Below are 144179 nucleotides of genomic sequence, written 5' to 3' on the forward strand. Positions count from 1 at the left end.
AAAAAAAAACAACCAACCAATAAATACGTGATGACAGTCCCCACATATAATTTAAACCAGGAGAGAACTAAAGTGAGGATTGATAACATTGCTGAGTTGTTCTTCAAGCTGTATTGAATTTGGGAACTGGAAGACAAACAGAAGCTCAGTTTTGTTAGTTCTGCAGAGATGTTCCTTCATTTAGTATTTTGAACATTAGGCAATAATTTACTTACAGTGAACTATTATACTTACTGTAGAGATTTAAACAAATACAAAATCTGCAATACCACAAGTTGGTCATCTCCCTGGTAGCACATGTTGCTAACCCATAGGTCTTTGGGTTTATGAGATCAGTTTTCTACTTCCAGGATCATTCACTAGGATCAACTGCAAAACAACTAATCTTCCATCTATAAGATTATTTTTAATGCATGCATTAACCACTTTATGCAGAAATACATCTATCTGTACCATCAGTTAACATAAACAGATGAAAAGTTGATAAAGGATGCACTATAATACAAAAATAGAATAATATTTTGATATTATATTACTGTTTAACTGATAGGAATAAAAAACTCCCTTTTAAAATAGAAACGTCTTTGAGAAATCAAAAGAAAAAAGAGCCTTTAAAAACATTTTATGAAGTGTTGTATTTCATTCTACATAGAATATTATGTAGCCACCTAGAATGGAAAAACGTTATTAAAAAAATAAAGCAGAATAAATATTTTTTATCAGATAAACTAACCAGTTTTTACACATTCAAAGATTTTAGATTTTTAAGGAAAAAAATATTTACTTTTCTGAAAACATCAACTTTCACTTTGATTCTACATTTATAAATCAGATGAACATGGAAAGACCTATTTAATATTAGTATACTAATTGTCAAAGAAAAAAAATATAGAAAAAAACCTGTACAGTATTCACTAGGATTATCATTTTAGATCTCTAGGGCGCATGGTCTGTAATCACAGTTCAAAGTAAAAAAAAAATAAAAAAAAAATATCTGTAGAGTAGGTGATGAATAGTTACTTTGCTGACTCATTCCAGATGTATATACAAGTTCCAACGAAGTGAGAGCCCACAACTGAAGACAACTCTGATGGAGGTGAGGGGAACGGACCAAAAACCCTGTTAGAGGTACCTCCTTGATCAACCTGCTGTTAAATCACCGCCTGCTGTCAATCAAAGACTGCAATTACCCACACCATATGGGTGACTTAGTTCCGAAATCTTCCAGCAGATGTCCTCACAAGGCAGTCGTGTCAGGGAGATTAGAGATGTCACCATTTAAAGACTGAGATGGGAAGGAAAATAGACTTAAAATAAGGGTGATACAGAGATAGACATATTCAAAGTATTTAATTTATTCTCAAATGGCAAACTTAAAAACATAGGCAGCGTGTTAAAAAAATAAGGCTGTCATCTTAAAAACTAAAAGGAGAAAAAAAAAGTCACCTGAACAAGTACATAGCTAGCAGATCTGTTTGAAGTAGCACATCTGCTTCCAATTTGTTGGGTAATTCTTACACCTCACTTATAAACAAAACAGAAGGTTCAAAAAATGATGGTGAAAAGCATGAGCACAAGGAAAACAGCATAAAGACTCTAATCCTATCCTTATCCCTTCTGTTTCATGTTAAAACTGACACTAATTTCATTGTGTGCACAGAGCTGAAGTGCAGCCTTCTGCACCACTCCCTCGTGGCAATGACATACAAATGTTGTCACGACGTTGGTATTCTTGGAAGCATAAAATCCCTCGAGTATTTCAGGGAGACTTAAAAAGAACAATTTCCTTAAAATAGTGTTCCTCATCATTACTGCTACAACTGGAAATTTTTGATACCACATTAAAAATATTTGACTTGTCCTTCTGTGTAGCAATGAATGCATCCACAGCTAAGTACCCACAGACACCTAGGATACAATGTCAGTCAAGTTCTGCTCTACAAACTCAAAGCTGGGATTCTTTACCCAGGTTTATGTGACCAGTCTCTCTAGCCCTCAGCCCGTTACCTGCTTTAATGCAGATGTTCATGGCTTCATACATGAGATGCCACATCATGGAATGATGAAATCAAGAAGATGAGCATCACTACTCTTCTTCAAGAGCAGACACAGAAATAAGTGTTGATACTTGGGGCTTTTTGGGAGACCAGCCAACTGGGACATACATGTCAGTCACTACAGTCTGGCTAGTAGAAAGAACTGGAGACTGTCCCAGCTTCAGGAAAATGCTGGGAGGGTGGCTCCAATAGCTGGGACAGACTTGTCTGCCAGAGGTTCTTTGGTGGACCCATTACGGCACTTATAGACAGAAAGCGTTGCTATGTTCTACATGCTGAATTAGGTCAAAGCTAGCATCATCAATTATACAAACAGATTTCTTATGAAGTCTTAGAGGAGTACGGTTTTTGTCAGTATCTTGTCTGATGCTTCAATAGCATGAGTGACTCCTTTCTGCAGGCTGCTTGTCCTCAATTTCAACAATGGAAGTAAAAACAAAAAGATTTTTAGTTTGGTGTCAGTCAATGACCATGGTGAACAATACAGAACTGTCACATTTCTTAATTGGTGAACACTTTCATGCCACAGAACATCAGATGGAAGTATATTCTGCACTTAGTTTGTCCTGAGAAAAGAAGAATCCAGGTTCCACATCCTAAAGAGCATGGTAAATACAGTATTAAAGCTATTAAACTTTCTCAGCTGTCATGAAAAATTATAAAAATCTCTTTAACCTTTTAGTTGTTCTTAAATTAAAAAAAAGCACAGAAGGATATTCTATGAAATCAAGACTTCCATCTAAAATAATAAAGGACAAATACAAATGAAAGATGATGGCCGGGGGTGGCTACAGTCAATTGTTACCCGTTTAAGATTACTTCACTAAGCTGCCTGTCTTTGTCTTGAATCTTAAGCCCCTCACCCTTTAGCCATATGATGAGGAACACAGAATTACAGTCCAAGCAGAGGCTCACTCTGCTGTTTCCAAATAAAGACTTCTTATGGGAACCAATACACATCTCAAAACCATAAAAGATGCTGAAGCAATTGTAACCAGCTCTTTCTCCATAGCTCTAGTTTCATTATGTAAACATATTCCAGTCAAATCTTTACAAACTATGTCAACAAGTCATGACTTCCCCCTCTCACCCCAGGAAAACTGTGCAAGGATAACTGTACACATGTCCAAGAAATAGAGGATGTCATTTTATTGGAGGTCCACAGGTAATTGTATCACATTAGGGAGTGGAAGAATCTCATGGTATGGCACAACACAATACTTCACTCTAAACACTTAAACAGAAGGTTAAATGATATGCAACATGATCAAATCAGTAATTCTCCATCTTCTAGGCACCACTGATTAATTTAAAATAAACTTTAATAAATTGAAAAAATAATATAGTCCATTAATTTGTTTGTTGCACTGTCTTTAAATGAAACAGCACTTTGAAAGTCACAAATAAAAAAGCAGCACTTTCTCTTAATACCAACACCACTGTAACACATACTGTAGCGTGGCATGCAAATCCATACCTGCAGTCTTTTTTTTTTTTTTGTATTAACAAATGGAATGGTAATTTTCTATCTCAAATATTAGTAGCATAACATGTAAGTGCAGATCATTCTGGCCACAAGTGTGGTAAGCCTTAACAAGTGTGTATTACAAGAGCATAGAACACAGAGCATGACACTTACATCCAAGAATCTCTCTCTTTTGTACTGTACATGGTGTTTGTAACAGGCTGACTTCCAACTTGCTGTACCCCAAGCTTCAGGAAACAAGATTATTGACCGTTTCTGGTTTTGTTTAAAAATAAAATGCAGTCACCATCAAAGCATAACCATTAACAATCTGGTCAGAAAAATGTCATAGCTCCATTGAAAAAATAACTTGTCTTTTTAGTAGACTCCATTATGTGTTAAAGTTTCCATTATAGGCATGTTATGAAGTCTTTAAGTGGTACTGCAGTGTCATTCCTGTTAAGTAGAGATTTGTATAGACACCAAGAAATGGTGCAATGTTCAAAAAAGCTGTTCAAACTGAGCTAAGCTTCACGAGACCACGTACTGAGTCTTCATGCAGTGAATCCTGGCTGGCTAGACTCAGGATGTGCATTGTATGGCTGTGTGTAATAGGACTTCCACTTGGCAGCATCCCAGGGGGTGATGGAGCTTCTTCAGGAGTGAGAAACTGATGACCTTCGTGTTCCTCTTTTAATGGTATCATGTCTGTCAAACCTGTATCTGATGTGAGATTTGGCATAGAAGATGGTGGTGTTGGTTGCCCTAGAGTTAGAGTTGCACAAGGCCCACTGATAGTAGTCTTTCCTGGTAAGGGTAGCTCTTCACTAGTTATGCTTGGCTCACTCTGTAGCAGGGGCGTGGCAGCGGCCTGCAAAACGAATTTAGTGCTCTGAATGCACTGATCTTGGTCACACTGTAGAATGGAAGGGTGTCAAAATCATATAAGGCAAACAAAACAGAGAAAAAAAGGGAGAAAATGGATAAAAAGGTATGGAAAAGAATGGGATGTGAAGAGAAAAAAAAGAAAGCCATTAGTATCATTCCATGGTTAGCCACCCAAAAATCCCATTGCATGCTGCCCAGGAAGAAAAAAAAAAAAAAAAAAAAGGCATGCATAACTGAGCCAGTGCTTCATATTGCTATTGAAGTAAATTATGATAAACATTTAGTGTTCACTTGAGGGTTTTGGTAACCTTTAATATAATATTTTGTGAGTACTGTAATTCAAATGCTTTGCTTATTCTTGTTAGAAGCCATTTGGAAAGCCTAGCTGCACAGTCCACGTGTAACTAACTGCATCAGGCACCTCAAAACCTCTCTAGTTCCGGGTGAGGTGAATCACTTCCACGCTACTTGTTCTACCCTACAGTAGCTAGCAGTTCGGACACAGGCCAAAAAGCATAATCTAAGCATCTTTCCAAATTCAAAAACACTAGGCAAGTGTCTTTTTTAAATTGGTCTTCACATGTAGGAATTAAGGTGCTACAGAAGATTTCCAGAACAAGAATTCCTTTGATGCAGGTGATTTTATAAAGATATAGCTGACAATACAGCCTCTATGAGCAAAAATCCTCCCCCCGCCCCATTTAATACATTATATATACACTCTAGAGAATATTCACAACTTTATTCGCAATACTCTAGAGGATGTGTAGAAATTAGGCAGCACTGCAGATGCATTAATTTGATATCTACTTTCATGATTTTTAGGCTGTTTCTTGATTAATTTGACAATGTGAAGAATCAAGGTACAAAACACAAGTTTTCTGGCAAACACTTTCACAATAACAAGCCAAATTCAGAATTATATAAATCCAATTAAGTTCAGTGAGTATTACCAGGAATGCTTTTGCTCTACATCATTCCTAAGAACTGTTTATACAAAATTATCATTCATTCCTTGAGATGACAAGACAGGCAGGTGTTTCAATAATGTCCAGCTAGGTAAGTGGGTAGTATACCTGCTGCCAAATTAAGTTTCTTTAACACAAACTGGCATGATTTTTGAGAGCTTCCAAGGACAATATATATTTAATTCATAGCCTGATCAGTTATAACACCTAGAGATTTTAAAAATCCTGTTAGATTCATTTGCCATATTACTGTTCTGCTGTGCAAGAGAAACACTACAGTCAATGAATACAACTCTATATCCAATGCAGCTAAGAAAATTTGAAAGCAGGCAAGCAGAATAAAAAGAAATATATCCAGAGGTAAGACATGCCTATTCACTGTTGTTATTTCAAGGATTCTGTTAAAGCAATATGTTCTGCTTTATGACTGACTTCTTTGATCTATTATCAAATTACTGAAAGACATTACAAATCCAACATCTGTTCAAGATATTCCTGATCATAACCACTGCTACTAACATTACAACAATTCCCTAAAATGCCCATTTGAGTTTAATAAGCCACTGTGATACACTCTATGCAAACTCACAAAGACTTTTGCTTCCTTTAGTGTAGATGAAAACCATCACTATGAATGCTTTCTCTGATATTTTCAAGTCCTCCAATTCCACCACTGAATAGCTTAATGATGGATGCACACACTTTACATGCAGCAAGTGTGCAAGCAGACTACTTGGTCACAGTAGAAAGGCAGTATTTTAAACGTGTCTAAGTGGTTTAGGACTCCTAGACCAACTACTTTTTGACAGGCAGAAGTCCGATCCTTACTCAGTTACATGTTTTCCAATACACACACCTTCAGAAAGATAAATGCACTAAATTCCTGTTACGTAAATTGAGTTCATATATGTTGGAAGCAATTTTTTCCCCCACAAAATGATGAAAAGCCCCAGCCAAACAACCGAAGTGGTCCCATATCATTTCAGAGGGATTACTCACAAGATTAAAGCCAAAACCTTGTGTAAGTACCATACTAAGAAGAAAACTGTCAGCATCTTTTAAAGTCAAGCTTTCAATTAGTAATTCAGTGTGAATAACTCATTCTTGATTAATACACTGTTATTCACACCTGCTTATTTCAATTAAACTACAGCCTTTCAACCAGCCTTACTATGCAGACCTTAAAAATCTGCTAAATGAATTTTCAAACTTCAGAAAGACCAACAAAATCCATCTTATCTGAAAAGTGATCGCCAAAGAGCATGTTACATAACAAAGGAATGCCTATAACCACTGGGGTACACTGAAAACAAATAGTGTTAGCAGCTGAGTTATTGCTTTTGTGAAGCTTCAGGACTGATCTTCAAAAGGAAATCATTAATGTGTTCCAGGCAATACAAGTACGCAGCTTTAAATTAGCTGAAGGTAATTTACTTGAACTCGTTGTATAGCCTGAATTCATTTTCTTCTTACTGAACTCTAGTGCATTTCAACTGAATCAATATCGAAAAGGTAAAGTAGCCTCATAAAGCTCTATTAAACAGAGTGTTATAAAATTACTCCAGGTGCTGTATATCTCTCCTTCATTTTCATGCACTTCTTAGTTCCCTAAAGCCTCTCCTTTTATTCAGATACATTTTAGGTTTTCTTTTTTTTTGTTCTATTTAACAGTGATCAACATGAAATATCTTAGGAAAATACAGGCTGTCAACAGTTTTCAAAAGTGAACTAGAGTGGGGTCTATACTAGAAAAGGTAGATGTGTTCAATGAAGCTCTCAAAAACACCTGATAAAAACAACACATACTATAGAGGTAGACCATTCTTGAGTCTAAACAGCCAACACAAAACTGAACAAGAATATCAGATTTGTTTATAGGGCTGGCATGGTGGTTTTTCCTTGATTCCATATTTCACTCTTAACTAAATGAAATGTAGGGCCAAAAGTCTTAACAGCTACTAATCACATGAATTATTCAATGCCAGCATTTGAAATGAAATAAAAAAGCCTATGATTGTAACAAAAAAAGGAAGCCAAGCACTGAAATCTAAATAGCTAAAAAATCTACTGTAGAAATTATTCCACCAGTACCTTCTTACTTCAGATCTACTGATTTTCTTTCCCACTTACAATTTCCACTGTTTCAGAGGAACAGCAGATTCTGAAGGTAAGACAAGTTTAATAAGTTCTACAAGTACAGAAGTTCAATTACATATGTGCATAGAATTTTTTAGCCATCTCTATATTTATTTGCACATCAAAAGGCACAAATTAAAGCAAATTAGACAAAACCTAAAATTCTGTGTTTATTTCACAAACAATAAATACAAACAACTAAGGAAACAATATTTTTCTTTTTTTTCTGAAGAAAATCTTATTTTCTTCTAAGCTACACAAAACATACATGTTAACATAGTTGTTGTACACGGCAATATATTTTTCACATTTCAAATGCCAAAGCCAGAGATTATTTACTTTGAATTTTGAATTAACTTTGTTAAAAATTTTCTAAACACTAGTAACATTGAAGAATTGTTACAGTTCTCAGAAGATGGAGAAAAGCAAGTCGAATTATCTCAGCATCTCTGAATAAAGTACAAACAAGAAGTTTGGATGATACTGACAGCACTGAATGACAGTTCTATAAGTAACAGAAAGGATGCTGAAATACCATAGTAGACGGATACAATAGATGGGTAAAGAGTGGAGGGATGGAGCTGTATAACTGTTCCCAACAGCTGTAGGACTTCACACGCAAAATCATGATATTGCAGATACTGTGCAACAACTGAGCCACAAACCCCACCAAGTCAATGGCTCCACTAGCAAGTAGTGCAGTGCATCAGGAGTAATCTATGAAGAGAAACGCTTCTGAAGCCAAAGGGGAAACTATACCTGTCCCAGGGATTTTACTTCAGACTAGCTACTGTTTGTTTTTGTGGACTGAATGTCTGTGAATGGTTAGTGCATACTGGGTGCATTCTGGGAGCACACCTTCTGAAAGATATCTAGTTCATGTGCTCTGATAGTGCTCTGTGATGTGAACAAAAATGCAGTAAATATGCGCAGTCAAAAGAATTTCGTCTAAAACTTATCTCAACCCAAAGCAAAATGCTGAATTTGATTTACTGCATGTGCCCTTAACCCATTTTAACAATGAAGTAAAATGCTTTAATGAAAAACTTCTATCAACCTTGACTGTGGTCATGTTGACTCAATAAGAGCCCTAAGTTACATTTTAGGCAATGATAAATTATACTTGTGAAGTATGACAGTAAATAGACAAGGAAACACACTTGTAAAACTCCCAGCAAAGTGGGGCTCCTGTTCTTGCTGGTCCTTTTACTGTCATGACAGAAATACTTACTCCTAATAATGAGAATATGAAAAGCAAAGGAAAAAGTATGCTAGGATGCTCAGAGTTAATATTCCCTGGATAAGCTGGATTCCTGTTTCCAGATCAGTGCTAGAAATACACATGTGAACATTTGGGAGAGGACTTTCCCGCATGTCTCACTGTTAATGAATGTTGCGCATGCACTATTATGGTTCCTACAATTTTAAGTGGTACGTATCAGAAGAAAACAAACATTCTAACTAAAGAATTTGCATCCAGGAAAGGAAAGGAAAGGGAGAACTGGAAATAAGGGAATTTGGCACACAAGGAACTACCTAAGCACTGAAGAAGAGATGCCTAGATACACAGGAGTACAAGCGAATTTTTTAAAAACAAAGAAATAAACCCGTCCTGACACAAAGGCAGATAGAAGTAAAATCTATCACTTTATAAGGCATTAGAGAATTCCTAGAGACATCATAGTAAAAATAAACAAAACTAATTCCTCTAAAAAAAGTGCATGGAGTGAGATACATTCTGTGTTTCTTCATAATGGATTACTAAAGAATAAAATACCCTACGTCAAAACCCAAGAACCAACTCTTTTAAGAGAAAGCTAAGTACTACAGAAGTGCAGGTCTAGGTAATGGTAGCTGATGGGTTTATGGTGAAATAATAACTTTTTTCAGAATACAAAGAAAATAAACCTTAAAGAGAAAGAATGAAATACAGATAAAATTATGATTTCATAATGGGTGAGATACTGTGTTTCATAAAAAAAAATTCTTAAGAATGAGAAGAGAGATACTTGGGCAATCAAACTAATGAAGAGCTTGTAAAAATAATCAGCAATAAAATGCAATAGGGAAATACTTCAGAAATACCACCTCTACAGATCATGATCTCCATGTGACCATGCTTGTCACATGGATAAGGATATTAAGAAGCCGGCTAATGAATTTAGCAGATTAATTTCAAATTATATTGGAAAAGAGATTAAAAACACTGGGAATGTACCAGGAAAAAAATAATTACATGTGCTTCCAGCCTTCAAAAAAGTAAACACAACTTCAGCTCCTAGTAAAATAACGGAGGTACTAAGGAGAGAACAGGAGAAAAAGCTCTTTTATAAGATCGAGAAAAAATAAAATCATAGTATGGGTCTGTGAAGCATTGATTATAGCAACAACCCTGACTTTCTGAGATTGTGACAAACCGAGTCACTAGCACGAGTAGGGTAGCTCCTATATGAAATATTCAAAGTCTCAAAGGCAAAATTACCACAAAAGCTGTTAAATACAAAAATAGTGCCCCACAAATGGTATCCTGAATAAGAGATAATGTATTGCACTGATAACAAGTGTCTGGCAAGTTTAAACTTAGCCTGATATTTATTTTGAGCTTAAATGCAAAAATGATGCTATGCTGAAAGATGTATTAAAATAAATGAAAGCAGGATATAATACTAAGCAACCCAGAAAGAGTTAAAGAATAATGAGAGGCTAGTTGGGTGAGGCACAGGGATTCTATTTAGAAAGACACAAGTCACTGAGTAAAAGATTTGAGGGAAGGAAAAAGAAAGAAAGGAAAGAAGGAAGGGAAGGAATAAGAGAAGACAAGTGTGAGAGAAGATGCTCACTAAAATCTTCCTTTTAATATCAATGGGCAGGAGAGACATTTTAGCACACTATATGGATTAAGTAGTATAATATCTAGACATTAAGATTCAATGTAGAGACAAGAAGATGTAATGCATTCTGGAATAAAAGCCAAGGAGACACAACATAAAGGTGTACTGCACTTCAGATTTCTAATAAGTTACTTCCTGCACTCAAAAGTGTTAAACTTGCTAAAATAGTGTAATTATCTCTGATGACATATAAATGGCTAAACCTCTGCCTTTTAAAAAGCATTTATGGACTAAGAGTATGACCTACACACGCTCTTAAGTCAACGGATTTCACTTTGTCTGTCTTTATCTGAAACCACAATAATACAAGCTGCAGTACCAGATACATCCCCTTCAAGCTTGCCAGTTCTTCGTGGTCCACCTGCCTCAGCTCCAAGAAAGCTTTTTTCATTTTATGCCTCTGGCATTTTCCCAAGAGGTGTGTAACCTTCCAGAAGGGAAGACTGAATCATATTCCATCTTTTGCCTAACCTTTGTCAGTGACGACACAAGGTAAAAAGGAAACCTTTTCTTCCACAAAGACTTTCCCTTTACTGTCTTGCTTCCACTGGAGTCTTGGGCTTGAGCTAGTCTATTATTTAAACCATCAATCACCAAAGGAAATCTTGATGTTTGTGTCTGAACTTATAGCAAGAGGGATTCAGGAGAATCTTGCAGAAATTCCTCCTCTAAAAAAAAACCCAACCAAAAAAAACCAGACAATGGGATGCCACATGCCTTGTTTTACTTCTGCCATAAAATGTACTCCACTGCCTTTCACTCAAGAATCTTCCACCGTCCTTTTCAGCAGAGAACAAGTGAATGGCTGGTGTTCCCAGTGCTCCTGTTCCCAAACTTCTTCAGAAAAATCTAAGATTGTGTACTGGGAAAAAAGCTGAGAGAAACAGATACTGTAAAGCCTGGAAAAGTACTAGGGGTCACTTCATGGGAAAAAGGTTTAAATAGAATGATGACTTGATTATTTCTGTCTACATTTAAATTGGAACAGGAAATCTGGTAACTGAACAGAATGGCTGAAAACAGCTAAGCTAGCAGTAAGGTGAATTAATTTTGGTAGGAAAAAAGAAAGTCTGTTATGTGGATGAGACTGAGATCTTAACTGTGAAATAGGGAAATCAGTTTTGTTGTTTGCTGCTTTATGAGATAGAAGAGATGAGAACCTTAAAGTAGGCAGAGAGTCTACTGAGAAGAGCAAAAATGTTGACCTCAGAACACAGAAAAAGGGAGATGTGAAACAAGAACAAATCAGAGGCAAAGTTATGTCCCACTGCATTGTTGCCAGCACGAAATGAATTTATAATTTCTTATGCTTCAAACAACTCAGGAAAGAATGCAAGATTTTAAACAGGGAAAATAGTGCTAGAGAGACTGGGAAACTAAGCAGGTCTTTAACAGTTTGCAACAAAGCTCAAGGGAGAAATTTTAATGCTGATAGCCAGCTGCCACTGGAAGCCAATCAGTCTTGAACATAGACCAGCAATAATACCCTGAGAAAAGTAGCATCACAGTCTTAAAGATATTCCTCCATAGCAAATACGACGTTATTACTTTTTCCAAGCTTTTTCTGAGACATCATTTTCAGGAATGAAAGCTGCACATTTCCAAGTGACTCTGATAACTGTTAAAGAACCCAAGCCTTTCCCAGCTAGAGTAGCGTGATGTTCTAGAATATAAGAAGTTCAAATCCTTAAAGAATTTGCATAATTACAGGTATTAAACTCTAAAATCATAACAGTTAGCTGCTTGACTTAAAGTAATACCATAACAGATCTCTCCATTTCTAGAGACAAATTTAGTCAATTTTCTATCAAACTGGCACAAGATTTTCTCATTAATATCTAGTAATAATGATAGTGTCTTCTTATAATGCAAGTATAATTCTTGTAAAGTTAAGATAATTTAATGCCAGGGACTTACTGTGGGTTAATGATCCTCACAAATAAGAAGCCCTGACAGAGTCAGAAAGTTTGGGTAATCCCTGAAAGACTTTAGGCTATTTCTAAGGTTTGCTTTCTCATTCTCTCTCTCTTTAAAAAACCTTTTCTCTTCAGAGTTACATTTTCTTTGAGTAAAATTTGCATGGAGCATTACCTTGTTCTGCACAACTGCACCTCATGAAAGATTCAGAGTTAATACTGTGTCTCTAATACATTTTCTCATTAAGGAATCTAACCAATCTTCTATTTAATCCTCAAAATAGTAGGTAAAAACAGCTTAGGAACTACAGCAAAATTTTTATGTCAGTTTATCAGTGACACTAAAACTAATCTGTCTGGGAAGAGTGAGTCTTTTCTTCTTTTGTTCAAAAGCAAGGCTGAATTACGTCAGAAGGCCTTGTGGCCGCCTCTTTTTTGGCAGAGGGAGAGCATCCATAACTCATGGCTTCTTTGACAAAGTCTTAGAACCCACATAATATGAAGATATGTGGATAACAATTCAGAAATAGGCACATATGTAAGATGCTTGCCTTTGGAAAAAGATCTCTTTCCAGTTACTCTCTTCTTCTTGGCACTGGAAATCTTATCTTCCATTATGATAGCCAATGCTACCAGCAAAAAACCACAGTAAAAACTATTGGCACAGTTTCAAAGATGTTTAAAAGCTTTTGTTGTGACAATCCAGTTGCCATTTTTTGTTCATTGGAAGTTCAGTGTCCTCCTGCTCTTTCTTCAACATACTTCTCCCCTAGAAACTCCTCTTTGTTCATCTTTGCTTTTTAAAACACATTAGTCTATGCAAAACTGAAGTGTACAAGCAAAGAAGGAAATAGAGTATGAAGAAAGTGCCATACAAATAACAATTAGCTGGAAAATGATGAACCAGAGCAAGTCCATGATACTTGAATATTCCAGTTCAAAACACAGCAGGTTTCAACAGTACAAGCCAAAATGCCAGTATATTCAATAAATCAACAGTGTAGAAAAGCCTCTCTTTTTTTATAATCCATGAGCAATAACTATTACACTGTGTGAAACAAACATTTAAAAGAGCCTTGGGTTTTTTTTTTTCTTTACTGTTAATAAACAAGTCATTCCACCCAGAGTGTCAGCTGTATCCAGTTAGTTATTACTTGATTAGTTCACATGAAAGTGGAGAAGGAAAACATTCACAGGAATCTTGATGAACAACACTATGGGATGATTCCTACCATGTTGCTCTGAGATTGTGTGGCCCCGTACATAGTAATGCCATTTGATGGTCCTGCTAATTGCGGTGTATCTGGTTGAATAAATCCTCTTCTATCAATTAAGCTAAGGAATAATCAAAATAAAGAAAAAGTGTTAGAGATATTTCTGATCAATAACTATCTCCTCTGGATAAAAAGAAAGAGGAAAATTTTCTGTCATGCAACAGACCTTAATACCTCGCCAATACCTTCAAATGTCTGCTTTTATTCAACTGAAGTACAAGACTTCATTTTTACTCATCAGCAAGGTAATTGTTTCCTTGTAATACTACCCGCCACATAGTCATATGTACTGCTACTTTTCTAGATTTTTGTCATAGGCAAAAGATTTAGAAGCTTACCAGCAGGTACCACAAAACCCAAGAGTTTTAAACCACAGGTGTGAAAACAAATTACAAAACTCTGTAGTGCACTCTGAATCACTATCTATTTTGAAGGTTCTTTTGTTATCAGTTTCCACACCTCTAAATTAAAGCTACTTTATCACAAAATTTAGAAAGAAAGAGGAACTTTGTTTCAGACAACTTACTTGTCAGGTGTTTCATGACAGCTACTTAACACTGCTTATAGTGCTCCACTAATCTTAAAGTGATGCACTCATAAAATTTCCATATAAGAAAATGTTTTGTGGAGAAATTAATAAAAATAAGTAAAAATCTACATAAGTTTATAAAAAAATTAGAATGGAATAATCTGACCTAGCTGAAGATTTTGCTAAAATTCCACATACAATTTTACTCTCAATCTGAGAACTATAAACCTCACTTAGGTTCTGCTAGTTAATACTCAGAAAAAGCTGAATGTACAGACCCAAGTACTATATTCTACCTGTGTATTAGCTTATATCACTTTCATACAAAAAAAAACCCCAAACTTTTCAACTGTTTATGCTTCAACGCATTCAAAGTTTTTGTTGTTGTTTTTTTTTTTTTTTTAATTAGATATAAGTTTCAATAATAGTTCCATACATTTTGAATCACAGGCCAAAATATTTTTTTCCTGTGTCCTGAACAATGTTACTTCCCATCTGGAAAACTACAAATTTTACCACAGGATATCAAATTTTAACTGTAGAGTTTATAGTTCCAGCTACTAAGATATAATGACAGGAATGCCTTAAGACACCTGAGAGCTAAAGTCAGCACCGAACTGGTTTTATTTGCTGATTTATAGGACCTCTAAATTCACTAAGGGTCAAGATGGCTTCAATTTTAAAAGATAAGAACAGGATGCATAGAAAAATCTAAGGCATTTCCCTTCTCCAAAGTCAATGAGGTTTCCATGATTTGGAGACCAGTTTAAGCTTTACTTGTAAACGTCTGCAGAACAGGTTTTTATGTACATTCAAAACACTTAGAAAACCACTGAGATTACAATCTGCCATGTGGAAAGCACTCCTTAAAAATCAGATGCTTAAAGTTATATGATTTATTATACCAGAACACTAGTTAGACCTATGCTGACAGCTATGGAACAATTGAAGATCTGAAAGTTACTGTTGAGGACATGTAAAATGCATTCTGAATTTGCTAGCATAGGTTTAAAAATGAGAAACATGTTCTTTTACAGAAGTGAGAAAAGTTTGGATTATTTACAGATCCTCTCTTAATCTGCATTCCATTCTCAAAAGCAATTGAACATTTTGAATTTTAAGCTGTAATTGCTGCTAAGCCACTTTACCAGAATTTAAGGGAAAAAAATTAATATTTAGTGACTTGGGACACAGCTGAGATTAAAAGTAAAAAAAAGCAATGTTATACTTTACATTTTACAGTTAGTAAATTTTTACCATTCGTCACAAAATATCTCCCTGCAGAAATTCTACATATACTTCAGCTTCTAAATAAATTATGTTGCTACATGGAATTTAGGAAAAAATGTACAAACTCTGTTAAAACAAGCATGTTAAAAAGCCTGTGTGCTGCTACTTGTATCAGCCTAAACTGCTATTTCAAATACTGTTAATAAAGATTTCCATTTGGAGTCAAACAAAAGAATTTGAAGCATGGCAATGAGATTTTCTGTCACATACTTTTATGAAAAGCAAAATGGCAAAATTAAAGGGTTGGCTTCAGGCACCATCCATATAGGCAGGAAGCAGAGACAGGGTTACTCTTGCTCACCACAGGGATTACAGTCTTAAGCCAGTATGTGGAAATCTTAACCCAGTTAAGTCTCCTCCTTAGGAAAAGATGTCAGTCTCTCCTGTTGACCTTTGACTGCTCATAGAAGAACCACCTCTGATATTCATAATAGCAAAGACAGAAATCCCACTTCCAATGAAACACCTTAGCCACTGGACTATAACGTCACTTACTTTCTTCCTTCTCAATAGTTCAGATTTGTAACTACATAATTCCAGACAAAGCAAAACAGCTTCTATTGATGAGTATGCCACAAAAATAATCTACAAGATGTCAGCCACTGTCTACAGAGGAACTGGGCCTCTATTGTACATGTAGTACACCAACTATCTAACCACTTAGCATTGGAATAAGAAGAGAATTAAGTCCTTCCAGCTGCCAGTTTTATTTCTCTAGTCTCAGCTCTGTATTATATTTTGTTCAAGCTGAAAAACCATCAGCAACGTTGAATATACAAATATTTTGAATTTCAAAAGTGAAAATGTATGCAGCAAAAATTAATCCATTAAGCTTTCTCTGGAATTGCTTCAGTGTAAGACCACCAAATTCAGCTTAACGTATATATGTTAACAGTAGTATAAATAAAGAAGAATTACTGTCCATTTAAATAAAGCGGTTCAGAATGAAAAGACAAAAATGAACAATTATCAGGCTAGTTGTAGAATTAAGGTTCCTAAACTCTCCTAAACTCATGTCACATTTGTTAGATATGTAAGAGCTTAACAAACTTTCAAATCACCCATCATGCAACAGCTAACTAGTAGAAATCCTTTACTGCTAGAAGTTTTTAACTGCAGTGGCAAAAGTTCAAACAACAGATAAACAAGTTTATTTTCATTTCAGATGTCAACCTTAAATACATTTTACTGGATCTGATGACTAACTTAGTTTAACCACAATTTGCCAACTTATCGCTTTACTACTGAAGAAAAACTTAATTAAAGCTTCTAATGGACAGTAAAACAAAGCTTTATTTTTGTTGAGTAAACTCAAGCAATAAGAATATTTTTTTCATCAATAATCACGTGGCTTCATTTATACTAACAATATTTTTGATACTCTTACCTTGGAGAGAGGGGCCCACAGAGTGCAGCACAGCAATTAGTAAAGATGTTGCCATAACTGTATGGATTATAGTTTTCTTTACCTCTTTTATTTGACCATGATCCTTTAATCTGAAGAGATATGAAAAAGATGTATCACGCATAATACAATACAGAAAATGGCTGAGGCAAATTAAGGGTTACCAAAGCAGCAACATGCTACTTATATCAGAGGCAGACCAGAGAAAACCCATGATCACACTTTCCAAACAGCTTAGAGCTTTGGGCTGTTATGAAAGGCTGGACCCTAAAATCTTACAAGGAAGCACATGCTTTACCTCCATAGATCTAGACAACCCAAAATCTCAAAGGATCAATATAGTCACAGTACGAATTTTAGCATCTAAACATAATGGTCTAAGCTTAATTTTACAAATATTACAGCATGTTCTACAGAAGAGGTTCAATTGCAACATACCATTAAAGCCAGCAATAGAGCACTTCTTTTCCATACTCTTGGGTAAGTTCTCAAGCTGTGCAATACCACACAACATTATCTGCCCTAAAGTTCACAAATGGCTGCAAAATATTGTGAAGCAACTCCACTCATTTCTACCTTTTAGAACATACCGCATTTTCTTTTAGCTAGTCTTGCTTTTCTGTTTGTGAGATACTTGAGAGCCTGAGTAAAATGTCTTACTGTATACAACTGGAAATGTATGCTTTAAATGAAATTACTGAATAGTTTACTTGAAATTCAGACATGTTACACTCCTGCAGTTCGCTGTTATCTGACTTTCAACAATCCACAAGAGCCATTTGAGGGAAGGGGGTATAGTGAAAGCATGCTGGGTCCACCTAGAGAGACAATGTTGGCCTAAACCTAATAACTGAGCAATACCAGAGCATCTCAACCGTCTTACTGACGAGGCAGATTTCTTCAAAGTCAGGCTACATGCTCAGATACTTGATGCTGAGGCACAATTCATTGTGAGCCTGCTTGTTAAGTTTTTTTCTGGTTGATTGGTATTTATTGTAAAATTTATAATTTTAACTGTGACCTTAAACAATAGCAAAACATGTGCTTGACAGTCCCAAAGATGCTACTATTATATTTTCCAGACACCTATGAAAAAAGGTGCAACAGAAAATTACAATAAAATAATTTTAAGCTTGCAGTAATTTGTTAGATTACTTGCTAAATTCCAATGAGCTTTCTATACCCTTAGCTACCTATTTTTATTTTCTCCTTTCATTCATTTTGTATTTTTTCTTTTAGTTAGGGGGACACACATGAAGCCTCCACACACAGTTAAACATAATTCCACACCAAAACAATGGAAAACTATGTGCAAAATACTACAACTGTAGAAATGAGAAAGTTGACGTTTAAGTTAATGATATACTCCTTGTCAGAGGTTTTAGATCTCAGACTGGAAAAGAAATTTTAAAGGAAAAGAAAATAAAGGATGAAATTTTTGTGTTGAGAATTCAACACACTTTGCAATTTTTACAGTAAGCAATTTTTGAGTCAAAGAATATTTAGGACTCCCAGTGAAAAACAGATACTGAAAATTATTTAGTAATTTTTCTACTGTATAAAATACACTTGTTTTTTTGTCTCTCCTCTTCTATATTTTCCTATTTCAAGACACTGGTCCTGTGGGTGTAAATCATAATGGACACACTATGTAACAGCACATCTACAAGCCACAACAAATATAGTCCAAAAGATCTCTTCTGATATTTTAAATCAAGCATGATCAGGTTACTTCCTTCTTTCCTACTGAGGCATTCACAAAATTATGCAGGCAGGTATGACTTCTCTCAGAATAACAGAGAAAAACCTCCTCATTACTATTTAGAAACATATATGTAGAAATATACTATGAACTTACATCCTCATTTGTTGTTTGATTGGAGCTGATCAAATACGTGTGAAAACCTGAGAGGCCAACAATGGACCATACTGAGAAAAAACACACCACAGCTTCCAGCACAGTAATTGAAAGTCAAGGAAATATATACAAATGGAAAAAAAAAAATATATCCAATAACAAGTAGTTATAATCACAAAATTCAGGGTAGTCAACTTACGGTCCACAAGTCCCTTGAGATCTTTGGGGTACTTCAAAGGGGTCAGCAAAAATTAAACTCAGAAAAGCAAGCCTCTTGTCAAGTAGGCTTTAGTGTACAGGCCACTGAATAGCATCTACAGTAGCAAATATTTAAGGGTCTGCAGATTGAAAAAGGCTAGAAACTACTGATGAGTGGTTCTGATCTTAACTGCTGAAATTCATATTTTCATGTTCACCCTGTAAAAGTCATCATGATTGTATTAAGGCAAATTGATAAGTAACAGTAAATAACAGTTCTGATGGGCTGAGGGGAAGATCAAACACAAGAGAGGTACCCCAAGGCTAGCTGAATAGCAAAGACTGAACAGATAAGTTTGTACAAATATTTAGTGCACAATGGGAGTCTTGAGCCAGGACTAAGGGTTCTAGATCTGTGCTTATATGTATAGCAACAACAACAACCGAGTAAACTGCATCTCAGTCATATGTTCTAACTGCTAGACACTCCTGTCTTTCTTCTGTTCCTGAAGTTAAGATGCTGATAGGGATCCTAACACTAGCAAAGTACACTAGCCCAGGTAAAATATAAAGCCCACTTGCTCTCTCAAGTCCCTCTAATAACTGGATATATTCTACATTACAACTGTGGGGGTGCCTGAATGGCCCAGCCTTGGCAAATGGCCTGGATAACAACTGTTAAGCCTGTGAGTGTAAATAGTTGGGGTGGGGTTGAATACTCAAAACTCAGCAGCATTTGCCCAAAACTTACCATGTGAAAGAGAAAGACTATCAACTCCCAACTCACTGTACTGCTATTAAACAGTAGCAGGAGGAGGCATCAGCCCGAATTGTAAGAAAATCACAAAAAATGGCAAAAGAGAACTTGAAGTAGGAACAGCAGCAGGCAAAACTTCGTTTGGTACAGCCACAAGACTCTGCTGGCATCTGCCTAGCCCAGACAGAGCACCCTCCCTGTCAAATGCTGTTGGTAGTGTGCATCCAGAGAGCAGACTGCCAGTATGGGGTCTGACATACAGGGACTTGCACCTGAGGTACGCGTATGTGAGCTCATGGGGTGCTTTTTCACCTGTGTATTGTAGGGAGTAGCACAGGTACACATAAAGCAAGAGCACCCACACCTCCAAGAGGGTAGCAACGGTTGTGCATGTGTGTGCGCACCACTAGAACTGTTCAAACTGCCTGTGTTTTCACTCCTTAGAAACTGCATAACCCAAATGCCATAAAGCAGTAACCAGGGTTTAAAAGTGAGATTGGTATACTAGGAAAGTCAGTCAACACTCAGTGTTGCATAGTTACTACAGTTTACATCATTTCTTTACCTCTAAAGGAGCCATCATCTCAGAAATAAGACAATAAAGCTGCTTCTAAACTTTATATAACCAAGCATAAAGAGCAACTTTCTACAGAAGGCTTTCTGCCATAGTTTATTTACACACAATAGCCATGAACTCAGAATACATCTGCTTTAAGAATGATATTTACTACAACACTTCAATAGTGAATTTTTTTTAGAGAATGTGAATCAACATCAGAAAAGGCTTTGGCTCCTAGAAAAATAGATATAACAAAACAGTAGGAACAAGAAAATGGGAAAAGAATAGGATAAAAATTATCTATATATCAACCTTTAGTGAAGTCAGTTTCCAAGACAACATCAACTCAAAATATTCCAGAACAAGGACAGAGCCTTAAAACATACAAAAACATCCTTATTGCTGAACCTGTCAATAGAAGAGAAATATGACAGCTCCTCACCATTTATACAGACACACAGACTGGAAAAATGCATGGATGGATGTAAGTATTTGCAATAAATGATCCTAATATTAGTTAACAGTGAAGAGTTTTGTATTGCAGGTCTGCTTTCACCTAATGAATTGGGAAATACCTGAATTGTCTGTATAACTTCCCCTAGAATCTACTTCACTCAGAGTGGTTTAAAAGCCAGAAAAAAGCCATTTGCATTCTAAGCAAATCTGCCTCAAAAGCAGCAGGATGACCACAGTGCATTGCTGAGCAGCATGTTCACTACTCTCTCCCTCTTATCTCCTCCTCAAACTATGTGGAGTCAAACCAACACAAGATAGGAATTCAGTCTCAGCTGACTGTGCAACAGCCACAACTAAAGCAAGGAGAATGAGGGAGAATGGATAAGGAAGTAGACTGTTGTTATCAGAGGGTTCAGAAAGGTGTAAGAGAAGGAAACAGCCCAAACACAAACTGGGCTTTGAGAGGGTAGAAACCATAAGGAAGGCTGTAGATGAGCAGTGTTGGGTAGAGTCTATACACCAAGACTAATAGGAAGAATCACCCGATCAGAAAAGGGGAACCTTAGAGGGAGAAGGGCTCCCTGCAACCTCATCAGATGACGGAGCACACCACTAACAGGATGTTCCTTGCCACGATTACACTCAAGAGAGTCCTGAAAAGTGAGTTTCTCCCCCCCCGTAATTCCTACTGACAAAAAAAGGGCATTTCTTTCAGTTCAAGACCTCTTTTGGTTCCCCACTGAAAGGGACTTCTTTCCCCAAGAAAGAGAATTCTTTTGGTTCTCCAAGATCCAAAAAGACCTCTAGAACAGCAGGGGTGGTTTATGTTAGATTAACATGACTCCATAAATTAAACATGAGTCCATTAATGAAAAGCCAAACGCAAAAAATTCTCAATATAAAATATAACCTACTAGCATAATATGGTATAACACTCCCCTGGTATCTCACACGGGGTTATTAGCAAGATAGAAATGGCAATGTTCTCTGTGCCTGAATTGACTGGCTTGCTCCAAAGTAGCATTCCCAATACTATTTGGACAATTTAATTTTTTACTGTCAGGAACTGTAGCCAAGCTATTAAATTGTCCAACTTATCACAATCAAACCAGGCCATTTCTACAAGATGCACTACTGAGCCTTTCAAAGCAGCACATCTCTGAATACAAATTATGAATAAGCAGCCCATTGTTCCTGTACAAGGATCCTCAAATGCATAATCAATTACCTTTTGATTTAAAGACAATTGAAAGCTATTCTCAGTTTGAAAATAGTTTGAAAGAATAATTTTTTGTAAGAAGTGACTGTAATTGTTTTAATTGGAAGCTATTGTTTCACTATTTAAAACTGTTTGTGCTTTCTAAAATTATTTGTAAAAAAAAAAATCTGAACAGTGGCTTTGTTTAAAAAGGGAGTTTACAGCTCAGTTACTCTACCTGATGAAAACACACACACACACACACACACAAACACACACAAAATTGTATCTGCAGAATTTAGAGAATCTGACAGTTGGAAAAACTACTTGGAAAGAGATGTCTGTCCTTATGCACAACTACGAATGACAGAGTTTTTGCTTCCTACTGTTCTGTGGAAAAGAGCAAACTGTGTGAGGCACAATGGACAAAAGACTTTTCCTCGGCACAAGTATGAGAAAGAATTTTTTTTATAGTATCTTTGTGAGAGGTGCAAACTGTTTATTGAGACACAAACCATTCAAAATGTACACATAAGGAGTGGGAAGCTTACAGTCCACACAGAAATGTAAGGGAGAAACTAAACAGTAGTTATGTCAGCTTCACATTATGTTAGCTGCTTTCAGACAGAAGGAGCCTTTTCCACTCTCACCAAGTTGAAAATATACAGAAAGCTGCCGTGAAGTGATAAAAAGAACATGGGAGTATTTACAGAATAGAACCACAGAATGGTTTGGGTCAGAAGGGACCTTTAAAGATCATCTAGTTCCAACCCCCCCTGCAATGAGCAGGGACACCTTCCACTAGACCAGGTTGCTCAAAGCCCCATCCAACCTGGCCTTGAACATTCCCAGGGATGGGGCATCCACAGCCTCTCTGGGCAACCTGTTCCAGTCTCACCACTCTCACTGTAAAAATTTTCTTTAGCCAACCTAAATCTACCCTCTTTCAGTTTAAAAACATTGTCTCTCGTTCTGTCACTACAGGCCCTGCTGAAAAGTCTATGTCTTTCTTATGAGCCCCCTTTATATATCGAAAGACCATAATGAAATCTCCCCAGACTCTTCTCCAGGCTGAACAATAGTAGTCCCTGTGTATGCATGTATATACTTTTATGTAACTTAACAGAACTTGATACTTGAAAATAACTTCTCTAAAAACAGTAAATCAACATAAGAATACATTCAGGAATTGAACTCTTCAGGGACAGCTTATCGTTTCAGTTGTTCCACAATCTACTTTTTCTATTCTGACAAGAATCAGCCATTCTGGATGCTTTCTGTTGTAAAAGCAGAAGAATTACTGAATATTTTAAATGAAACCACAGTATGAGTATAGTGTGAGATATATTTAAGAATTCCATCACAAATATATGGAGCATATTTCCATCACACATAGAAACTACAGACCTTTGTCAAGAGTACTACTCTGCAAAAGATGAAGAATAAAAACCACCCCAGGCTATAGTCTCTTTCCTACCTCCAACATGTGGTGAGAAATCCTATTGTGCAGGAAGTGATGAAATCATTAACTGATAAAGTCCCAAATGCACATATCCAACAACAGCAAGAAAACAAGCAAAAACACATCTCAGATGTTATTTTGCAACAAGATCTACAATTTGTTTCAGTGAAAGGATATCTTGCAGGACTGTCCTTCAGGGCATTGAGGAACCCTGTTTGTTGAGAACCTGTAGAAATAGAACCCAAAATTACCAGCCGAGTAAGAAATTGGACTACAAGCTGTTTTCACTATAGTTAACACAATTAATATTTGAAGATCAACCAAATAATCATAGAATAGTTTTACTAATATGAATCTGAGAATATGTTGCTCAGCAGCAACAACATGGAAAAAACCTTGGGTAAGTTATCAGGTCTAACATCTGCAGGATATTTTCTCAGTCATACCAAATTGATACATGCATACTTTCCCATGAACAAGATTTCTGATCATCCCTGTTCTTTTCAGACCTAATATGGAAACAAAAAATTATAAGCTACTTTTTTGTTTTGAAATACTATTTTACAGAGTAACTCTTTAACTTGGAAAATTTATTCTATAAACCCAGATTCTGAACTTTCCCTCCTTTGTTCTGGAAGCAGCCAAAGTTGTCTAGACTGTAATCCTGCTCCTATTGCACCTGCACAGAAGGTTTTTCTACTAGGTGCTTCTTGCCTCTGGGCAAGTAAGAGAATATCTACTACTGAAAAGCACTCAAGAGCAGCATGATCCAATGAACTAGAGATACAGAAGCATCCACTTGGGTTCCACAACCATGAGATATTAATCAAAAAGGGTAATTTGACAAATTGCTGATTGCAACAAGAGAATTAGTTTGTAGAAACTGACTTAATGTCATATAGCTATAGGCAATTAGTTTGCATTTTACTGTATAACTTAAGTGATTTAAATGCCATCAGGCCGAAATTAGCAAAAATTTTCCTCTTAGCTGAATTCATCTGAAGATTTTTATGAAGAAAGAGGAATCTTGTCTTTAAAACAAATAAGAAAAAAATATATATGTTTGTGCGTATACACATATATATTCTCTAGACCTGCCTGGTCAATTTTCCTGTTTGCCATTAAAAAGGGAAAGTTACTTACCTTGTATTTCTGACCCTTTTGAGACTCTTATAACTGGTTCTTAGCCTCATGGCACAAAACTAATGGAACTTCCCCTACCTTCTTACTATTTTTAGGATCCTTAATGGCAATGGCAGCAGGTAGGTGTGATCTCTATTCCCTACTGCTGGTCATACTTTTCCAAGCAGTTCCCAATACATCAGAAGGGGAGGGCTCCTCACTGCAACAAACAGTTAAAATACTGATGCCTCAAACAGAGCTGAGCAACTGTGAAGACAGACACTACTACTGAAAAAGTCTTCAGCTTGGGGAGATGGAAGGAAATCTTGCAAGACAAGACCTTTAAAGTATCTGATTTACAAATTCATTTTACCATCTTCAGTAATACCATGTGCACATATTCATAATCCTGAAAAGGGCAAATTTCTAGTGAATGCCTCAGAAAGTCACAGAAAAAAAAAAGTTAAGATGTATCTCATATCTCATCACCACTTAGGCCCACCAAAATTATAAAAATGCCAGCTGGCAAGATGTATTAAAAAATGACATGAATTTCAAAAATTTGTCTAAATCAAGAGACATTTAAAAAAACAAAACCGAAATAGGTTTCCTATGTAATCAACAATGTCAGAGCAGGAACTTCCCTATTAGGATGAACCAAAAGGGATTTTTTTATTTTTTTTTTTTTTTAACGTCAACGCCTACAAATTGCTCTAAATATCCCCCAGTCCTTCCTAAAAGAATATTGTCAGAAGACATTCAGTCTAACACAGGGCATCTAGAATAAAGTGTTGCTGAAGGTAATCCTCCTAGGATTATCTTCAGAAAAGCTAAGAACAGGATTTGACTAAGTCAGCAGGACTTCCTCTAGAATCAAGAATTTTGCCAGGACTTATGGAACCACATATGGATGACTGATATGAAATACATAAGGAAGATCATAGACCCAAGTCTAAAAACTGAGACTTAATTCAGACACACTAACATGCTTCACTCTATGCCAAGTGCAAGGGTTCAGATTAAGTAACTGAGAATCCTGCTTACTGGTTAGCTGAAGAACGGCAGGACTGCAAAACAGAATAAAAATAGTTGAGTAACTATTAGAAAGGTAGATATGAGGACTTCTAGAAGCACGGTAGGCACAGAGAGAGTAGAGTGATTGATATAAGAAAACCTTATTTGTAAAGAACGCTTTTTTTGGACACAGTCAAGAATATGGTAGATAAATTTGAAAGCTGGGCTTGAAGCTCAAATGTAGCAAATAAACATTGAGGAACTAATCACAATTCATACCTGCTCCCATTGCCTTTGAGGACCAACCAATCTTTAGAACTAATGATTTTTTTCCTGTCTCATCCAAGGTAGATAAATCTCCATAGCAAGAACATTCTACAGCTGATATACTTAGACAATTCAGCATTTAACATTTCCTATACATTATCTGTAACACCTACACAATACTAAAGTGCTTCTCAACCACACAGAGGCACAATTAATTTCTCTGCTCTTTGTCTAATTCATACTTAGAATTAGACATGGACACTTTAAAGTCCACTGGATAAATCTACTTGACATACAGAATGTGAAATAGTGGCATAATATTAGTTTTCAGCATATGAATTATCAAAGAAAAAAAAGCACTGTAGTCTTTGTGAAATAAAGGTAGGCTAGCTTCAAAAGTAGCTTTACATTGTCAGACTGGTAATGTTTTCAACTACTGAATTCTAGCAAAGTAAGATGACAGAAAAAAACACATGCTTCCTTCTTCTTAAATGCAAATGGTGTGCATGTGTAAGCCCACATAAATGTAAAGATTTAACTATTAATGGAAAGTGTTCTTCTTGCGATAATTACATTTCCCTTTTTAAACAATATGTACATCTTATCTCTGCTCTTTCAACGGGTATAAGAAATGTTCTCACTGCCAGATACAGCAACTTGTTGATCCAGACTCCCTCAAAATTAGGTGCCCCTAGTTCTAGCTTATGTGCTAGATTTCTGAGCTATAGGAGAGCCACTCAGTGCTCGTATCCCTCTCTTTTGTGAGGCACAAATAACAGCAGGAGTTCTGCTTTTTAAAATACAAATTTTCCCTGCACAGTGTAAGCAATTTAGGAAATTGAGCACAATCTGGCATATTTTTCAGTAAAACATTCTCTAAATATTGCCATTATCAAGTTAGCTTTATAAATGTGTTATAAACTGAAATTATTACTTCTATCAGGTTTCCATTTTAATACAGAATACAAAGAAATAAAAAGATCACATTTCCAAAATGATTAAAGAAATACTCTTCAAGGCAATAGCCTATATAATTAGTGAAAAGATAGAAGAGTCTTAAGCTTCTGAGTGATAGTGGGTTAAAAAACCCACACAACATACAAAAGATCTTTAAAGACAAGTCATATAACCTATCACCATAAATTAGAACATCATCATCATATAGAAGCTACCAAAATTTGCTAGGTGTGTGGAAAAAAAGACAGTACCCAAAAGTGTGTTGACCTCAAACCCAATCCAGAATACAAATAAAAATCAATCTCAAGCTCATGAATATTCATCTTCCTATAGCTTATTTGATTCACTCCATTATGAATTGGTTATTCTCACAATGTCTATGCAAATGAAAGTAACTTGTGTTTAAAAATAGGGTAGAGAAAGATGTAAAACTAAACAGCAAACAACAAAAAGCGTAAAATAGCTCCAACCTATTTCCTACTAATTTACCTGTTTTGATGGCAAGTGACCCATGCTTACAGTTAAAAAAGCACACAGAAGTTCTTTGGGAAAATGAGACTATCTGTATACTTAGGCAGTATGTGTGCTGCTTTTCCAATAAATCATCCATAAAAGGACAAAAAAATTAAGAAAATTAACACTGTATTAAGATAAAGCCAGCGCTAGGTCAATGACTACCATGACCAGGGTGTACTACAGACCAGAATGGTACTCACTGGGATTGTGAAGCTTCAGAGAAAAGGCAAATAAATAAATAAATAAATAAATAAACCCTGAATGATCAAAAGATTAACTTAAAAATAAAAAACTCAAGCAAATGGTTACATACGTAATCTGATTTCACCAGCATACTTACGAAGGATGACGTGGGTGATAACGAATGCAAATATAAAGACTGTCAGAAAGGACAGAGATAAAATAAACATATAAAAAAATCTGTAGTTTCTTTTCCCCACACAGTTGCCTACCCAGGGACAGTGGTGATCAAACCGTTCTGAAATGAGAGGCAGAAGAAAAAAAAATGGAAAACAATTAATAAAATGCTGTTTATTTGAAAAAAAGCTCTCTGAATACTATATTAAAACTCATGATTTAACTGGCATTTGCAAATTAGCCACGGAGAAATTCTTATTTAGAGAGGAAAAAATAGAAAAGAAAAAAAAGGAGTACTTTAATGAAACCTTACAGCTTTTAAAGAAATCAAAGGATGACTGAGGTGAACTCCTCTTAAACTAACAGCATTATTGTGATAAATCATGCAGTCAGACCAATAAGCATGTATTTATCCACTGTCACATGGAATGGTACCACCTCAATTGTATTTTATTTCTTCAATATAAGGGTTTTTTTCTTCCAGTGACTCTTACACTAAAAACTGGTGAGTTTGATGTTGTTTTATTTATGTCTGTCATGACTACACCTCTGACTTATGTCTACTATCATCTCATCCGTCCATTATGGTATATGAAATATTTACACGCTCTCACTTCCTTTTATTGCTTCACTCAAAATATTCACCGTTCCAGACCACCTATTTTTCCACTTAGAGTTGACACTGCCATACAAAATCATTAAAAATAGCAAAATCCTTCAAATAAACCATTTTTCAAATGTTAAAATTCAGACAATCTTGTAAAATTTGCTTATACTTCTTCTGGTTTTAGGGTTGGTTAGTTTTTTTTAATAATATATTCAATCTTGCAGGAATTTATTGTAAACCACATGGTATAAAAATTGGTAGATGTCATCTGAATGCCCTGTTACCCTTTGCAGTATAGGCTCCCTCTTCTTTTTACTAAACCAAACCTTCTCCCTTTATTTCCCTGAGAGTTTAACTCATTCAAGAGATAGGAAGGAAATGGCCAGGGTGGGTCAGAAACAAGTGTCCCCAACATGGGGGAAATGCCCCAGTGCTGGAAAGCAGCATAGGGAACAGTTCGCTCTGTTTCTCCCCAGGCAGTCTGGACCTCCCATTCCCCTCCCAGTATGCCGGGTAATGGAAACAGCGGTTGTCAGGAAACAAACTGGTATTTCCAAACTTTGCTTTGGAGAGATTATACTGACAGAATATAAAATTTTCTAATCAAATCCAAGATCGTAACATAAGACAGATGCTCTCATGCTGACTCTCTCTCATTCTCTGACCCTTGTCCAAATCCTGTTTTGTTTTCTGTGACTTTTATGCACCCATTGACGTACAATATCAAACTATTTGTAATTCCACAGGAAAGGCGAGCTATAAATTTGAAGTCCTTAAGCCCTATGTTAAAAAGGCACATCTGTCCAAGCACACCAGCTTATTTTAGCTATGGCTTTATGTTAAAGACCCACATTAGAGGTTTTCCTTGAAGGATGTATTTAGTATTATCTTCATTTAAAAAAAATAAAAAAGTCGAAACAACATTCACAACAGATTTCTGAGTTCACCAGACTTCCAGGGTTTTTATTAAATGGTTTTGCATGACAGCTGTTTGGACCACATGTTTCTGCCATAAATCTGTTTCAAATTCCAATGGGGCTATTCAAGGTGAAGTTACTGAACTTTCTTAAGATAAGGCTTCAGAAATACTTTGATTTAGTGAGTACTGCTACGAATACCAAGAACTAAACACTCTGGTATCTAAAAGGGTAGGCAATACTACCTTTATTCAGTGCAATACAGTTGTATTCCCAAAATAAGTTCACATTGCATTTGAACAGTGCTTATTTTTACATTTGTGCTTCTGAATGAGTCTTTATGTTCTGATGATCATTTTACCTCATTTAATGGGTACCTAATACAACACATGAGCAAATAATAACACAAAGAAAAAAACAGTTACGGAGCCTTTTGAAGAGCATAATCCTAGGGTACTTTTGTACCCTACTGCTTCAGGAAAAAAAAAAGAAAAATCATGACATGTCTTTCAGAGATGAATCCTGTATATACATATTCATTCTCTTCTATGCTGACACAGTAGAAATCAACAAATTATATTGACATAAAGCTCAGTTTCTAGCCATGAAACAATATTTAGATATACGTAGACATCTATTTGATAGATTCAGATAAATGCTGACAAACATAAAAACACACACATACACACACCCTCCTATCTATAAGCACACATACATATATATACACACATATATATTCCTTACTAAAGAGTGACTTGATTTTTAACCTACTTGTTATTCCTCTCCAATTTCTGTCTTCAAACTTTCTTGGCAAACTGAAAGGCTCTGCTTTCTCAATAAATACCTTGCCAATTATTGCGAAGCTAAGTAACTATCCAAGATGTTTGTAAAGCAGATATGGACAGAAAAGGCTAGTTGGATATGAAAAACACCGCTACAGTATTAAATCTGAATCAACTCAAATGAAAAAGGAGAAGTATTGAAGGGTTTACATGAATGTTATGAATGAATAAACTGGGCCTCATTTTTCTCAGTCATAAAATAGAAAGGCATGTGACATTTATGCTATATGCCACAAAACATTATATTAAAAAGCAAGGGATTATTCTACTCAGCAGAGCACAGATATGTAAATCCAAGTTAAAGATAATAGCCTTTACAGCTTGTGAGCTGCTCTGCTTAGCTGTTAATGCAAGAGAAAACAGCCAATCCTGGCAAAATGAACAGACGCATACTAAGCAGAAATTTCTAATGCTGTTAAGAAATATAAACTCTCTTAAATCTACAGCTGTTTCTTCTTACAAGAAGACATGGTTTAATAAGTATTAATGAAGAAATAACACAGTATCTTAAGGTTCACCTCTGGCACTCCAGATGTCTGCAAACTGAACAACCAACTTGGCTTGGACAATGTCAGCAGCAAAATTAAGATTTACCTCCACTGAGAAATTAAAAACTACTGATGCTGAAAAAAACTGGGAATTCTGGCCCTCGTAAACTTAAAATGCAGAGCAAATACAAATGCAACTGATTGTTATGAAGAATAACAGACTGCTTAGAGGTCATGACTGCAGTTCTGGTTTAAATTTATAGGGTATAGTTAATGTCACAAATGTATGATCGAATACAGCAGCACAAGGTTAATGTAAAAATATTTGAGGCAAATGAAGAGAATCAAAACATTGCTAATACAAACTCTTGTTAATAAAGTGTATTAGAACTCCTAATGAGGGAGGAAGAAAGCTGCAAGGGCTGAAAAGTTTGTCTATAGAAGCATCCCACGGAGAGAAAAGTTGTGATAGATCATCCTCCTTGCACTCAATTTTAAGCAAAAGCAGCAAGGTATTTGCCATCAGGATGTGGAATGACATTGCAGTCATACCTACCTAATCGAGAACTACTGCTAAAACAGATGGCCCAGCTTCTCCCCTTTTAGCAGTCCTGTGAACCATCTCTTGCCTGTGTGTTAATGGCTCTCCATCCTTAGGCCAAGCCTGGTGTTCATTTTACCCTGTGGAGAGCTGGTTGACAGAGCCAGATGAACTTAAATCTATGGGTAATGTTCTGTTGCCTAGCTCCCCAGACCAGCTCATCACAGTATCAAACACCAAAGCTGGCCCAAGTGAAGCAGTGAGAACAGACTGCCAGAGAAGGGATGAAATGACCCTTTCAGAAGCAGCTAAGTGTTAATTCAGCTTAGCTGTAGCACCAACCTTAGTACAGGTTAACACTTATCAGGACTGCAGGAGAAATCCAGTTTTGATTAATTTTTCAGGGTCTGAAAACAAAAGCTGAAGAAAATAAAGGAGACCAAGAAGATGTGTGAACACTTCATAAGGTGAGGTGTCAATGGAAAGAGGAGATGGGTAAATGGAGACCAAAAACGCTGCTGTAAAGACCACAGAAAACCAAAGAGGTAAGAAACCTCAAGAGCTGTCACAGTAAACCTGCAACAGTGACTTTATTTTACTAGTCTTTCCCAAGTGATCAGCAGCTTCAAATTTGGATAATAACTTCTGAGATAGCCAGCACCACTATAACCAAATCCTAAGAGTGAGGCTTCACAAGGTAACTAAGCCACTCTAAAAGCGTAGTAGCAGTGAAAAAGACGGCCACATGCTGCCTCTCCTGCCACTTCATCCTGCTTCTTTCTTTCACTGTCTAAACTGCTGATGAGTCAGGTCAGTTCCGTGAACTGGCAGGAAAGAAAAAATGGAATTATTTTGTTCATTGCTTAGTGAGAAAAACTGACTTACCAATGGCTGCGTGAACAGGCACAAAGGAGAGAATCAGACAAGTGGGGGAAAAAAAAAAAAAAAAAAAAAAAAAGGAGGATGAAGTTCAGATACTGTCCGTTTGGAAGCAGCAAGCTGTCAGCATGACTCAGTGCTCTCATTAACACTCACCTAATAATATATGCTAACTGGATGACAGAAGAACATACAAATTATGTCATACTTCTAGACATTTCTCAGTTTTTACCTTCCCTGAAACATTTACATTTGAAAAGTTGCTTAAGAAACATTAACTGCTGGATATCTCAGATAAAAACAAAACTGAGAACACTTCCCATTTTAATAGGCAACAGTCTTATACATGGAGAGTGTTTCCTTCAGAAGCCATACAAAAGCATGTTCCTTGCTGCTCAGAACCAAAGACTCAAGTCTCTACTTTTCCACAGCACCACATGTAGACTCTTAAATCCTTAGAATTTGTTCAGCTTCCATTTTTCAATCACTACACGCTGGAAACCACATACAAAATGACCCCAATGCTTTCCTTCCTCTTTCAAAACATTTAATAAAAGCTTCATAATTTACAAGGAACAAAAAAAGCATTTTTACATGGAACATTTGTAGGCCAGCTTGGCCCTTCAGTTTGCAGCTTTTCTCACCTGTTCACATTGTGATCTCAGAAATATTTATTATTATTCATGAACTGCTTCCTTTTTCCTTTGCTCAACTGGATCACTGCACACCAAATACATTTTCTAAAGCTTAATATGAAGGCAGGTCTCAAAGACAAAAAAGTCTACAGGTGCAAAAATATCTAGGTCGCATTACTAGGAGATTCCTATAAGCACAAGTTAGAATTTACTTGCTAGTTCTTCCATCCTATTCAAGTAAAGCATTGTAAGGTAAAGACACAAACCTAAAGGCATTCACTGTATGTTACCATCTTTATTTAACACATGCAAACACGCATCCAGGACTAGGAAGAGTCAACAGCCTGCTATTCAGATCTTGCTTCAGTCAAAAATATCACATTACAACTCAACCAACTGGGCCAGCATTACTCAAAATTACTTTTGATAGTAGCAGTACAACATAGGACTACAAAGTCCATTGTCGTGGATGGACACTGAGCAATTATGTAGAGATACCAACACATCTGCACATATTTATAATGATGACAATCACAGCTTTTTGTAGGACTATGATGTCATGATATGACCACATCTACTCAGGCTTCTTGACTTGATATTTTGTATGACAAATGGTACTTTCAGAATTTGGTTGCTCCTGAAACATTTATGAAAACAAATGAGGTTTTTAAAAGTCCATAAAAGGAATACTTTTTATTATAAAAAGTATTTATTTTCTTCTAAGATACAGCAGTCCAATCCCGTACACAGGCACAAAAGCAAATATAACTGTGGCATTAAATCCTTTACAATCAGTTCAGAATGTCTGATAATTTAACATAATTAATAAAAATATCTTGTATCTGATATTCATAGCATATTCATAAAAACTATCCTTAGCTCAGATGTTCAGTTCCACTGACTGAAGTCATCACTCCTAAGAAAATTGTTTATTTAATATTAAAAAAACCCCACTGATGGGACTTGCCATCAATTGGCAACAGCAATCAAATAAATACATGGAACAATTTAACTTACACAACATTCACCTGTGTGACAGTCATTCCCCCAACAATGCCTTTGCTGTTACTTTTGTGGAATGAAATCAGAGTAGAAATTTATGTGAAAAAAATGGTGAATAACAAAAGATCAATTGCAAGTTACATTTATATGCATGCTGATGTTATTTTAGAACATCTGTTATGGACAATACACAATGGATCCTTTAAATCACTGAGCTTCAGTACTTTTGTACTCTGATCCCAAATCAAAACACCCCAAAAAACCCAAATGGAACAGAAAGAGCCTTCTAGCCTCAAGTTTACATTTGGGAAATACTCACCAAAGGTTTACTCCAGATTACATTCTGGACACTAATTTCTACAAGGTGCTACAAGCTGAAACAGCAATGCAACACTGGGAAAGATGGGCCTCTATTAATGAAATGAATTAATAATGTGCATGGATATCTACAACAAAAAGTCTATCAGAAACACAAACACATGGGCTACTCAACAAATACTTCACTCCCACAATTGTTTAAATACTGTCTCAGACAGCTAAGCTATTCGGGTGTTTTTTTAAAGAAAATCAGTTGCAATGTCAACTTTTTCCATGCTCATCAACTTCAATAGTGTCAGACTAATATTACTTATAAAAAGAAAATAAATATGCTTAAATTTTTAAATAAAAATAGCAATTGATTTCTTAGGAAAATATACAGCTATTGCCCTAGGATAGCTCATAGTAATTAAACTTTATTGTAACATAGCTCACTTCACTGCTACCTGCAATAATAAATGTTGACTAATTAACAACAAGCCCCTTTGACTGCATGCACATTAATGGTGGCATTTTAAAGGCAGCAGCAGTTTAGAATGACTGTTCTTTGATAGGTACAAAGAGTGCACAGCAAGGGACCTCACTGCTTAACAATCTCTCCTTACATACCTATTCTTGTCAATACAGTACCTTCACACACTGGAAACCAAACAAGTGCCGGACACACACCCAACCACAGAGGAAGAGTTAAAAACCTCAACTTGTCCCTAAGGGAAGCGTAATAATCCTTACCAGGTACCAGCATCCACAGAGTTCATGGATTTGTTCCTCTCTTTTCTACATGAAAGCACATTTTTTACACAATTCTGTTGCTGCCTTGTATCTGCCTTTGAATTCCTTAACCATCTTTCAAATTGTTATTGCACCAAATGTAAATATTTGTTTATGTTCTTAGGTTCCTAATATTTTTTTTCCCTGGTAATTTGTCTCTTTAATTTTTACTCTGACATCTGAGGTTTACAACATCATTTACACAGTTGGGTATTAAGATCATCTCTGCTTTTTTTATATGCATACCAATACATAAGCCACAACCTCTCTCTGAAGTAACCTATAATACTATTATCTTTTTTTAAGGGACTTTGCCATATTTCCCAGGGCTTTGGCTTAGACTTAAAAACTCTGACACACATGCCATGCTCCCTGAATTTCTAAAGTACATCTAGTATATATATAGCACAATCATAAACAAATAATATATCACTTCTCTAAGTGCTGGTGTGTACGCTGGCAGCTTCTTGAGTGCCCCAAAAAGGTAGCACAAACAAGAAGAACCAAAGCCATTTCTCCCATGTATGAACTAGGAAGAGAAGAGGAGAGAAAAGACAGGAGAGAAAAGAGGACATAGCAGCCAACTTTGTAGTTTTAACTGTTCAGCTAGAGAGTCACTTCAAGAGACCCAGAGCTAAGGTTTAACAAATTCAAAAATCAGGCCCCAAAATGAAGTGAAAATTGTACTCTCTTCATTGCAGGAAATGCAGGGAAAGAAATAGGTAAAGCTCATGAAAATGAACTAAAAGCAAGAAGGGAGATCATAAGGTAATGAAGGAGGAATGCTACAGAATGGAATTAAACCCAAGCAAAACAAAGTCCTGACATCAAACAAATCCACACTGATTACAAAGGACCAAGTCCTTGGAAAATTACTCTCAGACACAGTGTCAGTGTTAAAAAACCAAACTGTTACAATGCCACCTCTCAGCCTGTTTTTGAAGTAATTTGTGTTCTCCAGGTTGGAAGGTGGTGGTATCTGGAGTGACTACAGGGAAAGGCTTCTCCCAGAACACACTGGTAATTCTCTATCTTTGTCTTACACTGCATGTGTTATATGTGTGTTTTAATAATTAATTTCCCATTTTAAGAAAGTAAATTTACAGCACTGGTGCCTAGTCTGGAAAATTACTTTTAAAAACTATTATTTTATCCAAATTCTGCTGTTTGGCATACTGCTGGGTACATAACACATTGTATTTTCAAAACAATAAATTAATGTAGCCTGGTCAAGACCAAAAATAAAAGGCAATGCCTACAATTGCCTGGCAGAAGTGTTTTACAGAAGCAAAGGTTTAAGCAGAAAGGGGGTGCCTATTAGCTTCTAATATAGCATAGTTTCTCTCAAAATCTTGACACTTGGTCTAATGTTTAGGATCTGTATAAAAGCAATCAGACTTACAAGTGAGAGGAATCCTATCTACTACTGAAAACAGAAACATCGATAGAAAATGCCAGTGTGGTATGTGCACCTTCAGCGCTACTGGCATCCTGGTTCCCCATCTCAAAAAGTTTTTATTAGGTACAAGGAAGGCCAACTAGGATCCATAAAGAGTTATTGAAAAAAAAGGGAAAACCTCCAGGGTTCAAGAAGGCCTGTGCTGAAAATTTCTGAGAGCGTGAGAATATTCAGCAGGAATAATCCCCGTGTGGTCGCCCTCTTCTCCCATTCTTCCCCAGGGATCCACTCCAGCCATGGCGGGAAATGGGCTACTGCACGAACAGAAACTTTGGTCTAACTTAGAATGCCATTCTCAGGTTCATCAGTGATTTCTGAAAAATCAAACTAAATGTTTCAAAGTTAAGTTCTGACAGCCAGTTTGAAAAATTTGAGCTTTGAATCCTCTGTGGAAAAGAAAAAAAAAAAATCACGTGTTGAAAGAAACACAGTGGAACTGGAAAAGATAAGCTATCTTTATCCATCAGTCACACAGAAATTTACGATGTACAGATTCTGAAACAAATAAAAAGGCTATATTCTCTTAGATTAATATAAATAGTGAATCTCTTCTTCCACCATACTGGATTTTTGCCTTGATCTAAATCAGTTACTTTGGTTGATAAGCAAAACTGTAGCATGTGAATGCAAGGAAGGCTTTAGACATTTAGATTATTGGACTAAGTTGATTTACTGCTTGCTAACCATTATTCACTCTTTCTTGTTAGTTATTCAGTAGTATATTTAAATAAATTGTTTGGAAATAGTCAGGTCTTCTTGTTCAGCTTTTATTATAGAAATCAAATTAAACAAGACAAAAATTATTTATTAAAACCAAACAATAAAAGGATATTACACAGTTGATGTTGAAATGACCAAAAATAAATTTTAAAAAAGTCATTTGGTCATTTCAGAAGAAAGCCCAACCACTGGCTTCTTACTAGCATCACACAGTGCAACCAAAACCTCTTGTCAAAACCCAGCAATAACTAGCTTGAGCTCAGAATTTATGTCTGCTGTGGTTATTCTTTTTTTTTTAACCTTTATCTCTTGTATTTATGTGTACATTATTTTCAATCATTTATAATTTTTAAGCAACATAATGGTACACAAAAAACCCTTGAGGGGCTAATTTCCAACTGCCATTCGCAAAGGCAGTTAAAGAAAGCAAGTCAGGAATACACCCAAGATATTTCCCTCAGGGAACACTTATTCAACCAAATTTTTGAAGGTATTACATAAATGCAACCAACTACATCTATGTGAAAATCCAGATTTTTCCAGATACTGCTATGAAAATATTGTAAAGCTAAAGGAGTTTGAAGTATTATTATGGGTAGCACTCAAATTAGTTTGTTTAGTTTTTTTAAAACTGTTTCTTCATATTTTTATCTAAATATACTATGTAGCCTTTTATAAAAAATCAGTGATGAAATGAAAATCAGAAACAAGATCAAGTAACAGATATGCCCATTAGACAACTAGAAAGTTAGGATTAATTCAAAAGAAGGGAAAAAACCAACAATGAATAAATTTTTGTATGTTCTTGCACATTTAAAATGCTGCTAAGGATTCCTTACAGAATGAAAAGCTTCAACAGAAAATACAGAATGAAAGGACCTCTCTTTCACACTGCATTCATTTGCCCAGTATCATAAAACACCTTTAGGTAAAAGTAGCATACTGTTTTTTCTGAGCAGTGAGTGTTGGTTTGAAGAAAGACTCCATTCCTGTATCACACAGTCTCTGTAGTTAGTTTATAACTACACAGCAAAAGCTTCAGGAACTATATGGTAAAAAGGAATGCATAGCTATATTGGTAGTGAGTTGCAATCGTGAGTTACGTAAATATCCATGCGTGTGTGAAATAGGAATATTTTTGCATTGGTTTAGTTACATCAGTGAGGAACTAGCAAATGATAGTGGCACAAGAACACTCATTGCTATTACAAGATTTATTCACAAACTAAAATTAAATAGAAGCAGCATCGTATAGACAATCCTACCTTAAGAGTGGTGGTAAACTGCATAACATATTCTGATTAAGTGTACACTCTTAGACTACTAGTTTTCCACAAGTACATGTGCAATCCGATTCTCCTGACACCTATTTTTCACAGAAGATTAGTTGCAGGTACTTGCAGATTTCACTTTTTGCATTCAATACACCTGAATATTTATATGCCAAATACCTATACCTAATCAGGAAACAAAAGTACTATGCAATGTACCCTGAAAAAGTCATAGATTATTGTAATTCCCATTATAAATGCTGAGGAGAAAAACCACAGGAACTTCATTCCAATAAATGGATGGAATTATTTTAAAACAACTAACTTCAAATTAAAAATTGTGCAAGAGGAAATTACAATGATCACACCTCTTTTATGAGCAGAAAAGACTAATCTTGGATACAATTATCACTTATATGAGCCATTTGCTCAGACTCTTTTCTGATATACATTCATAATAATTCAAATTTGTTGCTTCATTACAGGCATAATCAGAAGACAAAGATTAAGTTGTTTCCCTGCCATCACTAGTTGTATGTTTCACAGAGTAGGTTGTCGAAATTTAGTATGAAAAGGACACCACTGGATTACAGAATAACCTGTAGAAAAATCCTTCATACCAGTTTATTAAAAAAACTGAAACATTGCTTTAAAATAAGCTTCAGGATGTGTGTGTGGGAGTTGCTCTTATTTATGCACTCTCAGTAAAGACAACAGCCTTTATCTTTTATTTACTGCACTGGTCAACAACCACATTTTCATATTATCAGGTTTGCTGAGCAATACCACAACACTGTAATGTCCAGGTTACACATTTGATACATTTTTCTGAAAATGTGTCAACTGCAATTCATAAACATCCCTACCTGACAAGCTCAATAGCTTTTACAACACTTACAAAATTCTAACACATTAGAAAAACTTATTTACTGAAGGAACCGTCTACAGATACCAATCAATTGTATAGGGCCAAAAGGCTAAACTTTTCACTCTGATGTAAGTGTAGTCCCTAAATGAGTATCATCTAAACATGAAACTGTAATTCTTCCAGTGACTGCTTTATATCTAAAAATATCACTGCTGAATGCTGCAATTACATTTCTCAGCTGGAGACATCTTTCTACATTATTTTCTTGAATGCATAAGATCCAGGCTCAACAGTGTGCTAATCAGCTGCACTAAACTCTAAATGTGATCTAATTAACTAGAAACTACTCAGATTTGATTGGTGGGTTTTTTTGGTTTGCTTTTAAATCCAAGCATATCTTAATCACCTTGTCTGCCCTCCAAAGAAAATAGTCATGAAAAAAGACAAGATGTTCAGGGAAAAAAACCCCCTATCATTACAAAATACCCTTAGGACCTGACAACATCTACTTACTCTCAAAATAGCATGCTTGCCCAGTAATTTCTTATGGATTCTGACTTTAAAATTTCTAGTCTTAAAACTGTTCAAAGGTAAGAATCACCAACAGTATGTATTCTGGTCACAGTGCAAGCCCTAACCATTCGAACCATGTCTTACAGTTAGTCTGTAAGGACCTGGAGAAGCAGGTCCTTGCCCTCAGTTTAGTTTGGTGAAGGAAACAATTCTGAGACTCCCACAGAACTTGATTCTCTGCACTGGAAAGTTCATCACACATACTATGCAGCCCTATTTGAGTTGGGTGTGTTCTTTGTCTTGCAAAGCAGGTTAGGAAAGATGTATGCATCAGAAGATATTTTTCCTTCTTAGATTAGCAAAAACTATCTGTTAGGCCAAATCTCCTCTTCTGCCTCCTCTAAAATTCTTAACATTTAACAGAGCTTGTAGGAAAGAAGGGTGAACACAGCAAGTGACCTCATAAGTAATCTTGTCACTAACTGATTCTTTTCTCTCTTGTATCACAAGTATTCATAACAATATATAAGCTACTAAATTGAACATACGCCATGTCTTTTTTTACTCACCTACGCAGTTATCACAAAGGCTGCAATGTGAGGCACGAGGTGGGCGGAAAATCTTGCAAGTAAAACAGTATTTTAATTTCACTGTCTGTCCATTGATGATCACTTCTTTTGTTCTGGGAGGGGGACGGTATCCTCCTGAACTGGAGCCATTTGCAATATCTAAACATGGAAATACAACGCATGAAATTTTTCACATGAGCTATGGCGTATGCATAGAACAGTCCTTGATAGCAATCTATAGCAAGTTTCAAATTTATATTAACACACTTAAAATAAACAATTTTCTCCCTTCTCATTTTTCTAAAATAACATGTAGCAAAGATAATAAATTACAAATAGCATTCATAGCCAATCAATTTGAATTAAAGAAAACACCCAATTCTCAAATGCTGACAGCTACCTTGATCCCAAAACTCTTACACTCATACACCCTAACAGTTTGTAGAGAATACATTAAAGACAACTATGACTATTGGTGCAGGATGGTAGAACTTGGACAAGTTCTCTTTAGGATTTTCCTGAATTTTTTAGAATTTCTGTAATAACAAAAAGTCTCTCTACAAGTGCTGCAGAAATTCTACAGCCTAATACAGAATCTGCACATTTACTTAAGCAACAGCAGCTCTGTCATTAGAGCTTGGAATATGGTAGAAATAAAATCAATCATCACTTTGAGATCTCTTAAATGCTGTGATACAATGGAGCACATTCAGAATAGTATTTCTCGTCTCTTGCTATTTCTAACTTTGAAAATCTAACTCCTGGTGTTACTTTTACACATCTTGGAGTTTGTTGCATAAAAAAAGTTTCCAACTACCTCATTTGGTACAAGTGGTGGGGTTTTCTTTGTTTGCTTGCTTTTATGTTAGGATATCAGCATTCATTTTTCCAGCAACTAAAAGACTGATTAGGCTAAATCATTAAAGTTCAACTTCGTCCTTTAAATGTGCCCAAGCTGAGCTATACTCTGAAAGCTGAACATGTAAAAGTGGTACCTTTTTCTCAGTTTATCTGTTCTTGTGTAATCACAATCAAATCAAACCACAGAAGTGAAAAAAACCTGAATTATTACTCTTGGACAGGCAGAACAGCAAGAACAATAGGAAAGTAAAATAAATTATTTTCCAATATGTGAATGAAACTACATTTCAAGGTCACAGTCACCTGCATAACTGTGCTTTAAGTTGTCCCCCTCACTTTCATGTTGGACAAGCGTGGGGCTGGATGACCGGTTACTAAAAGATCCATGACTTGTATTTGAGCTCAAATTGTTAGAAATATCACTCTCAATTACAATTTCTGCCAGGTCTGCAGTCATATTTACACAGGCTTCAAACTACACATTTTCCAAGGGGGCAACCAGAAAGCCTTTTACCTAGCAAGGTATTCAAATTAGTGACAGCATAGCTGTGCTAGCAAAAATTATACAATATGCTAGATTTGACAGCAAATCTAGCTTAAGAAGTTCCCATCTGCAACGTGCTTACCCACTCCATAAATATGCATCAATAAAAGTATTTGTGGGACACCACTGTAAACTTGACCATTGAAACAACTGGACTTCAGAAAACTCTCTGGGAGAAGAGGGTGGAAGGAGGGGAGCAATAGCTAAGAATGATGGAATCAGGGTGTGAAGCTCCCAAGCGTCCCTTATGAGAATGAAGTGGTGAATACTGAAGAAACAGCAGCTTAGAAGCAGCCTACTAGACCCTGATGTGGTATAGACATTTGCTTGTGTTTGATCTAAACTAACTCCTGCAAAGTTCCTGCAATGCTGGGCCAGGTCCTATGATCTGCACGTGGAAGCACAGATTACCGTGTGGCTCTCATAACAATCAATAACACTGATTTTGACCTCAAGGACAATGCTACTTGACACAGCATTTTTGATTAAATAAGTATTGCGTTTTACAAGCTACTAGCATATTTACATGCTGATGCATAACTAGACAATAAAAATTGTTTAATGTGCAATATGGACATTAGCTTAAGTTTCCTTTGTTGTTGTTTTTTACAGTTACGTTGTTTAAAAGAAACCATTAATTAAATGACTGTGATTTTCAAGCACCCTAGCAGATACAAGAATTTTATGAGGTCAATAGAAATAAATTGATTTCTTCAGGTTATAGTAAAAAACATTTTATTTACTTGCATAATGGTTTATTTGTCCTCATGACACATCAGTTTGAGTTATGTAATTTTTTTATTTTTACATTTTAATTCAGAACTAAGCTGAAAAGATGTTCTTTTGAGGGCATAGCACAACTGTGCTTATACTATTTAAAGCTTTACAGAGACATGCATGATTCCTAAATCCAGAAAACAGGGAAGAATTTCTTATAATTCAGAGATTACATTAAAAAACCTTCCATATCTACAATGAAAACTTCTTTTGTGTAGAACAAGTTATCAGAGGCTGCACAAAATGCTGAAATAACTAACTTGTAGTACTAGTACAGATCTACATAAGACAATACTTTTTAGGGGAGAAAAACACCGTAGTATGTTTTTGTTATTAGAAATCCCCTATAGCTGATTTTAGTTACTACCACTGAAAAATATAAATACATTTTAACACACTGTACTTTCAGTAACATATCACCAGCAGGCTTGTAATATTCTTAGTCCTATAAATCCATGAACCTTACAAAACACAGTGTTATGTCATTTCTGACCATAGTCTGGTCAAAATAGACTTAAATTGTGAACAAAAATGTATGTCATTACCCCTAATTAGCTTTTTATCCAATAAAGCATTTAACATGTGCATGTGTAACATGTTCATTAATAAACCAATGACTTCCATTTGACACTCATACTCAAATTTAGGTGCATAACTGTCAAAAATACTAACAAAGCCTGAATTTCATATAGGTGTAGCTTTCTATACTGCTAGAAATGTTGATGCATTGAACTTCCTGAAGTAACACTAATATTTCAGATTTTCTTCTTTTACAAAATCTTATTATTCCTGAATATGTACATAATCATTGAAAGGAAATGACTTAAACCAGTCAAGGTGAATTGTTCAGAAGAAAAATTCTTTTTTCTAATGAAACATTTATGCATAAAAATGCACATTGACTAAAACTTTCCACCCACCTTTCAAGAAGTTCAAAAAGTGCACTGTATTTATTTTATTTTAAAATGGGCTCTGGCAGAATCTCGAAGGCAACTTCCCTCTTCTCTGGTAGAGAGGGGAGACTGCTGGCCAGCCCATTATACTTACAATGCTGGTTTTCTAAGAGGATTTCCTTCCAACCCTTTGCAGGGAAGTTCAAGTTCACAGGGACAGCAAGTCCTAGCTCTCTGAGAAAAATTAATCTCAAAATCCAAGGGTGAAAGCTGATGCAAATGAAATTAATGAAAACACTCTTGCTGACTTTCCATGGAGTCAGGATTTTACGCACAATCCTAAATTGCATAATCAAACCAGAAAGTCCCAGTCTTTCTGTTTATTACCAATTTTTTTTCTGGAAACATGCAGCAGGGCAAGGTCAAATGTGCTTGGATTTAATCAGATTTATCTAACCTAAATGTGCTAAACACGTCCTGATCTCACAGTGATTTATCAGACTGTAACTAGCCTTCAATTGGACTGCTCATACTTGGGTTCTAACACAGTTAAATCTTTTAATATATGCAGTCCCTTTAAGGCACAATAAGATTAACCTTTACAGAATCACCTTCCCCAAATAAACCTGCATTTGACCAGTACTTTTTACATTTTCTCTTCCAATCCGTTACTGATGTAGTAATGCAAGTTATTTCACAAAAAGGGTAAAATTTTCCCACTAATGGGATTGCCTTCCATCCTCTCTGCTCTGACACATTTTATAACTTCTCTAGCAGCATCAAATGTTCATGCACTAGGTGGGGCTCCAGCATTTTTAGTACCCTATTAGAAAAAGCCCAAACACACAATCCATATCCTTGCAGGAGCAAGGTACCCAAACTGCTGCAAGGAAGTCACTCTAAGTATTTAATGGAGGTACAGCACAGTCTAGCAACCTTCTAATGTGACAACAAACTCCACTTAGATCTCTCAAATTATTATGCTGAAAACAAGTGGGAGGTGCTGTTTAGATGAGACACAGAGGCTGGAATTTTGTATACATATCGCCAGGATTCTCCTGCTCAATCAAGCATTTGCTTTTTTGGTCAATTTTCCTAAGATCCTAGGACAAACAGTCTCAAGAAGGTCTCTCCACCGTGTCTCTACACAAACTTCATAATCATATCACACAAGGTTTGCTGTCAACTTTAAAGGGACACAATTTCAATCTTCAAACAGTATCATTAGAAAAGTTAGTAACTTGAAGTATTTGTAATGTTTCCTGCTAAGAAAAACAGGTAATGCAATGAAAAAAATCTTGATGTATGACCTATAACATCTGGAGAACAAAATGAAAAAATGTAAATCTCTAAGAAACATCTTCCTCTGTGTTTAACCACTTAAGCCTAAGCTACATGCTTAACAACAGTGGGCTACAAGAGGAAAGAGTAATTTATTTTTTTTAGGGAAAAGAACTTACAATTTTCTTGTTTCCAGACAGTAATCTCAAGGACAAACAATACTGGGAACCTGGCTTAGACTGAAACCAGCAGCTGCTAACTGCATTCTTCACATAATTCTTCATCTGATAGCCAACAAGAGATACCAAGAAATATTCCTCCTGACTTTAGATAAAAGACTTACTGCCTTGATTTCAGAAGAACCTATGTATTATTTTCTTAAGAGCAGAATTGCATCATCTTCTTGAAGACTAAAACTTTATGTGAAAGTTATTCTTGCTCCCAGAAAGAAAGAAGAATCTTTAGTGATTTGCTGAGGGAAAGAAGCATAGAAAGTAAGAGCTTTCTGAAATACTTACTTGATGCACAAAGTAATTTCACTAGATTTATTTTAAGAATGTTGTTTAAAACATGCAGTATTAGGTATGACTGTAAGCCTATCAAGCTGGTATCCTACCTTTGGAGTGAAAGCAAAAACATACCCATGTTGTACCCATAAGCAGTATGTATTTGTTCAGACTATTGTCAATTCTATGAAATGCCTATGCTGTAGCACAGATTTAATTTTATAAGGCTCTAAGGAAACCAAATTGTGCATTTCAAAACAAATGAAAGACAGGCAAGGAATTGTAGAGAAGTCTCAAATGTAGTCTTGAACATCAATGAAAATTAGACCGCCAAGACAAAAACAACTTCCAGAGATGGCATGCTGATGTAGCTGATATACTGAGTTCAGAGCTTTTGAAAAGGCAAAAGCAAGCCAACAGAAACTGTGAACTGGCCTGAGCTGGTTGTAGCTCTTGTAGGAAGATATACATAAGTTAAGACAGTTAACCTGAAGAAAAATCCAAAGCATTTCCTCGCTATAGATGGACCTTTTTACAGCTGGAAGGATAAATTACGAAGATCATCTTTTTATTTATCTGCATCACCTATCCAATGCAAGAAAGATGGCTATTGTGGAAGAATTGTTAATCTTATATACCTCACACGGACAAACACTCTCCCATCTGTGAAACCCATTCTCCTGGGTTTGGTTATCCTTTTGAGCCTTACATTTAGAATTTTATTATCCTATAAACATTTTTCCACTTGAGGTGACTTCACACTAAACTAACTACAAGAGACACATATCATAACTGCAAAGAGGTTACAAAATAAGGCTTCTTCTAGTTTTCATGTTCCCATAGAAAAAACAGCCCCTCTCAATACCGTATATTGTGTGATTGCAGAACCCATGCTTATATGCACCACGAAAAGTATGAAACTACCATTGGGGAATGACTTTTCAGTTTTCATAAAAGTTACAATCAAAGTAAATCAACAAGTTTAATTTCCCCTATGGGGTAGGAAAAGAGGTCCTGCTGCATTTAACTGAGACTATAGCACTTTTACAGAAAATAATCCTACATTATCTTCAGTGATTTTGCATTATACAAGCCTCATGCATCTAGTTGCTTTTGTTCTATTATGTTATATGAGAAAACACTACAGTATTTTAAGACTTATGCTCCTCCCCTCTCTTAGGCCAAACAGATATATTTCTTAAATATTTTCTTACAGGTTTCCAGACCTCTCTGTTTTGCTGCCTTGCTCTTGAGTTTCCACACATGGTGTCAAAAACTAGACAGTGAACTGAGCTGTCATCATCACTAAGTATTGCAGAATGTCACTTCTCCTGGTTTATGTAATGACTTTTCTTCTCAAGGATCCCCAAAAGAATTTCCCCTTTTTCTCATGCTATTATGATGCTGACTCAATCTGTGTGTGGACAATACTCAAGTCTCCTTTTACTGTACGGTTCACTACTTAGCCCCCTTTTTGTTAGTATTTGATTTCCATTTGTAACCATGCAGTTTGTATTTGTTCCCTAAATTTGCTAAGACTATTTAGAGTATATTTAAAAAAAATAATTAAAAAAAAATAATCAAGCCAAGTGCTTGCAAATTCCCACAACTCAGCATCAACTTCAGAGTTAAGCATACTCCCTTTTTTTTGAGCACACAGTCAGTCTCTGCAAGATCCTACTTGATCACTTACTGTTTGCCACTAGACTGTCTTTCCAGAAAGCTGCTCACTGACTTTGTGGTAATTTCATCTAGACCTTATTTCCAAAATTTATATAGAAAGAATCCTATGCAGAACAGCATCAAGAACTCTGTTACAGTAAAAATTCAGCACATCTGCTTCTTGTTTTCCACCAAGACAGTTACTTAGCTCTTTAAACACTTTGTTGCTTGTTTTGAGTCTTAACCGGCCATAAACCCCACCCCCTGCCAGCCCCAATTCTTACAATTTGATCATTTAGCAGTTTGCTCCCTATCTTTCCAGACAGAGAATAGTGTCTACAGATAGAATAGACAGATTTCTATTAGAGTAAAATATTAGATAGACAGATATAGATGCAGTATAGTAGACTGACAGATTTTTCTTTTTCTTTTAACTACTACTACTGTCCCTCTTCTGACCTGCACTTCTTATCAGCTGGCAAGAAGCATGCAAGTTCTCTTCTGAGATCAAAGCAGTGTTGAATCCTTCAGACTGCCCTCTGTTATTTCTCATTTCCCAATTACACATCATGCCTTCAGCTTCTCTTTCTTCCTCTGACCTCTAACATAACCGGTCCTGTTGTCTTCTACTGTTACTTGCTGGTTATAAATGACTTTATTCCCCTTTTGCCTTTCCAACATTTTCCCTGTATGTCTGTGCCACCTCTTTATACTCACCTTTAGAAACTGTCTCCATTTCTGATACAAGTATCTTTCTGACTGCAATCTTCATAAAACTAGAAATACAGGCAGAACGGTCTCTTCCTACACTTCCCAACCTTCCTCTGTATGAGGATAGCTTGATGATGTGCACTTAATACACTATTTTTCAATAGAGGTCCCTTTTGCTTTGTGGACATCCTTTTTTTTCCCTCTCAATTCCTTTCACTTTTTGTTTATGAACATGGATGGTGGCTGGGCTACTACCACCTCACCAAATCCTCAAGAAACAACTGCTTTCCATTCCTGTACCCTGGCGGTGGAAACAGTAGCATCACAGCTCTGTTAGTCCTTCATCTTCACCTGGAAAAAGGTGATAGCCTAGGTGGAAACATTTCACACTGTCAGCATGACCACCCTATTTCCAAAAAGTCACTTGAATGAAGTACCAGAAGTTTCTTTAGAAGGTCTTATTTTGAGAACTATTCTCCTTACTCAGCTCATCCTGTTATATGCTTTCTGACATGCAAAAATAAAGTTTAATAAGCTTTAAAAGAACTTCAAATTAGCATTCTTAAATCAGAATTCCCCCTCTTGGGACATAACAGTTTCTCACCCCATCTGTAATAATTTCGGTGAGGCTCCTTCCCAAAGAAACAGGTCGGGCAGAGTAAGACTCAAGTTTATCTAAGAATAAAGTAAAAGCCACAGAATGGACATGTTACACGCACAAATTTTAGAAAAGAAACAATTCAGTGAAGGCATTATTTTTAGGAGATTTATCTGAAAAATCTCTTGCCTCGAAGTATATTACTGTTAACCTTGCACCCCATCTTTAGAAGGCACCTCAAGTTCAAAGGTACAGCAAGTTCCACAGCAATCAAACCAGAATGATAGTTTTGGAGCATGTAGAAGTTATCTTTTGAACTGCTGGAGCCATCCGGCTTTTCCTGCTGCACAGATGCCACTCCACTAAGATACATCTTTTTAGGCACATTAAAAAATATATTTTAATAGTACAAAGATGTTTCTTTCCATTTCCATTGCTGATTCCACAATCAGTTTTAGGGCAGAAGGATTTGTTATAGCTACCTAGCTTGTTCCTCTCCATTAGACTTGCCATAAGCCCTCATGCTTGGGAATTTGAGCCCCGAACTCCACATTTGGTGGCAATATAGATCCTCACTTCCTCCACTCCATTGGCCCTTTTTGGAAGACTACTGGTTTTGCTACTGCTGAAGAAATGACAGAGGTTTTCATCAGCTCAGCAGTAAGAACCTGTGAAGCAAGTCTTGCGCTACCATTTTTAAAAAAGATTTGTAAATACAAGTTCTGAAACAGTACCACATGGAAACATTTTGACTCTCCTAATCAAATTTTTAATGCAATCTTTGTCTTTTTTTCAGTATCCAATTTGTATTTTTCATTTTGTTTAGCCAAAACTCTTTATCTGACAGACTCTTTCTTTAAGGAAAAATTATTATTGTCTGCTGCTTATTTGAAATAATTTATTTCCTGACTTAGATTAATGTTTCTTTGAACACAGGGTAAATAATCAATTCCTTGAACAGGAACCTGTGCCTGTATTTTGGGCTAAAGCTGGTACCTTATTCTAGGTAAAGGATTTCTTAAAAGAGATGAATGAAACTAGACCGTAACACTGATTAGGAAAAGGTGCTAAATAAATGCTTCATTATATTTTTCCATATTTTTATGCTTAAAAAAACCCCAAAAAACCCAAACCCAAAACCAAACCAAAAAACCCCCCAAACCCCCCAACAAAACAACTTGGTGAGTTTTTGTAGCCTAAGCTATACACCTTAGCTCTGAGGCTTTCAAATACTTAAGCAAGATGATTCAACCACTTTGGAAACTCAGATGAACAGCAAACATTTTAATACCTCTATCATATTGCAGAATTTGAAGAAAGGAGCTGAAAACTAGCATGTGCTGTAGCCTTTAAGCTTAGCATGCAACTTCTTCTGAACAAATTTTGGCAGAAGAATGATGGGCGGGGGAGAGAGGAGGTCACAGTTCACATATCCTCAGCAGCAGCTTGTCAAGAGCTATAGAGTTAACTTCCGGGTTTCTTTACTGCAGAGCACATGTTAACTCTGTTTCTGAACAGATTATGAACACTCTATCCCTGCAGAGAGGATGTCACGTCCCAGCAGAACTGGGCTTATCGGAGACTGCTACAGTCAAGCACATAGGGCAAGGAACCTGGCTCTCCCTCTTACCACCTCCACAACAAAGAGGAGGCACCTGCCCAGCCCAGAGAAAGGAAAAGCGTTCAGGAAATCCCAGCACAGAAACACAAGGTGAGTAAAAAGCAGAGTGGAAAGAAGGATCAGAAAAACAGGAAGTAGTGACAGACAACAAAAGATGCAACCAAGTAGGATCCAGCGCTGAAGAGAAGTACAGGAAAGACAGGGCAGAACTCAGGGTGTACGTACCTAACAGATGCAATATATGTAAGGGGCAGAAAAGAGCCCCAGAGCGGACTCTCAACACCAGAAAGCACAGGATTCTCCAGAAACAGGAACCAAAACCCAAAGAACTTTTTGGAACAAACTGTGGTAACTTGTTTTTGTGTCAAGGCCCTAATAACAAGAAGTGCATTGTTATACTGCTGCCTTCTGCCTTCCCTGTCTAGGTTTTCATTACTTAAGGAACAACTTACTGCTCCTTTTGATTTTTTTTGTGTGTGTGTGTCTTTATAACCACTGGATTATGAAAATAACGTATCTAAACCACTTTCTATGCCAATTAGAAAGCATTCAAAATACCTCATCCTTCAAATGGAGCCAAGAACACATTCAGTTAATATTTATAGCTTGTTTATACATCTGCCATTCTATAAGAATAGAGAATTAAAGTGTACATCACAAAAACTCTGAAGTGACTATTACACCATGTCCATTTCAAAATCATAGATACAATTAAATATTGCATATATGGGTACTTGATTTAAAAACTAAGGAATTAATTTGCTGTGGTTAAGTTGGGAAAAATCCTTTAATAAAAGCATATTTAAAACATCATTTAAAGAACACTAAAGATTTCACCAAGTAGCTGGATATAGCAGTGAAAAATATCTGCCATAGCAAGATAACTAAATCCTAATACCTACTCTACAACAACTCACTTGCAATCTCATTTAGCAGACCGTCATCATTATCATCTTTATACATAATTACTGAAAAGGTAAATTTCCATTAGAAAGCCCATCTGTTTTACATAAAAAGAATAGGTTATACAAGTTTTTGTTCTGAAAACATTTTCCCTTACTACACCATCATTATTACTGGTAGATAATCAGCAAGTTAATTTCAGTAGCAGCTTCATTAATGGATTTTAATTTCATTTTCTGCCTAAGGGACTCAAGAAATTCAAAGAAACAGACACAGAAATGGAAAAGTACCGACAGAGATGACAGGGAACATAGGACAGTACCTAGATGGATACTACTGTTCTTTTCAGCATCTTACACTCCTCTCTGTTCCTTTCTCAAATGCAGGTGTGAAATCCTCCCACTGTTTAGGAAGATTTTATTTCATTAATTTTCAAACACTTTAAGGAATTAGGACTATCATTTTTCTATAGCTGAACTATCAGCCAGTAGTGGTACAATTCAAAACACCATACCTATCTTTCTCTTCTAAAATTGACAGCCATTTGTTTTCACTCAGCAAGCTGCTCTCAGTAAGGGAAGCAACATCCTTACTTTAACCAGAGTTAAGATAACTTCCCTCAAATACGTTTTTCTTCACGTACAGTTATGCTCCAGCTTTTCCTTAGTGATCTCACATTGTAGTAGGAATAAATTATTCTCTCAATCATCAATACTTGCCTCATTACAGAGAAAAAGCAACAAAACAAAACAGAACATCAGTAGTAAGAAGCCCAACGATTTGTCTGCAGATCTTGCTTCTAGCCAGCTTTGAAATCCTATCCTTAGCCAAAAACAGGTTTAAAGAAATCTGTTAATACAGTAAGTGAAAGAAAGATGTCTGGTCAACAGGCTTGGATACAAACATTCTCCCCTTCTAGTTCTGGTTTAAATATGCTTCACGAGTGCAGACTTCCATACAGTGTTCTCCTATGGTGGTCCAGTCTTTTGCTAATGAGAACCTCTTCTGATTAGGTACAGCAGTGTCCCACACAATGCTGCTTTTCTGACAAGGTAAAAGGCCAGCTGACACAACTGGGTTGGTCGTATGCTTATAAGTAATATGGTACATGTGTTGTTCAGTAGAAATAGGTGATAACAAGCTTGGTGTTCATCTAACAATTGTTAAGTTTTCATTTTTAAACTACCTTTAAATGCCAAATTTGATAAAGGTGAAATTTAACTAAAACATACAACTTTTTTTTCTTAATTTAAACTTTTAAAAGTATCATTCATGTTTTATTTTATTTAGAAAGCAGGACTGCTTCCTTTATTAAATGTCTTAAGTAACTCATACCAGATATGATAAAGATCTACATTTATTCTTTGGAAACAGCTTAGATTCTGTTATTTATCATTAGGACAGCAGAGAGCAGGATGATGACTGGCAAATTAAGACTACTTGTGCTTCACCACAAGAAGAGAGAAAAATAGGAGTGCTGGGATTGCTGAAGTGAAACATCTAGGAGAGGTCATGGTGGCAGACTTATGAAGTGTAAAGGTTTAATAGAAATCTAAGTTCTTCAGGTAAGTCTTATGGAAGGTTATTCAATTAGAAAGATATTCTTATGATTGCAAATATCTAATAAATATATTTGCTTTCTAATCATAACACATTTTACTGGGAACTCCAGTACTGAAACAGGCAAAAAATGTCTGCTTTTCCTGAAACACTGCATTAATAAAACTGAAGAAAAACTCCATTTAAAAAAACCAGAAAATACTCGCAAGCCGTCATAGTAATGACAGCAGTAATAAAACAGTTACATGGGAAGCTCTATTTCAAAATGGCTCTTTCTGGAAAACTCTGAATTTTAAACATTTTTTTATCTCCAAATTAGAACACAATTTTATGATGTAAAGGGGCATTCTTTTTTGGCAACGCTAAGGAATACACCTGCCTGAATTCCATCCTCCTCCCACATGTTATTCCTAAAGAGAGGGTAATTTTTTTTTGAGAAGTAGGGGCAAAAAAGAGAAAGGAGGGGGAAATTATAACTTTTCCCACATTTCCCTTAATAGTTTTGAGATGCTTCTTTTCCCCACTCTCCATCCTTTCCTTCCCAGCTATAAAAATAATCCCATTACCCATTATAGCAACTTACACACTTCTGTGCAGCACATTACATACTCAGTACTTGATTCTGAAAAATGTTTGCAGTGACAGCACTGGCAAAAGCTAAAAAATAAGCTCTAAAATCAGCCTTCCTAAGAAATCTGTTAGCTTTCCCAACAATATAGATTTGAACTTTGGCATCTGTTTTCCACATATCTGGATTCTGTGAATATTTGGCATCTGTTTTCTACATACCTGGATTCTGTGAATATTAGGAATTCTTCTATTACACAAGCAAGGACTGAAATGACTGTGTTTGAAGAAAATTCCAGTTCCTCAGTATAAGAACATTTTAAATGTTTTTTTTTTAGAGTGTAGAGGGAATACAGTTCCATAATGTTCCTCCATTTCTGATTTAATTTCTTTATGGCATGTAAGGGCAGGCTGACTGAACATTTTCTTTTTAAATAATCCGGAGTCCCATATCCAAAAGTAAGCAAACAGAAGAAATTTATATAAATTTAAATTCGTCCATCTGGGATGGATCTATCTGGGCCATCTAGGACCTAACAGTTTTGTTCCCTATATACTATGTACAGTATGGTCCTTGCCCAAGGCTAAGTCCTGACTGGCTAAATGTAACCTTCCTGTCATGGCAATGACAGCTGGCTCCTGGCTCTGCACAATTAGATCATACAATGTATAAAAGTAATGTATGCTTTCTTCCTGAAATGTGAATGCCAGCAGAATACATTGTTTTTGGAAAGCTATACCAGGTCTATAAAATTCGGTGAACGTCTCAGACTTCACACACACCCATGAGAAAAGATTTCCTTCCCACAAGGTTCAATGACTATGTTACATGGTCATACAGTTCCAAAAGTCTCAAACCTACACAAAGAGCATAGTGAGTAAGTACAATTAGTTGCTGCACATAGCATGCTGCAAATGTGTTGATTCCACTTCAGAACTCAAATCCAAACACTCTGAAATACACAAAATGCTGTTTATTACACAGACACCTTTTTATCTTAACATGTAACATAGTGTAACAGCTGTGGTCAGGACCTTCCAAACCTGATGAAAGAAAGTGATCTCACTGTAGCAACTATCAATGAACTCATCACTATATTTTGAAATCCTGCTTCTTCTTAAAATAATCCATACCAAAGATAACATGTGTTTCCAGAAAATAAAGCAATTCTTCCTCCTCCAACAGCAGTTTTCTGAAACTGAGCCCTTCAGATAAGACTTTTTAATCGCAATGAAACCATTAGATTCAAACAACCACTGAAGTGTGTACGTATTTAAAAACAAACTTGTTACCTTTCCTCTGCTAAAGGCTCATGAGAACCTAAAATAGTAAATACAAGTCATTACTTTTTTTGTTTTACCTTAAACAGTATCATTTCTTTGTCCGACAGATCTCTTAAGTGGAAGATATAGCTGCATGATGTGCTTACTGTCTCTTAACAGCTAAGTAGTAAGAGGAAACTAATGCCCTATTGTTGTTAACATTTTGCTATTTTGACATGAATTCTCCTATCATTCCCACTTATGTGGGCATGGTTCACAGTGTGATTTTGGTGCGTACAAACTACATTTGATTTCTGAGGAAACTAAACCAGAACTTCTGCTCCATGTGTATACCAAATGAACTCTACCTCACAACATGGTGTTAGAGTCTACACCAATGACTTAGCTCCTCAGACATTTTCACTAGTGCTTTGTGGAAGACATATAGTCTGGAGAACCAGACAAAACCTAGTCTGAAGTAAACCCCTCAAATTCACACTCTACAGATGCAGAAGCATCTGCAACAACAGCTTTAGTGCACTCATTTGCTTCTACTGCATTAAATTATTTGTCACAGTAAACAAAGCCTAAGACTGTACCTTAGTATTAAACATCAAGGACCCTGCATGTATTTCTTCTGTGCTTGCACAAAACCGTTTTCTGTTTTTTCAATTATATGAGCAAGTGTTCCTCTGAAATTGCTTCAGTAAATGGTATTTCCATTGACTATCATATCAAAGCAGATATAGTAGCCTTCAGTAAGCTTCAGTAGCTTACTAAAACTGAGCAAACAAAACCACTGTTTATGAAGCAGCTCTGCAAACTCATCCTGTGCTTTCTTATCTAGGTAGCACATTTTAGCTATTAAGCCTATTCGTAGCTGTAAAATCTAGTTCACTCTCCTTTAATTGTGCTGGCTTTACACAGATGAAAAATAGTAACATTTTATTGCTGTTACTGAAAAAAAATCTTCCCAAGACTGCATCAACTTACAAGACTGTATATTAACAGAGACTTATCTGACTCTTTCACAATATAAACAACATAATCAAATTCAGTTAAACTCTGAGGGTACATTACTTTAAAAGACACACAATTGTAGAACCTTTGCAATATCAGCTTTCTTGCCAAAACCACTCTAGAAAGCATTCTCTTGTGTACCACAGAGAGACTTCTACCAGACTTGCCGAAAAGTATTTACAGTAATAACTATCACTTTCCAAGGCCAGGATTTTGTTTACTGTCTTTCTTGGTGAAGAATTGATCAACCATCTTTCCACAGGAATCACTGTAATGTCATCAGACATTACAACTCCAGAACAATTACTCTGGCAAGATAGGAGTAACTCCTCCCATGAGCAGAGCAGCACACTGCCTTCACACAGTACATGCACCCTTGGGAGGAAAGCGAAGAGACAACAGACCTTCAGTGTTACCTATTTGTCTCTCTAGATCTGCTGCTTCATCTGGTGTTGCGCGTGGAAGGACACCAGGATCACTGAAACTAGTACGCAGCAGGGTCCCCATCACGAAAAAGAAAAGAATCCCACCAATTGCAGGTATAGCAGGTGTAATCTTCTCCGACAAATATGGACAACTGGAAAAAGAAAAAAGATTAAACATAATCAATAACACATAGTGCAACTTGCTCTCAAAAATTGTTTACCATTATAAATGCGTATGAAGAATTCACTTCTATCAAGACATTACTTATCTTGGAACGTTTATTGAAGTTGAAATTTCTGTTTATGTGTTCATGACACTTCTGAAATTTCTCATAATCTGTTTAATATAATAAAGGTCCAAATGGCATAATAATGACCTCACTAATATGCAGTGCTCATTTACATAAGAAAAAAATTTTATTACAGGATATAAGTTCATCTATTTGTTCATCTACTGCCCAATTACATAAAGTAGATTGGGGGGGGGGGGGGGGAATAACCTGAAGATATTCAGCAATAAAAAGCAAAGCACAAAACATGATGAAATAAGCCACACTAAAAAATGTAATTAAGTCCATAAAATGAATTTATTGTCCATCACAAAGATGGTGTTCAAGAGATTACACCTGTGACACATTCCTTTAATAGCCTTGTTATATATCAGTATTACAACACCACTACTGATTCTCTTTCTTAATCCATTTCTTGTAAATGAGTAAACAAGCTTACCAAGTTACAAACTAAGACCAGTGCAAATGACAGTGCAACACACCTGAAAACAAATAACCCATGGGGGTCTAGGGCAACATCAACAGCCCTTTACCAGCACAAAAAAAGGCTCTGGTTAACAGATTTACAATATACATGCAGGCCTTAAGACTGGATCACAGTTTTAGCAAATTTTCCTCTATGCTTCACATGTCATAAAATCAAAATGGACAGAAGCACTGGAATCTAAACAACACACAAATATAAATATCTCCTTACAGTTGCGCAAAAAGAAGGGCTATGAACACTTAGACATTACACAGTATACCATTCCCATTAGAGTCATACAATAAGCACTGCAGGATCACCTTAGAAAACACACGGGCTGAAGACTCTCCTCATAGCTCTTATATTAAATAGAGGTGGGCAAAACACAGAGATGGCTTCATGCATTTCTCATGTCTGCATGAGAAGACAAAAAATAAGCCTAAAACCAACATAAGCCAAACCCCAACAAGTTCTAGGCCTTAGGGCTTCATCTAAAACTTCCAGGTATCAATCAAGTTCAGTTAACACAGTCTTCCCTGTTTCTGCTGACTGCCTTAAATGATGATTCAGACATGCAAGCTTTTGCGCTGCAAGTCAGTTAACCTCACGGGAATGTTAACTCTGAGCAAGTGATGACAATGTCAGCTTCACTGTCCATCACTTCTGCCAACGGGATGGGCAGAGAATGGAACCACTTTTCGTAACAGCTACCATGTACCAAGCATTTATCTCCCTGCATAATTCTATTAAATGTACTTGGCTGTTTCATCGAATGCCGTGGTTTCACAGACACAGTGAGTCCAAATGCATTACATGGTGCATCATACCATCACTATGAGTGGAATTCATCTTTTGCCCTACATGAATGTAATGTTACAGGTGTAACAAGCTACAAAAGATTAAAAAGACAACTGGGTATAAAAAAAGAGGTGAGGAGAGAGATACTGTAGTTTCATATGATGAATAGACTGTTTAAATACTAGGAAACGTACTTCAAATGCACACTTTTAGAAAATCTGCTTCAAAAGCCCCAGATTTATGAAATCAGTGCTAACTAAAGGAAGCAGCAGCAGGACAGCTGGTAGATATAAGCCTTGCTCCATTCATGTCAGAGAAGTCAGCCAGTACGAACAACCAAAGAGAATCTTTCATACCACATAAAGGTCCTACTGCTCAATTTATTTCTTGCCACAAAGGATTACTGAAATCAAAACTACTGTAATATGCTCAGACAAATAGCCTGCAAAAACTTATTTTTAAAAGGATTAGAGGGAACATGTACATTAATGAACACTAAATATAGCACAGTGCTATTATTCTTCTATTGCATTATTCATTACACATACCAAAGAAATTGCAACTGTGATGAAGTCTGTTGACCAAACAAGAGCTGTATGTGTGTGAAAGGTACCATGAGATAATCTCAGGGCAGCACAGTAGGTGCAATACAATTTAGACAGGTACCAACGCAAAAACAGCAATGGTGTCTACCTACACAAATTCTCAGTGATACTAAAAAGCATGAAAATGAGTAGCTCTGTCTTGCTGAAGCAAGTCCATCTGCAGTGAAAAAAAACCCAAACAAAAAACCCCAAACATTCTCAAAGCACTGCACACTCTTCATCATAGGCAAGTGTAAGTTAATCTGCTTTGCCTAAAGGTGTTTCCAGGATTTAACAACCTGTATTTTATCAACTTCCACTTGCAATTACTTCAGCAATAATGTAGAAAAGACCGAAGATGTCATCTTTAGCAATAATAACCCACTAATGCTCCATCGATTCAGAAATTATTTCAAGCTGATAAACCACTCCTTACAGAGATTCAGATAGTAAGCCTAGGCAGAACCATTCAATCCGTCTGACTTATGTACAAACAGACCATATAATAAATATTACATGGGCCTGCAGAGAGCTCAATGATATCTATCCTTTAAAAAGGCCCAATTAATGTTTCAAATTCCTATCAATTAATTTTTTTAAAAAATAATAAATCAGATACCGTATAGACCATTTTTTCTTCATGTCTGTATAAAAAAAGGGAAAAAAATGTCTTCATATCTCCTGCATTATTAAAAAAAACCACTACAAGTGGCTTCAAATTAAAAATGCGGATTTCAGCTCAAAATTGTCAATACATCTGTAGAAAAACACTTGCATATTTATATAATTTATATTTGCATGCTTATATAATGAATGTATTTGTACTGCTACATTAAGTCAACATTCTTTTAAACAATTTGTTTTAGTGTTACTACTTTATAGAATTGCCAAATACTGTACACAGAAAAAGATTATTCCCAGTATTTGTTCAAATTCCTTAATTTGCTGCAATTAAGTTTGTATCCCTTCAGGCATCAGCTTTCCTCAGATATTACAAGAAATATCTTTTCTGGATGGTATGTTCATTGAGTTTTTAAAGTAAACTTTAGCAGGTACTTCCTGACAGCAAATTTCAGAACTTTCACGCAAAGGGACTCCCCACACAGAGGACTGCCCACCTGCAGCACCACTTACGATAAAAGTAGCACAGAGGTCCAGAACAAATCTCTGTCCTACTGCAGAGCAAATAGTGACAAACCTTTTTAAATCAGCACTTGGTAACTACTAGACATGAACTGACATCCTCAGTTTACATTTTAGACATAGTAAAACAATTGTTTTTAATCAGTATCTGTAATGATAGCAAGTACTGACTAGGTCCATCACAGAAAACACATTTTTAGGAAGTGTTACTTGGCCACAGATCCCACTAGCAATTGTTATTCTGGAAATAGCTTCTTCAGGGAACAGTGTTTGGATTTGCACAGAGTAACCAGTAACACAACCTGAAGTTTTGACTTTATTAACACAGGAGCTTTATGCAAATCAACCCTGCTTTTTGCTTGGCTTCTCAGCTGCTTTTCTGAAGCATCATGTGAAAGTTTGCATGCGTGTAGGAAGGAAATAAAATCTGCTGGACGACTAGTCTGTCATAGCTAGATAAAAATAAAAACACACTAGTATTTAAGTGATAATTATCAAGTATCATCCCTGTGAACAAAGGATGCAGGAGAACAACAAAAGTAATTCTTACCACCCAGCAGCCCTCTTAACTGTGTAACCATGTTCCCTGTGGCTACCAAGATCAGCAAAAAAAATACACATAGTAACTCCACTGAAGAGCACACACTGTGAGAGTCCTCAACTTTCAAGCTCTTTCGTTAGAAAAGAGGAGGAAAGAAAAGAAGCCTCCTTAAGGCCTTTCCTGGAAAGATGAAGGCTTTCCTGAACAGTTCACTGACAATTATTTTTATTCGCTGATGGGGAGATACAATAAATGAGAAATCTTTCCAGTAGGGATAATGGATATTTGGAGATAGTCTAACTTGGAGAGAGGCTAACCCTGTAGTTACAAAAAAACATTTGTAACAAACACAACCACTTACTAAAGAGCATAAAACCCACAGGGTTTTACACCTGTGAGAAAGTGGAGATCTTGCTTAATACTTGCTAACCTGGCGGGCAGAAAACAGTAAAAGTACAGATTTTATGCAAATATATAGTAGTCATCACACTTAATTACACCAATTAAAAAAAAAAAAACAAACAAAAAAACCAAAAGACCCCTACAAGCGTGGCTAGCAAGACTGATAATAGGATACTATATGTCAAGCTTTTCATCAACATAAAACCTCGTTGTAGCAGATATTAAAAAAAAGTACTCTAGGAAAAGCATAAGTATAGTTGAACCAAGTAACATACAGAAAGAAATTACTGTTCATTTTCCTACATCATCAATTTATGTTTCTGCATGTACTGCCTATTTAATATACCAGTAGCTATTGGTGTGCAGGTGGTGTCCAACACTAAGAAAGAGGGCTTGCGCTGCAAACCCTGGGTTTGGTTCCACATGTTATAAGTTAACATCTGAATGAAACTGTGCTGCTTTCCCTAAACTAATGCAAAGGTTTTGTTGTTTGTCCTTTCACTCTTTTTTATGGCTCCTCTCAGCTTCCCCTTCCTTTCAACTCCACTGCAACATTGCTACAAGCCACTCGGTCCCAAACTTCTGCCCTTGTGCCAACACAAATCTTCATCAGCTTCTCTTGTGAGCTAAGTTACGTTTACTAAAATGTAAAAAATGACACCATTTTGTTGACTTCTCTTTCTGCCTCTTTAACAAATCAAATACACGCTTGGAAAGAAGCATTGATATTAGCACAATGAAAAAGAGACAGAAGCACACACAAAAATTAGAGCGAGAGGGAACATGGGACAGATGGAGGAGACCTCCATTTCAGCAACTGTCAGTAAGGTTTTCATTCAGACCACTGCCTCTTGTGAAACCACATTCTAACCTTGACCTGCTTCAATTTAAAGACAGCAACAGAATACCCATATAGATAGATTAAAGGCAAACCAAGACTCTGGGCTAGAAGAACAAAATTGGCTTATAATTTACTTTTCAAATGACAAGTTACCAGTTTAAAGAAAGCAGCCAAAGACATGCACGTAGACCACAACACAGACAGTGGAAGATGCAAGGATGGGCAAAACATGAAGGCACAGGAAGAACCTTGGAGGCTGCTGGCTGACAAAGTAGGATAAATGCAACAAAGAAAATGATTAGAGTGAAACAATTTCACTGTTGTAGGGTTTGGAGGGTTGCCTCTTTTTACTTGTTTTCCAACTGAATCTCAACTAGAGAACACTACATTTCATACTGCTATTAGGAAAAGTGTTGGCAGAGTATAAGGAGGTATAAAAAGAATCACAGAAACACTTTTAAAGACTGCACCATGGATTGTCACATATAATGCAGGCTTCAACCTGCTACAGATGACTTCAGAGGTACTGCACCTATGATATTAAAACAGTTTTAACACACTCAGAATTGTAAGAAGAATGGTATAAAATTTTCCCATTGTATAGCCATAGCTACAGCAGAAAACAATGCCACAGAAAAGAATACATACTTAATTTAAAGGCTAGAAGAAAAATAAGATCAAAGAATGTTTGAATGTATCAGTTATTCAGTCAGTACTTTCCACCTCCACCCCCACCACCAAATCCCAGCATCCTACAACTACCTCTTTGAAAGGACCTTATTTTAAAGGTAAGTTGAAGAAACCTCATAACTAAAAGACCTAAAGAAAGGTCTGACACAAGAAAAAAATTATAATAGGAAACAACTTGCAGTGCATCAACCAGTTAATGGTTAATTCTTCACAAGCATGCTGCTGGCACACAAAAAATGTGATGTAATTTGAGTATAGATTAGTCCAAGTAATGTTACATGAATGCCTAACAGGATTAGCTAGGGAAGTTCTGCATTAGTTTCCTACATCTGCCTGATTCTTTTGTACAGCCTTTAAAATTCCTATTAAAATTTTTAAGATATATTAAGGAAACCACAGACTAATTTCAATAGGATTTGAAATTTGCTTAAAAAAAAAGGTGTTTATTTTGTTATTCTTTTTTGTGTTTTGAATTATTTTTTAAAATCATACACTCTCTCATTTCAGAATGGTCAATCAGTTTGGATAACTTATTTGATAAAATAGAAGACAAAAAACACTGCTCTAAGACTTGCTTCATTTCAAATCCAGGAAATTTGAAATGCTGCAAACATGAGAAGACTATGGAAAACACAACAGCTAACAAACAAAAGGCAGAATGACAGCAGGAAGGGAAGAAACAGGCAGAATATTACCTCCTCCTCAATGTAGTAATCTAAAATACTATACCCTAATCATAAATGCAGATTTATGGGATGGTTGCAGACAAGAAGCCTTTAACCTTGCTTGAATGTTTTACTAGTTTATTCTATATTTTATGGTACTAGAGACATCTTGGGTTTTTTTCTATTTTTTATATTGCTTGGGTGTAACTCCACTTAAAATTAATTCTAATTAAAAATAATTTTTAAGTGGGAACACATACAGAATAATAGTAATTATATTGTGTACATAAGTGTCCCAGCCTCTACCAGTCCTTAGAAATTATTACATAAACCAAAGAAGATTAACATGATGAAATCACACAGATTACAGAACAGCATGATCCTTAAACCTAATAAATTAAGTACTTAGAAGTTCTCTCAAACCTAGCACAAAATAAAATTAGCTTAATGTTACCCTGAACAGCAAAAGCTCAACAACTGGTCTTCAAAGTTTCATGTGAAAACCCGACCCAGTTTGGTCTTTAAAGCCGATGTCAAAACACATGAGCAATTACCAAGAATGAAAGACTGTAGGGACCTCTCTCTCCCCTGCTCAAACTAGCAAGTGTTCAGTAGAACTCCTTGCAGCACTGACTTCATTAAATTGTAGCACGTTACCATTGAAATCAGATTTGCACTGGCTGGATTTGGATGTAGGAGTTTAGATGAAGCCAAGCCAGTAGTGTTGATTATGAAATTATATAAGATAACCACAAACTCCCTTCTACAAGTAAAGATCTTAAGGGTTTAATGCAGCAGATAGGCAACAATCGAAGTAATAGCATTGCATGACCTCCCAATTTTTATTGCTGCGTGAATTAACTCTAACAATCCACTGTCAAACTTCAAAGCTGGGATAGATAAAATGCATAATGCAAAACCAACCTGTCTGCAAAACAGATGTGGTTACTGAAGCTCCTACAAAGGCATCTAAATATTGCTTTGTTACACAGAGAAGGAACTTCTTTGTTTTACAAAACACAGTTTCTAAAATTCTGATTGCATCAACTGTTGGCCAGAAATTTCCAAGCAAGTTAGTAAGGAAATAGGGAATATCTAGCAAACTGTACATCAAGAGCCTGAGCCTTGCCAAATAATCAGTTTCTTTATGAAAGGCCAACACAAGTATGACATATCTTCAAAAGACAAACTCAGAAAAGGGAATGGCTTCCAACCATGCAGCAAATCAAAGTCTTGCTTTATTGCAATTTCTGTTCGCTAATTACTTACTTGAAAAGCTAAAAATATATTTGTACTGTAATTCTCTGGTTTTGCATACAGTGCAAGGCCTGGTTTCCATAGTAAAAGACTACCAATTAATGAATTCCACTAAATGCACAAATTTACTATTTCTCTTGAACAGCTCATATAGAACACTTTCTTTCCTGTTATGCTTCATATTACTTCCTTATTATTTCTTATCATTTCCTGTTATGTGATTTTATAACTAAACCATCAGGTTAATCCCTAGTACTTATGAACAGAAATGAAAACCGGGACAAAAAAAGCGGAAATGCCTTATGCCACAAAAAAGTCCCTGAAGGAGTACAAGCTTCTAGGTGATTTTCCACAGGATTCTCTGGAAATTGAAACGTATGCAAGTAAGCTGCTGCCAGATAGTGGACTCTGAGCTTTCAGTGAGCAGTATTTTGTGTTGATGCTGCACAATTTATAAGGTCTAAAGGCTAGATGTAAAGCCTAGCTCCTGCTAAAGGGCAAAGGCCTGTCAATGCAATCCCTACCACTGGCTGGCCACACTCTACTATCAATTCCCTTGTATAAGCACAAGTGAGCTGGCTACCACCGAGTTAAAATGGAGGAATTAACTCTCAATCTGTTCCCTTTTCTGAAAAACACATTAATTTTCTGTTTGATCAGCTTCCCGAACAACTTCACTCACTGTATGATGTAATGAGTGCCAGTGAACAGGTAGGAACACACAGAGGGCAGGACCAAGTTGAACTGTCATTTCCAGAGGCATTCAACTGCTATGTGGACTTAGCCACAAAATGAAAACCCACCCATAGTCCTAACAGCTTAAGAATAACAGATCCAGTGCCTTATAGGGATTTATTTTTTTTACTGTGTCTTTTTCCCTCCACAATTCTCCATATTGCAAGTCTTTTGCATAAAACACACAGATTAACTTTAATGTAAAATACAGGGGAAAAATATTAAAACCTTAACTTCTCAGTGGAACCCACTACAATACAAGCCTTTGCTCTTTCATTGAAAAACAGAGCTAAGCTTCACAGATACAGCACTTCCTGGGGTTCCTTTACTTATAAAGAAGTGGAGAACTGATAATCCTGCCCACACTACATATCAAAAGTGTACATCACATTGTTATAAATAGAGCACCTGGGAACATAAAGTAAGGAGGAGCATAAAAGCAAGCGAGTTTAACCTCCTCTTCCCCAAAAGAAGCAGGGCTGAGCAGTAGCAATTCAGCGACTTGATCATCCTTCTCAAAGACCTGAGAGGCCTGTTAGTAGGAACTTCACAAGCGTGGGTCTCCACAACCGTTGGGAGAGTTTTACCTGAAATAGCGTCCTTTGGTTTTTCCTACTGCCTCCTCACAGTATCACAGGAATTCTCTTATCCCAAACTAAGCATTCAGTGGACAGACTGGCATACCGCAGGCTACTTCAGATCAAAAAAACCCCAGCAACTAATTGGCACACATCATGCCAAATCAGTGCCAACTCTCCATATCTAAAGTGAGTCAATTTAAATATAAACAAATTGCAAGACCAGCTTGAGGCAAATCTTTTATTTCATGGAAAAAAATAAAGCACACAGTGCTTTAGACAGAAAGCATTACCACTACAAATATTCTGGTTAGCAATGTAATTTAAACAACTAGGAATAGCCTTTTACTGTTTTGCATTAGAACTGAGATTTGGGTGCAAGTCATGCAAGCCCAGGCATTAAAAGTTTAAGAAATACCCTACACTGAAAAATTGCTTCTGAATCACCAGAGTTAGCAATGTCATAGCATTTAATTATCTTCAGGGATGTGTGCAGAAAAGACTGCACTGTTTGAATATTGAAATACTTTTGTCTGAATTTTTTGGTTGTTGGTGTTTTTTTGGAAGACATCTAAAATGCTCTGTATACACTTTTATATTAAATATTTATCAAACCTAGATAAGCACATTCAAATTGAAAATCAGTGGCTTTATTGTATTATGCTTTTCTCTGTAGTTCCACAAATATATCACAAACAGGCACTTTCCTCTTAAGAAAGGCCACCGACTGAAATTATTAATTCCATATTCCCTTTTTTAACACCTGTATAATTCAAGAAAAGTTATTTCTACCATACATCAATTCTATGATTTAAATAACGTGTTTAAATAAGGGAAACAAATTCCAGCATATTTTCTCTTAAGCCAACTACATCAAGAAATATCTATTACAGAAAAATACAATTAAAGGAAGTTATAAAAGAAATGGAAATTAAAACCTAAGGATGAAAATCATCCATATTAATGGTTAAAAGTTGAGAGTATCACAGAAGGTTCTGTAGCAAGCTCAACAGCAAAAAAATTTCCACATTTAAGAAAATGATCTTCTTCACACAAATGTCAGTCACTTAAGAACCACAGTTACTTTAGTTAGCTGCTATACAGTAACTAAATATTTTGACTGCTAATGTATAAACAAGATGTGAATGGAAGATGAACAAAGAAGAAATGCCCAGTTTTTACATTGTTCCTTAAAAATATTTTTTTTAAATTCCCACTTAGTTTTATATTTCTTTCATATGCAAATTTTGCTTTCTACTATTTCATTAAAATTTTCAAGCCTTTTCCCAGTTGAGTTGCTGCTGCAATTTTGTTCAGTAATTACCACAAACCCCAAATCTTAATGTAAATTGAACATTTACATTTCAGGATTTCAGGTAGGGAAGAATAACGAACACAGGGTATTACTGCTACCCTTCTTCAAAAGTGTAATTTACTTCTTCAATGCAACATCTGTCTCTTTTTGTCAGACTGCCAAAAGCTTTTTAAAAAGAAGTGTCACAAGAAAGTGAAGCAAAGCAAAAAAGGTCTTTATTACATCCATTGCAACTGTAAATTTCAAACTTTTTTCATCTAACATTTTAATTATGCAACCTGTTATCACCTATATAATATGATTCCAAGCCCCTCTGAAAAAGCATTTCTTTTGCCACTATTTATACGGGCACCTAGTAGATGATTTTGCAAGTGGAATAACATGATCTCTCTCCCTAAGGCAAGCCAGCTGTGAAAATCAGAGCAAAGCTCAGTTACTTCATTGTTCCCAGAATATACTCTAAGGAATTGCAACACAAGATTTGCTCTCCTTCTTTCCATTGTCAAACATGTTCTGCTGTCCTCCTCCCAGTTTCAGATGCTGACATGTAAACAATTCTCCCAGACACACTCAACCATGCAAATACTGCTCCAACTGTTGGTCTGCACTTTGGCACTTTTGCACAAACAGGAAACTAGCAGCTAGTTAAATAGAAATGGAAATCTTTTGAATACATAAAACAATTGCACAGAAGCTAAAATAAAACCAGGATTGCAGCAACAAACAAAACACCACTGTGGGACCACTATCTTACAAAAAAACCCCCAAACAACTGGCTGTATAAAACAGCATAACACGCTACATCGTGTATCTCCATAGTGCACCATCTCCAAATGTAAATTGGTGATGTGTAACCTGTTTCACCGAGTCCTTCAAGCACCAATATCACGAGCCCCACCATTTGCCCTAGTGTTTTGTCTTTAACCAGAGAGCTGGTTAAAGCTGCTGCCTTTGGCCAGTCCCTCCCCAGTTCCACAGGCTCTCTCCTGGCTGGACTCTGATCACCAGGGAACAGAGGCTGCCCAAGCCCTTCTGCCAGCTCCAAATGCACATGCTCCTGGTGCTACAGGACCAGAGGGGAGCTGCAGCCTTTACAACAACCCACCAGTGTCCTGATTTATCTGCAACTGAACTTGAAGAGAAGCTGCTACCCTGGACTAATCAGCGGATTTGCACACGGCAACAAGAACAGACCCTAATCAGGAGGAAGATACAGCATTTGGTAATTCTGCAGCCTTTGCTCTTTTCTTCTAGCCTGTCCTCTGATTAAGTCCATTCTCTATGGAAGAGCTTGCCTTTCAGGTTTGCAGAACATACTACATTCAAAGAGATGAGCTACATGTAACTATAAGAAGTGTGCTGGTTATGTTACTTCAAATAGTTGCATTAAATGAAACGATAAGTGCCCAGCATGTTCCTCCTCCTTTCTTGCTGTGCCCTTACAAACATGACAACAAAGTTCAGGAGATATCAAGTATGTGCTTCATTTTTCAATAGCTTTCTTATGTAAAGGTGCAATGTAGTGGGAATTTATAGCATTTCCTGCCTACATGTGTTCAGAAAGGAGACACCTTGGTGCATCTTGCTCCTAGTTATAAACATTAAGCTAATGCCCATAATGAATAAGTAAAAAAGCAAAGTGTATGAAAGACACATGCAACACTGCAGCAGAGTAAGTAATTTCTCTTTACAAATAAAAGACAGACCAGAAGCACAAGATTCTGTTTCTTCACAGGTATAGAAAAATCCTTTTCATCTCAAAGCACAGGAGACTACTCTGCTTTACAATTAAGTATAGAATTCTTTATTGTCTGAAGGAAAAAAAAGCAAAGTAGAATGGACAGTCAATCAAGCAATCTTAAATCAAAATACAGCTGTAAATCTGATTTCAGGTCCACTGAACTTTACATTATGAGCTTAATGACATTATGTGCACTTATTCCTCCAACAGCAATTATTTTGTCCTCTTACACTCCAAAACAAAACTTCATTTTCACATCCATTAAACAATAACATATTACCTAGTGTTTCATTAGCCTGAAGATGATCAAACCCTCAAAGTTTCACTGGTATGAAGAACACACCAAATAATTTACCGTATCACTGTGAATAAGTTCACAAATTGAAGTCCAGAAGTACTGCCAGGGAACTGAACTTCTTGATGAACTGAATACTCAACTCATGCTTGTTTATTTTTTAAAGACCTTCTTAAAGTAATAAACCAAATTATTCTCACTACTGGACCACTTCCATTCTTTTCTCATATTTGACACTTTGTCAGATACATTTCCATTCTGTCTGTAAAATTAAAGCTTCCCACTAGCAGACAGAAGATTCTAGTAAGATTTTGCTGAAAAGATGAAAAACGGACTGAAGACTACACAGCTTATAAATAACAGACAAGATCCTAACCCACAGTCTGTAATCTATAGAGAGAAATCCACATTTCAAATGTATGTTAATTTAAATTCTAAACATTGCGTTTTGTCCTGGATTGCAAAACAACATTAATATCCTCTATGTCCCAAATACATATTAACCACCTATTAAATTGTTTAAGACATGCAGAAAATACTGGGGATGGAGAGGAATAGAAATAAATATGCGAGGTACAGAGTGCAGTTTTTCTATTCAGAAAACCTACAAACCTCAAAATAGCAAGCAGCATGGCAAATGCCAAGTTGTTAGTGTAACTGCATCCATTCCCCAAAAAGATTTTTAATGCAACTATCTTTGAATTAAAATTCATAGCTATGAATGCATATGAGCCCTGTTATTGGTGTCCAACTCCTCACAGATGCTGAGAAATAGTAAGATACGAGCTCTCTGCAATTTTTCAGTCTATTAGAACAGTGAACAGCCATTAAAATGTAACAGTCCACATCTGCCAGCCACAAGTTCCAGGCTTGTGCTTTAGGCACTGTGCAGAGGGTATTATCAACTCACTGTGAACATCCTCAGGACAGCACAAATCTCCCTCTTTGAATGTGAACACACTCTGCTGTTTCTCAACAGCAGTGATAATTATTCATAGCATCCTAAGCTGTATTTTGATCTGTAACCTAAAAAAATGTAAATGCTTGTTCTGCAAGCCTGTCCTACACTAGGATAAGGTCCCAGAAAAAAAACAGCATTTAGGATCATGATCAGCACCGACTATAATAGGACCTAGGTGCCAATATAAATCTAATCTGTGAGAGGGTTTTATTAATTTATTCTCTATTAACCCCTTCTCTCCCTTTTCTGGAAACATATGTACATACGCATGACAAAAATAATTAAAACACTCATGGGAATGAATCCACAATTTGGTGTTCCAAAACTTGTAATATCTAGCTAGATATTAAGAGAAACAAAAGGGAACACCTTATACATTGGAGGCCTATAAACTGAATGATCTGTGTTCCTACTGTTAGCTTTTAAGCAGGACTTTCCTTGAAGCCCAGTCCCTATTGTCACAGTCAAGAACATCAGTGCATGAAGAACGATATTCACAGAAAAGCGTGTTAATGACAGCTATATTAAAAACTACAACAGAGCAATAAATGAAACAATTTTAAAATAGAAGAGTCAAAAGTGACAAAAAAATTGTTGAGGTTTTTAAGAAGGAAAGTTGAACAGCAGCAAATACTTTATTATTTTATTTTTACTATTTTTCTTCACTGACTACTCGATGTTCTTTCCTTTGTTTTTCCTTACTGTTCTCCTTGAAAAGCTGGCACACTGCTCGTCAAAAACCTCTCAAGGTGCTTCTCACATGGTACTGAAGAGCTAAATTAAACCTTAAATCTATAAACACATTTTAAAGATTCGTAACTTGAATGAGTATTTCTACTTCACTAAAGGCTAAAGTGAAAAAAAGAAATCTCCATGATAAGGAAGTCAACAAGTGTAAGTGAAGTGTAAAGAAAGGCCCTGGCAGCATTACTGGCCAGAGGTGGCCTATTACAGTCAAACTGGTACAATAAAGTGTCTACATTACCAAAAAAAAGTATTGAAAATATTCTGAAAATACATGGCTTAAAACCCCCAGTTGTTGATGTGCTACATTGCAACCCTACATTGCAATCATCTCTATTTTGTATATGACATTATACTACTCATGTTAAAATTAGCTAAAACTATGTATTCTTTCAAAACAACAAAGCAACATTCCTTATTTTTTGACCTACTCTGCACTCAGATGCTTGTAGCTTAGCCAACCCTCTGCAGCTGCTTCAACATCACGCCAATGCCTCCACTTCCTCAGCCTTTCTATGCTTAGGAAAGAATCTCCGGAGACCTAAAGAATATTGCACAAACAATACTGTGTCCTCCAACTGTTGCTAAATACAATATCCATCTTTGCTTCTTTTGTCTCTCTTGAAGGACAGTGAACGTGTGCTTTGGACTTCATTTTTAGTTGATGAAATAATATTTTATTTTCTCTCAAAAAGGGGATGGATTAACCTAAGAGAAGCCCATTACAACAGAGGTCAGAAACAGTTCAGTGGACAGGATAGGACAGGAGACCAGGAATTGGTAAAGTTGTCTTCCTGGAACAGCCAGGAATCTGTTGTGTGACCTTGAGCAAAGGCAATTCACCTCTCCATTATCCCTCTGCTTTTTTGGAGCATATACCTATCCAGGACACAAGCACGACAGAACAATTATGTGCCAAACTCTGTAGGACTATAAAAATCCCCCCCAGTTATTTATTTTTATTGGTTTTTTTTTGCTGCCAATAAACACTGATGATGGTCTTGGACTCTACTGTACAAAAACACTGTCTAAGCAGCAAGCAAATCAGCTGGAATCTCTAGGCAATACTGAAATACAAATAATTACTAACAGGATACACAGCTTGGCTTACACAATACAATAGAAAAAAAAAAGGAAGATGACAAAATAGTAAATCCATATGTTACTATGCTGATTATTAGTTCTCATTAAAAAAAATACTGCAGTTACAAGAAATTAAGAAAATATACAGAAGCAGAAGTGTTCCAGCCCCTCCTAAAGAGGCGGGGTGTTTGTCCTTTATAAATTTAAATCTTGTTTTATAAAATGATACCATTCAGGTTTAGACAAGAACTTAACTAGTTTTCAAAAACATTTAATAGGAACCTGATGTTGACAGTTATGTTAGCAATAGTTTCTTTCCAAATATAGTCAGCGTATGTCTGTCCAACTTTTTAGACAATAACTTTGAGGAAATTACTTCAAAGTTCTGGGGGGAAAAAAAAAACGTTTCTTGAGATTACAGCAAAAAGGAGAATTCAGGTAAGTGAATGATATTGAGAAACATGCACGTTCCAAGAAAGTATCGTCATTTTAAAAAAGCCCTAGACTTTCAGAATTACAGTATCTGAGCCTTGAGACAATCAGATATTAACTGTTTGCCACTGTGAAGAGTAACAGTAGTCCGTACAGACCAAAGTAATTTCCTCCACCAACATGCTGAGAGCAAGTAACTTTTTGTTGATGGTGCCAATTGAAGCTCCTCTTCCTCTCAGCCAGTCCAGTCATTTCCACCCCTGCCTTGTGCTGACACAAATGTTCCGGGCAATGAGGAAACAGACCAGACTGATGCCCTCCTCAGGAAAAAATGAAGAGCAGAAAATGTGCTAGAGTGAGAAGTGAGATGATTGGTTGGTTTTAAAATTGTTGGTTTTCATTGTTTAGATTTGTCTGTCTCTTATTTTAGACTGTTAATAAATAGTCAATCACCAGCCTTCAAATATCTGCAATCATCTTCAGTTAAACTGTAAACACAGCTACAACAGAGAAAAACATCAAAATATTTTTAGGGAAAATCAGACACCTCCATTTAATTTGAGGTACATCATAGGACTAACTCCAGCCTGACAATATAGTAAGTATATTACATTATAAATTACATCTGTAATCCCAGGAGTATTCTACATAAACACTGTACCTGCAAAAAAAATATCAATTTAATAACAAACTTTAAAGGAAAGCAACAGACCTTTCTAGATAATATGAATAGGCATTATTAAGCAATAGTTGCTGCACTTTATAATCAGGATGACTGATGAAGGAAATAATCCAAAGCACTTAAAAATACCTAACCCTCTGAATGTTTTACTCTTGAACTCCACAGAATTTTACAGACAAAACTTTTTCAAATAGAAGCCTCAATTCCACTCAGGCTCTTCAAAACATAATTTTTCAAGTTAGGTCAGGTCATCTGCAGAGATGTGAACTACACTGATAAAGCAAATTTTACCATTAACATCATAACAAAACAAGGGAAATCTTGCTTTGCTCCTTACTTTCTTTTGTTGTTGATTTTGTTATATAGAAGTCCTCTGATTCCTAGATAATGAAAAAAATGTTGGTGTTATATGGAAGTTGTTGCTACTTCATACAAAATTAGTTTACTCTGCAATTTTCTTCTGTGTCAAGCAAAAATATTTGCTGCATGATGAGTTTACTGAGTAGAACTGAAACCTTCTTGGGACAGAATGACAGTTAAATTGTTGGAATTGATACATACTCCGCATATTACAGTATATTATTATTGCTAATACTTCAATAACTAGACAATTTCTAGGCTTAAGTAAATTGTAAAATAATCCTATGATTCCATGGTTAACAATTCCCTACCTTGTCAAACTTCCTTTATTTTTTGCTTTCTTTAAATCTTGAATACAGACATCAGGCATTTTGCACCTTCTATTTGCAAGAAAAGCACACCTCCAAGTCAGTCTCTCTGGCATTTACTATTAGAAATCTTTACTTAAGAAACTGCACAAATCTGTATTTGTTCCCAATGCCTGTATCAGTTGATCAAATCAACTCCAGCAAACACAGAATAAATCACATGATCCTAATTCAAAAGCCAAATGTTCAGTGTCATGTTTAAGATGACACAAACACCTCTAAATTGGAAAAGGATTAACACTGCAGCACTGGAGGGGGACTACAAATGGAGTAAGTAGTGAAGCTTACTGATCATCTGAGCTGGCAAGCACCAAAATGCCTTCCCCCAAAACCAACTGTTGGATAATGGCTTTCCTTAGTTCACAGCCCTTTCCTGTGAACAGATCAATCCCCATGGCCAGTGTTCAAGAGTCCTGAGTGTTGCCATTCTACCTCCCATGCATGTCAGTCATGAGACATGGATAGCAGCCGTAACAACAGTGCCTTGTGTTCAGGGTGAAATGCATCTTTTAGAAGACAGCAACAATACAGCTGTCCAGGGAAGCATCCTGATAATCAATTCTTACAAATAAAAATGTAAACTTTTTTTCTGCCTAGTTAGGCAACAAGCCTCTCTCAGCACTTCAGTGCTCCAACACTGCAGACTCCAGCCAGGGGACCATTCCCTTTGCTCAACAGAGGAACAACTACAGAGACTACTACACCTGAGAGGCCCTTTATACAGGAGAATGTTGTAACTCAGCAGTTTTAATGATCTCAATCTGGCAGGAAAGAACTATATCCCAGTGTTATAAACCTATAATGAAGAGAGAAAAATCATTTTGGGGGGTAAGGCATTTTCAATGCAGCACTGAATGCTTCATTTTTGTTCCTTTCAGCACTGCTTCTTTCTCCAACAAAAGCAAATTCTGAGTGACAGAAAAGTACATTTCCCTCTCTGCCCTGCAGCTCACTCCGTGACTGTGTAATCAATGGCAAAGTCTGAAATGGGGAGGGGAAGGGGGAAGAAAAAGAAAAAAAAAGTGCAGTGAACGATGAATGCCATATAAAAATGTATGTCCTTGTATGGCCCCAAGCTTCAAAACAAGGAAAGTAAGATCCCTGAAGAAATGCAAACATTCAAGAGACAGATAATCCTTTGTTACCAAGATTCTTCTTTTCTGTTAGGTATCCCTGGCAACTATCTGCACACTACCACTACCATTTTATTAAGTGACATGATACTGAGTAAATTGGATCAACACAATGAAAATGACCAGCAAGTGCCATCTTCTTGATAAAGTCTACAAAAATATGCTTCTTAAAACAAATATTCAGATTATGACTCTTATATGTTATACAGGTGACACTCAGACTAGCTTTTAAATTTAGTAACAATTGTTCTGGAGCTCATTTTTCCCTTGGTCTAACAATGCAGAATGGACAGACACTGTCAACTGCACTTTGGATTTTAATCAGGCCTTATCTGCACTCAGAGTTGCATCATCTTAATTAAAGGCAGAATTTTAAGCAAGTTGAAGTGGCTTTATACCCTATAGGTAAATCACACAATCCACTTAGGCTAATTTATGTGTAATTCTGCAGACCAAAGCAAAAATGTCTGAGTGCACCATTAGGTAGAAAATATGGAAACTCCCTGTGTGTACAAGCTTAAACTTAAACCTGTTTTCACATGAAGTCAGTACTCTGGAAGATCTTGAATCCTTGGAATCTAAGAGAGTCATAGTGGAGTTTTGGTTTCCGTACCCAAGTGAAGTTGGGGATACACAAACACAGCAGAGGATTAAAGAATTCTCCAGCTATAAGGACAGCAGAGGGTCTGATATGGATGGGAGCTGTAGTCACTGCAGTAGTTCATGAAAGAACTGAAGCTGAACTGGCTCCTTCAGGAGAGGTTAGAGAGCACAACAGACATTTGCACTTAAATATATGAAGCCTGAAAGACACAATGTGAAAAATTAGAAATACTGGTTCAGGACATTAAATTCAGCATGTTAAAAAAGACTACAGAAAAAGATAGTGGAATATCCACATCAAAGCTGAAGAGTAGATGGTATTCAGTAAAGTAAAACAGAAGTAAAGCCAGTTGGATACTGAAGTGCATTAGTAACATCTTGCCAATTAGAAATACAGATTCCTTAGATAACGGAGAATTGGCTTTGCTCAGAGTCATTTAGGGAAATGATAGTTTAAAAAGGTTGTATTTACAGTACTACTAAGGGTTTGCAATAATTGGGCTGGGAGATGAACAAACATTAATGGAACAAAAATTTCATCATCTTGGAAAGACTATCTTCACAATCCAAACACCAAAAATCCAACAGTAGCTTAGAGACAAAGACTTCTTCAATCAAAAAGCACTGCTCTAGGAAGCAATGCTAATTAAAATCTGGTTTTGGATAGTAGGAAGGAATTTACAGATGAACACGTCATAGAAAATAAACTGATAAAGTGATTCAGCTTTTTAAATACTGAAGTTAGATAAAAGGATAAACCAGTCAGTAAATAGATATTTCCTCACCCCTTTCCCCCCCACAACTCAGAAGGACAAAGACAGTAGAACTGGAGAACACAAGAACCTGGATCTGAAGGAGGCTTTGTCATTTCTTAAGTCAAAAAGCACAAAAACTATCCAGCTGGGGGTAGGGGCACAGAGAGAAACAGGTGCCCAAAATCCAAAATTAACCGTACAAATAAGCATCTCAAGAAAGTTACCAGGACTGAACAGAAAGTCAAGAGAAATGCTGAGGGAAGACATACTGATACAAGACATTTACATCCTGGAAGTCAAGAATTGTTTGCTTAAAAACAGAACTGCTCAAATAAACATTTGAATTAGGAAATTGGAAAAAAAAGTACAATTTTGTCACTCTTCTTTAACTGGGGGGTGAGGTGGGGTGGAGGGGGCATAACAACCCCAGACAGGAGAAGAAGCATGCATTCATGCTATATAGAGATCAAAGATAACGTAAGGTGAGCATCCAAACAGATGTCTTGCCTCTGTTTCCAAGAAACAATGGATCAACAAAAATAGAGGCATGGAAAGAAGGCTAACAAGACTGAGTGGAGAGACATGCAAAGGCCCACATCTTATGTGAAAGAAACCTAGAGAGCATGCCATGCTCCACTGTGGGAATGATAATCCAGAAAACTGAAACAAGAGGCATATTAAAGTAGAAATTAAGTAGAAAGATTTTTTTTTATGTGACTATGAAATTAGCTATATGTTACCATATAACTAGCAAGCAGCAAATAACTGCATTTGTGAAAACAATTCAGACAAATATAGAACTCTGAATTTGCCTTAAGTACCATAAAAAAAGCTTTAGAATGCATTTTGAAAGAAAGAAGAAATATAAAGTAAACAAAGATAAACTACAAAGTTTTATTCAATATCTGCCTTTGATGAACTGAAAAAAGATGAAGCAAATGTAGTCCATCTAGTCTATCTGGATTTCAGTAAAAAATTTTGAAGATCAAACTTCAGCTTATCTGAATCATTTACTTTTCATATTAAATGTTTCCTTTAACACAGTTTTATAATAAAGATTCCCCACAGTTGGAAGCAATTTGCCCTAGACAGAGTCTGAGTATTAATTAAACCTGAGAATGGTATTTGTATGACTCTGAAACCAGAAAAAGAAAGCTAACTTGATAGTTTTATCTATCTGATTGAGAAATCCTATCGTATTATTTCAGTCATGGGCTCACCAAATTCTGTACCTGGAATGTCTAACATGTAGCTTTTAAAAAGTGAATCTTTTGCCTCAGGAGACACGGAATATCTTTTAAAAAATGCAGCCCATTTCCCAAAATCTGGGGAAAGAAGATTCTGAAACCATAACTCAGGTTATGACAAACATTGATTGTAACAGAACCAGAACTAAAAAGTAGGTAGAAACTTACAAAATCATATGCTCCAGTTGCTTCTGGTATATTTTAGTGCCTTGTGTCTGTGTTTGTTTTCAGGTGTGTGTGTAACTGTTTACATCTTTAATCAAGCATAATACCATGGTCATACGCTACTCTGGAAAGAATGGTGTTTTTGTCATTCTCTGCTTAACAGAAAAGTGCTACTCACATTTTTTAAATTGCTGAGAGTTCACAAAGTTCAGCTACAGATACAGAGATATCAAAATGTAAATGATGTATTTGAGGAAGTTGGCAGAAGGAATACATCCCTCTTATTTCAAGTAACCCAACCAGCAAAAATAGTGTTTTCCTTCTTTTGCTGAGAGATGGTCAGACCATTCAGCTGACACCTAATAAAAGATGAGCTATTTGTCTTTGAGAGAACCTTTCAGTTAAGAACTTCATAAACATTGAGGGTAAACAGACATCAACAATACCATTAAAGTAACTGTTGGTTTTAATATTCCTTTATGGAATACAAAGACAGGCCTACAAAACTGCAGAAATTCAAAATGCAAGGCTACAAGCAAAGAGGCTCTTGTTTTTATTTCTATCCACAAGATTTTAAATATTCAGATGCTCAGTAACAGCGGCAGATACAGAACAAGGACTTAGAGCTGAAACAAAGATTGCCAAATACTCAAAATGGCACTAGCTAGTGTGTAATGCACCCACAACAGCAATGGGACAATGAAAGTCTCATGTCCCACCATTATTCTTTCCACATTTAGTCATCAACTGAGGTGAACTAATGATAATTAAGTAAACGTAAAATAAATTACATTGAAGTGACATACTTATTAACTTGGATTCCTTCACCATTAAAACTACCAAAGAAATTCCCGTGCCTCGTCATATCCAGATTTACAGTTCATGTTGTCTAGTTCAAGATCCCATACCCTTTGCAAAGACCTGCACAGTATCCCAAAGCCTTATTCTGTCCAGGCTTGCCAAAAATCTCTACCTCGCCTAAATCATACAGGAGCTCACAATAGCAGAATGACCTATTAAAATTAAAAGACAAAGTTTACTTGTTAGAGAAGAACAGAATGAGAAGGAGACATTTCTGAAGAACATAATCCATTACTTTTGCCAACACAATCATGTTTTGATCATAGTTGCTTTTGTAATTTTGACTTTCCATGCATAAGTCAAAAAGCCAATGTAAAGTGCTGACCCTGTATTTGACAGTGCTCCAATGATTCTTTCTCAAATTAGCACGCTTTTAAAAAGCAGATTACTGATCCTAGATTACTGCTACACTAAAGAACCCTAATTTATTAAAAGGACTGTTATGAAGCAAAGTTGATTTAAACAGACATATAAATTAGCATCACTGGAAACAGCTGTTTAAATCCAATTCTATGCAGAAGAAAAAATAGAAACAAAAATATTTTCTCAGATTACTGATTCATAATACATACGCACAATATAAACCAAGCCATACACAAACGAAAACACACACAATAATAAACCAAGCTATAGACTACAGAAAGTGACGGATCATGTAAATTACCCCCAAATCAACAAATATAAAAGTCAGTATCTGACATATAGTAAAGAAAGTGGGGTAGGGAAAGTCTAGACTTGATTACAGTTATTTAGATTTACACTTTTTTGCTAAGAGATAAAAATATATTCGTAATGAACTCCTGAAAACCTGGGAAAAAACCCACATATTAAATAGTAATCTTCTTAATAATGATTAAGTTGTATAAAAATAGTAAAATTCTGTCTGTAAGAAACATTCAATAATAATGTAAAGCTTCAGATTTTCATATTTTTAGCCAAAAGAACTATCCTTACCTAAATTGTTTCATTTATAGGAAACCAATAGGAAACCAATACTAATCCCAAGATTAACTTAGGCACATGATTAAAAAAAAAAAAGTTCAACCAGGAGCTGAGGCAGAAAATTATGTTAACATTTTGTACTGAAAGCTTCACAAGAAAGGATTTCTGCAGCTTGTTAGAAACTCATTCAGAGGATTTAGAAGTTACAATAAGCATATTGATAAGGTATTATGCAAAATATGAAGGCTAAGAAGTCCAACTCCAGTAAGAAGAATTTTAAGTCACTGAAATGTGCAGGTGGGAAGATACACATTTAAAAGGTGAGGTCTAAAATCTGCACGTCCTTAAAGAAAAAAAAAAGCCCATGGGGCCAGAGGTCAAGGACAGATGCACCTGATCTCTTGCAAAGCAGCTTTGGAAGGAGAGACTAGCAATATGGCTTTGAAATAGGCAAAATCAGAACTTGAATGTAGGGTGTATTTGAAAAATGACTGCTCTGTAGTATGAAAAAGCACAGAGATGTACTCAAGTCTGTTACAGACAAAGGTAAGACTCCATGTGATGGGAGGAGTCAGTTGGTGCTGCTCTGCCCACACACCCTGCAGCTGTACAGCCCCATGGCTTACCCTGTGCCAGCACTCCCTAGGAGCCCGTGCAACTCCCCCCAGCAAAGGGCTGGGGAAGGGCACCTTCCGCTGCATTAGCAAACTGGAGCAAATCAAGGACTAGTCCATGAAACATCAGAACTGGAGCATCGGAGACAGGAGTACCATACCCACAGCTGTGGGAGTGGATTAGAAAGAAGATCTCTTTATTTTAGTAACAGTAAAATAGTATCAGACTGTCTCAGCTATTAAGAGACTGCTGCATTACTCTTCGAAACCAAGATCTTACATTCCCCCAAGCATAGTTTGTTTACTATTCTTTCAATACCTATTTTCATATTCAATCTTTGCCAAGGCTTTGCAAGTGGTTTTACAGCCACTCATTTTGATATTCTCTCACTGAGCATGAAATTCATCCCCAGTAGACAGCCAACACAAAACACAAACAGCATTTAAGTTTTTTCTCCTAGTACTGCATTTGCTTGATGCTGTCTCACTCCTATTTGAAGAAATCCAGCTATAATAGTAGCCACTATTTTAAAGCAGTAAGCCATTAAATATTCATTTCTCCTCAATATTTCATTTTGCTTCCTAAAAACCACTTCAAAATGTTATTTTTACTCATGGTATTGCCAGATAAAACTACTAAGAGCTTAGAAAAAGTGTTAATTATAAATAACACTAATTTCACTCTCAACACTACATTACATCATGCTACAACCAAAACAATCAGAAAAGTTGGCAATCACATACCAGATACAGTAACAGCATACACCAAATACAGCACAACACAGTATGTTAACCTAACTATCATCCAACCTTGAAGAATTTCTTAGCTACAGAAGTGTTAAGATCGGTCTTCCATTAAGGTTTCCAAAGGCGATGGCCAAGATTACAGGACTTCCAACTGTGATTAGATACCCAAATTGTGTATAAGATAAGCATCTTGATTGCTCTCCATAACAGGCCAGCTGCCTTGGCAAAATAGGGAATCAAAACAGATGTTCTGCACTAAAACCCATCCTCTCATGCAAAGCATGAATTAAAGCCGTCTCTAAACTCTAAAATAGTTGCACATGTAAATCTCACAAGCCCCAAGGAGTTTGCTAGACTTCTTTATGCCTTCTGTGTCTTGTACAAAATTTGTATTTTTCAGAATCAAACATCATACACACATATGTATAGATGTATATGTACACATGCACAATTATTCATATGCATACATGTTTATATACATGAGTGTACACACACATGTATGTACACATACACACACACATGTGTTCTGACCCTCACGATCCCAAGAAACTTTAAAGTGTTTCCACAGTAACTATATTTGTGGTGGGTTGACCCTGGCAGGATGCCAGGTGCCCACCAAAGCCAAAGCTGCTCTATCACTCCCCACCTCAGCTGGACAGGGGAGAGTAAATATAACAAAAGACTCATGGTGCAAGATAAGGACGGGGAGAGATCACTCAGCAATTACCATCATGGGCAAAACAGACTCAACTTGGGGAAATAAATTTATTACCAATCAAATCAGAGTAGGATAGTAAGAAATAAACCCAAATCTTAAAAAATCTTCCCCCATCCCTCCCTTCTTCCCAGGCTCAACTTCACTCCTGATTTTCTCTACCTCCTCCCCGCAGCAGCACAGGGGGACAGGGAAGGGGGGTTGGGGTCAGTTCATCACACATCGTCTCTGCTGCTCCTTCCTCCTCAGGGGGAGGACTCTTCACTCTTCCCCTGCTCCAGCATGGGGTCCCTCCCACGGAAGACAGTCCTTCATGAACTTCTCCAGCGTGGGTTCCTCCCACAGGGTGCAGTCCTTCAGACACAGACTGCTCCAGTGTGAGCCTCCGGGGGGGGTCACAAGTCCTGCCCGAAAACCTGGTCCAGCGTGGGCTCCTCTCTCCACGAGGCCATGGGTCCTGCCAGGAGCCTGCTCCAGCGCGGGCTTCTCACAGGGTCACAGCCTCCTTCGGGCACCCACCTGCTCCATTGTGGGGTCCTCCACAGGCTGCAGGTGGATATCTGCTCCACTGTGGACCTCCATGGGCTGCAGGGGGACAGCCTGCCTCACCATGGTCTTCCCCATGGGCTGCAGGGGAATCTCTGCTCCGGCACCCGGAGCACCTCCTCCCCCTCCTTCTTCACTGACCTGGGGGTCTGCAGGGTTGTTTCTCTCACATATTCTCACTCCTCTCTTCAGCTGCAGTTGCTGTTGCACAGGTTCTTTTTCCCCTTCTTAAATACGTTATCCCAGAGGTGCTACTCCAGTCACTGATGGACTCGGCCTTGGCCAGCAGTGGGTCCATCTTGGAGCCGGCTGGCATTGGCTCTGTCAGACATGGGGGAAGCTTCTAGCAGCTTCTCACAGAAGCCACCTCTGTTGTATCTGCCCCCAAACCTTGCCATGCAAGCCCAATACAATAACTAACTATGGAGCAATCCAAAAGATAATTCAAAGTTTTAGCTCTGAGGAACTAAAAGAATTTGAGAAATCGGTGGAAGAAAGAAAAGGATTAAAGCAAAGATTTGGTGCTAGCAGTGCCACAGTCAAGCTGCTTTTTTTTTTTTTTTTAAACCAACTATATAGAGCTGACCAAACCCTCTACAAGAGGGAATCTGACAGAAATGCACTGAACAAAATAATATATGAAAAGTCAATATAAAAAACCTTGCAACTTCTGACATTTGTTAGCGATAAGTCTGAATATCAGTGGGAGTCCTTTCTGACAGAGGGTTGTACAGTCCTAACTTCATACTATGCTCCTACTAATCATAATCCAAATGGGCATTCTGAGGAACAAAAAATATATTTGGCCTGAGCATAGCAAAGCCGGAATTCTCTTCTCTCCCAGCACATCTGATAAAGAAAGCTCATTAGAAACATTTCTGAAATCGTTTTCTCTCACCAGAACTAACTATTCCAAATCTGCAGTTGGTTTAAAATGAGCAAGTTTGTGGCATAGTGGCACTGATACAAGTAAGAGGAAGTAAAACTGACAGTGCAACTCCACAAGTTGTAAAAGTAATATTATTCCTTGGCCTGAAAGAATCCATTAAAAATAAAATGTTCTACCATAATATAAAGTAAGTCCATCTTCAGAAAACGTGAAATTTAGAATTGAATTATTAAAAAGACCAAATGTATAAAAAGAAATTCTGAAACACATTTCTGCTTTGGAATAGGAGTGATGCATTCCAGAACAAACCTTTTTATTTCTTTCAGTTTTTCAAAATACCACCAGGTTGTGAAGTATTTTTTTTTTTATGTTTTTTTCTTGGCTAAAAATAAATGTGCTGTGAATCATCAAGAAAACCATTACACAGCACTTCCTGGGCTCTGCTAATTCCTTTCAGCCAGAGAACTGCAGTTTTCATCCTTTCTGGAGCCACTTTCAATAGAGTCAAGGCACGTAAAACATCATTGCAATTAAAGCTGCTCTGTATGTATACTTACACAGCATTAACATATGACTGTAAATTCAGACTCCTCTACAAAGCAATTCTCCAGATCAGGCTTTGCTAAATTTGTGCCAATCTTTTACTACAAAGTATCAGATATCAGAAACAAAGCACTATATAGGAAGAACAAAACTGCCACGCTACACTCTAGATTATGAAAACAGAAAGGGAAAAACTGCACAGAGTATCACACAGAAGATGAAACTGGATGCAGACAGATTAAATGGTTGCCAAAACAGGCATAATTTAAAACATTAATGCAACACTAGGTATTATTAAAAAAAAACCAAACAAACCCCACACTTTAACCCATATAGAAACATGAAATTTTTCTTCATTGTGATCATTATCTCAAAATGCTTGAAACTAAAATTTTAACTCTTAAAACCACTATCTTTTCTGAAAGCTTCACATTTTTGCATGAACAGCCTCCAATCATGGATGAGAGCATATTTTAAGAACCTTGTTACATGCTGGTTCTTTTCCAACAGTGAAAACAGTGAGGAAAGACCCTAAGATGTTCCTGAATTGCCTCTGCTCTCTGCCTACCTTGTTACATCACCTATCAACAAGGTCTTATCCAAAAAGCTAATTAAAAAAAAGGGCAGGAAGAGACCCACACAGTGCTGATCTGGAATTTGTTAAGAGGATATATTTATGGCAGTGTTGCCTACTGCAATCAAACACTTCCCTAAAAGATTTACATTGGTCTACCAATTATGTAGCAAGTCTTCCCTTATATGACACTGCACACACATTACTCTATGGACCTATACGCAACACAGACATAAAAAAAGGAAGGGGGAAAAATACAGGGAATTTTTGCAAGCAGCTTGTTTCTGTAAAGTGAATCTTGTCCACAAACACTTCAACATCAAACCGCTTTAGTCTAATTATGCCATATCTTTTTCTATTTTAAAATGTCACATACTTTGCTTTTAAAGAAAAGAAACTAAAGTTATTCCTCTTACTATTCTTTTAGAAAGAACATTTATATTCTTTGCTAGTACCTGCATTAATACTGATCACGGAGATTAGTTAAACTCTTGAGGGAGTGGAGAAAAGACTGAGCAAAAAGGGAATAATATTGATTCCCCATACTAATCTTTCTGAAAGAATTTTCCAAGGGCAGTTCACAGACGTCTACAATGAGCAGCTGAATTATTCTGCATCTTGATATACTTAATCCAGGAAAAAAAAAATAATCTCTGAAATCTACTTCCTTTTCTTACCTGCAGTCATAGGATGTGAACAGTTTAGGAGTCAGAACTTGAAAACAAGATACTAGGAAAACCATTTTGACATAGAACATGCATTTAGGAATAAGTACAATTAGGGGCCATGAGAAAACCGAACAGAGGTAGAAAATATTTGGAGCTACAAAATGGACTTATTTTATATAGTTCAGTCTGGCTACTGAATGGAAAAAAATAATAACAAACAGGCTGATGAATACCTTGCTACTCTGACGTTTTAGATATGCAGAGCTTTCACAGAGAGCACAGCATGTTACAGCAGCGGCCTCTGTATGAGAGCTCTGTTTTAAATCTTCCCAACTCAAAAATCTCCTACTGGGAAAAATTTATCTGAGGAACTTAATTAACAGCACGTTTAATATAGTGTCTCTAAAGTATACTGTTGGGTTTCATACAGAGTAGCAAAATCAAAATAAGACAGACATAAGCAGCAAAGGGAATGAACTCTGCTTGTCACCCACAAAATATATGCTTATTACCTCCCCCTTTCTTCCCACAGGGTGGAAGGGAGGGGTATGTGAAAACATACAGCTCTGCTGAACAGAACATCCGTCACACAGAGCCGATCCACCCTGCTGCAGGATGGTATCAGATACACTATGGGTTCTTTCCTAAACACTCAAGTTTCTTTTTGGATGCCGAAGGGGTTATTTCTGGAATTACGAAAATTTTACAAATCTCTTCCCATGACCTTTCTGACATTCAAACTTTGATGAATAGCTCCCACACTAGATTGCTCATTCTGAGAAGGAAATTTCATGTTCCTTTTCCTTAGTGCCAGATAAATTATGGATTGTCCACAGCAATGATTAAACACAGTTTACAAATACACTGGCATAGCAGGCATTTGTTCTTAATTCAAAAACACGTGACCTTTTTTCTGGCATGACCCTTTTCTTTTAAACCCAACAATGGACCTTGCAAAAATAAACTTTTAAAAGCTGTTCTGTACCATATCTCACTCATGTCATAGGTTCTGCAGGCTATTCCTAGAGTTACACAGTTATGAACAGGAACTAGGCCCAGAGAATATCAAGTTGCAAAATCAAGCACTCCAAAGTCAGCAAATGTCAAAGACATTGCCAGAAACAACGGGCAAAATGCCTGGGAGCCTTAATTTGCCCTTGTCCTGTGTGTAAGCATTATGGTTAAGTTTTTAGTTATAGGATCACATCCTATCTCCCCCCACAATGCTGCTCCCTGATCCAGTTAAAAAGAAGAAACAACACACATTTATTGAGTAACTACTCAATATTTTGTTTTAGCATCTGAAATATAGCCTGAGGCCTTCTATGCTGAGCACTACTTAAGTATTTCTATGAAGGCAGACTCCTCAGTTTCCTGGTGTGGTATTCCACAAGGCTTATTATTATATCAACTGAGTGTCTTACAAAACACTGTCCTCAAAATACACCCCTAAAATCTATAAAGCATTACCCCAAGACTTGAGATGGAAGAATTGAGGCACAGAAAGGCAAAAAATGTTCAAGATTTGTAGATACCGAACTGAAACATCTAGCAGCATGTCTTCTAGGCGAGGCAGCTTTGCATGGTATTTTTATTATAAATAAAAGTTGTATTTTCTATTTACTTAACACAAAATTACCATGAATTCAATTGCACCTGAGAGCTCACAGCACTTTTGCAAGTCAAATTCCAGGTTCTTAAGCTGAACCAAAAGAAAAATACAAGTAGTGACTACCTCCAGAAATTCTGATTTTAAGTGAATCACCATAGGAAACCTGGGAAAGGTAGGAACACAGTCCAGCTCTCAACACAACACTAAGTTGTACTCTATAATTAAATTCTAAAATAAAGTCAATGATATGGCTAGTAGTCCCAAGCTTCTCAAATATATACTTGGACAAAAAATGTAAGTCACCATACTAAAAATAAGAGGATTACATACGAAGGGCTGAAATTTTGTTATGGAGGGCAGGAGGGGCACATGACATGACCAAAGCCAAACCAAACAACACAGAAAACTAGTCTCATGTATACCAAAACATACATCCTGAAAGAAATTTTGCACCTCAATGCAATAGCATGCCAAACAGCAACCTAATGAAGGAGAATGGAAAATAACGCCATATTTGAAGCTCTATTAATACTATGTGGGGCAGATTCCAATAACCCAAAACCCAAGGAAAAGAACACTCTCACAGGAAGCTGCAAAGCAATTAGGAACTTTGGCCAGTGCAATGCTTTTTCAGTACACATACAGCATGGGAAAAATGATGAGTACTATACGCACATACACCTGAGACATAAAACCTTAATAAATATAAAAATACTGCTTTTGTAGAACTTTGTGGAAAAACTTAATCTATAACAGTTCTAGATATAACTAGCATGTGCTGAAAGATAAATACCAAAGTTATTAAAATCTAATGGCAGATGTCTGTGCAATCCAGTCCTGATAGTTTAACAGAAGCTCTGTGCTACAAATGGTTTCAGAGGCAAAGGTAATTAATAAAAAGCTGAAAGAATCATGTTAGTATTATTAAATTCATTTACAAAATTTTCTAAAATGTTTGTACTAGATAAAACTACAATAAAATCTTTTATGTTAATTCCTATCAATCTGTGATTTTTGTACTGTATCCACACACCATATGTAAATGCCAAAGAGCATAGCAGAATTCCCCAAAACAAAAAAATATTAAATGGAATTAAGACCATAAGTATGGACCTATGTATATACCATGTGTGTATACACGTTTATTATACAGATACAACTGTAAAACATGTTACCAACCCAGGAAGTCAGGATCAATTTTAAATCAATGACATAATGCAGAAATACTTTTTTTCTTTTCGTCAAACAAGGAAGTGAAGTAATCATCAGAACAAAACTAGCACAAAAAATAGTGTCTTCTGTAACCCTTAATGCCTTTAAATGAAGAGTGGATATCCTTCTAGCAAATGCGCTTTAGCTAAGCATAAACTGCATTGTGGTCAGATAAGTCAAAAGGTTCATTATCAGGAGAACTGGATGAAATATAAAGAAATATAGGATGTAAAGGATGGCAGACTAGATGATTTAATGGTCCCTTCTAGCCACAAACACTATCAAGAACTGTCCCAAAGGAAATCATGCAATAAACACATCATTATAGTCAACTAAATCATGCCCATACCCACTAACCCAAAAGTCCCTCGCTATCCTCTTTGCCAGAGGTAAAGACCACCTTTGGAAGCATTATCCACAAGGCAGAATAGCAAAATGAATTCCCTACACATCCTCCTTTCTTATTCCTTATATTCGAATACAATTTGCTATGTACTTGAACATATTTACCCCTTCATCCTAGTCTCCCTCAAACACACTGCTCTTTAAAAAAAAAAAAAGTTAAATAAATTAAGGATGAGCAGGTTTGAGGTTTTTTAAATTACTTTCTTAATTAGAATATTTTCTGTCAGTAGGCAGCTTAATCTAATAGGCAAACCATGGATAGTTACCAAAACAGTAACTGTCTCTCACAGCTCCTAAACCAAAGTCAAGTTACCCTTAAAGAAGAGAACACCACCTTTGCAGCAAGTAAAGAAAAAGGAATTCACATCTATATAATCATTTTTAAATACATTTATTCTTGATGGTATTCTCTGTGCTACATAGTATTATACAAGTATCTCTTGCAAAAAAACCCTACACTTCTAAAGAATAAAGTGATCACTTTAAAGAAAAGTTATCATTAGGCCTAAAAAGTATTTAAAGTACTTGTGGCCAGGTTCAGAAATGTATTTAAGATGTCTCTCTGAAATTCTACTGATTCCAGCAGGAAGCTAGGTATCTAAATATCTCTGTGGACCAGAGTCTACTTGTACACTAATCCCATATAAATCAATTTTATTATGAGAAAGAATATAACAGTTTATTTTTGTTGCTATATAAAAGCAAAGTAGATAACAGTAGTATGATTTAAAAGATTATTTCTTTCAAATAAAAATCGTATTAATACATCAAAACCAGGAGCTTACATATCTGAAGTTACCAGAAGGATAGTCAATTATGCTAAAAATTCATACAAGCATCCTGTTTAGGCCAAGTGGATAACATGTATTTGCTGAAAACAAACTCACCAATTCCTCTGTCCTCTACAGAACTCAATATTAAATCCAAGCAGTGGGGAAAAACAACAACAAAGATCTGTATGATACTGCTTAGCTACTACTTAAATCAAATTTTAACTACATGTTATGCATGCAAGTTCAGAGAGGTCTTGTGGTCCCCTCAAACCAAAAATGTGGCAGTTGGAAGGCAGGTATCTCAGTCACACATGAAAGCATATGCTGCAGACTGCACAACTCCTGTAAGAGGAAAAGGAAAAACAGGTAACAATATAAATTCCAAGAAAACACTCTGCGCTAGTCAGCTGCAATAGTTAACTGTCTCTGGTCACAGATCCAGTCTTTGCAACTGCCACAGAATTCCTTGGCCAAGCAGGACAAGCAATTACGTAGTTCTCTCACACACTTTCCAATAATTTAGAGTATATACAAAACAACATCCCAAAGCATACATAGATCTTTTTTGAGAAAGAGGCAGATATTAACTATTACATATGGCGTACTGCTGAGATTTTAACCAATTGCCTCAAAATATCTCAGTAATTACTTTTGCTAGTCAAAAAAAAAAAAAAAAAGGACACATGATTTTGGGAACAAAGACATGATGAAAAACCAACTACTGCATTTGGCATATCATTTTTATAAGGGGAAAAAAAAAGTCTTTTCAAGACAGTATCACTCTTTCACTTGGATTACATTTCTTTGTTTGCGGTCTGCACTTCTAAGATTCTGTGCACATTCTCTTTCCACTCAGGCCTAAATTGAGGGAGCATATTTGGGCTCTCAGTTTTCAAAAATCCTTTTTAAAGTATCAACTCATTATCTGCTTCCATTTAAAAGAATTCAAGAGAGAGAAATTAAGGAAAACATGCAAAAGCACATTAGTTACTTGTTACAGTAAATATTACTTGTGCATTTTCACCTCACTTAGAAACAACTGGTACGGTATGCACATGTATACAAAAATCACTCAAAATCCTCTGGTGGCTGTTTCACCACACAAAGAAGGTAAAGAACAACTGAAACAAAGTTCAACCATTTTATTTTCAACTTGGACATTCTAAGGACCAGAGCGCACATGGTCATGCTGTCCATCTACTCTTCCAGCTTCTTTCCGTAACTTCCAAAAGACCAGGACAAACCTTCCACCCAATTCTGACAAAGTATAAAGGAGTAAAAGCTTGTTTGTTCTAATTAAAATCAAAACGTAGAGGTGAAAAAGAAATTAGTACTCCAGTAAAGCAGCAGCTGTTGCCAATAGTTATCTTTTATACTGGAGATACTGTGGGAAGGAGGATAAGAGGGTGTTGGGGGCAGGTATTATATCTGAGGGTGCACCAAAGAACTCAGTGTACGGCATTTTCATGGAGAGGAGATGCAGTTATTTTAAAAGGATTTTTTAGACGATGCAGAAAAAAAGCTTCACTACTTCTCCCTTATAAAGAGCCACTTGTTAAACAAAAATAACTTAAAACACTTGGGTTCTAGAACCAAGAGAAAAATGTGTCTTGGGATAAGTAGCAGAATTATGTCTAGTTTGCTCCACTGCCTTCTTGACAGCATAACTGTTTCTCATATGCAAACCCTAGTTTTTCACAGTTTCTTTCCCCTACAACTAAAGGGCATCAAAAGGTTACCAACTTAACCTCTTTAAACACCGGTTTATATCTTCAGCAGTCAATACAAATTTTACAATGCTTTATCTTCTATAAGCAATGAGGAAACTGGAACCAAAGCCAAAACTGTATTGTAACTCTCAATAGTTATCATATGTTTTCATCTGTACATTTTAATACTAAAAAGCAGAAAGATCTTAAAAAGCTACCTTGAGAATTATTTAATGTTGGTATCTATATTCATTCTTTAGTCAGCAGGGTAACCGTGTGCCTGGTTAAGTCACTACCATCATGTTGAAAAGCAGCGAAGATTGTTTCCATGCTTAAGCTAGAACTCACAAGTACTATTTACAAAAACACATTAATGTTTTTGTTCATTTCATTGAACAATCAGCCAAAAGGTACAGTTAATGAAAGAGAGAGGGGGAAAAAAACCAGATCCTAATTCATCTAGTTACTTTGTTTTAATCTCAAAAGGGAAAAACATAATTGAAAATGCTGTCAATTCCAGTAAGAAAGCCATCAATTTTTAAATCACTAGCAATATCACCAGAACTGCATTTTTCTTCTGGCTACTGCAAATCTTTCAAACATTATGTTTGTTATATCCTGCAACTGGTCTGTCTTGTCAACAAAACTGAAAGAGTAAGCGTAACTTAGAGAATAGCTTACCGTCTGAACAATCAACAGAGCTCTCAAAAATGAGGTTAAACTTTATCTCCAGGCAGCTGTCAATGAAGAAGGCAGGGCACATACTCCTATCCCAAAATGGTATGAATATTTAAGTCCAAGTTTAAATCACAAAATACATCATACTTGCTATTTAAATTGCATAATTACAAATCATTAGGTGGCCACCATTGCATTTGTTTGGATTCTACCATTCTAAGTTAGACAGGATCTTAATGAAAAAGGAACTGCTTCGTGTAGGCAAACATGCTTATACAGAAAAATGCATTTCCAGTATTTGTATTAAATGAACTCTGAAAATTAATATAATCCATGTAGACCATCCCTTAACTAATAAGACTTTGTCTAATCTCTTCTACAAATAATTCCATGAAAAATATACAGTAATTAACATTATTCCTTTCAATAGGCTGAAGACAAAAGTTATCATCTTTGCTTAAAAAAAAAAATAAATAAACAAACCCAAACACAACACCCCACCTCAAAAAATCCACAGCAAAACAAAACAAAAAAAAACACCACCAAAAGAAAGCACCTTCTTGGAAGAAATGCTTCTTCAGAGTATACTTTATAAGCAATGAAAATGCATATTGACAGGTAAGAAAAGAAGAGTTGATTAAATATATAAAGGTAAAATAAATCTGTTTATTGTGAAATTTAGGAAATAAGATTATATTTTCTGCTGCATTTCTGTTAAGTCTGATTTAACATAATTCCTTGCACTGGAAGGAGGGAGGAAACCAATTTTAATAACCAGGCTAAATTTATGAAATGAAAAACTGTGCCAAACCAGGCCACTCTTCACTTACTCTGTAGAAATGACTGACACACCCCCAAAAATAATTTGGAGTAATTCTTTGACAGGAGTTGTTCACAGTTCTGCTGACTGTAACAAAGAAAAACATTTGCTTTCCCATGTAAGCAACTATCCAAAAGCAGATTTTAATAATTATGGTATCCAGAAGAACCCCTGGATTTGGACTCCTGCTCTCTAAAAAACAGCACTAATGCTTGCTCTGTTTACAAAAACTGAAAAAATTACAACTGTTCCACAAAATTGCTTTACCCACTTCTCAATCTTTAACTAAACTTTGCTTTAATGTCCTTCAGTCTCCTGACTATGCACTACTGATTAAGTCAGGACTGGACTCCACAACCACACGTCAGGTTCTACAGACAGCAGTTAAATAAAATAGCACAAAATTAGTTTTCTTTCATGTTCAAAGGTAGGCTTTACACCCTTACAGTCAAACTCTCAAAAAATACAGTATCATCTACAAACTTTTCTACAAATATATAGAATATCTTCTATGAAGGTATTTCCTGTATACCTTTCCATGAGTTTACAGAAAGCATTTTACAAACCCTTCTTCCTCTGTAAATGTCTAAATCCCAGGGGGCTTCTGGCAGGCCACCAGAAGTAAACCACTGTGCAAATAGCAAGACAGCTACAGGCTATATGTACAAAGCGCTCACGCAACTGAGTATGTGTCCCTGCATATACACAAGACCAAAACCTCCTTCTGTTACTGACATCACAGACGAGAAGAGGCAAGTTGGAGAAGCACATTTGTGACATCGGATGTCCAGTGGCCACCACACAATGCCAACAAGCCAAAAATCTGTAGGAAGTAGATTTACTGCTACTACTGATCAAAGAGAAAGTAGGAAAAGAAGATAGTGCTTTGTTTCAGTCATGCTAAGCCTGAGTTGACAGTTAGATATTCGTAAGAAAATGTCAGAGAAAGAGGCTGAGACATCAGTTTAGGCACCAGAGGTCAAGATTTGCACAGGCAGATGTATGTGAATTGCCAACACAAAGATGACAGTGGGCTTTAGGTTACTGTGTGTCTTCCATGACTATATTTACATCTAGCTGTCTCTAACTCATGGTTGTTCTGTCCAGGTTTAAAAAGGAATTGTTCTTGTAGTCGTTGTCTGTCCCTCCAGCCCCCACCCTTTTATCTTTGGATAATTTCATCCATAAACAAAAATTGAAAACAGCTTGGATAGCAACATTAAAAGCTGCTGACAAGGTAGACAAAACAGTTCTGCGAGATTTTTTTTTTTTTTTTTTTTTGGTGGCCTCTTCCTATAAACTTTCTAAAAGAGGCATGGTGGAAATGGAAGAATAATTCCATGTATGGTGCTTATGTTGTAAATAGTTTGCATCAAAATATAAATCAGTTTGACAAACTAACCTACTTTCCACTGGCAAGGAACTTAGACGCTAGGACATTTGCAAATGAGGTTTTATGGCCAATTTAACATGATCCTCATTATCTGCTAGAAAGTAAGACCGAGATCTATTTAAATAATATCCATACAATATAATCTTGCTCAGCTAGCCAAGATCCAAAGCACAAGATCTCCTCAAGCCCCAACTATAACACATACAAGACATGATAACAATCCATATTGCAAAAGACAGCAAAGTTTGATTCAGATTTACAGATTACTCTGCAGGTACCCATTCTGTTTAATTTCAAAGTCTTCCAGATCACTCTTAAATGCATACAAGAAAACAGAGTTATACAAGAGAAATCCTTGAGTTGAACTGTCTGGCATTTTGCTGCATGAAATCGGCAGCAAATTAGTAGACAACAAACCCCAAAGAAAAACCTGGAAGAAAGTTTTACTTTGCACTTGCATTCATTAACTTGGGAAAAGCAGAGAAAGAAAATCCATGGCCTCTGCAGCAGCATTTTTACTAACTTAGAAAAATGATCAGAAGTATTTTAATATGCACTTTTCAGATACTGAGAGGACTACATTACAGATTAATATCAGAAAAAAGTTTTGCATCAAAAAAAAAATCTTTGGTAACATACAGAAGTGTAGAATAATGCAACACATTTAAAGTTAGAAAAGATGCACATAAGATTTCAAAAGAAGGCAAGAATAGGCAGCATGGGATGAACTAATAAACTTCCTCAACAAAAAGTCCATGTTTCTGCCTTGAATATGCCAGCAATTACTCAGTGTAAACCTAATCAAAAACTTAAAAGTTGCAATGATAAAATATAAAAAAATCAACCACCACATATTGTCAGTTTCATAACAGTCTGTCTTATATCAAAGGAGTTAATAGTTCTCTTTTTGCAAAACTCTATGACTGATAATACTCAGGAAAATATTTTATATTTTTCAATGGGAATGAAACTGGCTATTATTCAAATGATGTTCTATTTTATCTTTCACAAGAATGTAGGAACTATAAGGGGTTTTTTTAAATCAATGCTTTAGGAAACACAGAACAGTCTAGTGCTACTCACTCTCCATAATGAAACTATGTGCTGTTGGTAAATCTCACGCCCCAAATCCAAGTATGTTAAGAGCTGTCAAGCAAGGAGGATAAAATAAGTACTCTGGTGACTACATTTTTGATCTAAAATAAAAAAAGACGTAATTCTATCATTATGAAATGACACAGAAGAAGCAGATTTTCCAATGAATTTTCCCAATCATGCTATACACACCCAAAACAGGGACTAAATTTAACATAAATCTGTGTGAAAACACAGTTACCAAAGGAGAATAAATGAAGCAGACTTGAAGTGTACCCTAAAGAATGTGCTCTAAATCACATGCTAGTGAGAGCTATGATGGTTATTTAAATCTCACATTACAAAAAAAGCAGAATATATGAATTAACAGGTTTTTACAAACAACTGCCAACTGGTTTAAAGGCACTGAGATATCTAGGTGTCTTTAATATAGGGAGTTTTCATCTAGTCTGAAGTTATGTACCTTAAAACACCTGCCTAGAATAAAGACTATTATATAACTTTGTCAATCAAAATGAAATATTGTAAGAGTTTTTTTTCTTATGTACTTCATAGGTATTTTTTTAGGTATCCTTAATATTTACAAATATTTTCATTTTTTTTATCTATAACTAAATATCCCTAGATTCACAGAAAATTGAAGTGCTTTCTGTTAAAAATTTGAACACATTAAGATATTTTCAAATAGCTCATAGAAAAAATATGTTCTTGATAAGCACACACGAACTTAATGTACGCACAACTATTAATTTAGAAACAAACCACCACGAGTAATTTACAACGAAAACAAGTTTTATATTTTTCTTCTCTATGTTACGTCATTTTCTGATCTTTGTGATACAAATCATTCTTTGTTAGTTAATATTAAAGGTTCAGAAAAATATAACTTTCTCAGCAAACTGAAGCAGAAGAAAGATGGCTGGAGAACTATGACACTATCCCTTCCATTTGCTAATTCTCAAATACATCCAAGTGGTAATTACAGTATTGATCTGAATTATATTTGTTAGAAAAAAATTATAAACTTTTGGAAGGACCCAGCTGAAGAAGGTCATGGTAACACCAAGCACTATCGATTTGTCTAGCATTACACAGCAGTATGTTCCTGTTTCTACACATTACCCCAGTAAAGCCTACAATCAATTACACTAACAAATCTGAAAACTGAAAACAGGTAACATTAGTTACTTTAAATTTTTGTCTTTACCACGGTATGTCAGACTTTAAAAAAAAAAAAAAAAGGAAGAAAACCAACAAACAAACAGGACAAAGATGATATTAGTTGCAAAGTCCCAGTGTTAGGACTCAAGTGAGGCCTAAAAAGTAACTTGTATAGAGTTCTCATACAGTTAAGAGAATACCTCAAAAGCAGTATTCTTAATAGGCATGTGGTGAAGTTGGGGGAAGGAGGATTATATATATTTGAACATAGAATCTACAGCTAGCCTTTTTCCCTACTCAGGCAGAAGCACAATTACTGTGTCAGCACAGAGTGGGAATATGATACCAGGCAGTTATGATCCATTCCTATCCCACAGATTTTTAACATTCAACTATGAAAGCTTTACAGTTTGAAACTTCTGTTCCCCACAATTCCCATATAGTTCCTTTAACGTTAAATATTATTCTTTTTGCATAATACAAAACATTACAGCCACAAAGTAATAGAAGCATATACAGACTAAAGTAGTTTCATATCCACTCATCCAGAGACCTCTTCTCTCCCCTTTGTAATGAACCACCACAGCTGGGGTCACAGAGATAGAGATGCGAGAGCTGAAACTCCATTACCACTCCAGATGAGAGGGTAACTAATAGGATGCTCTTCATAAAGGATTAAAACTCACAGTCAAGTCTGGCCTGTATGAACTAGCTTGTTTGCAATATATTCTGAAGCCAAGTACAGCTTTGTCTTTTGCTAACTAAGGAAGAGATAAATAGTATGGCTGAGTGGCAGGAGGGCAGGATTCCACATGTTGATAAACAAATTACAAGTTAACTCTAATCAAATAGACCAGGTTAGCTGTTTGCTTATTAACTGTGGAAGAGACTATCAACAGTAGTGAGTGAGAAAACCTAGCTAAAGCAGACAAATGAGACCTCAAGATCTGCAAAACAACAGGTCCTGAGGTGGTTATCTTTCCAAATTACTTATTAGAACACTCAAATTAAGCATAGCAATTACAGCCATGCCACAAGATCCAAGTTCTCTCACTGTCAAATTGCTCCCACACCAATTTAAGAGGTTATTTCCCATAAAAACCCTGACAACTTGTCCCAGATACACTTCAACAGTTTGAAAGAAGCAAACTCCCTTCCACTTGCCACTGTGGACCCGTCTATTGTTCCTCCAGTCAATTCAGGACCATTCTGGCAATTTGTTTGCCAATGCTTTCATCACTTCTTGTCTACCTCAAAGTTACCTTATTAAACTGAGGTTTTCGTTACTCATTCCGATTCCAAGGCTAACACTGGACAGGTAAACCTGCTTAGATATGTTAAAAAAAATCATAAGTACTAGTTCATTAAAACTCAGTTGTTTAGTAATGCAAACAGTAAGAATGGAACCCACAAGTATTTATTTTATGTAGGCCAAAACAAACATTCATGTTTTCACACACTATGAATTTTTAATATATCTCTCACCAATGCTACTGAAACTCACCAGAAGGTCATAATACATATTGCAATTTAGAAATTCACGTGTTTCAGTGTATCACATGAAAGTGCTTTGAAAGTTTTGCAAGCTTCACATCCTACCTTTGATTTTAGTTCAATATGTTTAAGATGCCGGACCACACCATTTCTAATAAGATGACTGTATAAGCTTCTCCAGTGGCACAAGATGGCTGCAGGCAATAGACCTTTCCGTGTTATATGACAAGACAGTTGGTAACTATACATACTACAACTCCGGGGCTTCCTAGACACTATGCATACACTACCTGAAAAATCAGATAGGCAGGAGTTAAACAGCACTCCTGATTACTTGGTCCAATCTACCTCTAACCATCAAAGAAGCTGTGGGCATCAGCAAGCTGTTCCCATCTGCCATTTTTCTTCAAGGGGGAATAAAGCGGCCCAACTCTTCCCTATTACAGCAAGATACATATCATAGGTGACATCTTCTGGAAAAATGATGCCCAGGAGTACAGTACTATTTGTTTCCAAAGAGCCCTCAGGCTTTGCAAGAGATGGACTGAGGAATTGCCTTTGTAGGCAATAAGAAAATTCTATGTTTACTAGTGGAGTATGATTTTTTTCCTGCTAACAAGAAAATACATTTATAACTAGCTGATTAATATGAACACAAAAAAAGAACATGCTTTGTAATAAAATTAGATTTTTTTCTTTGTATGCAGTAGGACTGGAAAACACCATCTGGTCAATTTGGTAACCTACTAAATTTTTCATGTCAGATTTCATTAATTACCTTTCCTAAGACATCAGTGAATATTCAGATTGATTTCTTCCCGCATTAATACTCTACTATGATAACTGTAAACTCTAGATTGTAGGTTCCTTTTAAAACTTTTTTTATTGAGTCACCAATAGCCTTCCCCTTTTCAAAAGTTCAGAAGTCCTTTCTCGTATCACCTCTACATAATAAGTTACAATGAGTTAAGTAACCGACATAATTACATCCTACTCAATATACAGTACACTCCTTCCTCTCCCCACTCCCAGAAGTGTTGTATTATTAATGAAGACAAGAAAAATAACATTTTCAGCTAAAATCCTTCTAGTATTTTATAGACATATTCCTGAATAATGGTAGTGGAACCATCTTTGGAAGTTACTCTTCTCCAAGAAGAGATCATCTATACATGAACGAGTTCAGATAAACCTTTGTCTAGCCTGCTTTGCAAAAAACCTCTAATGATGACAATTCCATAATCTTCCTAGGAAATTTATTTCAGTCCTTATCCATCCTTGTGCTTGGAAAGGGCTCTTTTCCCCTAATGTCTACTAACCTCTAACCTGAATACTTCCTGCTGCAACTTAAAGTCAGAACTTCCTGTTACATAAATGCTTCTCCACATTGTTTCTTTTTATCATCCTTCTACATATCCAAAGGCAATCACCATAACTCTCTCAGCATCATCCTCTCTGGGTAAAAGAAATCCCAACCTTTTTTAAGGGACCTGGGGTGGTGAGAGGGAAGGGGAAGAGAAGGAAGAAATTCTTGTGATAGAAACTGCCAGTTTTACTGATAGGTCCTCTAATTCTGAGAGAAATAAAAGGGAAGAAGTTCAGAAAATTGAAATAAAAAAATTCTAGACATTTATCAATTTAACAACCTAACATACCTATTGTTAGGAAAGCCATACCCAAGGGAAGATAACATATTTCATTACCAGAATTGCATCCGTCAGTGGTCATCATCTCCTTTGGAAAGATTCCACCATGTGCCAAATGCCACTCTGCAGGTATACCATTGTTAAACTGGTACCACAGTTGTGTTCACAAATGTAACATGAGATCAAAAGAAACAGATGCAGATGACTGGATTCAAGCTCGCCCAGAAGCCGGCATGCCGTATCAAAGTAAGTCACAAATAGTACTACAATTTAATTGATGTCTTACCATAAGAATAAGACAGTCCCTTTAAAATTCTGCTTTCATCAAATAAAGAAAAAGCCTGGTTTGTGGATGATTTTTTGCTTAAAGAAAATTCCAGTGCAACCTGCCAGTACAAAAGTAGATTGCATTCAGCTACCTTAAGGGGACATCCTCCTCATTCATTTCCACAACTGCTGAAATCCCCTCAGAGTCCTGAGGGGCCTTGCTTTAAATGAGAGCAGCCAGTGGCACAATATTATATATGAAGGGTCAGTAGTTCTGAAATGCATTCATTCCCATTGCTCAGAAAGACAGCTGGACATAGTGACCTTCAGAACAAGGTTCATCTTTTTTCCCAGGTTTTGTGCAACAAAAATAAACTCAAGATGGCAGGGAGCCTTGATAACCAGCTGAGGAAGCAGACAGTGCCAATCTTACTGCAAAAAACCTACCCCAAGCCATAGTGTAATAATGTAATAATAAATAATAGCAAACAGCAAAGCAAAAGAAGTTTTGCTTCTCCATCTTACCAGCTATTTAGTTTTAACTCATTTTTGCACCTGTTGATCAACACAGCTGATGAAAATCTGTACTGAAGCAAAAATTATTACCCAGCATGTCTGTCACACACATGCAGAGACCTCTGAGTTGCCTGTAGTCTGATCAGCCCCCGGTCCTTTTATAACTACCACATACAGCTAAATACTACTTTGAGTTAGTTACACTTTTTTCCACGCATACTAGACCAATGCTGTCACTGGGGAACCAAGCTGATCTCAGTTTCCTCCACCAGTAAATAAACTTTAGTCCACTTGAGTCAACACAACTATCAGAAGGTGGAATCATCTTAGAAACTGAAAATAAATTTAGAACTATAATGTATGATCAAAGCTGAAGCAGCAATAAGTTTCCTGCACCTTCAAAACAAACAATATTTAATATTTAATGCTAACATATAAAAAGCAAAAATGAAAGCTGGTTGTCAGAATTAGAATACAAAAATTAAGTTGGAAGTCATTACAAAAAAATAACAATAGTAAAAAAGTAGGTTCTGAAGCACTACAATACAGAAATTATAAACAGTCAATATAGGGCTGGTATGCCTAATTACCAAACTATCTGCAGTACGTTACCTTATAAAGAGTGGTGCCTTAAGCATTAAAAGATTGTTCTTTTGCAAATATAAAGAAAGCCCATGTATAAAAGGGTCACAAAATGAAAATTTTCTGCATTAAATACTACTACACAATGGACTCTGCCAAGCTAAATTTGCTATGAATTTCCATTTCACCTAGACCCAGGCAGTTTCGCCGATCACTTCGCTATTCCATAAGTTTGACTATTGACATGTACATAAACAGCTCCCCTTATGCAACTTGCTTAGAACTTTAACTGGAAAGCAAAATGAGTATTTAGCATTACAAAGTGGTTTTGCTTGCAGCAATTCCTGTACAAGCAACATTTAGACCCACTTAATCAACTACTCTCTACAACATATTATGTACCATGTTAAAGACAGATTATGTATAAAGCCACCTTGTTTTATATAGCAGAGCAGTAGCCCTCCCCATGCAGAAATATTTGCATCATGTCCTGGGCTGTCCAATTCTACTCATTCCTCACTGTACTTTGTTGCCTGCAAAGAGCATCTCTGAACCTTCCCCAGTTTCTTCTAGTCACCCACACCACTAGCACTGTGAAAAAAAAGTCGAGTGGCAAACAAGTGCCACCTGAACAGCCAAATGCCTCCCTCTGTAAAAGCACACAACACAGCACCTCTTCATTTCTAGTACTCTCACTATCTATAGTGCTTCCCTCCTCAATTAGAGAGGCATAGAAAAACAAAAGCAACTTTAAGAGACTTACCTGCAAGACTTGCAGAAATGAGAAGAAAATAGGGCAAGACTACTACACCACTACAAAATGAATTAAGCCCCTTGCCTTTACCTCTCTCATCCCTACAACAAGTTCAAAAGCTGTCTTGAGCAGAAGAGGCAGTGCTGCCCCTTATGGCTCTCTGAAAAGTGCTGGAGGAAGAAGCATCAGTCCACAGAACACAACAGTAAAGAGCAAGCACGTACAAGGTATTTGAAGAGGGAAGAGGGAAGAAGGGGAGACATTGATTTGGGAGTCTATGGAAAAGAACAGAAGTAGTGCCTGGTTGGGAACTTATTGGTCTAGTAATTACACACAGAAAAACTATGCTAAAACAAACTGCAAGATTGCTACATTCAAAACTGCCAAAATGAAATAAAATGCCAGCACGACTGTAAATGATACCCTTCTGCCAGACTCTCCTTCCCCTGTCATATGCCTTATCACAGAGCTTTTAGTTTCAAGACCCCAGCCCCTTGAGGAGCCCTGCTGCACTTAAAGCTGTGGGTGGGACTATTCTGGAGATGAACTGGGGTTTAAGTGAAGATTACTTTTGTGTAATATTAATACACAGAACTGGAGACTGCAGAAACTGGAAGATGTGTGGTGAGTGAAGACGTTTCACTGTTTCTTCTTTTATGCTGCCTGTAGCCACAGGTGAAAGCAGCCCCACAGAGCAGAGCTTAGCTCTCAAAAACAGTTGTGCTACCAAACTCATGAGTAGGCTGGCATTGCTCAAAACTGTAATTTCAGTGAAAGTTCTGCCATGCCCTCAGAGAAACTTGCCCAGCATAAGCACAGGTTTCAAAGATTTTACTTGATAAAAATCAAGTTCTTAGCACACACAAAAGACTCAAGCTTGGGCAGATGCCAGTACTGGACTTCTGTGAAGACAATGTAACATACATCTTTGAGATATCGTCACACTTGCAGACTCCTGCCTATGTATAACAAAGGCTCAGAACAACCCACTATCTCTTCTATACATAACCTGCAAGCCTGTCTCCCGGGTCCTTCCCTCACCATCATGGCACTAGAAGTAAAAAAAGAAAAACTTTGGCCAGAGCCACAGAGATTCCCTGTCATGAAAGATTAGCACAAGAGAAATTAGGAACATTAAGGAAAGGGAAAGGTATTTCTGGACTGAAAAAAACACAAAAAGATTTTGAAACCTTAAAGCACTACTGGTATTACTGTCCTTAACAGCTCTCTTTTCTGACCTGCTCTTAAAACAAATACATAAATAACCAAACCCCAAAAGGAGTTGAATAACGAAGATCTGTGTATGCACCATGCCGTCATTCCCAGCGTTCTTAATTCTGCACTGATGAACTAGGACTGCCAGTGTATCTCTGTGAACCACTTCAACATCTCATATCTACTCACAACTATATTTCATATGTTTTTCACTTTCAGCCTCTGAAGTGAAAGATCTAGGTAGGACACAACATGCATGAGCAACTTAAGAGTGCAGTCCAACTCTCTCTACAGAAATGGATTCAATAATAACTCAAAAACCCAGCATGTATATCAAAAGTTATTACTAGCTTACTTACAGGTACTAACTAAACATGGACACAAAACAACTGTCCCTCAAGTAACTGAAATTAATCTCCAGAAGCAAATACTACAGCAGATAAGTTCCTCCTCACTCCTTATTCCCTCCCAACTCTTCTGCATGCATTGAACAATCTTCCAAAACTGTCAGTCTTTTCATCATTCAGAATGTGAAGGCAAGCAGAGCTGGCCTAGGGATGCATTCATTCTGGATGAATAATGTAACTACACAACTCTTATCTGTAGGGATCAACTTTAGTGACAAGTTGTACGCTCCCTAAATCTTTGAGCTTTATTTTGCAGTCAGAAAGAATACTTGTAATAAAGCTCAAATTAAAAGCTTATTTCAGTAACAGTGTTATTTCAATAACAGTGAATTACCTTTGCAACAAATGTTGCTTCTTTTGTATTGAACCAAGAAGCAACAAACCTATGTTCTCTTTTCACAAATGCCATTCCTTTGTTGCAAAAGCAAGGGCTAGTGCCAACAACTGCTTAAAAAAAAAGTTACAGAACAGAAAATAAACTTACTTTTGCCAAGAACAGTCAACTATTGGGTATAATACTGCACCTCCAGACTATCATTTAGCAACTTTAACTGTTGGTTGAACTTTTCTAGGATGCAATAATAGAAAGGTATGTGCATTGGGAAGGTCATGTTTACCTTTCAATCCAGCTGGATGTCAGCCCACAACAGTTTCACTTACTGGGATCTAAGCATGTCACTTGTTTTTCTCATACCAGACTGTTTTGATTTTCACATTCATAGCCAATTGCCTGTTTCCCAAACTCCTCTTGAATATGAGCTGACTAAAACAGCAAAATTATTTTATCCCACCTAATCTTCATATGCTTTCCTCTGAAATGTCCTTCTGCCCCCAGCACACTTCTTTTGAAATACTCAAGTAGTGGAAATGAGATTCTGGCTTCCAGGGACTAGCATTAAAAAACAATGCACAGTGCAGCCTGATCCTAAAAGGGTCAGGGGTTCATTACATTAGAGGAAAAAACCCATATTTTATTCCAAAGATGAACACTCACATCAGTGATGAGAAGTCTCAGAGCTTCCACAGCTCAAAGTAAAGAGAAGGGAGCGTTCTGAGCTTAGTGTCTTGTAAAAGAAGAATGATTATCCTTTCAAGGACTTATATTGAATTAGAATCATAGAGTCATTTAGGTTGGAAAAGACCTTCAAGATCATAGAGTCCAACCATCATCCATGCCCACTAAACCATGTTCTGGGGTACCCCGTCTACACGCTTTTTGAATACCTCCAGGGATGGTGACTCAACCACTTCGCTGGGCAGCCTATTCCAATGTCTGACAACCCTCTCAGTAAAGAAGTTTTTCCTAATATCTAACCTAAATCTCCCTTGCCACAACTTGAGGCCATTTCCTCCCATCCTATCTCTTCTTTTATTGCTCTGTGAATAGAACCATCCACTCCAACTGCCTCTTGCATGCAGGCTGCTCAATTTCCCATTAACTGCTCTGTGATTCTTTCTTCATCCTCCTAAACTGAAACTTTCAACATTTACAATACCAAACAAACCAACAAAACAAAAAAACCCCACCCAAGTAGGCAGCTGAAAGGGACTGTGAAGAAACAGGCAATTTCCCTGGGTTGTTTTCTCTTTCAGCTGAAGCGTGGGAGAAATGGCAAGGATTGAGAATACTCCTTTCCTGGTTCAGTTTAACATCTTTTGAACTCACTCAGCTGTTTTTATACAAACTAAGGTGAAGAAGCATTCATGCAGCTTTTCCATAGGCTCTGCTATCAAATGCAGTACAATACATTGGCTCTGCAGTCTGGATATGGGGAACACACACTACACAGGCAAGGATGTGTGAAGAATCGCTTCAGTTACTGCCCCTGTGTTGTGTTACAGAATTAGGTATAGTGTCTTTTCAAAAAAAATTACAGAAAACTCATAGCACATGAACAACTACAGAACACTTAATGTGTTATTCGAAAAATGCTGCAGTTCAAGTTCTGTAAACTACAATCCAGTTGCTTCAGAAATAAAATATGATTAAGAAGTCAGAACTCTGTAGATTCTCATTAAGAAACTAAATAGTAAATCAGGTAAGCCTACAGATGTTCTGTTTGTGCCCTCACCGATGCCAAACAATGAACCAAGAGTACGTAACAAGTTTCCTCAAGTTGGGATACAATTTCAAATCACAACTAAGATGATCTGACAATCTCCTCCCTCTCGCTTCCTCCCTTGCACTAGTAATAACATTTTTCTGAATTTTCAGGGATTCAGCTCAGGGATCTAAAGCAACAGAAAGTTTTTCTTTGTGTGGGCAGAAGGGAAGGATAAGCTTTCTGCAGGAAGGGAACTCCCTGAAGTGGTTCACCACTGGGTGTGGAAAACAGCAGAGTCAGACAAAAGCAGCAAGATCTGAGGCCTGGGAGAAGGGAAGAGGTGGGTCCATCCCTTTCAGCAGCCTACGACCATCAGATTAATCTTGCTGCAACTGAGCCTGCTAAAGAGAAAGGAAACTGGGATGCTCCCATGAAATACTCTAAAGTTTTGTTTGAATTCATGAGCAGTAAGAATCCAACCCCCATCCCCTCAGAAAAAACAGGCAGGTCTACAGGCATGAAGTTCACTCTGAAAGACAGTGCTTTGAATATGTGGTATCAGGAAATACCCCTTTGGCTTCCACCAGCCTCAGGGAAACTTAGCAGTAATAGCTACAACAGGACACAGATATTCAGATATATTTCACTCAAATACAATATGCTTAGTTTCATTTAAGTTTTCTCCTCCTACCATTTTATTTCCAATTTGTAATCCAGAACAGGAAACCTGCCTTACCGGAATTATTTACACTTTTTTTTTTTTTTTAAAGCAAATCAATCTGTAAAGGGAGTCTGGATTAATCTGATGTATCTAGGGTGTTTTCCCTTCTCCAGAGTTAACAAATCCAGCTTTAGCAGCTGGATCCTTTATGTCTAGGAGTCCCAAAGCTGGAACATGCTATCTGTTAAGGCAGAAGAGTTGGTCTGAAGCTAGTATTGTAAAGTAGCAGGCTCAAGATCCTGCAGGATCTGAAAAACTTTTTGACCTGGCTCAAGCACTGGGAGACAGACCCCATGATTTCACATATATGCACTATGATATAGGCAAATACAATGTAGATTACAGGAAAAAATTGTACTCTTATGACTATAGAAAGCGGAAAACTAAGTCTTTCAACTTCACTTTTGCTGCCTCCCCATCCCTTCTACAGCAACAGCGCTCTTAGTCTATTAAAAGTGAACAAGTAGCTAGGAAGATTAGACAAAAGGAAGAAAAGCTCACAAAATTTAAGTGAGTCACGGACCAACTGATGAACACTTTACAGTTGTTCCAGCAGTGTAAACAGAGACATTGTTCTGGATGAAACTGATTTTATTTAAATCTAATGCTGTTGTTTACATGATAATAAAAGAAAATACTAACTATAATTTAGCAAAAGCCAGATGGATAGTAGAGGGCAAAGCTCGGTGAGGAAGAGCAGACAAGTGAAAGAAAGCAGGAAGAGACCTTCCAAGAAGTGTTGGAAAATGCACTTTGAACTGAGAAAGCCATATTGAAAGGTGACAAGAGAAGAGGGGACAAAAAGAACAGCTATGGCTATTTCACTTGCAAATTTTTAACTTTTGTTGGACTGAGACTTTAGGTTCAGATCCAAAGACTAGATAAAACAGAAGTTCTCATGAAATATGCATGTAATAAATGGGTCACTAAAACAAGATTAAAATTATCTCACTAGATATACTTTTTGCTGTCTGACGGGATGAAGCGCTCTGATTTTCACAGATAACACAGAATGGCTGAGGTGGGATGGGACCTCTGGAGATCATCAAGTCCAACCCCTCAGCTCAAAGCAGGGTCAGCTAGAGGAGATTGCTCAGGTCTACATCTGGTTGGTTTTCAGTATGTCCATAGCCTCTCTGGGCAAGATGTGCTAGTGTTCAATCATCCTCACAACAGAAAACCCCAAGCCAAACAGGCAAACAGGAAAAAACAAACAAACAAAAAAACCAAAACCACCACCAAAAAACTTTTGTCTTACATTTAAATGGTATTTAATTTTGTGTCCACTACATCTTGTCCTGTCACTGGGCACCACTGAAAAGAGTCCAGGGGTCATTTTTTTTTTTTTTACTCCCCCTCCCCAGTCAGGTACTTACTTTAATAAGATCCCCCTGAGCCTTCTCATCTCCAGGCTAACTCACTGAGGCAAATCAGAAGTGACTATGCTCTTTACACACTGCACTCCAATCTTTTATATCACACCATGCAACACATTTCATTTACCAGTCTACTCAGACTAATCACAAAATTTACTTGGCTGTTTCCACACCTGATGCCTGTCCAGCCCTGGAAAGAGTTCAAATCAAGTTGAATGATAAAAGTATCTTAAAAGTTGTATTTTTTCACTATATAGAAGCACAATGTGCTTCAGCTCTGAAGAAATTACATTTATTAGAGAGTTGCAATACTGATGAGAGAGAGGTCACTGCTATTCTAGCTTTTACTTTTCTTCTTAGTGCTTTTAACTGCTTTACATAGTTCCAACTCAGGAAAAATTATAACTCTTCCACACTGTAATTCAACACTAGAAAGCCCTTTTTGCTTATAAAACAGTATTTACCAAGGAACATGCATAGATAATTGTGCCATGAAAACCCACACCATGAGCACAAACAAGCATGCCAGCAAAATTTAAGTACTGGCTGGTCTGACACTTGCTTCTCTCTTGCCTGAAACACGGCATTCATAACGCGTGGGATATCTAACAAGTGTACTGAACACGCAAGACCAAGACTGCAATTTCCTGATATCCAGACAGCTCAAAAAAGAGGGTACACAAAATTTATCACAAACAGAAAAAAAAGTTTTGTATTAGCACTTCTTTTCCTAGGGCAAGGAAAAGCTTCCGATCTCTGCCAATGTTGTTTAATCTACATTCATAACTTTCAGTAATATACTGAGTGTTTATACTAAAATAGTAACAAATGCTTGTATATTTGTCTCTTGCTCTTGAGAATATATAATATATATTGGTCATATGTATAGGAAACATATACTAAAATGCACAAATTTATTTCATAAATTCACTCAATGCAGACAACGCAACAGTATTATCTCGCACTTTAACTATAACATGAAATCCACAAACTACAGATTTTATGTACATCTTGACTTCTGAGTTCAGGTTCTCAGTTTTCAATTTAATTCTCAGTATTCTATTTAATATCTGTTTTGTAAATTTTTCTTTTAAAAATAAGAGTAAAATTTAAAGAAGAAGCTGAACTGACTGCATATTCACCACAAAAAGCTCATGCTGCCAGTATTTATTGCAGTAAGAAACTTAAGAGGACGGCAGGAGTGGAAAAACAGAAAACAAAAACAGAAAACAAACCAGCTGTGATCTCATTAGCTAAACTCATTATGTAAGACCTCATTAGCCACCATCCCACAATAATGTGAATAAACCCTATGGACACTGATGAAGAGGAAGTGATCAGGGATACAGAAGCTGAATAATCATATAGCACTACAGCACACTGTCAACTTCATAGTTAAAGCTCTGGAATGCAATTGGGTAAGATCTCCACTAATGCACACTGCAGAAAGCACATGGTCAGGCTTTGCACATACAAAGCCCCCTTTGCCTGTTAACTGCAGGACGAACAGGAGTTTGAATATGAACACATACAACAGGCTAAGGGACAGGGTGTGTGTTACACAAAACCGAAACTCCAAAACACTTCAGCTTCCTTCCCCAGGTACATTTTATGTTAGTAACATTTAATACTTCTTCAATATGAGAAATATGAACATAATTTTATTTTTGGCTATTACACATAGGCTTCATCTTGATTTCTTGATTTCAGTCTGTTTCTTCAGTTTGTAAAAAGTTTGACCACTTTACAGTTTTTGTATTAAGTTCTGAAAAAAATGGGCTGTAATTATATGAAGTTTAATAAACTTTGGTAGTTCCAGCTGACTTCGGGAGATTTTTCCCCTTTTCCATCAGCTTTGACAAATGAAAGATGAGCAGCATTGACATGTACAAACCTTTACTGGCAGCCTGGAACTTAAGTGATCATGAGCTACTATGGCCTCACTTAGAAGTATCATCAATCAGGATAACAGAATTCCTAGATAAAGTTGTTATAACATTTTAAGCAATTTTTCAAAGTGTTACAGTATTTTAAGTCAACGGGTTTTTTGACTGGGCTATTTTGAAACAATCACGCAGCTTAGAAAGTGAAAAATATTCTCAGGTTTCTCCTCTTCTGCAGTCATCTTCATTTTCTCATTAATTAGTTCACATCTGAATGTTACAACTAACAGTTTAATGCTACACTAGAATGGAGAGATGGTTTCCACTAGAAATTTTGTTTTGCTGTTGTTTTCAAATACTCAAAAGGTATAACTTAGTTGTTAAAAGATAATTTATATATTTAATGTCCAGTTCAAATTTCAGCATTTCAGTTCCTACTGAATCTACAAATAAGTACAGATATTTTTAATAAAATAGTTTTTCTGGTCCCAGGCCTCATCCCTGCCCCCCAAAAAAGAGGATAATGAACAGAACAGTTTGGTTCAAGTTCTGCACAGACTAATATTTTCTCTTTTTGTTCTAAAGGAAGATAATTTCTCAGTCATCCAGATCCACTGATATACTTTGTTTTGTATGAAATGGCATTTACAAAATAATGCAACACAGCTATGCCAGAAAATAAATCATGTAGAAACAAAGGCATTTTTTCATCAGTAGTCCAAATTTGAACTTGAGTAAAAAGAATACTTTACATGAACCTAAACATGTAACATGACTCCTGAGAAACTGACTTGAGAAAACATCTGAAAAAAAAAAAATATCTTTCCTTCAAACAAGGTATGAAAATCTCTGTGGGGTTGATATGAGAAAAGTCCCAGAGATGGTCACATGACAATGCCAGTCTTCCAAGAAGAACTAATAGAAATTAGTTTTTCAACAGCATAAATCTATTTAACATGACTCTCCCTACACTAGTCTCCAGAAGATACATTTTATACCTTTGACACACATCCATTCAGATAAAGGGGCAAGAGTACCTACTCAGGGAAAGACAAAACAAAACAGGCTTACTATACAGATTATATCACCAACAGAAACCTCAAACTTTTGAGTGATAAATGAAGATAGATTTTATCAAACAACTGTCATAAAATTACAAGTCTAACCTCACATTCTAAAGGCTGAGGATGTACAGATGTATTATCCATCAGCATTTGTAAATATTTGAAGACATTTATATAAGTTAAGAATAACCAAACTTTTGAAATAACCTTTTTTCCCCACTCTGGAAGGGATATCAACTATCCCAGGTGAGAATTTACACCTATCTACAACAATCATGCTGAGCTATGATGAGTGTAGAAAACCACCCCACCGCAGACTGTGATGGAATTTCCCCTCTTTCTCCAAGGGGTCGGGGTGACATCAGGAAAAGACCACCACAAACGTTCACATTTCACTCTGAAGATGCACATGTATCAATGGTCCAAAGCTACACAGTGGTTTCCTCAAGGTCCTGAGAGGACATGGTATCTGAGAAGCCAACATCACTTTTTACACTGTTACACTCCCTATTTTCATTGCCCTCTACCTCTGCAAAGAAAAGGTGGAAATGTAAGTAGAACTATAGGCAAGAGAGGAGTAAATTAAAAGACCAAAATTATGTTCAAAACTTGTCTTCTCCACAAAACAGTAGATAAAGGCCATCAGCTAAGCTGAATACCCCCAAAAAACCCCAACAACCAAAAAAACCCAAACCCACCAAAAAAACCCCAGCCTCAGAAAAAAAAGCAGTTTAACATTTATTTTGGAAAAGGCGTTAGTGTTAAAAAAAACATAAAAAGCCTCTGCAGTTTCAGGGGAACTAAAGAAGGTACGACTTCCAAAAACAAGAGAGGTTATCCTTCTGTTATCCTCACAGAATTTTACTCTGAAAAATGAAGCATTTAATCATTATCCATTTCCACATAAACAGATCTAGCCTTGAAAAGTAGAGGTGCATGACCTTATATCACATGTTATTAGTATGTTTCTGGGTAAAAGGATTTAAATTTATATCATATAATTCATTCAAAGCAGGTTTAAAAGTTTAAACTGATGTACCTGCTCAGTGAAGTGCTACTTTAAGATAGGGCAGTACAAAACTATATCCTTTCAGCCAGGGAGAAACTTCAGCAGGCATACTTGCACAGATCACTGGGAAACTTAGGAGAGATTAATTAAGTAAACTTTCTTGTGACCAAGGAAAGTCCCTTATCAAGGAATAAAGTATTAGATGTACTTTGTACCTGAAAGTTAACATTTCTGTATCTGACAGTTAACATTTTCAGGGTAATTTAAGTGCAAAGAATAAACAACAGCTGGTTGGAATGCATACCATCCCTTAGGAATTTCCCATATCATTTGGCATATCTATATAAATTCAATACAAAGAGTACACCCTAAAGATTAGCCTTACTGTATTCCATTACATTTCCACTAAGTTACGGATGCGTAATATGGCAAAATGAGAAACAGAAATATTGCTCTGGTTTAATTTTAATAACCCAACAAAGAAAACTGGGGGAAAAAACACCTACTCATAGTCATCACTGCATTCGCCTACGCCACTATGCACTCTTAGGTGGCTACTGCCTTCCATGTAGAAAAGGATGCAGTTCTCTGTTGAACAATCATTTTAGTTATATACCACGATTTTTGCTTTAAAATCTGTTTTAACATCCTCAGCAGAAAATGCTCTACAAGTTTATAGCAGCCTTTAACAGCTGAAGTCAGATTGGTAGCACTTCCTTCTAAGGAACTTATAGTTTAAGGACATGGTCATCAAAAGACGCAAGTAACATAACTCAAGAGCAGAGGAAAAAAGTTAAAGGAGGTTATTAGATGAAGAACATTCCACCTACTTGGAATATGACCTCACACTAAGAATCCACCTCTTGCAAAAGCAGAAAACATTTGCCATAAGATGAAGATAATTGTTGATACCACAGTGAAAATGCTCAGCTTACTGACATCAGCGTTTACACATAGAGGTTTGTCACAGTAAGTAGCAAGTTACACCACTTTGCCATAGCACACATGCACTATAGAAGTTCAATATTGAACAATCTACACTGCATCAGAAAGCATGACTCATGAATGTCCTCCAGTCACACTGGTTTTCAAAGTGGGAGGCATGGAGCTGGTTGCCAGCAACAGCAAGAGCAGATAGAAAGCAATGATTTGTACACACATATGCACATAAACAGTTACAGTTTAAATAATTTTCCAGCATCCATCTTTTGAAAGACAGTGCAATAACACCAATGCTCAAAAATCAAATGTTAACTAGCTAAAAAAAACCCACCAAAAACCAACAAACAAAAAAACCAAACAAAAAACCCTCCAGTTTGTTGAATCAGTGCAAGTGTCAAATGGTATCAGAAGTGATTGGGCTCTGACTCACGTTTACAGAGAAAAAAGCTGCACTACTTCAGCCCTTCCGGCATCCTACCATCTGCTCCAACCTTCTTCCAGAGCCACTCACCCTGCAAATGAGTTGACAGAAGAAAACATGACTGTGCCTGAGTCAATTCAGTTCAGTTGGCATCATCACTTCAACCTACCTTTTATGGGAAGTTTAATTTGCCTGCCTGAACTGAAGCAGCTCAGGTGCAGACATGTTCCCTCCTGCTACCTGCGCAGTGAGGTCCAAGAAGGAAGGGAGCTGGCACACAGGGGCAGCGTTAACTCACAGTAGCAAAGCAGCCAAGCTCGTTTACCGCTCTGAACTCGTGAAGCTTGTGCATCTATACAAGATTTGCCATTTAACAACAAGATGTCTGTTTTACATATCCTACTGTGTTAAATATGTCATTCAGCCTTCATTTTGCTTTCCTGTAACCTACAAAAACAGTACACCAAATGACCATAGGCATAAAGGGTTCTTTTCTCTTTCGAGTATGTATACCTAGCTGAATAAAAGCAGTAAGTATGAAGTGCTTTAGTTTTGCCTCTCTTTATTGCAACAATAAAGGACTTTACATATATGTAAATACAGTGGTTGAACTCACTAGTTACAGCAGTGAGATCTGCCCTTCAGTTATGGATGTCATCTTTGCTCTGGGGAAAGGAATTTATTTTCTAAGATTTTCATGCAGCTACTTTTACATGGGCACTGAATAGTTTAAAAAAACATATATGTCTGTGTAATGGGGCAAGGCAAAGGAAAAAAAAGGAAGTGCAACACAAAGCCAAATTTGCAAGAATTAAAACAGCTAAATATCACAAGGTTAGAGTTAGGAAATATATTCCCATGATAAAATAACATACCCAAATTTTAAAGACAAATTAATTTGTGGTGCCTCAGCTTGAGCACTTTAAAATAGGCATCATTTTTAAGAATACTTCAAGTACAGCATCCCTCTTGGGACCCAAAAGTGCTTGCGATAATTCACATTACATTTAATAGACAAGTTACATAAATAAAACTGCTTGTAATTTGCATTCACTTCCTTTGGAAGGGGAGGGAGGCAGGAATTATAAATATTTCACCTGCTTGAAAGCTCATGGTTTATTGTTGTTTTTCTTGTAAGCAAATTCCAGCTTACCTCTTTGAAAACAAAAAAGAACAGTGAAATGATAAAAGGAAGAAGTGGTGATGTACTTGAAAGGAATAAAACCAGCTGAAAGTAGGAGCTAGAAAAAGTAGGCAGGAAAAAGCACAGAAGCATAAATATGAAGAAACAAAGATTACAAAGGCATGGTTCAATGTCAAAAGCTATACAGGTGAAGATGTATGACATACATTTGCTTTTGGAGGGCTAGGATTTGCTGATTCAGAGAAATGTATTTCTCCCCTGGAGAGGATTCCAAAGCACCTGAGATACAGCTCTGGATGAATGGCTGTCGAGAGTATAAAATAAAAGGAAGGGGGGAAAACGATGTTGGAGGAACAAACGAAGCCAAAAGGATAAAGGACAAGTGTTTACGTTAGCACAATGCTTTCCCTGGAATTAGCTGTCAAAGTCATCTCTTTCCTACTCCCCCTCTTCACTGCCTGCCACCAGGGAATGACTTGGAACATGAGTACCTATTTTCCAGCTACCAAAACCAAATGGAACAAAATAATTTCTTCAAATTGTAGGAAAAAGACCAAACAATTCCAAGAACATACAGGGTATCTTCCTGTATGATCTTCCTGACAGTTTGACCTTACAGTTCAGACACACATGGCACATGCCCATTTAAAAATCACTTTGCCTCACGTGTACACAAACACATTTCTGTCATATTCTGTAAACAGTTGGTTAATTAGGAGTGTCACAACCAAATCAGCCAAGTAATGGAAGTGACACTCTAACAACTCAAGATGTTATCAACTGATCAATAAATAGTAACTTCAGACCACCAGGAAGAGATGCAATTAGAAACTGCTTCAAAGTAACACTTTTAAATCAAAGACACTCCCCTCTTTTCTTTGTAACATTAACAACCTTCTGCAGTTCAAACATCACAAACATGCTGAACACCATTCTCATAGTCTTAAGGTTTGGTTTTTAATTAGCCTTCAGAGGATGACTAATAATTTTCCAGTGTAAGTACTTTTTAAAGACCAAAATCTACCTTATTGTTATAAAAATGAAATATCATTGCCACCCCCTACTTTGATTTTTCTTAGACGGGAGAGTGCAAGTGATACAAGAATGACTCAAGACCAGTACACACATGCACAGAACTTGGGTAGTTATATAAAGCCCAAGATTTTTCCCTGCTTCAAGACTGCCAGTTAGAATAAACACCAAATATATATCAAAATGCTGTAGCTTGACCAAAAATGTTGTCCATCACATACAGTTACACTCCAAATAAGCTCAAAGACATGACAGAAGTTGTAATGTTCGACTCTGGTAGAGGACATAACTCACAGTAGTAATGAAATCAGAAGGTGAACAGCTAGCAGCTTGTGCTGCTTTAGCAGTTCTGAACCATGCAGCTGCAGAGAACATCTATCTCTGAAGGATCAAAGTGTTAAAATGTATAAACAAACTGTAAATCGTGGCTTAATAAGTAAGTTTTACAATCACAATTATAAAACATTACAGTTTTGATCTTATATTTACATTCTGGTATTTGCGGGAAGTCCAGCACTTGCCTTCAGAGGCTCTGCTGAAGGTGATGAGACTGCACACAGATGCAAGCGTCAGCCCACAAGAGAAAAGCTTTCCAAAACCAGGCCTAATTGTGGTAAACAGAATAGAGTAGCACCCAGTCCCAATGCAATACTATCAGGCTACACCTTTAATACCTCTGTTGAGCTCACATATATATTTAGCCACTGGTTACCTGCTGAGGATTTTTACTTTCTTTACTGCTACCAGTATGTTAAGATGGACTACATTTAACTGGTACAATTTTGGGTTTGTTAATGTCACTATCTTCTTCCTTGAAGATGCCAAGTAATGAATGACCTTTGTTATTCAACTGTATCACTTAATAACTTAGCGGAATTTCTGGAGGCACTGAAGCTTACTTATAAATAGCTCCTATTCAAGAAAACAGTAAGAGCTGTATATGTAATTTGAAGAATTTTTTCCTGCCACAGACCACAAATCAAATTCAAAACAGGTAAAGTAGTATTAATTCACTGAAAAGAATTAAATTATTACTATACTAAGTGTTTTAGCAGTGTGAGAACCTTTATACTTGGTGCTTTAAAAAAAAAAAGTAAATAAAAGTCAAACTGTATTGTTCACATCAAGTGCCTAATTCTTTATTGTCATGCTTATTAATTTAACCACTTGAACCTAACTGCAAAAATCAGTATGTTTTATTTGCTGTCACTGTGTGTTCACTTTATACAGATGAAAAGGACTCCTGAAGATTCAGGGCAACAGAGAAAAAAGCCCTACGAGGACACCAGAAGTGTGCTTAAAAAAACCCCAAACCTGCAAACCAAACATAGCTTAAACTAAGACCAAACTCACATACAAGTTATCACAAACAGAAAGTAATGCTGTTACCTAGTGGTGGAAAGCTAGGTACATGCAAAATTGTACAGCTCTCTTTTTTTTTTTTTTTTTTTTTTTTACTAACTTGGAATTGTCATCTATAAGCTACTAAATGACTTCAAGAGAAAAAAAAAACACAACAGGCCTAATTCATAAACTAATGAAAGATACTGCTTTTCTTGCATTCAGTTCTGCAACAAAGGGTCACTACTTTTGCACCTGCCAGTTTTATTCTCAGCAGAGTAACTGACAGACAAGAAGCTACATCATTTCCTGACCATACCAAAACTGCTGTTTTACACTCCTGTTGCAACATCAGCAAGAACTGGAAACCTGTGGTATAAAAGCACTACTACCTTAATCCTCAAACATCAGTTTTCCACAGAGTACGATAACCGAAACAGGATCGTACATCCCTCAGGATCTTATCAGGCTATATTTTCAATTATATAAACCAACATTAGCTGAACTCAGTCAGCATTCTCTATGGCATCTCGATAAACGTGTACTCTGCTTTCAGTCAGAAGATAAATACTAGAGGAAGAGCAGAAAGATATGAAGACTTTAATGTCACTTACTCAAATGCAAAGAAGAGTCCACTGGTGACCAAGATGAGAACAAGAGTCAGGTAGAAGACTCCAGTCTGTCGAGCCATCATGATCCTCCCATTGCAGAAGAATTTGTTTCTTCCAGGAAAAACCTCCCATTTTCTCTTGGGAGCTGATTTCTTTTTCTTATGGGGAGACTCCATGGGAGACGAAGAGCTGTGTGTACTGATCTGACTGTATTCACAGTCTTTCATGGGCCCACTACCACCTCCAGGAGTCATCAAGAGAGAGTAAAATGTGGGGAGAACCCCACCAAAAATATATACAATATATATGTGCAAATATTCTTCTGACCAAGATAACCCTCTCCACCAGCCCCAGTTAATAAAAAAAGCAAATAAAAAGATGAAAAGTCTGCTACCAGACTAGCAATAGGTGTATCATGCAAACACCAGTTAACTCTTCAGAAACCACAGCTGTCACATCAGAAATCCTTGAGAGGGATCCTTCCTTCCTTCCTCCACCAGTTACAAAACAACCATGGAGGACAATCCTTTTTAAAACAACTTATCATAAAACAAGACCCCCAAAAAAGTAATTATAAAGCAGTTCGGCTGTCCAAAAAAATTTAGTCTTTTTTTTCAAGTTTATTTTCGAATGGGAGGGTTGGTTTGGTTTTTTTTCCTTCCCACGCACACCCTGAGAAATCTCTCCGAGGGTCAGAAGGTTGGTCAAGGCAAGGTTTAGCAATTGAGTCTATCATTCATAGAGATTTGTTATAATCCTCCTTTGCGCAGCAGATTTCACCGCTAAAAATGACCGTTTCTAAAACGTTCCCTCAAGAGACACACGTAATAAATCATTAGGCCAAAAAAAAAAAAAAGAAAAATATATAAAAAGCAAGAAAGAAACCAGGCTGCAACTCCAGCTTCCGAGAAACACTTCAAGCTCTCTTCTTCCTGAAGCCGCAATTCAGCGGGAAGCGGCCGCCGCTCCGCGCAGACCTGCGGGCGCACGGCTCCCCGCGGGCCCTTCTCCCCGGTCACGACTCCACCGAAGGGGATTCTCCCGAGCCCGAGGCAGCCCGGGGCAGGGCCGGTCCCCGACAGACACCAGCGCCTGGGGAGCAGCTCCTCATCCTCCCTCCCCGCCTCACGCCCCGCGCCCCGGGCGGCGCCGCCGCCGCGCTTAACCCCCGCCTCGCCCTACACAACAGGTCCCCGCAACCGCCTCATGCTCCCCAGCGCCTCAGCCCCGCGGGGCGGGCGGCCGTGCGGAAGGGAGGAGAGAGGAGAGGAGAGGAGAAGGAGGCTTCGCCGCCGGTGGGAGATCTCTGCCGGGACTTCCCCCTCCCTTCACCATCCTCGCCGCCCGCCTCAGGGCCGCCGCGGGCGGTCGCACGCCGCCGCGGCGCAGGCTCTCGCCCACGGCCCGCGGCGGTGCCGGGCCCCCCCCCGCATCCTGCCCCCTCCCCTCGGCGCAGAGGAGCGGCTTCCCGCCGGCGTCCCTAGTTTCGCTGTGCTTTTGCCCGGAGCAAGGTGAGGAAAACCGCCCAGCTCCCCCTCCGCCAGCCGGAGAGTGGCGACTTTCTCTTCCCCCCCCTTTTTTTTTTTTGGAGCCTCTATCCAGGTTTCTCCCCAGCAGCCAGACCCAGAAGCAGCAGCTGCCACCTCTTCATCTTCAGGGGGAGGCGGTAACCACCGCAGCGGCGGCCGCCCGCGGCAGGAGCGGGGGGAGGCGGCGAGGGACGGGACCACACAGGCACGCGCCCCCCGCCGCGGTCGGTCGGTCCGTCCGTCCGTCCGTCAGTCAGTCAGTCAGCCGCTTCCCGGCGGGAGGGCAGGCAGGACCCCCGCACCAACCCCGGCGGGGACGCCGCGCCGCCGCCCCGGCCCAGCCCAGCCCAGCCCTCTCTCCGGCCGCTGGAGCGCAGCGACAGCGCTAACTCTTCCCCATCGCCGCCTCCGCAGGCGGCCGGCCGGGCTGGCGGCGGAGGGGAGCGAGCCGAGCGGCGGGTGCCTGCGCTGGAGCCCCGCTCCTGCCGCCTGCCTGCCTGCCTGCCCGCCCGCGCGGGGCGCCCGCTCAGCCCTCGCCTCCCCCGGCCCACGCAACCAACCGCGCGCCGCCGGCGGCGCGCGCGCGCGCACACACAGGCACAAGCCGCGAGCGATGTCTGCCGTCAGCCCCGGGCGGCGGCGGCGGCGGCGGCCCCGTCCTCCCCTGCTCCAGCTGCCGGGCCGAAGGCGAACGAGTTGTGCGGGTGAGCGACAGGGAAAGAGAAGCCCCGCCCCCGCGGCCCGAGCTAGCGGGACCAGCCTCCCTCCCCGTCCAGGCTCAGTCACGGACGCTCAGGGGCACGCCCCTCCTCCCGCTGGGAGTTGTAGTTTCGCTCCCCCTCTTCCGCGAAGCGGCCGTGGAGGAGGGTGGGCGGCGGGAGGGACTACAAGCCCCAGCATGCCTTGCGAGCCGTCCCGGCGGGAGGGGGCGGAGCGGTCCCGCCGGGCAGCGCGGGAGCGCTGGCACGGCCCGGCCCGGCGCGGGGCGAAGGCAAAGCGGGGGCGGGGCTGCCCCGTGCGGGTGCGTGAGGCGACTTCGGCCGGCCCGGCTGTGCCCTGCGCCTCTCGCCCTCCGCAGGGCCCCGTTCCCCCGAGGCAGCCCTGCCTTCCCACCTGTCCTCCCCCGCGGGCTGGGCACGGCCGCCGCCGATGCTTATGTCCGGACTTGTATTTCAGTCAGGCCTGAGGGCCGGGGCTGCAGCCCCTGATCCTTCCGGCTGGGCGCTGCGCTGCCCCTCCGCGGCTCCCAGGTCACCCAGCGTAACCAGAGGCTGCTCCTGTCCCGCTTACCCAAAGCCCTCGACTGCGCTGGTGAGAGGGGCCGACGGGCGGCTGTCCCGACTTGTGCTCGTACAGGCAAACGTTTCACTACTTTAGCGGTGGCATCCGCGTGCTCCAGTGTGCTGCTGGAAGGAACGGGCTTGTCCACCAACGCTGACGTGTTCGCACAGACCCTTACTCTGTCCTGACTTCACGAGACACATCCCAGAAAGGTACAAGCCACGAAGGAAAAGCTTTTCTAGAAATGCAGTCCTGCACCAAGCCCTTCTTGCATAGTGCTGCCCCGGTGTGAAATGGCACCAGTGGCAGGGTCGCCTGCAGAAAGGCCAGGGAAGGGGCTTCCCACAGCTGAGGCAGAACCACTCTCAAAGCTGTTTGCTGTTGTTTCTGCCTAGTATGTTCTCCGTCCGCGTCCAAAGAAGAGCAATGAAGCGGGTGAAGGGCCTGGAGCACAAGTCTGATGGGGAGCGGCTGAGGGAAGTGGGGTTCTTTAGCAGGGAGAAGAGGAGGCTGAGAGGAGACTTTATCACCTCTACAAGTACCTGAAAGGACACTGTAGTGAGGTGGGTATTAGTCTCCTCTCCCAAGTAACAAGTGATAGGACAAGAGGAAACAGCCTCAAGTTGCAAGCCTTCAAGTTGGGAAGTTTAGCAAATATTTCTTCACCGAAAGGGTTGTCAAGCATTGGAACAGGCTGCCCAGGGAAGTGGTTGAGTCACCGACCTTGGAGGTATTTAAAAGACATGTAGACGTGGTGCTTAGGGACATGGTGTAGTGGTGGACTTGGCAGTGCTAGGTTTACAGTTGGACTCAATGATCTTAAAGGTCTTCTCCAACCTAAATGATTTAACGATTCTGTGATTCTATGAACTGCTAGAAATAAGTGGGCATGCACAGTGCTAACAAGGGTTTCACTTTGATGCATCTTTTACAAAGGTTTGCAACTTACTGGTGGAGCTGTGTAACCTACAGACAATGGACTAGTTTGGGACATGTGGTAGGAATCAATCCTCAGTTCAAAAAACCCAAAAGTATACTAAACAAACTTCTGGGAAAAGTTGAGGTATATTACAATCAGCCCACATCTTTCATGGTTGAATGTTGTCCTAGGAGAGACACCAAAAACACAGCACGAGGATGCAGCAGAGTTCTCATACATAGGCAATGTGTTTTCTGTTTTCATAATCCCATTTCTAATTTTAGAATTGAATAGTTATCCCTTTAATTTAATACAATAAGCTAATTCTTTATCCATAAACAATGCCTGATAACAAAGGAACCATGGAACAGACTGACCAGCACTGGATGCTCCCCCTTCCTTAGGGGGAAATTAATTAATCTGGCAACCAAATTACACAGAGTAGCCTACTAGGTACTCTCCTGGTGAGTCTACGATCCATTTTATTGCTACACAAGAATCGTTTTGGAAATGCTAATGCCACATGGGAAGAATATGGATAGGTGTCTCCTTCTGCAAGGTGTAAAGGAGTAGTCCTTTGGCAAGTGGGCAGCAGGATGTAAAACCAGTTTCTGATATCATATCACATGCAAAGGCATTGACATCCTTTTTCCCCACGTGTAATTGATGCTGCTGCATTATTCCTTCCTATCTCATCCTGCTCCTGTAGTGCCTGTTGTCAACAGTTTGTCTGCTATCTCATAACTTAGATATCACAGCGTCTTTTATTCTTTGAAATGTTCTTTATAAACAGCTAATAACTTTTCTTTCTATCTTCATGAATACAGCATCAATATATGCCAGCAGAAGGCTGCTGACAGAAATTTTGTGGTTCGCTGACAAGCATTTTTAGTCTTCATCAGGTTTTTATTAGCATATTGCTGGAGATCTGTCTTCAGTGCTTTGACAATATTAATGACTGTATGATGTCAAATGGCACTATTCTCTCCTGAGATTATGAAATATTTTAGACATTCGCAAATAGAGCAAACAGTTTATGTAAAAATGTCATTGTTGGCTTATCTTCACAGGTAGCACTCAGGCTAATTTCAGAAACACTCTTCAGAAGCAAAACATTTGTAAACAATACCAGCACCTCGTTCAAGCTGCTGTCTCATTCCACTGTCCTTTTGTCGTGGTTTAACCCCAGCCAGCAACTAAGCACCACGCAGCCGCTCACTCACTCCCCCCCCCATCCAGTGGGATGGGGGAGAAAATCAGGAAAAGAAGTAAAACTCCTGGGTTGAGATAAGAACGGTTTAATAGAACAGAAAAGAAGAAACTAATAATGATAATGATAACACTAATAAAATGACAGCAGTAGTAATAAAAGGATTGAAATGTACAAATGATGCGCAGGGCAACTGCTCACCACCCGCCGACCGACACCCAGCCAGTCCCCGAGCGGCGATTCCCTGCCCCCCCCTTCCCAGTTCCTAAACTAGATGGGACGTCACATGGTATGGAATACACCGTTGGCCAGTTTGGGTCAGGTGCCCTGGCTGGGCATGAGAAGCTGAAAAATCCTTGACTATAGTCTAAACACTACTGAGCAACAGCTGAAAACATCAGTGTTATCAACATTCTTCACATACTGAACACAAAACATAGCACTGCACCAGCTACTAGGAAGACAGTTAACTCCATCCCAGCTGAAACCAGGACACCTTCCCTGGGCTTTTAAGATGTTACGGTTGGGAAGTGAACTTCAGCCATATTAACTGAGAGAAATACATAAAAGAATTTGAGGAGTGCCTGGAAAAATAATTCTAAAAATCAAATTCAGAGAATGAACACACTTTTACTTTCAATAGTGAATCAACTTTGATTCTAACAGGATCATCCAGTGCTGCACATTGTACTTTTCATGACAGCCTGTTCTAGTCCCTAATCAGTACCAGTATTGCACTGGAATTTAGACTATTATTGATGTCCTTTTGCAGACATTATGAACACACTATCAATACCTCTTTGAAGTTGTTTTTAAAACAATTTGAAAACTCCCCTACAAAAAAGACTTTATACGGCTAATATTTCACACAATTCAACATTATTCTTGAAAGCATTTGTTATTGTTTATTCACAACATTAATGAATATCAATTTGAGGCACTGAATAGATTAAATCTTAAACACAGTAGATGATAGAACAAATACTCTTTCTCCATAAAACTTTGTAGGATCATGTGTTACGGTAGGTACTCTTCTGATTTCTTATTTGTAACTCAGGTTGATCTCGTGCAATAGATGAATATGTTGTAGCAACATTACTTAGTTTAAGAAAAAAGACAGACTATCTTTTTGTTAAGGAAATGCTAATGTAAGAGCTGTTGCCACTGAAAGCTGCTATCTCTTACCCTGTCTGCAGTGTGGAGGTGTCATAAGGGCAAGCCTTAAAACAACGGGGAAGCTAATTTGCTGAGATGACACGTCACCTTACATATATAGAACATCTGTTACCATGCTTCATGGCAGAATCTGCTTGACTATGCTGGAAGCATTATCAGACAAAGTATTTAAGTGATTAAATAAACACAAACTAGCAAACTGTAGCATTTTGGACATGAGATATCTGTACTCCACATTGCCAAACCAATTGCTTTTTACTTCCAACCAAAAAGGAGGATGAAGTGACAGATATTGAACTGAAATATCTTCTGATATTCTTACAGGTGGAAAGAAAGCTAGGCACTTTTTCCACATCTTTCACAATGAATTTTGAAAAATAAATTTTGAAAAAAAATGTCAAAGTAGTGATGATACCATTGTCATGCGAGACACTGGAAGTAGCCTTGCAGGTCCAGACTTGCTGAATACTGCAGTACATCATACATGCCAGTTTACAGTGTCAAGAGCACGTAATGCTAAGAGTTTTCTACAATATACCTGTTTTCCTGACCGAATATTTTTCTCCTTTTTCTCTGCTGTTTTTCAGAAGTTACCTCTCCCTGTACCACTGCTTGGACAGTGAGCCATCATTTTAGAGTCTTACCAATACCAACTATTCATTTTGTGAAAGTACTTAATTTTCTTGAAAAAGATTTTGGGTAAACTAGAAATATTACATTTCATAAAAGTTGGCGGGAAGATAGAGTGAGAATGCACATCAGAATCACTCTCTAAGGAATCAAAAAAATAAAGAGAGGTTTTCATTACAATGTGATCAACTTAAGCAGGTCCAAAAAGCTTTTAAGTGTCTCTTAAGTCTTGCTTTTGAAAGACAGAGGTGACTAGTCATTTATTGTACAGCCTTCCAACAAAGTGTAACATATGCTACTTCTCTGCAGTAGGTGAGTTAAGCAGGCAAGAAGAGGTAAGAAAGCTTTTTCATGGCAAGCTCTGGAGCCCAGAATCAATTTTCTATTTACATTTATCCACTGCATGTTAAAACCATCTCTCTCGATTGGGGTGGCTTTTTTTTTCTGTTTTGAAGCATTAGAAACACAGTTGTTTATAATTTAAAAATCTGAAATGGCTTAATCATACAGAGTCTGGAATATTGTTATAGTTTTTCAACTTCTAACTTTGGCTTCTTACCACATAGCTTCATTGCTTTGGATAGAAATCAGAATCTATGGATATTTTAGTTTATTCCAGCAGAATAAAGCAAGAATTCTCCTTAAAAATGCAATTAAAATCCGGAAGTTTTCAGAATTGGCCATGCTTCCCTGATGAATGACTGCTTCCAAAGCTAAAGGGAGACTGCCTCAAAATCTTACAATTTAAACTGAAAAAATAAACACGAGCATTGTGCAAGGTCAGCAATGTGGTATTTTAACCCTATTTAACATTTCTTTCTTGCTCTAATTTGAGTGAAGGAAGGAAAAAAGTCTTTCATTCCAGGAAGCTGGCACAGAACATGAGCCAACCAAAAGAAAGGGCCAGGATAGGACAGTTACATGAGGAAAAAAAACCCAAATTTTCCAGTGTTATCAGCCTTGGAGCGCATCAAACGTTCCCTCACTGGAGCCAGGAAATTATTTTCCTCAGTCTTACATCATGTATTACTACAGTACACTGCTCAAACAGTGGAGTGAATTACAGTTTGTTTGATGTTTTGCTTCCCTGTGAAGAACGTTGTATTCATCGTTGCTTGATGCAGAACAGTATCATTTAATCGGTCGGTACTATACAGAAATTTCTGTATACTTAGTGAAGGTCAGGCATCCACATTACTGATTCTTGATTAACACGGTTCATACAGCTTTATCCTAATCCCAGTTCACCAAACCAGTACTTTTTCTTCAGTAAACTTCCTCTTTAAAACCACTTTTTTTTTCTTTTTTTTTTTTACAATTCATACAGGAAATGAACCTAGCACTTCAGAGAAATAAACATATGATCATGGGTCATACCCATCTGTACTCTTCACAGCACATCTGCGTTCCAATTTCTAGGTGTCTCCATTGCTAAGCTGCTTACTATTGAGCCAGGCCTCATTTTTTGTGTTCAGCACAATTAATATTAAAACAAGCATCTGTGTGAGCAGTGGATGAGATGGAGCTGGATTTCCTTTCCCCATCACAATAACCTCGCTTTCCCCCATGGTCCGCATGACACTCCGCACGTGACAAGAGAATCGCATACTGTGGCTAACTGGGAACTGCACATATGCAGACCGGGGGCCAGCTGGCTGCCACCAAATGACCAAAAGTGAAGTGATATAAGATGGGTGAGTGGCTGAGGAGAGCTAGCAGCTCGCTGGCACAAAGGGAGGAAGATCTCCCCCTCTCCCCCTTTTCCTGCTCTTAAACTAGTAGTGAAGGGTAGCAGTTGTCCTGTCCTCTCCTCTACTCAGAGCCTCCCACCCTCTCCCTTGCAGTCTCTCCACTGCTCATCGGATGTTTTGCTGAGCTGTCCTGGTACAAAAGTATCAGCAGATAGAAAACTATTCACTTTTTTTTTTCACCGAGTTAATTTTCTGCCACTTTATCATGCTGAAATGACTCAGCAAAGGACATGACAAAGCATCCAGGACTGGTGCAAGGGAGGGGCAGGAACATATTGCCCGGGGAAAGGGAAGTGAAAAAGGAAAGAGTTTTCCTCTTTATAAATATATATTATATATTTAAATAGGTATAAAATAAAGAGACAGAGAGTTGGGACTGTAGGCAGCAGTTAGATTGGTCTAGGCTGCCACTGAACTTCAGACTCAACCAGATATGGTCATGGAAGCATCCCATAGGTGCAAGAGCTGGCAAAAAGTGAGAGGAGACAACACACAGCTTAAAGACAGAAAAGGAAGGGAGAGCAGGACCTTTGCCTCTGGTAGTGGTAGCCTGTTAGATAAACTCAAGCCATCTCATTGTGACTTGCTCAGGATGGTAGTACATAATGACCAAGTCCTTTCCACAGCACTGGCATTAATTTGTCTTTCTTCCATTGATTTTCAGGAAACTTTTAAGAATTTAATTATATGTGAAACTTCTACTCTCTTTCCTATTCAGCCAAGCAAGTTCCAAAGTCTTCGTCTGGGTAGAGAAGGAAAGTCTGACTGACACTTTAAACAACTGCGTAAGTCTGTTCCTATAGGAAACAAAACAAAAAATAATAAAATACACACCTACAAATGGTCATGTATTTAAAGGGATGCTGTCAACTGCAATTATTTTAACTAACCAATTAAAATAGTAAAAATGTTTTGAGATAGAGTACTTTAACTAATATCTCCTGTGTAAAAGGATATCCCTTTTACAGGTGTTTCTTTTTTTCCTTCTGTTTCCTACTTGGGGCTTTAGAAGGGACTGGACTCCTGGTTGACAAAAGAAAAACTGCAAATATGCTCGAGTTTATGTCATATACAAGCTTTTTTGCCCCCCTCTGTGTATGCTTCCTGGCTGCCTCTTCCTTTCTCTTCTCCACTGCCTCAGCAAACAGCCGCTTATAGTACTGTGGGAAAGTAGTGCTCTGCAGTAGAGTGCAAGAAAGTGATTCCATCCAGCTCATGCAGGAGTGTGATGCTCATTTTGAGAAAAGCCTTCTTTATAATTATAGTCGTGGGCTGTTTCACTGTTTTGGACTACGCACTGAGCATTTACAGCAGAACCACGCATTGCTGTCAGTGGAACACATCCATGATGTGTGTTATATGGATTAACACAAAATACATAATAGTTTTCCTGGAGGAATTAGACAATTAGAGACTTCTATAAATCCCAGAGGGGGGCTATCTGCATCATTAAACACTTAACTAGGCCGTCTCAAAATGGAGCGAACTGCTTTTGAAAAATCTCTTTGATGCTTCATTGTCACAATTCAGCATCATTAACGGGGAAGATGTAGTATTATATCATTGCTTTTCTCTTGTTCCCTTCTTTTCTTTCCCATACTCCTTTCCCTGCCTTCAACTTGGGTTTGTGTCTCTTCTAGGCCTGCCCTCCCCCACTGCATATACTTTCTTTCAGCAAATAGCAATGTTGGTCCTGGGTTTCATACCCACCCCTCTTTCCCACCTTCCTACCATAAAACAATGAGCAAAAAGAATAAGGGAGAACAGATCATCTTACACCTCTCAGAGCTATTGTTTTCAGGACAATAAGCCATGACAGATTCAGGGGTGCAGCACTGCAAGGACTGAATTAATTTCAAATTTGGAAAGCCTGGCTTCCTTCCCTTCCCCCCCAGCAAACAGGATAAAAAAAAATTATTTCATTTACTTGATAATTTATACTCTGTAGAATCTGAATATTCAATGAGCTCTGCATACAAAGGACTAGATATGACTCATGAGTCATATGGCTGACAACACTGCAGTAGGGAAAGGAATTCTGACAATCAACAGAAATGTGATACTAATCATACACAAATGTGGTCAGAGGCATAAAACAAAAACATTTTTCCGCTATTTTTGTTCATTTCTTTGCTATAGTTACCATTCGCATATTTCTGTGAACACTTAAATGGCTTTGCTCTGCTCAGAAGCTTGTGCCTGACTAGGTATGTGTTTATGACACCAGAGTTTTAGCAGTTAATTCTACTACTAGTTGATGCAACATCTTCTGATGAAAATGTGCTTTTCACTTAATAAATGCATATTTCATATTGCAATCAATGTAATGGCTCACTTTTAAGAGTTCTCAGAAGTTTGTCTTACTCAAATGTGCCCAAATGGGCCTCATAAGACATTTCTATTTTTCCTGTAAGATTATTAGCCATTAATTATTTTAACCAATAATTTTCTTCAAAAAATATAAGAACTTCTTATAAGAAAAGGTACAGCATTATTTGTATGGTTAAGAAAAAGTTTTGGCCAAGATTCTGAGGGTGACTTGTAAAGGCTTTAGAACATATGCTTTTTACACCAAAATAGGAGAATAAGTTTATAAATCTGAATTTTTGTAGAATTAATTTATACTCATCTACTAACATTCATATAAATGAATTCTGATGAGCAAATGGCAGTCTGCAGTATAATCACATCTTAAACCAATAAAACTGTAACCAGCAAATCCAGGAAGACCATTCAGAATTCTAAAGAAAATTATTCATGCAATAAATAATATGCAAAGATTAGTCTTGGAAGTATTACGAATTGGTACATTTTGATTGAAAGGAGTGTAGGTACAGAATACTAGCATGAATATAATGGAAAAAAATCTTAACTTCAGAAAGAAATGAAGTTGGGAGAACTATTGAAACTGAGACTTAATGTAAAGATAACGAGAGCATTTACCAGTAATCAGAGTACCTCCTAATGAGAAATCCACATATTCATTTGTACCACAGGTTATGTGTAAGCAAACATTGGAGAAATCTTTTCACTTTGACTATAGCAGGGCACGTTCAGCCTGCCTTCCCTCCAGCTCAGAGCATGTGAAGTGGACCATCCTAATCCAGTTGCCTCTCAGCCACAGAGCCCCAAGTGACCAGTAACATCAGAAGGAAAGAGGACAGGAGGGGAATGTTTGTGTGAATATCTGAGCTTGAAGAGCTTCAGTTACTAGTAAGTAGACTCCCCTTTTAACTTTGAAATACAAACATAAATATTTCCATGTGGAAATTTACCAAGTGGGGTTACACGTAGAAGAACGAGGTCTCCAAATACCCATAGCGATGAGTCTGAGTACTTCATGCAAAAAGCATCAGCCCTGGATTCCTCAGAGAGGGTGCATACTTGGTAAAGTTGATGGCTGAAGCTTCAGGTGGCTGCTCAGAGCTGAGTAGGGGCAGAGGACATCAAGAGGGGAAAAGTCTGGCACTCACTGCCCAGGGGAGAAACTGCAGGTGGATTTTTAGGGACACCTTACTCAGAAGGAACATCTTATAATGGGAAATCATCTGTAAAAACTTGCATTTTTCCACTTCTGAAGATAACTGCAACTAGGAAGGATTCCTCCACAGAGAAATGCTAACAAAAAGCAAATTACTGGTGGCATGAAGGGGCAGCTCTTGGGGATTTATAAGAATTTAACTTCCATTTTTTGTGATTCTTATCCAGACCAACTGGCACAGACTAGCTTTTGGCGCGCAGGTCAAAGCTAGGGCTTTCGTAGGGGATTAGTATCATCCTTTCTTCACACTCAGAGAAGCATATTTTACTGCAAAATCACCCCATGCTTTTTTTTTATCTGCATACCACAGCCCTGTCTATTATGCATTATACATAACTGCATTGGGTTTGTGTGGCGGGGTTTTGGTAGCAGGGGAGGGGCTGCAGGGGTGGCTTCTGTGAGAAGCTGTTACAAGCTTCCCTGGCTCCAAGTCCGACCCGCCTCTGGCCAAGGCTGAGCCCATCAGCGATGGCGGTAGTACCTCTGGGAGAACGTAGTTAAGAGGGGGAAACCTGCAGCAGAGAGGGGAGTGGGATGTGAGAGAAACACCTCTGCAGACACCCAGGTCAGTGAAGAAGGAAGGGGAGGAGGTGCTCCAGGTGCCAGAGCAGAGATTCCCCTGCAGCCCATGGGGAAGACCATGGTGAGGCAGGCTGTCCCCCTGCAGCCCATGGAGGTCCACAGTGGAGCAGATATCCACCTGCAGCCCGTGGAGGACCCCACGCCGGAGCAGATGTGTGCCCCCAGAGATGGCCATGACTCTGTGAGAAAGCCCACGCTGGAGCAGTCTGTGCCTGAAGGACTGCAGCCTGTGGGAAGGACTCATGTTGGAGAAGTTCACGGAGGACTGTCTCCTGTGGGAGGAACCCCACACTGGAGCAGGGAAAGAGTGAGGAGTCCTCCCCCTGAGGAGGAAGGAATGGCAGAGACAACTGTGACAAACTGACCGCAACCCCCATTCCTCATACCCCTGTGCTGCTGGAGGGGGAGGAGGTAGAGAAATTTGAGAGTGGACGTGAGCCCAGGAAGGAGGGAGGGGTAGGGAGAAGGTGTTTTAGAATTTGGTTTTACTTCTTATTATCCTGCTCTGATTTGATTGCTAACAAATTAAATTGATTTTGGTTGTTTCCCCAGGTCGAGTCTGGTTTTTGCCTGAGACCATAAGTGGTGAGTGATCCCTCCCTGTCCTTGTGTCAACCCACGAGCTTTTTGTTATATTTTCTCTCCCCCATCCCACCGGGGGCAGGGGATGAGTGAGTGAGCAGCTTCATGGTGCTTCGTTGCCAGCTGGGCTTAAACCATGACAACAATGCTCAACAACTGCCTGCTCTAACCACAATACCTAACCACAACATGTTGCTCAGAATAAGCCTAGCACACATCAGTAACCTTTGCAAAGCCTACACTGCAAACACACCCTACCTGCTGTTATTTTGCTTCCTGCAGCTGCCACTGTACCTGCTCCTTATGCGACAGCTCAAGAAATCATGACAGCATCTCGGGCCTCTCCTGAGCCTGCCTGGGCCAGGTAAGCCATCTCTAGACGTCACATCTCAACACCTTGCAGAAACTTCTAGACTTACATAAAATAAGTTTTTTTCTTTTTTTTCCAAGGACCAATTTTTTTTCAATAACCAATACTTCATAACTTAAGATGTTTTGCATCTTGGAGACTAACATTCCCTGTGGCACCATGTTATGGTCTGTATTTGGGACGAGCAGTAGATAATCAAGAATTCTTGGCAACAGGAAGCCACATGCGAGATGCCTGTCTCAGAGTTAGCACCTGCCATTCAGCACTAACTAGCATTCTGGGCACCCATGCATGTTTAGGAGGCATTTGGTACAGATTAGCTTCAGCAAATCCAAGGTGGGTCTGTTTACAGTCAAGATCTTCAAAGCCGTTCTCCACAGCCTGTATCCCCCATATAATCTTCTTCAGCAACACTGAAAATATTGTCAGCTCTTTTCCTAGTGTGGATTCCCCCATTGCAGGGAACAAAAGACAGGATGCACATTCCCACAGGCTGTGTCTACACAGTTCTTACAACTACACCAAGACAAAAAATACCAGTCATCAACTCTCCACTCTTCCAGAGTGGGTAGCTGGCACTCTCTCCTCCTCTGCAGAACCTTGGCTTCTGCAAAGCTGGAGAACCTGTGCTTATTTCAGGCCTTGCAGCTTTTTAATCTTGGATGAAGTGCCCATACCCAGTCAAGCTGGACACATACAGGGTTGGGAGGGAGTGTGCACTCAACTTGCTGACCACATGGATGGACTGCCAGGATACAGGGGATGCTAATTTCCCATGTTCTGTGAGAATCCCTATGACCGGATGCGTCTCACACCATCTCTGTATGAGGAGTTTGCTGAACCTTTCAATGTGGATTAGCCCTGTAAGATTATGTCTTTCAGGGTATCTATATCCATCTCAACACTACTGCTGCCTCCAAGCAATCCTGAGCCCTGGGATGGTCGGCAAATGTGTGTTAGCCACAGCACAGCCTCACAAGCACTACCTGGGTCTGTAGGGTGAGAAAGGCACTACTGTAATGAATGTTCATTCCAGCCAGTGCTCATAGGGCAGAATGTTTTTCTCCATACATGACCAAAAAAAAAAGCACTAATTTCCTTCCTTTCTCTGTACCTCCTCAAGAAGACAAAAGCAAGAGTTTCTTTCCTTTTTATACAAAAAGACCCCCCCAAAACCCTAATCCCCCCACTTCCTTTTTCTACCTCCTTCCAAAGTCATGAAAAGCACCAGCTTACCTCTCCTCTCCACCAACCTAACCAAAGCATACAACTCTTCATCTTCTTAACACCTAATAAGCTTAGCTCCTCCCCTGCCTCTGGCTCCTCCCCTGGCAGGCTGAGGAATGCCCTTTGCAAAGGTCAGTGGTCAGCCCTAGGCCATGAAAGGCTCGCACAAGAACAAAACCCAAGCTCTCTCAGGCAGATTGACAGTTATCTTGCTGCTTTGCTGCCCGCCCTGTGTCCCCTCCAGACAGAGGCAGCCCACATTCCCCACCATCCCTCTAGGAGGCCAGCTGTGGAGCTGAGATGAGGGAAGGAAATACTTCCCTTCCAAGCCCTTACTCAAAATAGATGGCAAGCATAAAACTTTAAATAAAAACATGCCATAAAATACATGTAGATCTGTATGTAAAAATATTTCTTATAAGTAGAAGAGTTCGCCATAATTAACCCCTCAAATTAAATAGGACCAAGTGCTTACATGTTGAGGCTTCATCTAGTGTTGCTATGCAGAGCATTTCAGTGGAGAAGCACTGCATTCAGCCACCATGAATAAGGGATACTCAGGCTGGAAGTTGCTTGGGCTGGTTCTGTTGTTTGATGGGCTGACAGGGTATGTGGCTCCTCCATGGATGAGGTTTTAACAGGTCTGAAACTCAGAAGGTGCCTGAACAGCTTTTGAAGAACTTGGCATTCCAGTAATAAAGCTCTCTGACCCTGCTAGTGGGCAAGATGCTGGTGCATCTCCCATCTCCAACAACACCCACTACCTCCTTCATAGCACTTGCCTATCACAGATTGTCAGCCTGCTTTGGGCAGCAAGCAGATCAAGAACCTTGTACTGCTGCATGCAGGCATCTTGCCCGCATCTTCCTCAGTTTCAGTAGAGAAAGTGAAAGAGAACAGGGTGATTCACGGATTTCCCATGACTTTATCACCAAGTGCAGGAAACAGGGTTTTGCAGTGATGCGAGGGTACGATAACCAATGGTCTTTTGAATCCCCAGTGTGGATCAGAGCTTTTCATATCACCGCAAAGTCAGAGAGGAGAGAAGAAGGAAGATCTTTGGAAAATGGCACCTGCCTGGAACATGTTGTTTGCAGTATTAGAAGATACTGTGAAAGCAAAGGCTTCTCTTCCAGGTAGGAACAGACCACAGATATCCTTAGCAGCTGTCAGGCTGAACATCTATCTGAAATGCACCTAAGATGCTTCCATGTGCCTATGGAGTACAATTCACACAGTGCGTGGATGAAATTAAACTTTGGGTGAGAATATCAGCATGAGACAGCTGGAAACATAGGAGTACTATAGCAATAATCCTAGCTGGCCCAAAACTGTGTTGTTTGAATAAAATCTTTGCTCATTAAAAGCTTTGTGTCTGTTGAGTGGTTGAGAACTGAAACAGTGTTGAACACACTCCATCTTATATGAATAGCAGCCAAACGTATGAAGAGTGCGGAAGCATGCCCTCCATGGATACTCAAATTTCTCCTCTCTGGAGTGGGAGGACATAGGTACTACATAGCTCAAAGACAGAAATACAGCTGGCAAGGAAGTAATTTTCTTGTGCTAGGCAAGAATTCAAACCAAGTTTTTATTACAATAGCATGTTTTGAAGAAAAAGAAATTTTTAGAAGATTGAGTTTTCAAGAGAGAAAGGAATTCTCTGGAGTGACAAAGGATCTTGTTCAGATCTTGCAAAATTCGATTTAAAAAAATCAATGAGAAATTTCTAAAAATCATGAAAATAAGAATACTTTTTTTCTTAGATATTCACTTCAGTATTGAGTTAGAATGGGAATAATCATTGTTAATAGGTAAGGCTTTTAAATTTTGAATTTTAACACAATCTTTTGTATTTTAATTAAAAAGTTACTAAAATGTATAATTTTGTAAGTAAAAAGCAAAGTTCCTCCCATCCTGAGGAATGCCATCTGATTACACTGTAAGATTCTTTATATAATAAATTATCTGCAATTCACTGTATTGGGGAACATACAACATTGTTGTTTTAACATTTGGGAAAGCAGAATGAATTGTATTGATCAACAAACATCTCCTTAAAATCTTAGAAAGCTTAGCTCACTAGAGGAACACTCAGAAATTGTGCTTGTGGCTGCCACTCTCTTGGAAGGCCTGCTGGATCCAGTGGTGGAGGTAACGTACTGCTTGGAACAAAGACAAATTAGATCACAACATACATCACAGGTGGCCACCATCTGCATGGCCAAGTGCCACTTTTATACCCCCAAAAGCATTTGCGGTCAGATCACGTTGTCATGTCTCTGTCCACGGAGGGCAATACATGCCACAACCCTGGCATTTATAAAGTTCAGAATTAGTCTTTTATTTTCTGTCAAAGACAAAACTAGGAGGACTCTTGTCAGTTGTTAATTCTTTCTTGCCCCTCTGCTTCCTATCGGACAGGAGTACTCTTTTCTATCAGTTCAAGGGATCACCTTTCTTGGAGGGAAAGGTTGGTTGCTTTCCTCCACATCTGCAAGTTCCTCTAGCATCTTGCTGAGCTGAAAGCATTTAAAATGTCAGCTGTGAATCAGAAACCCTAGGCTGGTTGGTAGCATCTGTGCCTCCTTGTCCTACCAAGTGGGTACAGCTGACCTTCCAGGTCCTCCAGCGGTTCATATACCCTGTAACTGGGCAAACCAACCCTGTTTGCTCACTAGGACATCAGATTTAATAAAATCTGCCAAATATACATATACCCAACATTCGTGCACATGTACAAGCTCCACCCCATTGTGCACAGACAGACAGAGCTCTGCCCCCATCTGACCTTCCAACCAGCCAGCCTTCCATGGGGCTGATAAAACGCCCTTGTGAGCTACATCCTGACTCAAGGGCTTATAATAAGATCAGGGCCATAGTTTAAATCAGATATCAGAGAGTTGTAAATCCTGACATAAAAAAGAATAATCATACTTCAGCTCAGTGAATGCAGCAAAGCATTCTGAAACGCAATATTCCTGTTTCTTTCTCTGATCCCTCATTTTATCCACTTTGTAGCTGTTACAAGTGTTAACCTTGTGAGCAAAGCAAAGAGGCTTGGAAAAGAAACTCTGCAAAGGGTCAAGAAAATACATGGCATTTTTCTAGAGAACAAAAAGCACCATCCAATGAACACAGAAGCAGATGAGATGTCAGCGGTTAGTTTGAAGCTTTATTTCTGCTCTAAAACCAAAGACCTCTTTATAGCCTAACAGAATTATAGACTCGAGTCTACCGTTAATAGCATGCATGGCGCCAGTGTAATAAAAAATGGAAATTCATTGTCCAAGAATGATTTATGAAGTTCAGTAATTCATGTCAGAGTTTCCACAACATTGTGCTTCTCAAAAAATCTCGGGTCCAACTAAATAACAGTGCTCAGTTAGACATTGATCTTTTAATGAATATGTGCACTTTACTGATTTTATTTTGGCAATGTTACAAGCGTGGAAGCAAGCAAGTGAGAGAACATGTGCAGTAAAATATTCAGCAACATTTCTAATCTGCTTTGTACTTGGTATCCTTAAGATATTCATTTCATCTTTCCACCCTCCAGGACAAATATATACATGGAACATGTAAACTTCTGAAAAAATGTGCTTTTTTTAATATCGAGTTCAGCAGAATATGTAATAAATAGATGTGAAGAAGCAAAGACCAGATTTAAGGGTCATTTTAGCATTAGGCTTTATTTCAGATCTATAACCATGAATAAAAATAATGCATAGAAAATATTAATTAGCCCATTTTCAACCACTTGTGACTCTGTAGTGCTACACCAAGTGAGCTTACTCACTTTTTTTTAACCTTGTACATTTAGTATTAATGGTTCAGCTCTTCTTCAGTCATCAATAGGGAGCCTTGTTACCATGGTGACAGACAGATGGATTAATGCGATGTTTAGAGAGATACAGTAGTGCCAAATTTTTATATATACAGTAAGCACTAATGTACTGCATACACAAGAGGGCATGCATGCAGAAAATCTCAGGGACAGTCTTCCATATGCACAGAGAGTGCCTTGACACAAAATTCCCATTATCTTCTGACAGAAAGTGGCCATCTATCTCCCACTTTATGCCCTTCAAAAATACCCTGTTGGAGTCACGGACAATTGCGCTAGAAATTTAAAACAAATGTCTAATGAGGCCTGTTGGAAAGGGCTGCTGTCAACACCTAATGTGTCAGCTACATGTATTAGGCCATGAAGCTACCGGTCATCTTAGCATGATTATCTATAATCCACTTCTTGAAATGCTGTCTGACGCTTTCAGCTGAGACCTTTACATTTGCTTGTTTACTTTATTCATTGCAGGTCTCACTAATGAGAAAGAAATGCACAGTATACAAAAATCATTGGATTTTTACAGAGTACAGACAGAATGCATGTCGAGTAATTCTTCTCAAAACTTTCACACTTCCTTCTCTTTCAAACCTTAATGACCTGCACCTTCCTTGCCCATCTCACTCCCTTCCCTAGAGCTGCTAATGAGCTTTACTGTTTTCAGAGCGTTACCTTAATAGTTTGTGTCTTGCAAACATCCTCAGATGGAGATGAAATTAATACAGGAGAAAATGTGTGACACTTATGCTATGAATCCCTGTCATTTAAACTGTGAATCTCCCATGCTCGTAGAACTAAGAGATTATGCTAGTTGCACAGTTTTATTTTATTTTATTTTGTTTTATTCTCCATGCAACATTTGAATCTTTCCATCATTGCCGAACATCTTCGCTGCAGAAGCCTATGATAAGCTGCTAAATTGACTAAAAAGTCAGGTATTTTTAAAAGACAATTTGACCTGCCCACAGAAATTCTGGCACAAACTTGGTGCTTTTAGAAATATTCTAGATATGAAATCAGAAGTACTTTATCCAGATCACACTATTAATTTATGTTACAAGAATAATTTAATTAGAAATGTTTTCCATCCATCTACACAAAGTGATAATTATCATTCATCAGGAGCCTAATATTCAGCTCTCCTTCCAGGCCTTTTTTAATTGTAATATTAAACTATAGCAATTAAGCTCTGTGAACAACCGCAAAAAGGGCCTTTGGATATAATTGCACTGAAGCCGATTAGAAGAAGTATATATCTTGTATTCAAGCCAATTAATTTTACCGTTGGATTTCTCAGCAGGTGATGTACTACTACACGAGTCAAGTCTATACTGGCCACCTCCCCATGATAAACGAAATGCTAGTCCAATTCCTTTCCTCTGCCAGGTGCTCTGCAGCATGTGCCACTGCCAAGAGCCCCCAAACCGGTGTCACCAGCCCCGGGATGGGCTTAGCAGCCCTCTCATGGGACCGCCCAACGGAGCAGCCTCTGAACACGGCATCTGAGGGACTTCTGCTGCCCAGCGGCGGCCCGTGCCAGCAGCATGTCCCTCCTGCCCCGCAGCCACCGTGGCACATGGTGTTACCACAGTGCCGGGTGCAAGTGAGCCAAGCTTGAAGTACCCTTGTCCACTAAATTTGTGGGGGAGCCGACCCACACGTCCCAAGTCACCCAGGCTGGAAGGGAGCTCAGAAGGTCTCAGTCCAATCTCCTCCCCAAAGCAGGCTCAGCTGTGAGCTCAGACCAGCTCACTCTGAGCTTTATCCTCTTGAAAACCTCCTCAAAAGGAGACTGCACAACCTCTCCAGGCAGCCTGATCTAAGCCTGACTGTTCTCACGGGGACCTGTTTGAGCAATGGACAAAGAAGTCATCTCATGGAGCCCACACACAGGATGGACAACTCTACGTATTGGACTGTCACCAGGAGGCCTCCTCTGCCCTGCCAACCATAATTTTGGAAATTTCCAATTCTGGCCATGTCGGCCAGGAGCAGATTTTCTCTGCAGAAAATCCTACTTCCAGGCTGTCACCAGGCAGAACCGGTCGATCTAACCGGTAGTGCAGGACCGCCACTGCTACCTCAGGTAGCAGCATCCAGGCAGAGTGGCTGAGCTTCAAGTACCAGGCCATGCTCTAATGACACTGTGGAATTTATAATTAATTTTTGCTCTTTCTTTTTTTAATTCAGTCAGAAATACATTTTTTTCTGGACCATGTTAAAGGGTTTTCTAATATGGTACAGCAAAGTAACTATTAAAAGTTTATAGAGTACTATTCTATAATGAAATACATACTGAGACCATTAAAGACATGGTACCCAGTAAAAAATAAAAAAGACCTCATAAACATATTTGCTAGGTCTGTAAAGACAATGGTAATACCACAGGAATTGGAACGGGATCTATGATTTGCCTCTCTAGTTAATGTGGGCAGAGCCAAAGAGATATAGGCATATTTTACTTGCACAGAGAAAATATCTTAAAACACTGAGCAGGTAATAAAACATATAATTTAGTAAAGGAGAAGAATAGAAAACAAGTAGATACATGCATATGCAAGAAAACCCTCCGTAAGTGTTCTCATCTCTGCAGTGCCAAGTAAATGCTGTCCAAGGCATATGACAGCCTTGATATTTGTTATCATCAGCTCTGAAATTTGTAGTGCGCTTCTGTCCAGCCATAATGTCATCATCCATGAGTGCTAATTTGGGATTTATAACTGAAAATCTGGCCATACTGCCAATGGGACTTTTGCCATTTACTGAAATGTGGCCAGGCTCTGGCCGTAAAAAGCAGGGCCACTGTGGTGTCAGCGCAGCATGCCGGCACACTCAGTCTTGTTCAAAGCTACGCCTGATATGCCCTGCTGATTAACCAAATGTAAAAGTGAAATTAAAAAAGAAGTGTTTCATCTTCTGCAGAAGTAAGCTGCAGCTTAGAAAGGCAGCTCTGGGGCTGGGGGAGGTGACCGGGAATCTGGAGGTCCAGCCTCTCAGCTCCTGATTTTACCAAAGAACTACAGCAGAACTTTGTGCAAACTGATTGATTTCTTCATCTTCTCCAAATGGAAAAATACCCCTCCCATAAATCTATGAAGCTAGCTCAACTGATATTTTTAAAGTGTCTTTTGATTCTTCAATGCAAGGCTCTTCTTATAGTTGTTCTTACATTTGACAAATGAGCACTGACTTTGTCAGTATTTCTGTGGTTAAAGTCTATAAATTATTACTCAGTGACCAGATTTTTTCTGCGATATGAGACAAAAGACCTGAGGACTTACTCTCAGCATGGGAATTTCAGTCATCAGCTTTTTAAGAGATGCACAACGGTAACCAGCTTACTGTAAAAAGAGGTTTCTGCACAAACCCAATCATAGCTGCTGAATGCTTTCTTGTCCAATCGACCGGAAAATCGTTCAGAAATACGTAACCAGTTTCTTCATGCCTGCCTATACACAGCATTGAGGCTGCATGGTGCTTTCAGGAATATCTAAGCTTTCATAAACACAGGAAATGAGCCCGGTGAGTCAGGCGGAGAGCAAAGCTCAGCTCTCCTGAGAGCCGGAGAGTAGCCCAACTGCTGCATTTTCTCTCTTTCCAAAACCAGTGTTTGGCTCTCTCCCAAATACTTTTACATAATCCAGTTCTGTTACCGAACATGTCAGTTTAACCAGTATTCAAATCAACCTTCTCTATGATTTGAATTGGATTTTCAAACTCCAGGCAGAATTCTATGCCTCAGCTGCCAACTTTTTTTGCAGTGGCACTCAAGACTGTTTTGGATATATAAAATCAGTCATTTAGACGATTTAGTGAATGTATCAAATTACTGCATTGGTTATGTCCCAGCCAGCTTACAAACTAGCTTTTTCTCCTCTGAAGACCTAGATTTCAAGCTTGGTCCTCAAGTGAAACTTGCCTTCAGTGGAGATGGCCAGGTATCACTGTGCAGTCCTGCACAGAGAATGAAGGGGAGCCGGAGAAACACAGGCCAAGACTGAAATATTTTGCAGCATTATGCTAAGAAGTTTGCACACCGTGCTGTTATTTCTTGATAGAGCTGCTTATCAGCAGAAATACCATGCATTCACAAAGATTATAAAAATCTCTTAGGGAATATATTTATGCAAACCTGTTTCTTTCGTTTTTTTCTTGAATTTCTTTTCTTCCTTGTGCTCTTCCTTATTCTATTTCCACACTTCACCCTCACCAATACTGTACATTCTTAATGAACTTTCATGAGAGAGGCACTGTATTACCAATTTTTCATTAAAACCCAGGGGTCGATGTAGAAATCCTGACCATAACTTCAGAATCACAGGTAGAGCTGAAAACTTTGGTTGCCTCTCACTGTCTGCTTTTGGCTCACCAAATTTTTTGTAATAAACCAGGAAGACCATAGAAGGAAGCCCACCATCCACAAACTCAGGGCATCCTGGCTATTGCAAACCTCGACAGAAAGTAAACGTGACCACAGTGCCTGAACCTGGTCAAGCAATTACTGGTGCTTTGTCCAAATTCGAAGCTATGAGAGCTCAGACCTGTGGTCAAATTAAATGAGTAAAAGTAATGTATTTTTCAACTCTGCTATCACCTATATAACCTACTTATTTGCATATACATTTTCATGCCCTCATTTTACGAAGATCTGGATATTTGATACAAGAACAATTAAAATCTGTCTTTCAAACAAAAATGTGCCCACTTTTAGAAAAACATAACTGAATTTTAGAAAAACATAACTGAATTTTAGAAAAAGATAACTGGTTAATTCTGAGTAGCCATATATAGATAAGTACGCTTGCACGTGTACCACAACAGTGAGAGACGGAATAATGACAGGAAATGCAAGGCTCTTGGGTGAGGTATATGTAAGAGGAGAGAAAGCATTATCTTATATTCAATTATATAACTGAAGAGATTAATATTGTAAGCTAAATGGATGCAATTCTGCTGAACATCTCTGTTCTTTTAAGGCAGGACAATTTATTTTACAACACTAAGAATTTTAAGTTATTCAGTAGAACAGAGTAGATTTTATGGGGTTTATGCCCTACTTTAAGTCTCTGTGAATGATTAATAGAGACAGATCTTTTCTGACTCTCTTAAAGGTAGATTCTTGGCATTATTCAAGCCAGGATTAAACAACATCATTATACCTTTTCTCTTCTCTTTCTTCCTAGTTCTGGAGAAGATTTGAAAGAAAGTGATGTCTTGATTGATGTGAACTCAAAAATCTATCCTGAGAAAAAAATCTAGGATTTTATCATCAAAGACACAAAAAATAGGTTATTATCTCTCACAGTTCAAGGATTCTTCTAGCAGATGCAATGGTGATCTTGACACAATTTACAATCAAAATGACATGCGTGCTGCTGTTTTAGTTTTATGCATACTAATAACATTTAAATACTTCATATAATCATATACACTTCAGCACGACAACAAAATAAAAAGTATTTTCCTCTTTAATATTGTCACTGTGCAGCTTTTCTAAGACCACCTTTTCTAAGCTTTTCCAGGAGGTTTTATTATTATTTGTGGCAAAATCTAATGCCATTCCAAAACACACACAGGATTTTGGGGTGCTTTTTCCAAAGGAGGGAAGAAGACTGTAAGTCATTTAGGTGCTGTCCAGATTAGAAAAATGGAGTTAGTGATGATGGGTCAGCTATACAGCAGAGATAATGTCTCCTTTTGCAGTAACTGCTTCTTGACTGTGTAAAATTTTGTTTAACTGACACAGTACATGGACCATTAGGAAACAGCTTTGGATTGGTTTTCAGAAGTACTGTGAACAGGAAGTTTCCCAAAATACTAAATTTTTGCCTAGCAACCAAAACCCCCTATAATTAGACCCTTAGATACAGACTATAAATGATAATGAAAAGATACAAAGAAGGAAGCTGGAGAAGAAACACTTGTTTTGGATTTATTTACATTCTTTGCTTGCTATTCATGTACTGACTGTTATAAATAAAAACATACTTTACCTGCCTGTACTGAATCCTGTTAAGTTAGTATACCATTTGATAAAGGAACACATTCAATAGTGATTGATAATTGTACAGCAATTTATATCCATCGGCAACAGCAACTGAGAATTACCGTGGCGCAGGCGTGAAAGAAGACAGAAACGTACGGTTCTCATAGTGTTACTTTATGATTTCATTCAGACAGAATTTAGATGTATATGAAGAACTATTCACGTAACTTGGGAGAATGATTAATTTTGAACAAAGAGATGTACTCGAGAGCAACACCATTCGTCAAGATACAGCTTAGTATAAAAATCATGGGAAGACATACTTTCCCCCAGTTTCATTTAGTGAAGTCCATGACATCATCTGTCCCACAGATTTAAAACAAAAAAGCCCTTATGCGCCCGCTACAAAATACTCGATTTAAAAGCGGCTTCGACAACTTCTGCCAGTTTCCCCCCCTCGCGACGTGGGCTCTCGGGGACACCGAACGCGCCCTCCGACGACAGCCGGTCACCCAGGGGGCGGCGGGCAGCGGCACACGAAGACAAGAGCGGCTGAGGAAAAACCTCCAGTGCTCGGGGACGTCCTTTACCGGGGCACGCCCGCCCCCCGGCCTCGGGCCACCGCGGTACCGCCTGCCGCCGACCGCCCCCAGTCACCTCACGGGCGAGCGGCTGTTGCCTCAGCCCCCGGTAAGCCACTCCTCGGGTCAGCGCGCCCCAGCTCCCCTGCCCTCCTCCGGCCTCGCTGCGGGGCGGCAGCGGCCGACCAAGCCCCTCGGGGTGGCGGGCTCTCCCCGCCCGGCTGCGCGGCCGAGGCGGAGGAGGAGGAGGAGGGAGGGCGGCTGCGTGTCCCGGCCCAGCTCCGTTTCCTTCCGGGTTGCGGCCCGCCGCCGCCGCCACCTCCTCCTCCTCCCGCGCCCTGGGCCATGGGGGCGGCTGCCGGCGCGGACGCCCGGGAAGGGGTAGCGCCTCCGCTGGACCCCGGGCGCAGTCTGCCCCTGCCCCGGGGGGCCGGGAGCCCTGCGGCGTCCCAGGACAAGCTCTTCTTAATCAAAGGTGCAGAAAGCCTTCCTCCCCTCCCTTGCCTGCACGGGTCAGGGACGAGCAGCGCCGGCTGCGGGAGCCCCGTGGCTGCCGCCGGGACGGCGGAGGCGGCGGCCGGCGCCCGGGAGGAAGGCGTTTCCGTGCCCCCCCCTTGCCGTAGCCCGAGGTCTTGCCCCGCTCTCCCGGCCCCGGGGAGGAGCCGAGGCGTTTGGGGATGGCCTCGGCCGAGGCTTCCGGAGGCAGCGAGGAAGCCCTTACAACGCCGCCCGCCTTTTCCCTCCCCTTCAGCGGCGGCGGCGGGGCCTGCCGCCCCATAGCCACCCGCCGCCGGTACGGGGACGGGAAACGGGGCTACAAGGCACGGCGCGGGCCGCCCCGGCGCTGCTGGGCGGGATGCGGGGGGCCCGAGGGCGGCAGCCACCGAGGGCAGGAGGGGAGCCGCCTCCGTCCCTCGCCCCGGGCAGAGGCGGGAGGACCGCGGCGGGGGCTTGCGGGAGCTCGGCCCTGTGGGGCTGCGAGCGGCGGCGGGCGGCGGTCCGCGCCCAGCCCTGTCCGGAGGGGATAGGAGCCGTGGGGAAAGAGGCGGCTCGTACGGGTTGGAGGGCGCGCCGCGGATTCCTTAAAGCGAAGTTTCCGTAGCAGAAGCAGCAGCTCTCCCGCGCTGAATCCCAGCCGGGGGGGCGGAGGCGAGGGGCGAGCCCGGCCTCGCAGCAGAGCCAACCGTCTGCGCCGTCACCGGCGCCTGCGGGCGGAGCGGCGGCTGCCGGAGCTCGCTGAGCGGCCGCCGGAGCTCGCTAAGCGGCCGCTCGCTGTGGGTGCCCGGGCTGCCCGCGCCCCCTGGCGGAGCGGAGGCCGGAGCTCCTCGCGGTGACCGGCCCAGGCCGCCCAGTCCCGGCGCGGCGGCGGCGGCCGGCGGGGGAAGGCGGGCGGACCGCGGGCAGGTGGATGTGCCCCTTGGCAGGCACCGGGCGGTAACGTCTCTGTGAGCGCCCTGACGGAGGGGCACCGTTCCCTGCCGCCGCACGCTTTGCTTACCCCTTGCAACGCGTCCCTGCCCCTCCGGAGGAGGCCGTGCATCGAGATCGTCCTCTTTGAGGAGAAGTTAATTTAAGACCGGTCGTTATATCTGAAGTCGGGGCAATGTCGGTTAGTAGGCCTTGAAACGTAAAGTGCGGTGGGCGTGCGAAGCGCGGACAGTGTGTGAGGTCTTCCTGCTCCCAGGCGCAAGAGGTGCTTCACGGATTTCGTTGACGCGAGTACAGCAAGCTCCAGATTTTGTTGATGCGAGTACAGCAAGCTCTTTCATCACAATCGTAGGATAGTTAATTTTTAAGAAGTGAGACCCAACATAAAAGCGCTTTGCTTCTTACTTCCTATTCAGGCCAGTTTTTTAATTACCTAACTGGTATTAGGAAAGGGAAAACAGGCTGTGGGTATCAATAGTTGCAAAGGAAGAACTTGTAACCCCCTGAAATGTTTTATTTTTAATATGAATCAGATGGTTTTGTACAGTGCACTCAGTCTTTGTAACAAGCCTTTTTCTTAAAAGTGGGCACATATGGCTACATGTGCCTTTGATGCAAGAACTAGAAGGGATCAAGGAACCCCAGGTGACTTTGGAAACACTCTGAAAGAACTGAGAGGTGAGGAATGCTTTCTATCTTGGGAAAGCTTCCTGCTAGTGTCATTTTCTTTTTTTAAACAGAGCATTAGAACATAAAAGAAGAAAGCTGAAGAGCAAGTGTTGCTTATGGAACGGTCTTCAGAGGTACTGGTGGATTTTCAGGTGGCTATTTGAAACAACAATTGATGCAAGAAAAATAATTGCATCTTCCTTTTGGGGAAGGGTGAGGTGTAGCCATAGAACAAGACGATTTTAGTAGCCTGGCTCTGAAATGAGAGAGAAATTTTGAAGTACTGTGAAGAGGCATCCTGGGGTTTGAATGATTTTTGTGTGTGTGTTTGTAGGTTGAAAATACATACACTTGCCATTAATTTAAAAAATGCTCTATTTTAAAATATTCTTTCTTGCTTTCTTGCCATATTGAGTTAATGTAAATAATGTAGACAACTGTGCCTTTCTCTTCTGCATGTGCTGACAGATCTTAATTTTTGAGGTTTTATTTTCAAAACATTTGGTTTTGTGGTTTGGTTTTTTTTTTTTCCTCCCCTTAAGAAACAAAATCTTAATTTTTATTTCTTAAACTTTTCTTGACAGGTGGAATTTTTCTAGGTACTGTTGCTACAGCAGGAATGATAGCAGGTTTTGGCACCACACTTGCCATGACAAAAAAGAAGAACCCAGACTGGTTCAGTAAGGTTTGTTCCTTTTAAACTCTTTTCCAGTTGTGATACGCAGGAAATAAGGATGCATCAAATGCTTTTTAGAAATGTTGATATATGTGGAGTTTGGCTGTACGAAGTTGATGGCAAGAGTACTAGACTTAGCTGAAGTCAAGAGAGGTAGGATTAATTTAAAAATCAGTTCAGAGTTGGCACTGCTAAATACTTTAGTACTCGAGATTAGTTAAAATACATAAAGCTTACACTGTTTGCTGGAATCATACTACTGCTATATAATGGAATATAACTGATGGTCTGGTTTGATTCTGTGATGTGAACACACTTCAGTCATGACCCTGTATCACCTCAGTGATCCAGCTCACCATGCAGTCCCACAGTGCTATAGTGAATTGGGAAGTGAGGTAACTGCAGTAGGGATGGGAACGAGGAGGTAGAAAGCCTGTAAGCTGTGGAATATGTAAGTGGAATAATTTAGTCAAAATTTTAAGCTCTCCACTCGCTTCCCACCGTGTAAAGGGACTGATGACAGTGAGTAGTGGCTTGGTACTATGGGATCTGATGGCCAAAAATAATCTGATCTCGTGCAATTACTAACAGGATCCACCTGAGCGTTCTGTAGAAGAAAACTGCAAAGCAAAGCTAGCAATTATACTAATCTGAAATACAGCATATTTAATTGAAGAATGCTTTTTTCCTCACTAATGCTTTGTTACTGCCGAAAATGTAAAAAACAGGCCCTTAAAATTGATCAGTCTTGTCTCCACCAAGGCCTTAAAATACAACATATTTTACAGATGTTTTTAGGGAGCTGAGAACCAATCAGTTGTGCTTATTTTTAAAATGTTAATTCAATAACAATGCATATAAAGAGAAAAAAAATACTTTCATTGCAGTTTCTATCAGAGCCTTTGTATCTGATCACTCCCAGTCTCCTTTTGTGGTCAAAGAGCGTGAGTTCCTTCCTTTGCCATCCTGTTTTCCTCTGCTGTGGCATAACGCATCCATTGCCTTTTCAGCAACAATAAACATGGGTTTCTTTTCTGAAATAGACAAAATAGAAAACTCCATGAGAAGTTATTTCACAAGCTATAGAACTATATTACAATAGGGAAGTTTTCTCTTTCTTTTTTTTAACATAATTTTTTTTTTAAACTTCCTTTTTCTTGAGCATTGCATTTTCTCCAGCTCACATGTATTTTTGGCTGTCTGAGCTGTCCTGTTATCAGTGTGAAATTTATCAAGAGTGACATTACATTGACATCTGAGAATATATATGCTGGAAATGGCACCAAGTGATACATACCATTTCGATTTTTGCTGAAAACCTGTATCTGCTACTATCCATGCAAATGAGTTATACCAGTTTGCTAGCAAAAATCTGTGATTCCTGGGCCTCTCAACTTAAATACTGATAAGTGTAGAAAGATGCTTTTTTTGTCAAGGTACTTGTAGGTGAGCAATTTCAAAAGGGAAGGCTAAACTTTGAAAATGACTTAACTGTCTATAGAGGCTCTCTGAGGTACCAACGAGGTAAACAGTTTTGCAGTAGCATTCTTACTTAAATTTATAGTTTCTGCAAGTCATTTTTAATAACACATCATGTATAATAACAAAAACGCAACTATGAATAACTACAGATGATTGCATCCTTCTTGGATGTTCAATGCCTAAATGTTATTTTTATCCATGTTAAGGTTTGGCCATAGTTTTACAGGTACTTTAAGCAAAATCAGCCAGCATTGCTGTTGAAAGAAGTAATCCTACAAG

The 144179-nt window shown here is 38.3% G+C and overlaps 2 protein-coding genes across 6 annotated transcripts in view; one reads left to right on the top strand and one right to left on the bottom strand.

Annotated features, from left to right (window-relative positions):
• Window positions 1–3182: 3182 nt before the first annotated feature.
• ZDHHC14 (zDHHC palmitoyltransferase 14) lies at window positions 3183–116672 on the bottom strand. Of its 4 annotated transcripts, none has more exons than XM_075035927.1 (9): window positions 114437–116672; window positions 55124–55284; window positions 39941–40099; window positions 27524–27661; window positions 23485–23533; window positions 18678–18780; window positions 16802–16911; window positions 13554–13656; window positions 3183–4438 (listed from the first exon to the last, which is right to left on the bottom strand). In XM_075035927.1, exons 1-9 carry the CDS (start codon window positions 114685–114687, stop codon window positions 4037–4039), a joined length of 1476 nt encoding a protein of 491 aa, XP_074892028.1. In that variant the 5' UTR covers window positions 114688–116672; the 3' UTR covers window positions 3183–4036. The 4 variants fall into 4 exon arrangements, with proteins under 4 accessions (XP_074892028.1, XP_074892027.1, XP_074892030.1 ...); XM_075035926.1 differs by having other exon boundaries at window positions 55112–55284; XM_075035929.1 differs by having other exon boundaries at window positions 3183–4393; window positions 114437–116669.
• A 23114-nt stretch (window positions 116673–139786) lies between these two features.
• The window catches only part of TMEM242 (transmembrane protein 242), a 24503-nt gene continuing 20110 nt past the window's right edge, over window positions 139787–144179 (top strand). Inside the window, exons 1-2 of one of the 2 annotated variants that reach the window (XM_075035931.1) lie at window positions 139787–140120; window positions 142327–142427. In XM_075035931.1, coding sequence (XP_074892032.1) covers window positions 139991–140120; window positions 142327–142427 — 231 coding nt within the window. In that variant the 5' untranslated portion in view covers window positions 139787–139990. Of the gene's footprint in view, window positions 140121–141651; window positions 141752–142326; window positions 142428–144179 lie in introns of those variants that run through there. The other variant, XM_075035930.1, reaches the window with a different exon arrangement.

The sequence above is a fragment of the Buteo buteo genome, chromosome 9 (assembly GCF_964188355.1).
Source record: "Buteo buteo chromosome 9, bButBut1.hap1.1, whole genome shotgun sequence".
Lineage (NCBI taxonomy): Eukaryota > Metazoa > Chordata > Aves > Accipitriformes > Accipitridae > Buteo > Buteo buteo.

Coding starts and splice junctions, on each gene's coding strand:
- ZDHHC14 (XM_075035926.1), bottom strand. CDS start 114,687: ATGACTCCTGGAGGTGGTAGTGGGCCCATGAAAGACTGTGAATACAGT. Junction 23,534..27,523: donor TATCACCCACGTCATCCTTC/GTAAGTATGCTG, acceptor CTATTTCTACAG/GTTCTCAACAAACAGGGTTC. Junction 13,657..16,801: donor TGTGGGCCCCTCTCTCCAAG/GTAAGAGTATCA, acceptor ATTATTCCTTAG/CTTAATTGATAGAAGAGGAT.